Source organism: Vanessa tameamea, chromosome 22 (assembly GCF_037043105.1).
Source record: "Vanessa tameamea isolate UH-Manoa-2023 chromosome 22, ilVanTame1 primary haplotype, whole genome shotgun sequence".
Classification (NCBI taxonomy): Eukaryota; Metazoa; Arthropoda; class Insecta; order Lepidoptera; family Nymphalidae; genus Vanessa; species Vanessa tameamea.
Window position 1 is genome coordinate 3,554,242 of NC_087330.1, and position 144,179 is coordinate 3,698,420.

The following is a 144,179-nucleotide window of genomic DNA, read 5'->3' on the forward strand; positions in this document are numbered from 1 at the left end:
TTAATTATTTTTATATTATACATATGACATATTATATATGTGACAGTAAAATTATAAATACCGTTAGATTATAATCTGTCTCGCAAGATATTGTACCGTAACATACTGTTTACAATTTAACCCGTTACATTTTGGAAGATTGATGATCTATCGCAGTGAATTATAAACACTCGAACTTAACCGAATGATTTTAAACTATATATATATGTGGTTTAATATATATATATATATAGCTATATGATGTCATTATATAGAAATATTGGGCAAAATACAAATATATGATAGAGGTTAAAGATACTGAAAGAAATTTGTCCAACAAATTGTATAGAAAATTACTGTAATGGCTATTTTAAATGGCATGTAAGGTTTAAACGTATACCACTACTACTACGTATATTAATAAACCTTGTTTCATTAAATTATAAAAGTAAAGTCGAGGGTAATCCCTACCACAATTATATGCTGTTATATGAAGACATTTTTTTATTTATGCTAGAATGGCAGACGAAGAAATAGATTGCGAGTAATTGGTCACCTTAGCCCTTGGAAATGGAAGAAGAAAAAACCAGTCCTTAAGATGAATGCGTCTCCAATCATGAAACTGACACAGGTCAGCTTCCTGTAATTAAAATAGGTCACACACGCTTTAAGCCGGAACAGCATTCACAAGTATCGATATTTGACCATACAATGTATTGATACCTAGTAGGTGGTACCACATCTAGTAAAGACCTATCACCGGTAGAAAATCAGTTGCCACAAAATGACAGCTATTTCGCAGCTACGAGTCATTTTAAAACAAAGTTTAAAAGAAAATCCGGCTAAATAACATTTAATGAACATCACGACCACAAATACAAGAAAACCCCATTATATTTTTAAAATAATTTCATCATTCATCATCATTATACTTAGTCTGTGCACTGCTAATCATTGCAGATATTAATCTAAATTACCTCTAATGTGTTTGGCGTTAGGTCTAAAATACGCTGAAAGGCGAATCAATAACAAACAGTTCACGAAACATATTCGACGACAGATGGAAAAGTTTAGTAGGAAGTCTTCATATTTCGTTTACGTACAAAGAAAAACAACGATTGACACACGTGTAAAATCACGCACACATAAAAAACGCTTGCAATCCCTGGCCCAGACGTGAAGGCGAGCCGGTTAGAAAGAGACAGTTGATCAATACTACACGTTAGAAGAGTACAGGCTAGTGATATTGACCTTGCGTGTCGTGACGTCAGCCGCGACCTAGCTGCAGCTTCCATCCCTTACGTACTAGTGTGCGTGAACCAGACCCTGAATTGAACTAGTGTGCGTGGAGTTCCGTTTCCCCGAACATTAAACTCGATGTGTGTTGTGCGTGTTATAGCGTTGTGTGTATACAGCATGCAACAGGCGAAGTTTGTATGTGTTGTGACATTGATTTCCCGTATAGGAGCAACAGGCGCTACTTTGTATTGTGTTTTTATGTATGCATGTAATTTATATTCATTTTAATACCTTTGACTGTTTGTAAAATTATAATACATAAAGTTAGCAATTATATTAAAGTTACTAAAATATAATATTGGTTTTGGTTAAATATATCTTATAAGTTTCAAGTATGCATTCTCAATGGATATTTATGTTTATTGTGTTTGTATATTTGTTTTCAAGGTTACATTTTTGTGTAGATTTTCAAAAATAAAACATCAAATATTTTGTGACATTATAATTCGATAAAAAAACGTTATTTACAAAATGCCCTATAGTATAACAGTATAATAATTATTACGCTGGAAACCATAACTATTATATTACTAAAAATATTAAAAAGACACAAGTGAAATTATGTTCAAAATTGTTACGCCTTTTTTGTTATTATCAACATAACATATTTACGAAGTTATCTAAACGTTCTAAGTAATTTTAATTTTATTCACATTATTATTTCTAATTGATTACAATTTTTCATTTATTTATCACATTTCCTTGTAAGCCATCACATATTATTTAATATATAATTTACTTGAATTTTTAAACTCTATTTTAAAGTATAAAATAGGACAAAATATTCGAAGTAAAGAAGAATTAATTTTCGATTGTTGTATGAACTTTGTGATATTATTATAAAACTCGAGAGAAACTTTATACATCGATAGTATAATGATACTATTCGTATTTCATACGTATTACACGGTAAAGTTAAGTTACTTATAGGTATTAATTCCACACATATTCAAAGGTAACTGTAGTGTGAAAAACCAGTGTGTTTTTGACCAAAGACCTTTACGGCCAAAACCGCCATGCATATCTTTAAAATATAATATAATCATAATATTTGGAATAAAAATTGCATTCCAAGTTCAAAAAACAAAATCGACATTGTTATCAACGCCATCTAGTTTCACAGTACAACAACTTTATCGAGTTTTAATAATTATGCCATATTTTTTTCACTAAACTATGATCTATTTATATCTAAATTATATTAATATATTCTACGTATAAAAGCACGTATACTAAACATTTAATTCGCCTATAAATATACGTTATTGCATCTAATTTATGGCATACTACTTTCAAGGAGTCTCAATAAAAATTATGCGTTTAACTTAATCATAATTAATAACCTTACTTCCAGACTTGTTTTTCCCCGTATAGTTTGAGCATTAGCAAATAGTTAAATAATCAGCACCTTTGCGTTACGTTAAAAGAAATAGTGACAGTCGATTTAATGACTACGATAAAATCTTTACCCGCTAAAAGTAAAACTGTTTCAATCAAAAAAAAAAATCATATCAAGTACTTATTGATTGTTGATATTTGCCATGTTAAATCATTTTTAATAATATTTCTGTTTCATATCATTATTATTTAAGATTAATTGAATTAGTTGAAATTTAATTTAAACGAAGATTGCGAGTTCAAACTCGTGCAATTAGTAAATTTCTCAATTTTCATTGCGAGGAAGCGCAACATGTATAAACGAACTGTATTACATCAGCGAGGTGAAATATCAACGGCGCTGTTACAGGCTTTTATAAATTTAATAAAAATATTTTAAAAAGTTACAATCGAGTACGAATTAAAAAAAAAATTCTCAATTGTTCCATTTTCAAAATTTAAAATATTAAATTTATTTTGATATCATGCTCGTTAGATTACATTCTCTCAGTATAAACTAAAACTTTAGTCTAATTAACAAACTTCACATACAACTAACGCTATTTAAAAATAACTATATAAGCATGCTTTGTGCATTAAATAAAAAAAAAAAATGTTTGATTTTTATTTTGAAAACAATACAATAATTAAACCTAGTATTCAAAAAAATCTTCCAATAACGATGACAATTGGAACAGAGACTATACCTACGTCGAATCTAACAACCAACTCTCCTTTACTCCTTTAATTCCGGTTATTATATTGAAAAAAAAAAAAAAAAATACGTTTCGTAATTTTACGAAACTCGAGCGACGGCGACGATCATGACGGCGAACGGCATGGCGCTCTCTTATACCGTCGACGATTTTCTTTAGACAATTGTAACATACGTGGCGTGTACTAGTTTAAGAAAATTAATACCTATTCTTGTATTTTTTTGAAGATTTCAGCTGAAGTATTTGTTATCTTACCTATATCACGCTGCTAAACGTAACGTGCTATTGATTCGTAAACTAAATTACGTCTCGTTGACAATTCTATTATTCGTCACCAAAACGAATTGTTTCTAGAATATTCTAACTAGGTATTAGCAGTAACTCCATTCGAGATAAGTGCTTGTAAACAATTAACATCTCAAATATCCACATATAGCAAAACTTCAGCCTAGCTTATAGTTTAAATCCTAGATTTTAAGATGTAGATGATAAGTTTTTTTTTAAACTTAATATTTAATCAGGAGCAGGCTTCGCATCGGACGAGGCCAACTTCATCGCAGTTCATGCATTTGAGAGCGACGAATTCGGCTGTGAAATGGTTCCTGTGGAGGCTTTTCTTGGAACCATTGCAAATCCGACATGGTAGGAGACGGAAACCACCGCAGAATTGACAAGTGTTGCACGCGTCTGGACTCTGAAAACAAATTTTATATGTGTATGTATTCGAAATACGGCACAAAATAATTTCAGATAATCGTTTATTTAATATGAATTATGGTAAATTTATTAATATTGTAATATTATAAATGCAAAAGTAATTAAATATGTCTGTCTATCGGTTGCTCTTTTACGGCCAAACCACCGAACCGAACTTGATGACCTTTGTCAATTTTTTATCGGTCAGTAATTAATTCCAGATAACAATGATACTATAGTCGGTAAATAGAGATGTTCCTTCACTCTTATAATTTGATATTATGATAAATCTAGGCAACTACAAAGGGATAGAGAAAAATAATACATTCAGGCACAGAAATATACACTGCCCACTACCTAATTCAGGCCTAATACTAAAAAAGGAATCCAAATATTTTTGGCATGAACTAGCATTTGGTCCAAGGACCTCAAAATATGCAACCTTATAACAACGAGATAGTACGTAAAAAACACTTATATTAAAACTAAATTCAGTATGAATTACAAAGCTTTGTTTTATTCAACTACAGTGGGAACAAGAGTAGGAAACTTCAGTCCGCTTTTATAAATGTTCAAAAGGTGGACGTGCGTTCGGGAGAGATTTCTTTGAAACGGTTCGTGTTTGAATATATTATTTTGTTTCGAATAAAACTTGTCCAGTTTTTTAATGTGAATAGGAAGTATTATATATGAAACAAAAATCTTTTATAGCTATTGATCAAAGTACGATATAATTTAAAACAAAAAAAAAAACTAAAGCATATATAACAAAGATTAACTTTAATTATTTTTTTTTCATCTGGACATATTTCTAGAATAAAATAAGTATTATAATGCTTGAGAACCAATAAGACAACGATGAGCGATGATACCTACTTATATTATGTAGATTGAAAAGTAGAATCGTATTAAAATATCTTAAAATGACAACTGTATTCTGTAAGAAAAAACTCTCCGTAGAAAACAGGCTAGATATGTCAAAATAATTATAATTTTATAGGATACACGTACCAAAATGGCGTATCAGTGATGTCAGTTGTCAACATTACACGAGTGATATACAAAGTGAATACCTACAGATCGCACTACAGTTTACTTTTGATAAATTAATGATTTATTTAATCACTTATTTATCTATATATTTATATATCGTGACTCTAAAGATATCGTTAGGGAAAATTTATGGATTAAAAATCAATGTTTTGACCGTTACCAAAATAATTTGATTATTATATTTATAAACAATTACTTGTAAAAATATTGTTTAAAACCTTTATAACACGTGATCCAAATTATAAAATGCATCATATATATATCAAATAGGAAGCATGGTTGTATAAGCATAACATTATGCTCAAATGGAATGGAGGTAAGGCCCGACATCAGGAATTTTAGATACTTACTTTTATATACGCTACACATTTATGTAGATACTCATTAACAATTATATCGTTAATTTAAGTTTTCTAAATATCTTATTTATAAAATGTCGTTCGTTGGTGTTTGTTAATGTTAAAGATTAACAACCTTCGATACTGTTTTGCCGATCACGATAAAAGTTTGAAATGTATATATATATGTTATTTACGCATCATTTTATATTTGTTGATTTTTTTTTCTGAATCTCGACACTAGACAGCTAACATTTTTAATAAATAAAATCACCATACAATAAACAGCATTCAAATATTATTATGGCATAGTGAGGCGGACGCGGGCCACCTGATGGTAAGTGCTCACCACCGTCCATAAATATTAGCTGTAAGAAATATTAATTATTCCTTACATAACACCAACGTACCACCATCTATGGTAACTAAGATTTTAAATCCCTCGTACCTGCACTTACAGTGGCAGTTGGCACCCTTCAAACCGGAACACAAAAATACTCAATAATGCTGATACGAACTTGCACTAAGCTCTCCCATTCAAGTAAATTCAATTACCGGTTTAAAATTCGGTTGTATTGAAATCTTTATTTCTCAAGCTAAATATTTTGAAAGTATAGTGATGAAACCGACAAGGATTTACACATCTTGCGTCATAGTCGCCACGCCTCGGTAACATAACTTCTTAGTGATGGACCGGTCAATCACTAAATATTAAAAAAAACTCCCGCTGTGTCTGTACGCAATAAACTTTAAAACTACCAAAGAGACTTATATACGGGTTTCACTAATGATTCATGAATAAAAGGAAAGTATTAATGTATAATTAAGATTAATGTTTCATTAGAGTTTTTGTGTTTAAATTGACTAAAATAATTTAGACTAATAGAGATTTGTATTGTAGTTATTAATACAATACATTATTAATTTATTTATTTCGTATTTTTTGCATACAATTTTCAATAAAGTATAAAAAACAGGTTAATCATAAATTATACAAAGATATATTTATCTCTATCGGGCAACCTGGATTTAGGATTAAGTCAAGACGAAATCGAGCAGTTTGCGCTTACTGTTAACTCAAGTAAGGAAATCACTTTACAATTTAATACATACATATGCATATACAAACCAACTATACATACATATTTATAATTGATAATTTAATTTAAAAAAAAAACCGAACTGAATATTTGTCATAAATAGTTTGAAATTGGTATATCATTATGAATATTCTGTACGTATGCATGTAACTGAACTCATAAACTGTTGGATCAATTGCGATTGTTTTTTTTGCGTACTAAAGTGGCCGATGGTTCAGATTGGACCCGGTAGGTCTGTGATCGGGAAGTAAAGAAAATTCTTATTTCATCCGAACGAAGTCGGGCAACTAGTATACCTATATATTATATGTAGGTATGTAATTTTTACACCAATACATATATATATTTTCTCATAGAGAATTTTGCAAAGTATTTACGTTTTTGTGACTCATCACTAGATGGCGCTGTACATACACGTCTTTACCGTTTCAACCGACCATTGATATGTTTACGCAGACAAGACGTTAACCGGTCTTGCTAGTATAGTATAACTTCTAAAGGTTAAAATTATTAAACAAGAACTTGGCCCTGTGTATAAAACACGAATATTTTAACTAAATAAATCAAAATAATTAATATTTTTTTTATAATATTTGGGTAGAGGGATGACTTCACTCCATCTGATGGTAAGTGGTAGTGGAGTCTAATGGCGAAGACGGCCAGTACAGAAAAAATGAACTACACTAGTCGGCCTCGCCGGCCCTAAAAATGACTCATTAGGGATTTTTTAAAGAAACCCATTTTATAAGAGGAATGGAACACGTCTGGTAGAGAATACCATTTGTTATCGGTACGACTAAGATACGAGTTGCTTTATTTCTTTTTGAGCGATAGAATTGATCTCACAGTTAAACGGTGACATCGAGATCTTCTAGCCATTTTAATGTACATACGTATTTATTATATTAGTAATAATAATTTCGTTTGTATTTCCTTTAAAATGTTGTGCACGTTGAAGAGTAAAAAAAAAATAAAAATATTTATTCAGCTTATTACGGTATACACAGTAAAGGTTGGAGCCTTCTTTTAAGTGCAGCAGGGCACCTGTGCCAGAAGACACCACCCTTCCTTATCAATATCTTACAACAGCATATATTATAAGCGTGTGTGTGTGTGTGTGTGTGTGTGTGTGAGTGTGTGAGTGTGTGTGTGTGTGTGTGTGTGTGTGTGAGTGTGTGTGTGTGAAGTTTTAATGAATATATTTTAAGTTTCATGTTAATCACGTTATACAGGTAACTTGATTGCGAAGCGTATTGGTTCTGGGCAAAAACTGTTCTCGTACGAGGTATTTTTGCAACATCATATCTATTTCTCTTGCTAAGAGGAATATATAATCTATCTATGTCTGTTTATATGTGTTCTTTTTAAATAATAGTCGCAATGCAATCATCACGAATTACTAATATTCCTATTTACCCCTTCAATTAAGCTCAACGCTTGTATTAGGAGTGGGGAAGACAATAGCTCAGAGATCAGGATCGTTATAAATTAGCGGGCTATCAGGTTACGGTAATTTGTAAAATCATTATTAGCTCAAGAAACATTACCTTATACGGTTTCAGCATTTTCCTCAATTCACCGCACTCGTTCAGTTTCTCAACAGTGTCCGCGTCCTGAAAGGAATAATGTTACCGTATTAAAAAAAAAATACAGCAGAATCAATATATATTCCAGGAAGCACCAAGGAGGATTAAATGTATGAAAAATAACAATGAAAATGCGTTTATGACAACTAGAATGTAACAATTTCAAAGGAACAATCGCATTCATTTGTTTTGACAAATTGTTGATAAAAAAATTGATGACCCATTTTGAAGTAATTTGATTTTGATTTTTTCATTCAAAAATTTTTGTACTTTGTTCGAGTAGACCTTTCGTATCGTCATTTTACAGAACTGAATTAAAAGTTAAACCACAGCTTCGGAGTGTAAATTATACCGTGAAGAACTCAGTAGTTAGTAATTACAGTAGTAAGTATTACAAATTTTAATATATAATTGTTATTTTTTAATACCCATCTGTAAAATGACGATTCGAAAGTTGTCGTATAACAGGTAGATCGATCTAAACATTTTATTAGTTATACATAGACACGTGCCACAAATTTGAATCAGTTTAGTTGCGGTTTCAGTCTGCAGGAAATCGTGCGCTTAAGATTAATTTAAAAATCATTTCGTTTCTTTTTTTTTTAATTTGAATTACACTACGTCATTTCTCAGTTAATTTTCAGTAAAAATTGATAAATCACTGATGAAAAAAAGATTGTTCGGTAATTTACGAGTTTATCGCGTTCTAATAAACATACAGACGCGGCAGCGCGACTTTGTTTGATATATAGTGACGATATCATCACACTTCAAAGCGTAATAATAATTTTCTTAGTAAGTTCAATAGTTAATCATTATCTACGAACATATCTACATATTTGTATTTGTTTCGAACTCCTCATATGACTGTAATAGGTATTAGCAAACTTAAACACATTGAAAGACCCTTTTCAATTTAAGACGATAACCATAAACGTCTAAATTTGAAAGGAAATGTGAAAGAATGAATGGTGTAAGGTAAAGCGATATAGGTTTATGTTCGGTGCGTGGGCAGGTGAGATTGGGTCCATGTCGCATTAAATAAGAGACCGTGGAAGGAATAGTGGATTGGTTTAAAGCTAGCTATTATCCTGATCCGATATATATTTAATTATATATGATTATTGGATTTTCAGTACTGTTTATGAACCAGATGCAATCCTAACTCCCTTGATATTTTGTGGTATTCTCATCCTAACACACAGTTGCATATACGTTGGTGATCTTGCTCGATTGGACGTTACCGATATTGGATGATCTCACCCCTTTAAACTGTGTTTGCAGAGAAAGGTGTTACAAATCTGGTGAGTACATGGTCTGCAGGTCAATGGCTGCGTCGTGATTTACGCGCATCATTTACGTGAATTTTTTTTATATGTATTATGAAAAATATATTGCAAAAATAAGTCGAAGGTCTCCTTGGTATTGTATTATTTAATACGCCGATCTTAATTAAAAAAAATCTTGTAATAGATAGCTTAGGAGCAAGAAGCGAATAATAACGTGAACATTTTATTTTTATTTAGAAGTCTAAATGTTTTTAAAATTTTATGAAACGAAGGGGAAATTCTATATATTATACATTAATATGTACGTATTTCTTGAATGGAATTTAAAGAACTTTGGTATGAAGCGAGCTTGAACCCCAAGGAAGGACATAGAATTTTATTCTCAACATCTGACGGCCAACACGAGCAAAGCCTCGGGCGACAACTAGTGTGATATCATTTGCATTTAACAGCATTAGTGTCTTATGGTCGCTGTCACTTATTCGTGTGTCGTTGCTCCGTGAAGAGGATTTTATAACGTGAGATATACGACCAAGCCTTTTACGATTGTCAATATCCTCAAAAGGTTATAGACCCGTCGGATACAGACGAAACCACAAATACTTCCTTTAGGAACTACATACTAAAACTATTTCAGCAAGAAAAGTATGTTCCGCTTGAAAGGATAAGTATACAGACGTTTCTCATCTATTGTTAAAAACAGATAAAAAGTATGTCAGCACAATAAAGACTAGATATATTTTTTTACTTAAAACTATTCGTTTTTATATCATATATCGTTTATTAAAAATGTATAGCAACAATTATTTACTATAAAAAATGGATATAGTTACAATTTTGTTTATGTAGTACTAGTTTCCGACTGCGGCTTCATCCGCTTTAGAAGGTGTTAGGTATTAGAGCTTTATAACGCAATGTCATAAAGAAATTTACTGTGTAAACGGTTTATAATAATTGGGTCTCGAATAATGATCCTAAGTTGTCTTTTTTATGACAGCTCTGTCACTTGTTTTTCTGGAATGTGCTCGAACGTGTTGACAATAAATCTTTTATCATCTTTATGGTTTTTGCATTTTTGACATTAACCTATCATTAGGTACCTCATTTATTTTTCTGTATGATGTATATATATCTGATGACTTATGCAGAATATTATGACGATCGTTTCAGATGTGAACAAAACGAAATAAATGCACAAACTGATTTCGCATTTACTGAATTCGTTACTTACCATTTGACTACCATAAAGAAGTTAAAAAGTCCGCAGTGTTACACATCTGTGATTCGGAAAGAATATATTTATTTTGGTGTTTCTCATTTAGCCAGTCAAGCATCTCCACCGTATGCTATGAATATATATTCATATATACATTTAAATAATGTATTTGTAACAAATATTATATATAAATATTCGCTATCTGTAGTTCCTCTTTATATAGACTTTATCGATATCAAATATCACTCTCGTTTAGACGTCCAATGTGCTTAAAAAGGGGTATACACCTTATTAGCACTTAAGCACTATTGCGTTGGGCTAGGATCATACCAATCCAATTTCTGACTGATTCGAGCCCCTTTTTTCTGCTTTTGTTCTGCAGGCAACAAAAGCTTATAAGACTACTTCTTTTGACTTGTAAACAACATCTTAGTGGTTGAAACAACAGGAAATTCTATCGTTACGATCTTATACCATTGTCGATCTTTCTCCAACATACCCAACAGAGTCTTCTCTCCACGATTTAATATATAAAAGATAATTCTTTACCTCAATTGATTCAGTTTTGTATCTTCTACTAAATTCCTTTTTCTTTTATTAAAGTAGGTTTCCAATTTAGTACATAATAATGCCATTAAGTTTGAAGCTAATTGTACTTAAATATACCGAGTTATCATTTAACTGCTTGTGTTACTGCAGATCTTGTTACGAGCTAACTTTTACCGTCGAATGTAATGAGCGCTTTCAAGATACCCATTACAAAAGTTTGCCGTTTAAATTTTCACCATATTACTTTGAAATAAAGATCAAATTCCGTTGTTCTTATTTAAGCTTATTTTTGAGTAAATTTTTTATACTATATCTGATATTAAAGTACAGTTAAAAAAGAATTGCATTGGATTATACGAAAAATATTGAAGTAACTGCCTCTAAATTTCCCACTATTGGGCTGAGGCGATTTTACAAAAGATGAGATGAGATGATGATGAAGATTTGTAGCTCAATCCTTCACACTGCTCCAACGCTGGTTGGATAGTGGATGTCAATGGATTTTCATGCCACACATTTTCAAAGAGCAACACAAATTAAGCAAATTTAATTTGAATGGTGATGGCTCGGAACCCGCAATCTATATTTCGTAAGGCTTTGTGCGAGTCTATCTGGATAGGTAACACCCACTTATCACATACTGTATCAGCAAAAAGCAATACATACTATGGTTGTGTTACGGTTGGATGAGTGAGTCAGTATAACTATAGATACAAGGAACTCTTTAGCTCCCAAGGTTGGCGTCGCATTGGTGATGTAAGGAATGGTGAATATTTCTCACATTATATAGGCGGCCGTGACAACAAGGTTGTCCATACCGATTATATTTAAAAAATCTTCGTTTATGATTCACGTGTTCTAACTACTTGGCGACATTGATATTGTTAAAAACATATCGTTTGAAAAAAAGGATATTTATTTTAATTTTTTCTAATTCTATTATCTACGGCACACAGATTAATAATAGGTAAACATATTATGTTACATATGGGTGTCGTGTGGATTTCTTATTGCGTTGTTCTGCGTAAAATTGTTCATCCGTCTTCATATATTTCACGGAGCTCCATTAGCTAATCGTATGTGAAAAACCTCGTTGGACTAGTGGCTATCTTACAAGGTCGCATATCCCGAGTATATAAGTTCCGATCATTTTATGAAATTTATGTTTGATTACTTTTGAAATGGAAACTGGATTCTCTAAAATGTGATAAAATACAGCGAAAAAATTATCAATTCGAACGAAAAAAAATTTATCAATGAAAAAAAGGTAGGTAGTAATTTATTTTATTATTTATTGCACACCAATATTTAAATTAAATTTGACATTAGGATTAACAAAAGATGCACGAGGTGCAACAGGCGGCCTTATCGCTAAAGCCGAGATCTCTTCCAGGCAACTTTTGGCCAGAGTAGTCGCAAAATACACATGAAGGGGTACAATTATTTTGCGACTAAGTATAATAATGAATTACAAAAACAATAAAACACAATATCCAAATAAATATAAATACATAACTATGTACGTATAATATATACATATATACCCATAAAATATACGTGTCCTCAAAATAAAAGGAATTTAGAAAAAATAAACTAATACGCACTTTAATATAATAAAGACATTGCAATTGCAATAAAATACCATTCTTATACTGATAATGCGCTCGCAACTGATCAATGGATACACCCGCAGGGCAATTCCGGTTATAGCATAGCAACTGTTGTTATCAAGCAAGAAAAAAAGGAGAAGTTTATTCCGGGGACAATTGAAAAAAATTATAAGCTAACCTGAGAAAAAAAGAAAGATGTTATTTTATATATGTATATTTATACCCCCATTTCGATCTCATCGACCGAGGGATAAAAATCCAAAATGGCCGGTACCAACTAACGGTACCAAGAGCAGCACGGGAGTTAACACTACTTTCCTAATAGTCAGGTTCTTGTGGCTATTTACATCACCCTTCAACATCATAGAATATATTTACAAAAAATATTGACGTTTTGCGGTAGAAAATTTGATGATAAATGGTACCCGCACAGATAGGTATGCCCAAACCGCCGGCAAATATATCAGCATATTATACACTTAATTTTATTCTCAAGTATGTTTTAAAATGTTAAAACATAGCGAAAACAAACTAGTTAAGCTCATATAGATTATTATGCAAGTATTTGCACTGAGTACACATTACTCTAACGAGTTGTAAATTCAAACATTGTACACGTATTTGCATAATAAAGTGCCTATCATTAAAAAATGTGTTAACATTACAAAAAACAAAATATTCACATGAAAGTAGCTATAACAGTTCAAATACCGTGACTAATTTATAAAAAAACGACTTCACGAAATCACCTGTTACACGGCTTAAGGGTATATAATTGGATAATTTACTTATCGACTGTCACTATTGTGCAATCCTTCGGCTATGCGATTATAAGCAACCTTTGATGGCCCAACATTATCATCTATGATAGGAGTTATGAAATTTCTAGTACCTTAATTACTGGTGGTAGAGCTATCGCAATTGTGCAAGTTAAGGGTAGGTATCGCTCACTCATCAGATATTCTACCATCAAACAGCAATACTCGGTATTGTGTTCCGACTTGAAAGGTTAATGTAAATACAGGCACAAGGGACCTAAGATCTTAGTTCCAAAAGTTGCTGGCGTATTGGCGATGTAAGGAATGGTTAATATTTCTTACAGCTCCAATGTCCATGGGTGATGATGATTTAACATCAGGTGGCCCTGCTCGTCCGCCTACCTGTATCATAAAACAATGCATGAATGTATAGCCGTTCAGGGAAAGACCCTTTCTCTTTTCTACCTCTCATCCAATGGACTATCACTTATCACGATTAACTTGACCCCTTTAAGTTGTACCATAAATTATTGATATTACAGAACAATCAAAATTTTGTTAATTTATACAATGTGTGTAATTTTCATGGCTTGTATTGTAACTAAGAGGAATATACAGTTTTGAAGCTATGTGCTAAAATAAAATAGAGTAAATATTTTGTTTTCATTAAAACAAGCACCAAATTATTAAACAAGCCAATGGCTTACTTTGAATATACGGTATATATATTGAATGTAATAAATAAAGTAGTAGGAAGTTATAGCCTGTAAATTGTCCCACTGTTGGGCTAAGGCCTCCTCAACCTTTGAGGAGAACGATTGCAGCTTTTAACAATACACTGCTCCAAAGCGGACACACATGTGATTGGATTTTAGAGAAATTAGACAAAATTTTGGTTGGTTCCTCACGATGTTTTTCTTAACCGCCAATAACGAGATGAATCGAATACAAATTAAGCACATGAAAATTCAGTGATGTTTGCCTTCTTGTCTTTTTAAAATAGCTTTAACACAATCCCATTAATATTCGCTTCAAAATCATTATAGTAAATTACGTTGATGTTATTTTTCGTCTTGTTTTAATGAATACAATTATTTTTTTATGTTTCTTCTCTATGCCTTCCAAAACTTCGATTGTGATCAACTTTAAATGAATAGTTTTACGTATGACCAAACTGGTATGAAAATAAAAAAGATTATTTTCTGAGTATATTTGTCCTTCAATATAAACGTTGTATGATCCTTACCCGGACAATGATAGAGGGTTAGCTATATAAATAGTTTTATATTATGTTTATTTACGTTTTATTAAAATACTCGACGTCGATGTTTTTTGTTAAGTAAAAGCTTTGACTTTTATATTGCTTGGGGCCGTTTACCTTTAAACTTAGAATTACTTAATATTATAATTAACGTTAACGACGATATATTCTACACTTCGTACGCGAGGCAGCGTAATAATTCTCTATTACGGCCTTTGTGTACATTAGAAGGGGTTGGTACTATTTGACTCATCAATTCTTTTAATAATAATATTATTGTTGTGTACCGGTTTAAGTAAGTCAGCCAGTAACTACAGACACAAGGAAACATCTTAGTTCTCAAATTTGGTTGCACATTGTCTATGTTAGGGTTAATATTTCTTACTATGTCTATGGGAGATGGTCATTTACCAAACTAACAATAAAAAAAGAAAAATAATACTAAAAGATAATTGATATTTTCATAGGATCCATTAGGAAATACTTGAGAATAAACGCACTGAAACGTGTCCTCTTCACAATGCTTTCAAGGTCAAGGCCGGTAAGGCTATGCACGTGGAAATCGGGAGCTTTTCGAATATAATTAATTGTTCGAGTCAGATAAACACGTGTATTATTTTATAATGTTCATTTGTAAGAATTTAACGTTCATATTTTAATTGATTACAATATAACTGGTTAAGCTATATAAATGAATGTAAACCTAGGTGGCCCAGTGGTTACGCGTGTATTTTAACCGATGATTGCGGGTTGCTGGGGTTAAGACTCTCCCTTTTGAGGAGAAGGTTTGAAGCTTACTCCACCGCGCTGCTCTAATATGGGTTGGTGGATACACATGTGGCAGACTTTCATCGAAATTAGACATATGCAGATTTCCTCACGATGTTTTCCGGCACCTCCGCGCTCGAGATGAATTATAAACACAAATTAAGCACGTGACAACTCATTGGTGCTTGCCTGGGTTTGAACCCGCAATTATTATTAAGATGCTCGCGTTCGAACCACTGGGCTATGCCAGGATTCACTAAGAATAAATATAAGATAAATAATATACATATTTTTTTAATTAACGCCTTTTAACCTCCACGAATCGTGTCTTTGTAATCGTCTAACTCCACAATTTGAACTATTCCTCGATTCAATCCGTAATTGCCATTAGCAACGCAGTATTCATAATTGTTTTGTAATTACTTCGGCGATTAGAAGTCCATTTGAACGTATTGCTTGCCAAAGATTATCCATGTTTATATAGTTTTGTTCTTAATCCTTCGTAGAGTTGTTGGGATCAGCAATTATAGTATTGAGTGATCGTCTAATGAATTCATCAATTCAAATTTGCTGATTCACATTCGAACTACTGGGGTATTTTGTTTCTATGGGTATAATGTAAGTTTATTATTGATATTGAATTAATATGTTAATAAGTGAAATAGTAGCCCAGAGGGAAATGTAAACTAATATCACCTAATTTCCGACATTCCTAAGCTAATACATCCTTCCTGGGGTAAAGTATTCGTTTCAATAATGAGATTCCACGGTATTTTTTTTTGGTTTGACTTTTATTGGTGCCAAGAGGGCACAGATTAACAGCTATTTTTAACTTGGCCTATTAAGTAAAATATATATATTTATATATAAGTAAGGCATATTACTCAATACAAGATTATATTAAAGATAAAAAAGCATGAACATAGTATTTATTGAATTATAGGCAGAATATATAAAAATTTAATCGTTTACTTTACTGACATATTCTGTTATTAAAATGATTGAAAAGAGTAACTAAGTTTCTTGCCGGTTCTCTCGGTAGAATGTAATTTCCGAAACGGTGGTAGCATTACTTATTTTTGTAATATAGGTAGGTTTGAAAAATTACAACACTAAGGGGCTTTTTGAACCGTAAAAATAATAATAAATAAAATTTATGACTTATTTACTTACTTGAAAATGTATAAAAGCGTCTAGAGGAAATTTTATGGCAGATTCTTAGTACTGGACTTACAGCCTGAGACAGACCAATAAAAGTCAGTTTTTATCAAGAAATACTCAGCAGTAGCAGTTACTCTTTTCCAACATTTAAAATACAAAGTTATGTTGGTTAAATATAATTATATATATACATATAAAATATTTAATTATATATAATAAATTACAAATATTTTTAATTTTAAATAATAAGACGATCAACTAGGAAACCTCGTAGAAGGGGTACATGTCAGTCACCTCCTCGTGGTGTACGCTGGGCAACGGGGCTGGCTTGAGCTTGCTCGTCGGCCACGGCTAAGACTGGCGGGAGGGATGCCGCGGGGCTACTCCTGGTACGTCCCTAGGGCTCGCTACTCGAGCCTCCCAGGTAGTTTACACCGGCGGTCAGCGGCGGAGCCTACCATCTTATCCGCCGCAGGGCGTCAGCTTTGTTGACGCCCAGCCACCAGTGGCGGACTTGGAGTTTGCCACATTCCCACGTGGAGGATGAGGGGGAAGGCGCGTACTAGGCACGCTTTCCATGAATATTCAGCCGCCTTACGGCGGCTACCGTTGGTGGGGTCGCGGTTGCATGCCCTTGGCGATCCCGTGGCCTCACCACTCGGCGGCATGGTGGAAACCTGAGGATGGTTTTAATGGGTAGGACAGGGCATTAGCATTTGCGTGCCCTGGCACGGGGCATTAGATCTCGATTGAGTCCCACATACCCGTCCCGGTCCCCGACCGGGCGGCATGTGTAAATGCATTTCCTCCTCGTAAAACAAAAAAAAAAGGCCACCTCGTAGAAAGAGGTGAATGGCACCGAAGGACATCCAGACTGTAAGAGTATCTACACATTATGCGATTAGCGGGTACACGGTCAGAGTCCGGTTAACCGCAAACAAAAATCGCTCAGTCGGTCCCTCGGAGCGCTGCAGCCCACGTTCACGCAGTCGTTCGCCATACGCATTACGCGAGTAGTGAGTTTGAGGTTGCCCGCCATTGACGGCTCATCACTACCGGGTTAGCCGCATTGAAACTGCACCTGTAGCTAATCGGATGGCTGTCGCTCAGTATGAACATTGCCTTACAAATTACAAACATTCTTTAAGCCGTCAACATATCGCTACCTACGAGTACTAAGGCTACACACGGTACCGCAAAAAAGGAATACCAAGGCATTGAGTATTGCACTACACACTCACGTAACGGTATCATTTGTGCGTGTAAGAATGTTATGCGAATGTAGAAATATCATTACAAGAAAATTTGACCGTCACGAAAAGTCCGGTAATTATGAAATGTCGAAATTAATCAAGTTATCAAAAGTCGAAGTTATCAAAAGAATTTGTAGTTAAGAAAACCAATGTACAAATATTGAGTAAATTACGCACGCAAGCAGGAGTCAAGAGCGGCAGAACAGAGCGGACATGAAGTGTAGCGGACATAAATTAAAGAGCATCCCATACAGCAAACATGTATATTTGATAGATAATGGTACGGAACCCTTCGTGCGAGGGTTCGACTCGTACTTGGCTGGTTTTTTGTGTTGCATGTGTATATATTTAGTGATAAAAAAACGTATGAGTAAGTGAACCGTTTTTGCCCAGACAGACCTAAACTTTTGCTATTAATTTGTTTGAAGGATAGAAAATTTCCATTAGTAGTTTTTGTTTTCAGTTTGAGAGTCAATTCACGTTTCACGTCTTAGAGGTTTTCAAATTGAAGAGCTCTGACCGCACCTTTATGTATTTATGTATGACTCTTATTGCTATGACAATAAAGTCTAAGTTGCAACAAAATCGAATTAAAAATAGCAGCATATTTTGCTTTACAATGTTTCAAGGCGAATTTCAAAACAGCTTTCGTTATTATTTTTTTGTTAAAATTCAATTTATTAAAAATGTCGTACAATGTTTACTCGAGTTTAACTCTAAAATATGTACAGGATAAATTCAAGCAAACGATGGGTGTTTTCGCACCTGAGACTCGAGGTTTAAAGTAAATTTTGAACTTTAATGTTTTGGATCGAAGTTCCTTGTCGCGCGTTACTTTTCTGACACTTGGCGCATTAAAGCTAGAAACAAGAGCTGTGGTGTGAGTAATGTGTGTTTACAAGTGTATTGTCTATGTGTGAGTGTAATTACTTCTGTATAAAAATAATCTTCTTGATCGTTGTTTATTTATTTCATTGTGTAATAAATCCGTAATAATTAGTTATTTATTATAAATGATCACTGTGTTGTTACGCTTTCAGGGCTGAATTACTGAACCGATTGTGATGGAATTTGATACGAAGTAAGCTTGAACCCCAAGGACAACAACGGTTACTTTTTATGCTTAACGCCTAACGACCAAACCCTAAATCGCGAGCGAAACTGCGGACGGCAACTAGGTATCTATATATTAATACGTGAAGGGAAAGCTTTGTATCCCTTTTTGAGGCATTTTTACATATAGCTGTGTTACATATACATATATTATGTTGAATAAAATAAAAAATCAACATTTCATTAGCAATTAATCACGACGGAGGACCACAACTTCATTCAATGAACTAATGTATAAACATAATGATTTGCAAATTGATAGCAAATATGATTTTTCGAAAATAGAGAAACTTTTTAATAACGTTACTCTTAAACATATTCCATTCAAGTCGTAAAACTTTCCTCGTAATAACTCAGATATGGCTAATGTCGCTAACGTCAGGATCCTACGTTACTCCTGGGAGGTATAAACAGGACAATAACCTATTTAGACAAGACATGGCAATACTAACCGTTCTTGTATTAATTTAATTAATTTAATTATTTCAATAATTAAAGTTCCATTTTTAAATATTTAACTAAGATCAGTGTTTAAATAATTTTAATAACAAAATTAAAATTCAAGTCACTTTTCGCACACTCGGTGCAATGTCCGGTCAGTACAGTGGTATGCATTAATTAACCCCCTGTATAACTTGCATATGTGTGTGTACCCAACACTAAAACACTTTGAAAATACAATAAAGTATAATATGAGTGAGCTTATTAAGTTAGTTTTATTTAACATAAGAATTTATGTTTAATTTTGATAAAATATTTTTTATTCGTTTAAAACTGCTGAATGGAATTTAACGAAATAAAAAATAATTTGAGTTAACGATATAATTTTAATCTTTATATAACTCCTGTGAACTCTTCCTAAATGGCTGGATCGATTTTGATGAATTCATTCGTGTGTATTTGAGTAAAATTGGATACGGTAGGTGCGACCTTTTTTTTTATAAAACATATGTTGGCGAACGAGCAAATGGAAGATCTGATAGTCATTACCATTTTTCAAAGACAACTAACAACAACAAAAATTTTAACCATTTCTTACATTAACCATAGAAAAGGACTTGTTAAGACCCTTGCGTAGTTACACTGGGTCACTCACCTGTCAAACCGAAACACAACACCACTAAGTATTCCTGTATGACGGTAGATTATATGATGTGTGAATGGTACCTACTCCGACGAGCCTGAAAATCTATACAAGTTCATGTAATATTTTTTTATTACATTTTTTTTCATCCGTTCATCTGAATCTAGTACTCTGTGATATCGATGTAAAAATATCGAAATTAAAGAGAAATAGCTACCACACAAACGCATGTACAATAATCCAAAAGAGCAATCTTCTAAATAAATACTAAGTTCCTTTTCGTACGTCTCAGTCCGTCTGGTAATGCTAATTACAATGTTTCTATGAATTGACTTCGACTTTTATAGCGACTTAAATGTTTTATAGTCTGTGGCGCGTTTTATCGTTGTGTGTGTCGCGTGCCTCTCAACAGGTGGAAGATATTGATTTTGCTTTAGGCTCGAATTGCACTGTCTGCATTCTGGAAAGATCTCGAATTTAATAATGTTTAAATTTTGAAATATTGATTTATATGTTAACATAAAATAGTAGAATAGCATTTGTAATCGCCTAAAAATTGATCAAAAAGTGATTATGGTTCTTAACCTGGCGATCGCAATTAGATACGATTAATAGTTTTTCTAATTAGAATTTTATTAAGAGGTAGCAAGGTTTTATAATTCACGTTAGCTATTTAGGCGGTTACGGCTTTATAAAGTTGAGAAACGATTATCGTGGAGCAAGGAGTATTGTTATGAAAATTAAATAAAATTTATTGAAAAATGTAAAACGTCTACAGTATATTTATATATCACATTGATTAATACATTAATTTGGCGGTTTTTTTTTTACTTGGTGGTAGGACTTTGTGCAAGCCTATCATCAGATATTCTACCGTCAAACAACAGTACTAAGTATTGTTGTGTTCCAGTTTGTGTGAGTGAGCAAGGGACATAACATCTTAGTTCGCAGGGTTGGTGACACGTTAGCGATGTAAGGCTAATATTTCTTACAGCGCCATTGTCTATGGGCGACGGTGACCACAAAGCATTTGCTAAAATTTGCTCGTCCACCTGTTAATATAATTAAAAACCCATCGTTTTATATTACGTAACTAAGTAAATGTCTGAATAAAGCCTAACCATCTTATGAGTTGCAATTAAGCGTACGTCTTTATAATGCAAGCTGTGTTCCCTACCGAAGAGAATAGAGGAGTCAATATTTCGAAAAAGATAATGTAAATAACACATAGATAGATCATAGATAAGTATACGGTATTTGGAATTATGATATATACCAAAACAAAAGTCTTATCGAACGTATATATAATGACTTAGGTTTTATTTTATTGTGACGCGGAATAACTAGACCGAAAAAATATAATTGTGATTGCCCATTTTTGCTTGTGATATTCTTTCGGGTAGTTTTTACTTGTGATTACAACATGTAATGTTTCTATTTGATCCGAAACAATGTCTTGTCATACGAAAGTTTAACACTGGAAAATAGTTTACAAAATTCTAGACAATCTTCCTGATGTCTTGAAGAGTTATAATTGTTATGTATTAATAGCACCGTGTTGTGCAGTAATGTTAACCCAAAGAAACACTAATAAAATATATCTAGATTTACAAGAAAAAATAAAGTTTAAAAAAAAATGGCATGAAATATCTTTAAAAAATATACTGCAAAAATCAAAATACAAAAGTCATTATTTATATTAAATCTTAAAAACTTTTATTTCTAATACTCGGGGTCGGAACATTTCTGAACAACACAATCTAATTATAATTGCTTATCGAACTATGTACTACAATGTTAAAATGTAGCATTTTTAGATTATATTTATTTGCTGCAAGCTGGTCTTGGTATAACTTGACAGTTATGTTACCAAGACAAAAATATAATTTGTCCTAGTAGTTTCGTACAACGATCTAAAAAGTAAAGAAAAATATTTTTTATTTTACATGTCACAAATCAATATTTCAAAATTCAATTTAAAGCCAATTCATGTTTTCTTCTGCAAAACAGCAGAATACTTAGCATTGTATTGTTGTGTTCCGATGTGAAGGCTGAGCGGAACAGTGTGATTAGAGGAAAAAATTACATAACATCTTAGCTCCCAAGGTTGGTGGTGCATTGAACAGGCTGTCATTTATATAGGTATATTTTCATTGAATAAATATTTAAACGAATAAGTCTTAATATTGTAATAATAATATATATTATTAAAATATTATCGTTTCAATTGAAATAAACTTCAGACGAAAACATTTTTTTTTTATAATATTGAACAATGACATTTGTAACTGACAATGTAAAAATTATCGATAGTAGAAAGGCTTAAATGTCAGTGACATCTTAATACAAGTGGTTATAATACTTATTGCCATAATCTTAAAATTCATATTCCATTTTTTTTTCTTAGTATCGTAACTGGTACACATTGGTACTGAGCTTGTAAATCTTAAAAAAAAATTATATTCATTTTAGTCTAGACGTAAGTATCTACTGAAAGTATAAAGAGAATGTTGGCAACATTTAAGTAATTTGTTATTTTTAACAATCCGTGAATATGCGAAGATTATTTTTTTTTGTGTCTAATTTTGTTGTTTAATTGAACGTAAAATGATAATTTTTGAAATAATACTATTAATAAAAGCCTGACCGCGTGGAATATTAGGAAAAATGTTAACATTTCCTCGTTGAAATGAAATCCCGATTCTCGAAAAACTAACCAACACAAAATACGCACAAGAATGTTACCATTTTAAAAAAAATTTAAATGACTAACTGCCAAGCCACTGTGTCTAACAGAAAAAAAATGCACAGCAATTCGTTATGAAACGCTAAAGAGTCCTAAGGAAGGATTATTCGAGATAATTAAATAGGGAATTAAAGTTTATATGGAAATTGTCACATCTCATGTTAGAAACATGAAAATCGGTATTGAATCTTTTTTGACAATTCATCATTTAAGGGAGTGAAATCTAGGTTGAAAGTTTGTATTAAAATTAATGTACATTTTTTATAGTCCGCTATACTTTTGTAAATTTTCGATGTAAGTTCTAGTTCTTATTAATTTAATTAAGTTTCAGTTGCGTTAGTTTCGCAAGAGTAGAATAAAGTCCACCTCAATTCTAGGGTATGTAAGCTTACCAGCAAAAGAACTCCTAACTGGGATTGACGCTATGTCTGCTAAATCTCTGCTAGAAAGTTAATATGCCAAGTATTTAAATTAATGTTTGTTTTGTTTCTAAGTATCATCTTTTACTAACATACCTGTTAAGTACATAATTAACGATACGGACTCAAAGTCTTATATAAACGCATTCAATTTTTACTAATTTACACGTTTCAGTCATTTGTTTTGATAAAATTAACGAATAACTTGGTAATCTGTTATTATATTATTAAACGTTTTATTTGTAAACTACCTTATTGATTTTAAGTGCATTGCAATTTACATCTGATTGTGCAATGCTTTTAGCGTCAACATATATCCGTCTCTTACACTCCGAGGCGTAAAACAGAGATAGCCTATTCTGAAAATTCAGTATTCCGATAGAATTTTGCTTGCCCGAGGGTATTAGGGAGTTATTTGTTCGGTTGCTATTAGCTTGTAAATTATCGATTTTATACTGCAATTGTAATCGCTCTTATTGATTTAACAATAAAGTTCAATTTGTTAAAGCAAAAGTGATTTTAAATTGGTTCAATTTAGAGACGCACAGAACAATAAAAGCTTAAAGGAAATGTTATACGTGTGTAGTTATATTTATTTTAAACTAACCCGACAGACGTTCTCGTGAATATTTAATTCTAATTACTATAATTAATTAAATAAAATAATTATACCAAATACTTACTGCTTACTATTCTAATGATAGACAATCTATATTGATATTAAAAACGAAAGTAACTCTGTCTGTTACCTCTTCACCTCTTAAATCGCTGTACCGATTTTGATGTAATTTGGTATAGAGATAGTTTAAGTTCTGGAGAAGGACCAGGCTACTTTTTTTAATTCACCCCTCGAGGGAATAAAATGGCCGCAGGTTCAGCTAGTATTTATATGAATTGTACACTCTGGCGCGTTTATGAATAGTTTTGTTGGTAAAACAGTAACAGGCGATATACAACTGGCTGTGCTAGCCGACTATGAAATGTCCGCGTTCAGTGTATTCCTTTTTTATAACACCATTAGGCTGAACTGGGAAAAAATAACTCTTTAATCTTAGCAGATGAGTAAAACTTCAAAAGATAGGAAGTTCAGTAATTGAAATGCATAATTAATTAATTAATTTCTTTAATATTTTGTAAGAATTATTCCAGACGCGAATGTAATAACCAAAAACGAACTTGTAGCAAAGTATTTTATACTAAATATCAGCAGATTTCCGCAATTAAAAGACACTAATAAACATAATATTGTTAACACATTTATTTTGATTTGATTACATTTTATTGTTTTTATGTATTAAAATTATTATCAGTTATTAGATTTCACGTTGATTGTCGACATCCGGTTTTGACTAAACTTAATTATATTTTAAACTAGATCAAAACCGCATGTTGCTACACAGGGAGGAGGGGCGTGTAAACGTTTAATACTAAGGGTAAGCCGATAAATTAGCATTACTTTAATTGTCAGAATGGAAGGATCGAGCAAAGAAATATTTTTGTCTCAGTTAAATTGTGAAACACTTCAGTATAAATCAGGATAAATAAACTATTACTATACGTCTATTGGGGGAAGGGGGGGGGGGCGATCGTAGGTCGTAGATATAAAAACGTACTCTATAGCTTTCCTTGACCTTTCTTCATACCGAATGACATCAAAGTCAAACACGCTGCCTGTCGTCAAAGCATATTGAATCATTTTACCTTTTATTCCAGAGTTATGAAATACCTGCGCCAATTCCAAACAAATGGAAAAAAGGAAACCTATACGATAACTTAGGTAACGAACATTAGATTTATAGGTTAATTTGAGAGATGTAACTACATACCCCCACGTGTTGACCATCGATGAACAGTTGCGGAACAAGAATCTGGTCACTTTTCATCCGATCCCTGATTTCATCCTGGTACTCCATGCTCATGAAGACGTCCCTCTCTTCATACTTCACGAGCAGGTTCCGTAGTATCTTCTTAACTAGCAAACATCTCTGGTACGTGCTGCGGACTATTCCCATTGTTGTTGCGTATAAAACAACTTTGCCTGCGTCTTTTTCTCTGTAACTCTGTAAGAAAAATAAAAATATATTAATACGTAAGTTTCTAAAATCGATGAATACAGCATTTTAAAGTTTGGAAATGGTATATTTCTGGATGATAGGGCTTTGTGCAAGCCCGTCTGATACTACTTAGTATTGGAAATACTCTGTGTTCCGGTTTGAAGGGTGATTGAGCCAGTGTGACTACAGGCATAAGGGATAACATCGTATCTCCCAAGGTCGGTTGGCGGATTGGCGTGATGTTAGGTATGGTATTATTTCTTACAGCGTCAATGTCTATGGCTGATGGTGACTATTTATCGTCAGATGGACAATTTGCCGTCCGCCTATTACAAAAAAAATAAATGATTTAGGCCATTTTTAGAGGAGATAAAATTATGTCATGTATATGAATAGGATGAGTGTTCATGGTATTCATGGCGTATAAAGAAAAACGCTTATATTTTACGCGGTTTTGTTTAGGTCCAATCAATGATAAAAATAAAATATTGTATGTATAACTTAATTATATATTTCAAGCACTGTGTTCATATAAAACAATGACGAAAGGTCCTTCCTTTTCTTTCATTTTTTTTCTATACTGCTTTAATACTTAAGGTTATTGCGATAACAGCTGTTTAATTAATTATATTTACAAATAATGTAAGCCTGTATTTAGTGATTTTTATTTAAAACCCATTTGTTTTACTTTTATAACGCTAAAAAGTTTTGAACCAATGTAACTACGGGCACATGGTACTAACATCTTAGTGTCTTTGGTTGGCGTATTGGCGATGATTTAAATGGTTAATATTTCTGAAAGCGCCAATTTCTATGGGTGGTGTCCACTTATCATACACCAAAAAATCTTATTAAAAATATAATCTTAACACTAGTTAAGTATCAATGTTCGGAAATGGATTTATGTTTCCGAAAGTTCGACAAGGTCTTATGTGAATCGGTTTCCGAACAATTCATGCGAAAATCGTGCACTTCAAAGTTGCGAATTTGTTTTACTCGAAGAACACCAAGCGTCCAATTTTTCCAGGACACGTCCCAGATTTAGAATGCCCTTGGGAATCCTGGTGCAGAATTAAGGAGTCTACAAAGGGCCGTAGCAGATTTTATGTTATAATTAACATTTTCACATCGTTCAATATTAGATACCGTAAGATAATGACAGTTTTAAGGAGATGTTTCTAGTACTGTTTTATAGTGTTGAAGTATCAGGCCTATTATAATTGTATGGAATCATTCTTAGTTTTTGAGGTCCTTTCATTTTATTTAATGCTAGTGACCCTTGCAATGCTGATACCAAATATACTACAGTATGTCTTACAACGTACACAGTTTTTCAGTCATTAGACAATACAAACAGCTATGTCCCTGCATTTTAAATCTATAATATCTTCGCAAATAGTCATTTAAATTACATACTGTAAAGGGCCATATTAATCTATATTAAATTCATAATATATTAAGAAACTTAATTGTTCGGAATGTAAGCGCAAAAAATGTGTTTATTTACGACATCACTTCAGAAACCTCTAAAATTATCAGTGTTTCTCTACTATATTATGCATGTATTATACATATAAACCTTCCTCTTGAATCAATATATCTATTAAAAAAAACCGCATCAAAATCCGTTGTGTAATTTTAATTGTTTACATTGTTTTATACTATGTAATAATATCTGTCATCTAGTATTTTTTATTAGTAGTCCTTACTGCTCAATTTCTAAAAGACTGGGCTTATTTAATTGTACATAGCACCAAGGCCCAAAATGTCCCCACCACTTCCAAAAAAAAGTCGAATAGAATAGATACAGTTATGAACAAAATTCATTCAATATCAATTAGGTAATCAGGTTTACACGTATTAAAACGTGCATGGTATTTGCTTTCTTGACCTTGTTTTTAACCATTGTAGATGGCAACCTGTGTACATTTTTTTTTAATAGTTTTACAATACAAAAATAGAAGGACTTATGTCGCTATGTTGATTCCAATCTTTGATTTATATGGCCAACGGTTGGCCATTAAGTACACGCACACTAGAAAAAGTAGTAAGACCCGTGATGGCCCAGTGGTTAGAACGCGTGCATCTTAACCGATGATTTAGGGTTCAAACCCAGGCAGGCACCACTGAATTTTCATGTGCTTAATTTGTGTTTATAATTCATCTCGTGCTCGGCGGTGAAGGAAAACATCGTGAGGAAACCTGCATGTGTCTAATTTCAACGAAATTCTGCCACGTGTGTATTCCACCAACCCGCATTGGAGCAGCGTGGTGGAATATGCTCCATACCTTCTCCTCAACGGGAGAGGAGGCCTTAGCCCAGCAGTGGGAAATTTACAGGCTGATTATGTTATGTTATGTACACTAGTAAAATAGTATGATGTTTGGCAAGTGTCAAGCGTAGCTGTTACGAAGTGTGCGTAAGATAAAAAAGTTGGCTCTTTTATTTTAGTTCACAAGTTATTATCTCCGTTTTTAATCTGTGATGAAAATAATGAGAAAACTCATTTACGATTCTGTTAAAATTTAGAACTATGCAAACTGATAAAACAATAAGATTTGGACGTCTAAACTATGACAGTTTCATCGTTTATGGACCATTAAAATGTTTTGTAATATCTGAACCCTACGCTACTGCTAATATGACATAAGTTAACCTTGTAATATTACGAGTAACTAGATAGTAAATGTTAATTAAATTATCAGCCCTGTTAGCTCTGTGGTAGATCAGCTAGCAAAGATAATAAAGTTATCCTACCCGAATACCTTAAATTTGCTTTGCACTGTTTGGAGTTATTTTAGATAATTGAGAGCCAAGGCTCAAGCCAAGGTAAATATAATACTAGCTGCTTATCGCGTTCGCTCGGCAAGTATTACAATTTTTGTCGTACAAAATTATAACCGTATACGTAGAGAACTCAACGGTAGATCTCAAGAGATATTATTGCCTCCGTTTTGCAAAATTTGTCTAGATTTTAGAATTGTAGATTTTTAGATTATAGATTTTTAGAATTGTATAGATAATTATTTTAGTTCATCATTTAGGTTAGTTTATTAGTTCCAATATAGTTACATGTGTAAGAATTAAATTATATTTGTTATAAACAAATTGTAAAGGTACCATAAGATATAGCAAGCTTAATATATATAGCGCCATCTATATAAAATTTTAAGTACTAGAATACATTGTATTTTACAATTCACGTTGAAGTTTATTAGCAATCAGTTTGAAAACTCGATGATAGATGGCGCTCGAAAAATTATGTGTTCATTGTAATATTATTGCAAATTAAATCGTATCTAATAATTATTACTATCGTATTTCAAATTCGAAATGAAAGTAACCACTTAAAACTTATCGTATTATTTAACCGTTAATAGCTACAATGTACATAATTATGTATATTGAAACATTACATCAGCTTCCAATTTACAGGTAAATATAATCTGTGGCGAGCGAAGGAGACTACGTCAACAAATCAAGACCTTAACAGCGCCCTGACTGTAGTCCAGATGGATATTAAAAGGGACTGTCATAGAGCCACGTCAAGGCAATAGTCAAAGACAGAAATGTATGGAAAACTTCTGCTGTCGGTCTAAGTTCCATAAAGATGCTACCTACCATTCCCTTATCATATATTCTACTGCCAAACACCGAATAACTAAGTATTATATATTTACTAAGTGTTCCAGTTTGAAGAGTGAGTGAGTATAACTCCAGGCAAAAGGGATATAATATCTCAGGTCCCAACGTTGTTGCCGCTTTGGTTATATGAGAAACTATTAATATTTCTTTCACTATTAGTAAGGCACCACTGTGGTGACCACTTACCATCAAATGGGCACTGGCAAATGCCAATATGATTGTATATGACATAAAAATATTAATAAAGACATAACCCCTTAATTTTACGAAATGAAAGTATAAAACTTTTCGGACTATAAAAATCACGTCAATGTTAATTTTGTACGGTATATTTAATCGTGTATTTTGTGCATGATTTTAATGTTAGTCGGTTATGCAGTTTTATAATAATGTTAAGTGGGTCATTAACAATGTGGAGACTGGCGACCGCAGCGTTGCCTGTTATGCTATTCGGGCTTACATTTGTTTAATTTCTTAAAGTATATCTTGCGGTTAGCCATATCGTACTAGTGCTTCTGACTTTATAAATTTAATATTTATGAACAATTTACATTGTTACCTTCAAGGTTATTGGCAAAAAGTTATTATACGCGGCTTACGGTAAACTAGGAGAATCGTCACATAAGGAATAAGCGGTACTTATACCTCCTCCAGACCACCTTACCTTCTCTCTCTTTCTAGTAATATACGGTTTAATATACTTAACATTATTTAAACTTGTTCTTGTTATCGTTTTAATGCACAAGGTATTTGTAATAACATTTTATTATAGTTCTTGTCATTTAATAATTCTCAAAGGCAGGGACGGACCGTAAGTTTATGGGGCCCTGGACTAACACTACTTAGGGGCCCACCTAAGACATATCTGAACGTAGACTTGAATTAAATTAATTGAATGGGTTTGATAAATTGCAGGATTCACAGGGTTGCAAACCATACGATATGTTTAATTTAATAATGTTATGGATTCTTTCGCATTATCGACTATTTTTGACTTTGACTTGACTTAGCCGGGGCCCCCTTGAATCCACGGGGCCCTGGGCTGAAGCCCAAAATGCCATATGGTAGATCCGGCCCTGCTCAAAGGTTGTCAATGTATTTCATTGTGTCTGTTATTTTATATTTAGTAAAAATGTAGCAAAAGCAACTTCGTTCCAACCGAGTGTCTGACACATCTCTATAAGTATTTTAATTATTTATTTACCTATATAAGCGAAACGCTGACTCATACGACGAGATCTACGAAACTATACTTCCGTTTGACTAGTAGCAGTTATTTCTTTCGCAACGTAGACTCTCCCTAGAAAAAATCTTTTGGATATTGCAACTTAGGTACGAAATCCTGTGTAAAGCTGGGATGGGTAGCTTGTGATATACGATCACAATTTTGATATTTAATTATATATCTCGTAATGAAAGGATAACTTTGATAAAATGATTTGATGAAGTATGACTTTGATATTAAGCCGGATTTTATAAATATAAAATCGATATACATATTTTTCTGTTCGAAAGTTGATACCTCATGAGTGGTTCGTGATAAGTATGTAGGCATTTATATATGTATATTTTAAATACTTCAACATATTGGCGGTATTAAAATTTTACATCATCGCGAGTTACATATAATATGCTGTAAATAAATTGATTCATACATTCAGGTCAGTCTTATATTATCGGATTAATTATCGGAGTAGGTATATTTGTAGACTATCTGTGTGATCTGGTGAGGGTCGCGGGAAGCCACTAGATGCGAGTAGTGCAATACCGGCTTTCTTGAAGATCTTTGGGGGAGGCCTTTGTCCAGCAGCGGACGTCTTCCGGCTGAGATGATGATGATATTTTTTTAGTGTAAAACAAACAAATAACTTAAAAATAATAGCTTCATCATCTTAGCAATAGAAGTATCGCGGCTATATTTAAGATAATGAAACTTTTGTGGATTGGATGACATCAATAATTGGGCCATTGTTCTGCAAATTCAAATTTTATGCCTCAACGTCACATGTACATACAAATTCTTGCATATTTAAATTAAGAATTTTATTTTTGTATTGATTAATACTCACGTTGTTACATAGATGTTTTCTTGACATCTCATCGGCTTTGTCATGCTATTAGTTGTGTGTTCACAAAACGCTGTGCAATGTGTGTTGTGTAATTATCAACATGTCATACATGAATAGGTCAGGAACTCGTTAATATTGTCACATATGACACAATACACTTATATGATACGTTTTGTGGTAAAGCTTCGGGGGGTACATATATATTTTGTATATATTATCAATATGTTAACTTAACTGATGACACACTTCTAAAATTTTTTTCACTGGTTTAAAGCTACCTTATTTTTGAGATAAATTATATTTGTATGATATCATTATTGATTGAATGCAATATTAATGATAGGCATTTTTATGCGTATATGTTGTAATATCTTAGTTAAATTATATGTGTTTTTAAATGTTGAAAACGAGTAACTACTGAGTTTCTTGCCGATTCTTCTCGGTAGAATCTATATTCCGAACCGATGGTATCTTCACTTAATATAGTTTGTAAAATGACGATTCAAAAGTGCTCGAAAAAGCCTACTTTAATAAAGTATATTTTGATTTTCTATATTTTGTGTTATAAAATTTAGTATAGATAAAATATTAACTTTCAAACAAATGACACATTTATTATAAAGAAACGAATATTTATAATAATAATCAAACAATATTTACAAATAACCTTTTTCGGTGATGTGAAACTACATTTCTGGAATGTACATTTTTTAGAGCTGGCAAGGAACTCAGTAACCTCAGTACCCTTTCATAGGATAATTAATAAATTGTCATGCCAATAAAATACTTTTTAATTTTAAGTACTTAGTATAAAATACTTGAATATCTTATAACATTATATTTACGATTTTTATTTATTTTTCAAATACATCGAGGATGAGTCGAATAAATCGTGTCGCGAATCAATTATGGCGAACGAAATACACCAAGAAAGGTACCCTCAAGGGATAGCGTCAAACAGTCACTAGTCCAAATCGATTTCTCATACAACTTCCATTGCACATAAACAAAATAAACTGAGTAGTAGATGATCAATTTTAAGTTATTTATGTCTAGAAGTTGAAATCAGACGTAACTTTCTAGACAAGGAATTGGTATGTTTAACTTATTGCTAGAGCAATTTAGTTACGCCGAGTTAAGACACGACGTTTACGTAATATCACTTAGCGTGCTAAGTAAATATATTTGCGAACTTGTACAAGTTCGTTAACCGTGAAAGACGTGGATTAGGTGTGTCAAGTATTTAAGGTTAGGCTTGGTTTTGTGACGGATATCATGGGGTTGATTTTCGCTTGTGATATTTCTTACAATGATTAATTTAGGGCCGAAAATATATTTTAAAAGATAATTATACATATCTGCCAGAACCTCGCCCTTTTCAGCAGTATGATCCAAATTCTCAATAGCATGGAGTTAAAATTTACACCTGTGTGACACTTTTGTCTCGGAAAACACGTGAAGCCAAATAGCGCCTACGTGTATAGGATTGTCTATAAATATAACTATGTCGGGACTGAATTTGCATCTAATTTGACACAGATTCTTTTGTACCGTAATTTTTAGCAGTAGTTTTGCCAATACGGATATTATTATGATTTAAATTATTGATATAATTAATGATTATATATTTTTTTAAATACAACTTTTTTTCCAATATTGTTCTAAAAGAAGCAAGAGCAGAGATTTTTTTTTATGGCATTGGTTGGCGGACGAGCCTACCTTACTTCACCTATGCGCCACCAACCTTGGGAACTAAGATGTTATGTCCCTTGTGCCTGTGATTACACTGGCTGACTCACCCTTCTAACCGGAACACAACAATATAGAGTACTGTTATTTGGCGGTAAAATGTCTGATGAGTGGGTGGTACCTAACCAGACGGGCTTGCACAAAGCCCTACCACCAAGTAAGAAAATGTTAATCTTTACAGAAGATAGCGGGTTATTGACTTTTTTAACACATTGGTTCTACATGGAGCAGCGTGGTGGAATAAGCCTTCTCCTCCAGGGCCAGATCTACCATATGGCTTTTTGCGCTTCAGTCCAGGGCCCCGTGGATTCAAGGGGGCCCCAGCTAAATCAAGTCAAAGTCAAAAATAGACGATAATGCGAAAGAATCCATAACTTTATCAAATTAAACAGATCGTATGGTTTGCAGCCCTGCGAGTCCTGCAATTAATCAAATCCATTCAATTAATTTAATTCAAGTCTACGTTCAGATATGTCTTTGGTGGGCCCCTAAGTAGTGTTAGCCCAGGGCCCCCTAAACTTACGGTTCGGCCCTGTTCTCCTCAAGGGTAAAAGAGGCCTTACTAAGTAGCGGGACATTTTAACTTTATAGTAACAATAAATTGAATAATATATTATATACAAAAAAATACGAAGAGAAAGCATTTTCTTGTTCTTAATGCCTCAATCGAAGTTTCGGCATTTGGGTTAGCACTTGGTGTGGCCATTTACTTAAGTATGGCATGTTACTTAAAATCACTTCGTAAGTCCGGAGCACTTAGCTATGCGTAGTCAAGTTGTACCTTATCAATGTCGAAGACATCGTATAATTAGGCGTGTTTTTTATACCTTACGACTTTTTGTAATATCGTGTCGTGGTCGTGTGTTCTAGATTATGTATAATTCGTAAATATTTTTGTACGATGTAATATATGTTTTACTTATTTGTGTAAGCGTTTGACATATTGAATACGTTTGTCATATTAGTTTGCATTTGCAACCTTAAAATTTGCCTCAATTCGAGGTAAGTAGTAATTAAAAATGTGCGTGTAACTTATGTATGCGCGTGAGAAGTTAAACTTCTTTGGCGTTATTAAAAAATAGTTTTTAATTGCATACAAACAATTGATTATAATAAAATAATAAAATGACTGGAGTTCGATAGTCAAAACATTGTATAAAGTTTCTTTTTTTTTATGAGTGAGTTGGAAATATAAGATGTGAAGATGTCTATTTCTAGCGACTTGACACTTGATTGGTTTAGCGAGCAACCTCGTCAAATAGTTGACATGTCACCAAGTGCGGGCGCGTCATAGAAATTAACCCTAACCAATACTTCATTACGCTCCTAACCCTAAAAAATTTTGCTAGTTGAATAATGATGGTATTTGTTACTGTCGTACTGACTGGCGGAAAGAATTTGAGTCACCACGGTCATTGTTACAAAAGAATAGCTAGATAGGATTTTATAGTTGTCAATTATGAGCGAACATGTAGATACATTCTAGATACTTCACTCGTATAATTCAATGAGACGATAATATGACATAACCGGAGACAGTTCAGGCGCCGGAGACACGAGAGCATCATTACTACCAAATTCGAAACTTGGAGCTACTACTGAGAATATATTTTCAAATAAACTTAATCACTTCAATGGCCTTGGCAAGCATTGGAACCCAGAACGTAAAAGATAAATAGATACACGGCTTTCATTTTTTTTTATATACTGTTGGAAGGCGGATGATCAAATGGGCTACCTGATGGTAAGTGGTCACCACCAACCTTGAATTAAGATGTTATGTACCTTGTGCCTGTAGTACACTGGCTCCTCACCCTTCAAACGAGAACATAACAATACTAAGTACTGCTGTTGGCGGTATAACAACTGATGAGTGGGTGGTACCTACCCAGACGGACTTACACTAAGTAAATGTCGATATATAAAATTGATATAAAGACATTAATCTTTATATCTTACTAGCTGTCGTCTACAGCTTCGCTCGCGTTTCAAGGGTTAAAAATTAACCTATGTCCTTTGGGGTTCAAACTCACTTTACACGAAATTTCATGAAATGCCGTTCAGTGGCTTGGTTGCGAAAGCGTAACAGACGGACAGATAGACTTACTTTGGTATTTATAATATATGTTTATAATTAACTTCGTTTCCGAATAAACATTAGTTGGCTGGTTGGTTGGTTATTTTAAATATCGAATAACAAAATAATAAATACAAAGAGAATGTCGTGTCGTACTGTGTAAAGAGTTTAATAGTCGGTACGTAAACCAACGGTATTATGATTCAAATCCACATTTGCTTACCGTTCCGTTATTTACTGATTTTATAATAACGTGAAATTAATTTTATCGTTCACTTGTTTATTTATTACATATAATGTTGTTGACATATATTTTGATTATTAATTGAACGATAAATTAATCCTATTTAAATGTGGTCAATACGTTTATATTTTAAATCACTAATAAAATGGGGTATATTAGAAGTAATCATTGACTCTACTATAGGCATATATATTTGGAGACATTCTGACTTGTGCATTTTACGTCCAAAGTATCGAAATTGCGATCCAACGGGATAATGATGCTAGCATTCTTGCCACCGTTCCAAGCGGTCAAGATTTGTACAGCAACTATATTTAATTTACATTTATATAGGATATATACTCATTTTAGTCATAGATGTCAATTATTCTTAAAAAAAAACATACATTTAAGGAAGAATTTTTTTTTGTCACATATTATTTTTTTGTAAAGATTTTCAAAGTTAGAACAATAAAACAATTAAAAAACACGTGGCTATAAAATTCCTACACGTCCAATCATACCCCGTTCTCCTCAAACCGGAATTACAAGGTCGAGCTGCTTCGTGACCAGACGCAGTCTATATCATTCTTATAACTTATTTATCTCGATAAGATAATAAATAACACATCGACATAATTATACAGATTCCTTGTTTAGTATATAACGACATTAAGGAATATCATAAATATTAACGTAGGATTTAGGAGGTGATTAGTTAAGCAATGTCTAATCCATTTTATATTTCAAAATATTTTGATGTAAATCTTTTTTTTTTAATTTTGTGTAAGCCCGTCTGGGTACCACACACTAATCATATTCTACCGCCAAACAACAATACTGAGTATTGATCTGTCCTGGTTTGAAGTGTGAGTGAGCCAGTGTAGTTTAGTTCTTAAGGTCTGGGCACATTGTTGTCGTAGGTAATAGGTAATATTTCATATGGTGAAAATTTCTATGGACAATCGTACCCACTTATGATCAGGGGGCCCAATTGCTCACCCTACATTTGAACAGCGTTTATAAGGCCGTTCATTTTTAAGCATATATTTAAAATAATAAGGATTTTTTGTCTCCGGCGTATTTATATGATTTTTTTTTCTGTAATTTAGTCTCATTGGCAAGGTCATGACTTAAATTTGTACCTTTTCAAGGTTTCATATGGTACCCAGCGACAGTCAATTCATTTTCACATAGTGACCGTTGGTTCCTAGTTTATATCTTATTAATTTTAAATTGCGAATAGTCGCATCATATTACTGATTTAATATATGAATCAGGATTCTTCAAAAGTTACGTTGTAATTGTGCAGTTCAAAATAAAAATTTAGATACACGGTTCTATTATGGAAATTTTTGTGGTCGATTGAATCCGTGCCTATATTATAAATAAATATTTATGCCGCTTGATTTACATTTAACTCTCTACGGTTTTGTTGGTTGTCGTTCTATAGGATGAGAGTAAGTTATTAGATATTGTATTGATGTGTGCGCACTCATGTGCATATAGTATCGCCTTCTCTTTTGACTAGTCAAGGTTAAAAAGGGACATCATAATCTCATTAACTACTGGAAATATACACTGCAATTTAATGGCATGCACTTAGTTATTTGTTTAATACCAAAAAGCCAATGAACCGCGCAGATCGATCGGCTTTATGTTAATATTGAGTAAAAACGGAACAGCCTGTATATGATCCATGATCCATTGCTGGGCTAAGGATTCCTCTCAGTTTGAGAAGGTCATAATTTCTTTCAATAGATGCCAATTTTCGTCGCGATGTTTTCATGAGCGCGACATGAATTATTAACACAAGTAGCACATGGAAGTTCCGTGGTGCTCGGATGTGAATCCACTATGGAATATCTCGGCTCTCGTATACTTATGTTAATATTTTAGTATTATAATGCTGGTGAGTTTCTCTGAACGCCTTAATATCAGAATCTATCCAACCGATTTGAAAAAAACCTATTAAAAGAAATTGTAAAGATATGCTGCTTTAAAGTTGCGTTTAGTTCAGATCGAATTTAGTCCAAAATGGACCAATTATTACGACCACACGCGATACCAGTTCAATCAAAATACCACTCACCGTCACCGTCACTTGTCGGTGCTAAGAATTCCGTATCACGTTTAGATAAACAATTATAATTGATTGCATTGACCGTAGAAAAAATATCGGTTAGCGGTATCCTTGTATCTTGCCTTGATATATTAATCCGTCCACGTTGGCTGTTGTTACAAATACATAATAACAATTGTCAACTACTTATGTTATGGTTATGGCTGTAGATATATAGAAGTGTAGAATAATATCATTTGTAGAATGCGCCGTGATGGCTCAGTGGTTACAAGACGTGAATCTTAATCAATGATTCTGAGTTCAAACCCAGGAAAGCACCACTGAATTCATGTGCTTAATTTGTATTTATAATGAACTTGAGTGAGTAAACGTGCACGTGGTGTATAAGAATCTGCCACGTTTATCCACCAGCCCGCATTGGAATAGCGTGTTCGAAACCTTCTCCTCAAAAGGAGAGGAAAGTCTGTTACTTTACGTACATACTTTATGTATATTTTCTGTGTGATTTGGTCGTAAAGATTAGTGGCATAGTTTCTATCAAAATCGCGGCTCCTCCCCAAACTCAATCTCATCTCAAGTAATAACAAAATACGAAAAATGTGTGCAAACACACATTAATGCATACTGTGTTACTGTACGATAATAATCCAACGGAATCTATCAATAAACATAACCTAATATAAAAATTATAGGTTTCATTCGGATGAGAATCTTTGACTACTGGATGTCTAGTCTCTAAAGCTAGTTACTAGATTTATTATATAAAATATAATATTTAGTAAATACGAATATTAAAGCGATTACAAAATTAACCTTCGTATAAAGTATTGCCAAACGCAAATAGCTTTCGGTAATTATCATTCATAACTTCCAGTAATAAAACTTACGAAGTTGCGACACGAGATTTTAAATCAATTGCTTTAACAAAGAACCTACTCAAATAAAATTAAAAAAAAAAAATAACGATGCAGCTTTGTAATTCCAATTATAATAGTATTCGCTTTCGTTCGTTCGAAATTTGAATTGATTTTTTTTTAATAATACTAGGCATATTTTAAAAAATATGTATGTAATGTAACCTTGTAAACGTCCCATTGCTGAAGCCTGCTGTCCCTTTGAGGGGAAAGGTGGAGGATACACGTGTTTGAATTTCATTGAAATTGCAACCTTCTAGTTTCCTTACGATGTTTTCCTTCACCATCAAGCACGATATTATACCCACGTATTAAGCACATATAAATTCAGTAGTGCTGGCCTGAATTTGAACTGTCATAAAAAATAAAAAACAAATTCGTTGCGACAAACAGAGCAGAAAATATATACTGAATTGTTTTGTCTTTGTTTATTTAAACATAGATTCAAAGATATTGAAGATTGTACTGGCAATCGTTAAAGAAGTATTATTGCCAGTGACTTTGAGGGCTCTGGGTCGCCAATTAAGAGTGAACGGTGAATGAGTCCATTTGTAATTAAACGACGCACCCAAGTATCGTCACATCGTATATCTAAATGTGTGAAGTGGTTAAATTTTTCAAAATGTGACCACTTACTATCAGTTATTTTTTTATTACATGGTTTGTTGATGGCAAATAAGCCACCTTAGTAGCTGGTAAGTGATACCCACTGCTCACAGACACGGGCGCGGTAAAAAATTTAAACTATTTCTTATATAGCCAATGCATCTCGAACATTGGTCTTAGATCTTATGTCACCTGTGTCTGTAATTACAAGTACCAAGAAGAAAAAATCATGTGTTCAGACGGGCCCGTACAAAGCCCTAACACCAAAATAGCTTATTTCTCGTCTCGTCTTTATGTTTCCTAAAGTACTTAAAAGAGTTAACGATAAATTTCGCTGGTTTTTCTCAGACGGTTGCTTTTCTTTTGACTGTCCATAAGTGTGTAGTGAGGCAACAATGTTTATTAAGCGAAAATATATCTAAACTAATTGTCGCCCGCGGCTACGTTTGCGTTGAATGGGTTGGTCATCAGATATTGGGCAAAAACAAGTAGCCTAGGTTCTTCCTTGGGGCAAAATCTTGCTTCATACTAGATTCCATCAAAATCGGTTCAGTGGTTGACCGTCAAAGAGTAACAAATAGTCACATTCGCATTTATAATATTAGTACAGATTATATTGTTTATTAACTTTAAAATCGATATTGTGTGAGAAATAATCGTAAGTAATCGATTTTATTAACATTTTTCGATTCTTTATGATATCTATATAAATAAAAAAGAAGCTTCTCAAGGCAATTATATCAATTTTGTTTTATATTTTTTTAAAGTTACAAATTCGAATAAATATAATTGAAGTCGAATTGGTCATATTCGATTGGTCATTACAAACTAGATGTGACGTTTATCATTGCTATGGAATACATTTTTTTATTGTGTTGTACAATAATTACCTGACTTAACATTAAATACATCACTGTCTCTTTCTAATATATAATATCGAAAAGAGATAGAAAGTATTATAGTACAATTAAACTGGAAAAGAGATTGCACAACAAAATCAAAAGTATTATTATGAGTGTAAATATAAAAGCATATAAAGTCGTAATAATAATAATTAAAATTGTACCAATGAAACCTTGCACAGTTATCCGAGAAAAGGCAATGTACAAGATTGTATAAAACATCGTCATTTGAACTAGAATGTAGAAATAAGTTATGTAAGGCTGTCTGCCTTGGTTTCGACCCACTAGCGCCTATGATGGGATCCATGACGCATTCCTTTTGAGATATGGTCACCGTTAAGTAATCCACATAATTGTATATCGTTTCATTTTATATATAAATGTAATTACATTTTAATTAGGGTTCCGTACGAAATATCAAGTTTTAATTAATTTTCTCATACTTGATAATTTTCAATTATGGTAAAATGAATTAAAGCATATCCTGAAAGTGTAAAAAAAATATAAAAATAACAAAGCAGACAATAACAGATAATAATAGTTTTTGAGTATGTATATAATGGTTGGTTTACCTCATGGTAAATGGTCACCGCTGTTCATGTAAGGAGTATTAATCATTCCTCGTATCAGCGATGTGATATCTAAACACAACTATGCTAAGTATTTAATTTGGCGGTAGAATACATATTGGGAAATAGTCTAGATGTTCTTTATGAATAGCTGATTAAATAAATAAAAAAATAAATAACTATTATATGCTACAAATCAAATCACATTTTTATACAACATAAAATTTTGTACATACATCTGTCCTCTCCTACGTTGTTTTGATATTTTACAGAACATATTCGAGATGGAATAAGAAAACTATGTTCTAGGTATGCCATATAATTTTGCTAGCTACCCGTATTGACGACATCTGTGTGAGCAATTAGGATCTAAATGTACAAATTTTAAATCGCAGACAAACATAAAAAAATCCTGATTTTTCTAGGTAGGGAAGTTAAAATTGTCCGCTTTTTTTTACTATAATATGTAGCTTTTATACGTATAAACTTTTCTCTTGAATCATTCGATTTATTGATGAAAGCAGCATTCAAATCCGTTAGGTAATTTAAAAGATCTAAGCGGACAGACGGAAGCGACTTTATTTTATACTATGCAGAGATGCTTTCGTTTGCCCGCTTTATAATCTTAAGAAAATAGCAAAAAATATCTTATATCTCATAAATCTTTAAAATTTGGCACTATAAGATTTTTGTTTTAATTGTAATAAAAAAAGTGGTTCATTCACGTAATAATTTACTCAACGGCGGTATTTATGAAGTAAGCTGTTCTGTATGACAATACTTCTTTGTTCATTGGGTTTCTCAATCGCAACAACTTTGTAAGCAGCTGACACACATGCGTTTTAAGAGTTTTTATTTCAATTAACTATTGTTTTTCAAAGTAGATGTGTAAATGTGATTTAAACATTTTTAAAATTTCTAAATATATATTAATAATTTCGTACGGGTCTACGATAGAACCTATCGATCTAAAACTATCCACAATTATACATTGTTAAAATTCGTATAATCGAGATATTTCGATATTAAATCCATGAAATTCAATGACAATGACAGTTTATGTCATTGAATTTCGGGCGGCCATGTTTGACGTTTTCGGGTGCGTTCAGAAAGTGTATTACAAACAATAGTTTTGTGTATGGGTACGATAATTACTAAATTTGTTTAGTTTTATTTATTTTACATCTAGTATATTTAAATATATATACCAGACACACGTCTCGACTTCGCACAAGTGAGTTTAAGTTGATATTTATAAGACTATATCAAAATTCAACCAATTACTATTTAAGCTTTAAGGATGTCTAAATCGGGTGGGTGGCACAATAGCCAGAGAGGTCCGGACGGAATCTGCGTCCATTATTCGTAGGCGGCGGCGGTTGAGCTATTAAATTATAGCATTTTTATTTAAATAAGGATTAATACCGAACCACTTTTTTGAGCATATTATATGATATTGTACAGTATATTCATTATGATTTTTGGCAGTATTCGCTATAATCTAGTACATTGAAAAATAAGGCGAACTAAATCAAATTTAAATGATAAAATATTATTAATAATTAATTATTTATTAAAATTTTAATAAATAGGTTTGATTTATTTCTTTGATCAATCGGCGTGCATCTGTATCCTGATCGTTTACAGACTGTAACTATATTTATCGGTAACGTCCAATTTTGGGTTGGAAGCCAACAACGTAGATCCTCCTAAGGCCGTTATTAAAATGGCTCAGATCATAAAATCGAATCATATCAATAGAAAGTATGAATGTTTATTGCTAGACTAACTGAAAATCAAAATATATTTAATGGAATCACGTAACAGGATTCATTTGAATGTCAAGCAACCGAAAATAACCAATACGAAATTTGGTTGTATTTTCGTGTATTCATATCAACGAAGAAGAATTAGTTTTTTTATCATTGCTAACTTATTTTTGATAATCTATATGATGACTTCGCTTTTTTTATCATAACTGATATCAATATAATGTATTACTGATGTATTTTTGATGAGTTATTATAAGGATGAAATTGATATATATTTTTGGAAGAAATCTAGCCGATGTTTTATTCATCTTACAAATAATTTTGTAATCAATTTGAAACGTGATTAAGGAGGACTCGTTTCGAAAACATTCATTGACAACATAAAATATATATGGAAATTGATATATTAAACTAGTAGAAGAAAGTGACAGATTATTAATTTTGGCCTCGGATTTGGAATCCGTGAGTTTAGTATATCTGGTCACTTGTTTTTAACACGGCCGAGTTATTGGAATTTTCGTGTGACACATACCTTATTCTGGTTTAACTTTCACAAAACCGCAGTATTTACTGTTAGCACATTTTGTTTTGGCGCGTTTTCTTCGATGTTAATATCTACTTTATAAGAAAATTTGTTACATTTTGTACGGAACGTTAAACAAGGAACCACAGATGTTTATGAGCGTTCAGTAAAAAACCAAAGATATTGTGTTTTATTTTTATCATTATTTTTTGGATAATGGGACTGATTTTCTTTTTTTTTTTACTATGCAGACGCTGTAACATATGCGGTTTCTGTTTAGATGTTGAGTTTCGGGACAGCCTTTATAAGCACTACCTTATTAATTATAAATATTTATATCGTTCTGATATTGAAAACTGGTTTTTAAATCGCAACAATATATTTCAGATAGTTGGATTGTACATTATAGTTTACCATATATAAAGAAACTCTTAATGAACGAATGAATGATTTGCCACGTATTAGAATCATTCTATATATTCGTTCAACTTTTAGGGGTTGGTCGTCAGGTGTAAGACATAAGAAGATGCATTTTTCCTTCCTTAAAGTTCAACCTTGCTTCATACCCAATTTTATCAAATTCGGTAGGCAGTGGTTTGGCCGTGAAGAGCAACAAACATACAGACAGACAGAGTTACTTTATAATATAGATTAGTATATATTGTTTAATCGATTATGTCATAACTTTCTCTGGTTGGCATAATTTCGAGCCGCCTACCTAGGCGGTTTAAATCTTTTAGATAAACAACCTTGTATATCTAAAATAATTAAACCTGTTTTAAATTGGTAAGCATAACAATCAATCATTTTAAATTTGCAACTTAGTACGTTCACAAAATTCCTATACTTAAGCGTGTTATTTATGAACGTCACTGATTACGATATTATTGAAGGAAATATGAGTTAGAAAACAGACTGTTACTGTTAAACTGTTACATCTATACACTGACAGATACGCTGTCGCCCATCATAGCACACCTTCTTATTTTTGCTGCATGTTTCATTAAACGAAGCTGGATTTGCAACCGAACGTTTTAATTAAACAATACGATTATAAACGAGTAATAATTCCACAATATCCGTGCTAGATGTACTAGACGAGCTTAGAATCTTCCGCGTTCCGCATATCTCACCACACAATGACGCCCGCGCAACCAACGCAACGCAAGACAGCGCGAAAATAAACTATCAAAACCATTTTATATAGCCAGGGAGGAAGAAAAGCGAAAGCGCCATAAAGGTACTTTTGCGAAATGAGATTTAAGGTTATTACTTTTCAGTTTCGTTTCTGTTGTTCTAAGTAGAGATATAAGAAATTTGAAATTAGAACTTAACGATGAGGACTGCGCGGCGGGCATGTGTTGAAAAACATAAAATTGAGGCTCATTTTGAACAAAGTATATAAGCTTTGAATTAAAGACATATTACCCTAAAATTCAACAATTTCCATATATATGCCATATGCCATTAAGTCGAAGAAATTGATCCTTGTTAGATTACAAACGAATGGTATAATAATTATTGTGTTTATTTCAAAATGATAGGGTTCGGTATCTGGCTAGGCTAATTTGAAAATATAATAGAAGCCCGTGACTCCTTTTAAAAATATATATTGTAATTTCGGCTTTGGCAATTCTTGCCAATTAAATTATTGACCACAAAAGTAAACAAACATCATGAACGTACATCTGGTCAATAATTACCTTTCCTCTTGAGGACGTTCGATACTTCCACCACTAGCTTCAAAAAAGAATGGCGTGTATACGATGTAATTACATCCAACCGCCAAGTCCGAGATGAAACATTAACACAGATTAACATAGATATTCAGTGGGGCGGATTGAATCCACAATATTCGGTCAAGATTCACCTGTTCTAACCACTGAGCAATCTTGACTATATTGAGGCAGTTGATCTAAAATTGATTTTGTGGTTAAATATATGAATGCATCCGTAAGATGATCTGGAGTAAGGGCTGTCTGGTATCAGATGGTAACATAAAAATTATTTACATTAAAGCTTTAGGTAGATAGAATTGGAGCAAAAACGCAGCAATTTAAATTCCACTAACACACTACAGTTCCTAATAAAGATTCTACCGCGAACAACTGATACGAAAATTCGTTTGATCCGAAAATTATTTGGACTAATTAAAATATCTCAAAAATATGAAAGTTTAATTTAAATATCAGTAACAAATAAATTCATTTGCATTTCATTATTATTATTCCTCTGGTTAGGATAGACTAAAGCTACCAACCCTAATAGCACGAAGTTATTTACATAAGTTTGGATCTCTGTCTATCGAGAAAAATAAGTTTCGATCTATAATAAGTATTGTGTTACATCCCTGATCAACCTACGAAAGTCATCACGCTACCGTTACCATCTACCAGCGCTTACCATTAGATTACAACCAGACCTAAATCTGACGAAGCGTGTCCAATGACATTAATATTAAAGTTGGCGGTTTGACACAAATATATTACGGATGTCTGTATTTGTGTAAATTCATGCATTAAAAAAAAACAAACGATCATAGCCCAAATGTTTGCTTATAATTCTAATAGTTAAGTCCAATACGTTAAGTAAATGTCACACTAGATGAATTAAAACGAACGGCCCTGTAAATAAATTGTCGAAGCAACTATCTATAATTTTTATAATGAATACTTTTATTTGTTATCAATAACTTCATAAATATAAATTATTTTTGTTTATAAATCGATACAACATTCACGAGAAGTCGATATAAATCGCTAGTACAGTACAATAAGAATATATTGTACAGTATAAATTATGAGATGATACTGCACAAAGAAGTGGGAGAAAGTAATTGACTTTTGAGTCTATTGTAATCTATGTGTTCAATAAAACAATGACGTTGCGTGAGTAATAATTCTTCCTATGAACACAAAAACTATCATGACAAGTAAAGTTGATATCATGTTGACATCATAACAAACAGTAGTTATATATATTAAACATATATTTGTGTCATTGTGTCTTTACGCTCATCAGTCATTCATCTGCCAAAAAAAATAAAATATATTGTTGCGGTATTCCATTTCGAAGTGATCCAAACTTCGAGAACATTCAAGATCGGATCGTAAATATAAATGGTTGCACTTCTTACATTGCCGAGTTTATAGGCAAAGGATACGTTATAACATAAAAAGGCTCTTACACTGGTTTGATGTAGTGCCTTATTACTGGTTTAATTACAAACAATACTTAATTGCCGTACTCGTTTATCTGATCTTTAGGAGAAGGATTTGGCCTTATCGCTAAGACAGCGATTTCTTTCAGACAACTTTAAATATAATGACATATAAAAGAAATAAAAATAACCTATTTTTACATTACATTACATTAACAGCCTGTAAATTTCCTACTACTGGGCTAAGGCCTCCTTTCCCTTTGAGGAGAAGGTTTGGAGCATATTCCATCACGGTGCTCCAATGCGAGTTGTTGGAATACACATGTAGCAGAATTTCGTTGAAATTAGACACATGCAGGTTTCCTCACGATGTTTTCCTTCACCGCCGAGCACGAGATGAATTATAAACACAAATTAAGTACATGAATATTCAGTGGTGCTAGCCTGGGTTTGAACCCGCAATCATAGGTTAAGATGCACGCGTTTTAACCACTAGGCCATCTCGGCTCAATAAAAATAGCGTATATACGATTAAATACAATTTATGCAAAAGAATTGAAATAAATACTAGCGAAACGATCATAACTAGAGAGTAAGATTTAATCAACATTCGTTATGATAAAAACAATAATATCAATTAATAGATACAATTTCTGTGATCTAGACAATAATAGCAAAAGAAAAGAATAAACGAAATCAAATCGATATAAAAGGTAATGTAGAATTTATTATATACTTGTTAGCATATAAACGATATTTATTCGCCACAGTGCTCTTAATTCGGCACGTCTCAGCCTAGCATAGCAATATGTCATGCAATATCATAGCAATCGATTCTAAACCTTATTTCTGTTAAATGTATTATCTTAATTCCGTTGAATGAATTAGGAATTTATGACGTACTTTTTATTGTATATTTTTTTTTATGTTGTTAATATGTACACATTTGTTCCGTTAAGCGTTTGAGAAATTATTTACTTGATTCATGAATTATTGATACGTTTAAATGATTTTCATGATGTCGTTTTAAACACTAACATGTGTAATTTTTTCAATTGCAGTTTAAACTGATGCGCTCATCTGTAAACATTACTAATGTTAGCAACTTTGTAGTTATTTGATTTGTGAGTAAATTTATTACGATATATCGTTTAAACTAGCTATTAGTGTAATTGTTTTTAGTACTTATTTACGAAAATACGATTTGTTTAGGTTTAATCGTTTCAATTAAAACTTCAATTAATAATTCTCATGGTTACAAAAAATACCTAAAGCTGTATTTTTCTTATTATTTTGTTAAATATATTATTTATACAATTTTAAACTTTATGTAATTCCATTCAGAATTCAAATTAGTGTGTCTTCATATAAATGTGAAAGTATGAATGTTACTCAATCACTCAAAAATAGCCGGACAGATTTAAATGAAATATGGAATACAGATAGGTTATACCTGACTTAAAATAAAGGCTACGTAATCCCTGTATATACAGTTGAACTGCAGTTTAATTATTTAGTCGGCTAATCTTGAATTACCCAACCTGTCAGGAAACAGAGAAAGTGTTAGGCGTTTGTTATTTTTTCTTGCAATAAACGATGCTTCTACGTCAAATCGAGACATACTGTCCGTGATTGTTATATCATACACCGACGGTCCGTTGATCTAGTAACTTGTACGGCACTCGAGGTCCTGAGTTCACATTTCGAGCCAAGCAATAAAAATTCAGTAGCATTTCCAAAGCAAGATAATGGAAGAAGTTTACTAGTGTGGCTCGGAAAGCAAGAAAAACCGGGTCATCTCACTTGTTGCCCACGTGTTATGATCGTAATTTGTGAATAACAGCCATATCAAGAAAGATAATGCTCTCGTCTGTTTGCGCACGTACTTATTCAAAACGATATGATCTATAAAAAATCTGATTTCCAAAAATAGGTCCGATCTTTAGCCGCATCTTAAAAGTCGACCCCCTTATTAATCAACCTCATTTTTACATCTACACATATAATAAAACTGGAGTGTATGTTTGTATTATTAAAATAACCACTTTTTACTAAATGCATGTACCGTGTATACATACGCATGTGTATATAGACGGTACATATACCAAAAGACAATTACAATTGTTGTCTGTCTGTTTGTTCCGGCTAAACTCTGGAACGGTTGGACCGATTTTAACGATACATTCACTGGGAGAAAGCTGATGTAATAAGGAGTAACTTAGGCTACAAAATTAACTTTATTGGTAAATTCAAGCGCGCTCGAAGTCTACACCTAGTACTAAATATGACCGACAGTCTCAACTATATCATTTTGAAATCGCTATTTAGTAAATAAAATTATTAATAATATTCATATTAATAGAAAACGTATTGATGTCGCGACGCCCAGTGGATTAACCGGTCGAGACATTAATATATGTACTGTTGGCAGCAGAAAATCCTTAAAACTCGATGCATTTATCAAGATTATTAGACATTTATTAGATACACGTTGGATGTCTATGATCTTACACTCGTATAACATATACGAGTCGTAATGTGAGGTAAATGTACTTACACATGAATGTGTTATGGAACGGAGTTCTTTTACACGGGTTACAGTAAAGTGAACTGTCCGAAACCGTCAAGTGAGACAAAAGCGTTACGTCCCCTTCAGGCGACCTTTCCTACTATTTTCTTTAGCTCTATTTCTTTCTATTTTATACGGTTTTATATATATATTTAAGTTATAATTCGCATAGATTTTTTGCTAAAAAAAATATTTCTTGTCATTAAATTGTTCTCAAATGTTGTTCATATTTTTCATTGTCCGTTTTTTATTATCATTAAATTGTTCTCAAATGTTGTTCATATTTTTCATTGTCCGTTTTTTATTACATAATACATAGCAAGAGCATCTTCGTTCCAAACAGGTGTTCGACGACACCTGCCATTTAAAAAATTTAAATATCTGTATTTCAAACGCAACGTTTTTATGAATTGAGATGGTGTATTACTTAACATAACGAAAGGCATAGGCACGCTCTAAGCACACAAGTATTATATATAACTCATAATTCGTATATATTGCGTATAAATTATATTATTTACTCCATATTTATCAATTGGTTTTCTATAAACTTCATCTCCTGGGAATCCCGGCGACGTATATGCTGGGCTAAAGTTTTATTAATCAAATTCTGTAGCCGACTGTACGAATATGCAAATACTTAGTATTTTTTACGCTGAATGAAAGTACTCGTAAATACCAAGGTTGAAACGGAGTTCCTTAAACACTGTAGCGTAATATAAGTTTAATATTTTGTTTTATTTTTTATCGTATTTAATATTAAGTACATATTTAATTTTTTTACTCATTTTATGATTGGCTGCTCAAATTGAAACAGCGTCAAATAAACATTAAATACCACTTACATATAAATCAAACTGTTTTTCGTAATCATGTGCAAAATTCAGCCTTGACCGAATTAATTTGTTTCAATTCATCTCATCTTTAAGCAACAATATAAGTACTTGTATCAAAATATTATTTTCAGCGAATTTAACAACGAAGTACTGTAGGAGATAAGCAGTTTCTAGGTGTAAAATAAAAATAATGTAGCGTCATGTTAAAGAAAAAAAGTATTGGAACGTATTTTACGTTTCTCGATTGCGGGTTTGTTCACATATGCAGGTTGCCTCGGTTTTTTTTTTTTTTAATATTTGCTCACACTTGGTTAATCTCATATTTTATAGCCGCTTAGCTATCTCAAAATAAAACTAAAGGTACATCAAAAATTTTCAAACCAATCAAACCGATCTTTTTTTGCGGTAATTTTAAGCAGAATTTTTAACAGTTTTATTTATACTTATTTGTATGGTTTCAGTGAGTGAATGCAAAATTTCAGCTCAATCTGTTGATATTGAATTGCTTAAAAGAGGTTAAATTAAAGACGAAAAAAACACCTCGACCCTAAAAGTGAAGCATGATTTCGATTAATTACGATTAATGAAAACTTTCTAACTATAATTTGTTATCGTAATGTTGCTATATATGAACATACATTTATATGTATATAACATTGTTAGATCTTAACATAGATCATATTAAGATATAAGATAACAAAAAATGGAAATTGAATATTTGTAACAACATTAACAAAAAAGTCAATTAATTCCATTCCTCACATCAATAAAGTTGAGTTGTTTAAGCAATAAAATTGTTGTAACATACATATTTATAAATATTTTAAAATTACAAACATTAAAATAAATTTCGCTAGTGAATGTATCATAGTTCTTTAATATCAAGGACGATTCACGTCTTTATATACACACGGAAGACAAACATTAATGTACATATATACTAGTATATATAACAAGATGTAAAAAAGAACTGGACGAAGGTCGTTTTGATTTTTAATTGTCACAATAAAAAACAATTGTCGAACAAGAAGTAATATTCTTAATCAGTCGCTATCGACTGTTTAACATCAAATATAATATTTACCTTGGTTTGTAATAAATATCAAGATGTAAGGTAAAAGACCGGTAGTAAGCAAGAAGAAGATCGGTAGGATCCACTAGCTGGTTTTGTTGGTTAGGTAGGCGGACGGCCAAATGGGCCAACTGATGGATTGACTATTCATTACAACGCCAATTTGCCACTAATCTTGGGATCTAAGAAGTCCTGTCATTGTTCCTGTATTTATACTGGCTCACTCGCCCTTAAAACCGGAACATAACGCCAATGCCAAGCAGCGATGATTAGTATTTAATTATCGCTGTTTGGCATTAGAATATATTATGATGATTGGGATTTACTCAGACGGGCTATATGTTGCGTTTAATTTGTTGGAATTCCAATAATAAACTAAAATAACAGCCTTTAAAAGTCCCACTGTTGATGGTTTGAAGCTTATACCACTAGGCTGTTCCAAAATTTGCCAGAATTTCATTCGCTGAATTATAAACGCTATGTGTAAATTACATTTGTCAAATTAATTTTAGCATTAATTAATTTTGTTTATTTAAAAGTTTACAAATCGTTTGACATTCTAAAACGATTTAATTAATTATTAATTAAATATTCTTAATGTATTAACAGTTTCACATTAACATTTTAATTAATAATTTCTCATCTCTTAGATAACAATACTCGTAATTATTATAATCCTACTGAACAAATTTACATGTCACGCCGTAAATAAAATTTAGTTCCTAACTATCACTATTAAACATAACGTAAAGAAACGGATGAAAATAACGAGAGAAAATATCGTTAAAACAAAAAAACGTTATCAAAAATAATGATACTCGGTTGCTATTAAATGTCAATTGCGACAAATTGAAAATAATACGATAGTAATGAGCTGTCTGATTCAATACAAATTGATCGGATTATGTAGCAAAGTAGTAGAAATCTAAGCTAGCTTGGCCGTGTTCATAATGTTTAATGAGCGAGCGATTTCTCGATGCTCGTAAACATCGATTTTATCATCTCGATACGAATAAATTGAAGTAGAATGCTTAAAGAATGTTATTTTAATATATCGTTAATGTTCTTGTAATTTATCTTACTGATATTCTAAATGCGAAATTTTGGATGGATGTTTGGAACTTAGTCGCGCAAGAATAACTGAATGGATCTCAATGAAATTTGGCACAGAGACGTGTCATTCCAGACTATAATGTTATATTCTGGAATAGCACATTGATTACCTTTCATCCTATATCTATACTTCTATATTTATATTATAAATGCCAAAGTAAATGTCTATCTATCTGTTGCTCTTTCACGGACAAACCACCGAACAGAATTTGATGAAATTTTGTATGAAGAAAGCTGAACTTCAAGGAAGGACATCGGATTTTTATGGTATTTTATACCTAACTTCTGAGCGAAGCCACCGAAGTAGATTTATTCAAATGGTTAACTCATGGTTGAAATAAGCAAACATAATGACAAAAATGATGATAATGACATGATTTCCATTAGAGATTTTTATTTATTAAGAAAGTTACAGCCTGTGAATGTTCCACGACTAGCCTGGGGCTCATATCCTTTGATTTTTGAAGCACATACCACCAAGCTGCTCCAATACGGGTTGGATACACTGTAGCATACTTTCATCCGACATATGCAGATTTTCTAACGACATATTTTTTCATCGACTAGCATAAGATGGACTATAAATACAAATTAGATACAGGAAAATTGAATGGTGGAGACGTGGTTTGAACTAGAGTAAAATATTTATTGTATGTTATTAGAAAGAAACGTACATAACGTCAATATAAATTAACAAATAATTTGTAATTGTTTAAATTTAAATTGAATCCATTGACCATATATAGAACAATTACAGCATACGTTTCTAACGAGACAAAGCAAATACATTATTTTTTTGTCCAACTTTCCCAGCATCGCGTATTTCTATTGAATCATTATATGATGTCTCTTCCTCTCATCGTGAGATCTTTGCAAGGAAATGGCATTTTTACTTTAATCACTAGACTTGGAAAAGCGGGAAATAGTTGACAGATGTACGTTCAAGGGCTGTAATTATTTTGATTTTAAGTGCGATAATTATAATGTGGTTGGTGTGAGATTACATGTTATTACTTGACAAAAAAATTAATGTTAACTTGGAATTATGTTTGTCTGAATAACGGGTATCTTTTGTGGGAATATTAGGATGTTTGAATGCAAAGATTGGTGAAAAAATTAATTATCGATCTAATGACGATGAATTAATGTCGTGTTGGCGGATATGCAGATTTACTCACGGTTTCCAATCACTTAAAACCTCTTTATACGATCAATTTATCGTTAACTATCTATATCATTGTGATGTTCCAGTTTGCAGGGTGAGTGAGACAGTGCAATAACATATAGCAACAACATAATCAGCCTGTAAATTTCCCACTGCTGGGCTAAGGCCTCCTCTCCCGTTGAGAAGGTATGGAGCATATTCCACGACGCTGCTCCAATGCGGGTTGGTGGAACACACATGTGGCAGAATTTCGTTGAAATTACACACATGCAGGTTTCCTCACGATGTTTTCCTTCACCGCCGAGCACGAGATGAATTATAAACACAAATTAAACACATGAAAATTCAGTGGTGCCTGCCTGGGTTTGAACCCGAAATCATCGGTTAAGATGCACGCGTTCTAACCACTGGGCCAATATAGGCATATCGTTCTGACGTTTCACAATCTTGGTCTGTTAGAACTCACTTCGAACTCACAAGTGAAATGATGAAATTCGACTTACGGTGATACGCTATTTTAATAGGTATGCTTTAAATGTTAAAAAAATATAGTAAATGTCGCATAATATCACTTTCTGATATATCATGATCATGTCCAGTGGTAAGTTTATTTATTCTTACGGAACAGCTCTACTGATGGTCTTATTGTATAACAGTTTATTAAAAACGATAAGGTAAATGTCAATATTATGTTAAGATAATTATAACTTAAATTAATCATTCAAGTCAGTGCCGGATTAACCACGTACCAAGAGTAGCAATTGCTACGAACTCCCGAAAGGGGATCCCGCATATTTATGCCCACTCATCTCTCCCTGAGTGTAATTTTTAAAAAAAATTGTGTAGTCAGTCAGTTTTCAATTGTTAGTCATTAACAATCAAATCTCTGACTTTTTGTATCGTTCAGAGCCTAGCAGGGCCTATAATCGACTATACTGTCAATTACCCACAAAAATGTAACCTGAATGTAATGGTTTTTTTACCACTTTATACTTAAGAACACATAGCAGATCAAGCGCTCTTTGAGATAATTTGCTACGGGTCTCGCCCTTAATCCCGCACTGATCAAGTGTATTAAGGAATAGTATTCATTTTACCACGATAATGCCCTGTTAAACTTCTCGAGGGCGATAAATATTTGGACGACAAAAGTTTTGTACAAATTCTATAATTGACATTTGTTTGGATACAATACATTACACAACAAATATAGTATTATCAGATTGTCGTGTAACTTTTTTAAGCAATCGTTCAATACAAAGATGAATCTGATCAGCTGTTCCATAATAACGTCTAAACGTAATACGTTTTGAATCGGTTGTGTAAAACCGACGTAGGCGGTTAAAATGTATACGCAAATTATGTAAGATCGATACGAGTTTATCGACTTCTTAATTATGTTGTAATTACGAATTCAAAATAGTTATAAATATATTGATAATAGAAGTCTATTATATCTTACCTAATCTTATTTAAAGATTATTGAGCTGTTCACAGATCAAAACATTAAAAGAATTTAATTAACAAGTTATTTTAGTCAAACAGCTTCCTCTATGGACTTTTTTCTTACGTTCTAGTTTGTTTCATTCACGGTTGTATCAGTAATGGCATTTCATTTATCAATTCATTTCTAGTCCGATATATTGGAAAACTTTGTTGCTGTTTTGAGCCACAGAAACTGATAGTGTATCACTTTTGAGAATGCTTTTTCGGGAGACGTGCATATTGAAGACGGGTTACGAAAATATTTCGGTATCTATTTCTGACGAGGAGATTCTAGAAAATAATGTTAAATTAGAAGTTATCGCTTTTTACATAGAGAAATATGATGATTAAAAACTGACCGATTTCGATTATAAATTCTCATCGGAGGATTGCGTGGGAGATACTTACGAGTGCGTACGCAAACGCAGGTGTGCTCTATTCCCTCATTCAAGCTTTTTATGGCATGTGTAGGCAGGTGGCTAAATGTGGTACCTGATTGTAAGTGGTGCCGTATGAAATTTCAACCATTTCTTAGTTAACTTTTGGAACTAAGATGTTATGGCTCTCGTGTATGTGATTACACTGACTTACACACCCTTCAAAGGAAACACAGCAATATTATTTTTGACACTTGATGGTAACATATATATCTAATCGGTAAGTGATACCTACTAAGATTGGCTTTCAAAAAGATCTACTACCAAGCAGAAAAAAGAGACGACAATAATTCGACACACATACAGTGAAATCCGGTCAAATGCTTTATGAACATTCTAAGGCTTTACAGTCTACCGCAGCTAAATTCCTTATTCAAAAATAACCCAAGCAATCTTATTGACCTTACACCTTTGAACCTAGGACTTACATCGACCGAGCAATTTTACCAATGAGGCAATATATATAGATAAGCATTATAACCAAAGCAGGGAATCTGCTTGTAATCATTCAATGTCAAAACAATGACAATAGAACACGTTGAGGTATTTTCTTTTATCGTTTCGTCTATTGTTTGAAGTAACGTTCTTAAACAAATTCTCATACTCAATCTCGTGGCATTGACAAATAACTTGTCATATCATCTGTTTCATTAGTTTCTTATCATCGGACAGATTTGTTAATGATTTTATTGCTGTTATTAAAAGTTCTACTTAAATAATACTTGGTGGTAGGGCTTTGTGCAAGCCCGTCTGGGTAGGTACCACCCACTCATCAGATATTCTACCGCCAAACAGCAGTATTCAGTATTGTTGTGTTCCAGTTAGAAGGGTGAGTGAGCCAGTGTAACTACAGGCACAAGGGACGTAACATCTTAGTTCCCAAGGTTGGTGCGCATTGGTGATGTAAGGAATGGTTCATATTTCTTACAACGCCATTGTCTATGGACGGTGGTGACCACCTACCATCAGGTGGCCCATCTGCTCGTCCACCTACTGATATCATAAAAAAAAATCTTAACGAATCTTTCAGAATTATTTTATTTAAGGATACTTTTTCATAAGTTTTTATTTTGACATCAACGCTAGTCACGTTAATAGTCTAAATTTAGAGCGGGTTCAACTTCGGAAGTGTTTACTTTTTAGTAGTTTTTTTCAGTTAGGCATTACAAAAAATAACGTTTCTTTTAGGAGTTTTATTTGATTTAACACTGTAACATGACGATTCAAAAGTGCTTTTATGAGTCTACTTGAATAAAGAATATTTTGATCTTTATAAAGATATATTATTTCGGCAAATATTAATTCGTTAGCTGTATATTTAAGCGTTAAGTATTTATTATTTCTTAAATGAGAAAAATGTGTAGTACATTAATTTTGAATAGTGACTACAGTCTATTATTGTAATGCCGACTCGTTTTAGATTAATGGATTATCATGTCCCAGTGAGGATTAAAGATGCGAATTCCCTGTGGCATGAAAGGGTTCCTCTGATTTCCAAGTAATCAAGCTTCAGAGACCTACGTAACCCTCGCAAACAATTGGATTAACCAAACCATTATATTAAATAAGGATATTATTAACGTAACAATTATTTTGTCAGAAATATTTGACTTAAACAATTGTTTTATAAAAATTGACGAAAGTCAGTCAAAATAATAAATTACTTTATAAATATGAATTTTAAATCGTGACACCATTGTTAGATCTTTGAGAGTTATGATAACTTAATAACATTAACCGAAGTCGTGGTATAGTCATATACTGTCATGCGTATAAAATTAACCGTCGTTTAAATGACAATAGGCCTTTGTTGAGCAAAGAATTAACCAGATCATCCGTTAATAATTACAAATGTAATTAAGACTTTAATTGTTGCTTGTTACTCGTATTATTGTGCCATTGTTTAAATATTATGAAGGTTCTCATTTAAATATTTCAAAACTTCTAAAAACAATGCTGTTATAAATGATAATGTATATAACAATTTTGTTTTATGTTTAGACGATTTCCTAAACATATTCATGAGTGTTTTTTATTCTTGTATTTTATAAATACTTGTATTCTTTCCAACTGTACAATTTATTTTATCCGATAGATAGATTATTATGTATCTCATGGAGGCAGAAATTCCGATTCTCTTGGTCTCTTTGTATTTTGTGAAATAAATACCTATTTGAATCGTAAGACAAATTCTATATATAGATAGCTTATGACCATTTAAATATACTTGTTATGTATAATATTTAGGAGGCGTTCAGTGACAATCACACGTATCGAAAAATAAAATTACAAATATCCTAATTCATTAATGATCTTTCAATACAAAAACATAATTAATTATTTGTTATTGTCGACTATATCGATACGTCGTATTCGGTAGTCTTGCACCTCAATAAAACGGTCGTAATACCCTAGGGTACGTGCTTGCGTGCACTTTCAAATACTTGACTGTGACCTCTAAAATCAGTACGTGTATAATGAGCAGTTAGTGCAAACTTTCTGATTCGTAATCTACCAGCTTGACATTGTAATGGGCACTAAATAAAAGAAATAAATAATTGTCTCATTTTTACTTGAAGTTTTTGACGCGCAATTAATTCCGACTAATGCGTTTTTGACTAAGCATTCTATCGTTGTTTAGTAAAATAATAGTTGTATTTAATATGCTCTAATTAAAAAAAAAATTAAGACATACCTTCGTCGTGCTTTGCATCTGAAGAAATGTCGCAATCCCTGCACGAACGCGGTTTTTTACACCACGAATTGTTCCCTTTGAACTTTTTATAGTAGATGGTGCTTCCTCACTTTTGTAATCTTTTATTCCCGCAAAATATTCAATTTCCGATAGCTGTTCACAAACACTTTTATTTTCACTCACACTTTTCACCGACATATCATCAAATTGTTTTTCATTTAAGTGGAAGTCATAAAATTTGTCCGTATCGAAGTAGTGGCTGCTATAACATAAATCGTCTTTCATTTTCTCCGATTGCTTTCTTTCTTCATACGTGCTCTTGCTAATAAGGGGCGTTTTGGTTTCAGTTACCGGTAGCAATTCCGCACTGTTTTTCTTCACTTCGCTATTAAGCTGGGAAACTAAACGGAACGATGTGAGTTGAGCGCTTTCTTTTGATATATTTGCATTATCATTAATATTCTGACTCACTTCCTCATTCCGCTCAGTCTGCAACTCACTTTCAGTTTCGACCGTGCTGAGTTTCGCTGAACGATCTCTAATGTCTTGAAGAAGACCTTGTGGTAGAAAGCTGCCGTCTTTATTGTTCGCTTTGGCTAGCGCTTGTGGCGCTGCCTCGGAAGACTGTTTCTTTTCTTTTTTACTCGCGTCGTCGCTGTGACTTTCGTCGGCGTGCACGCTTCCATTTAACTCGCTACTATTTAGCGAGTCACACGATATGTTTGAGTCGTTATCTTCGAAATCGACCTCGCTTTGATTTCTTGACTGGTTAATTACCGTAACGGAGACTTTCTTTGCGGAGTTAGATTTTAATGTCTTCTTTTTTGGAAGTGGTGGTGGTGTACCGTCAAGGTCGCTGCACGTACCCGAATCTAGAGTGTCACTTGGAGAGCATTGGCCACTCGACATTACGATATTAGACATTGTGTTCACGTACGAATTACAATAGATGTACGGTGGTTTATCCACCTTTAACATATCCTCATTATCTAAAATTTTCGGCCGACTCTCCTCGACGTTGAGTCTGACTAAGCTGTTGTTCTTCTTGCTGTTGTCATTGATTTTATAAGTATCAAAGTCGACATCACTTTTGAGATGGACGCTTGATATTTTCGGCGCCTTCGGCTTATCAGCATCCGTGTTTATTCTGATAGTGACCACGTGTGGACCGTTGGTGAGTGCGTCTGCACTAGGAGCGATCGCGGGTCGCTCTGGCTGGATCGCCGCTAAATATACCGTTGTTGTTGGTGTCTTAGAATTAAGGACAAGAGAGTGCATCGAACTTAGAGAGTCCATGTCTGAACGACTATCGGCGAATCCGTTCACTCGAAGGCTAGTATCATCTCCGGTTATCTGCGTAAAAGTAGTCGATCCGGTAATTTGTTTCACTTTAGGGGGAAGAGGGGAGATGTACTCCAAATTGGGGCGTGTAGTCACCTCCTCCATCATGTCGCGAGTTAATAAATAAGCATAATTAACTAACGGTTCTTTGAATTGCAATTCGAGTCAGGTCTATCGTTTCAGATTGTTGTTGATGTATATGGCATAATGGTTCCGGTTGCTTCCAGTGGGTCACTAATCACTGCCGAGCATGCACGGCTGGCCTGTTTCGCTCTACGATATTTATTTACCTGAAAAGATAAATTCTTGGTTAACAATTGTACGTATCACATTAATTTTATATAGAAATATAATTTTCATAATAATACTACACTACAAACGTAAATGATTACATGTATTACTAAAGTAACAAAACATTCATAAATAATATACTTTTGTGGAATGAATATTTACATAATTTTCGTCGAATATTTTTTTCACTTTTACGTGTAACGATATAATTTGTGAAAGGTACATTATATATAAAGTGTTATTATATAATTGTCTAGCGTCTATTATTATCGAAGTTTGCATAAATATGGCGTACTAATGTAAACGTTCTACAAACAATGAAATTATGCAATTATATAGGAAATTTTGTTTTATAGTTATAATGTTTATGTTGCACGCACGTATATTTCCGTTACGTGAATATTTACCTTATTACAAATAATATTACGACATAAATTAACATTACATGACGATGTCACTTGGTCACTAAGTAATCGAAATGTGCAATAATTACGTTGAAGATACGCCTTTAATTTGCCATCGATTTTATTACTTAAATACAGTCGGCGAAAAAATAGCAATTGATAACCAAAATATTGTAACACAATTTTTAATTCGATTATTGTGGTTTTTTATAAATAAGATGAATGACGGCCACTGATGTTCTGTTGTAATCTAATATTGTTATTATGTTTTAATGTCAGTAGCTCTAAGTGATAGCTTTATATTTAATTGAACGCTGTAACTTGACTTATAAATACTTGAAAATACTTGAATAAAGAATATTTTGATATTGATTTTGAGTCATTTTGAGGTTGTATATATTGTGCTGTAAATACTATTAGAATTGGGTTCACCAAGTAAGGTACGACGAAATATAGGGCGCATTGACTTGACATACGAGTTCACATACTATAAATAAAAGTAGAACCTCCACTCCGAAGACATTGTACGACTAAAATCATAATTGAAAATTAAAAAAAAAAAACTTTGATATCCTTAGTCATCTAGCTGTGTATATAAATGATACAACTTATCTAAAAAATACATTGAATAATACCAACAAAAAAATTGACCTTTTTAAAAGGTTAAGAGTACAAATACTTAGATACCATATTATCAGGGCCGACTGTACATTTTTATGGACGTAACCATTGATAGATTTTGTAAGAGATTGCGACGTTACTTACTATGGTATAAATTCAAGTAAGGCGGTTGTAATAGTTACATAATATACCTTCGATAATAACTAAGATAATATTTCAATACGATTTTTTTTTTAAATATTATTTTCAAATTCTTACATATATAAAGTTTAATTATAATACTATAAAGTGTAATTTAATAGGCTATTTCTAGACCCAAAATTTATTGAATCCTCTTATATATTAGTAGAATAAGCCGATTTTTGTCCCAGTGATTATGGGACGATGGCTGCACGTAAAATATCTGTTATGGTCTCATTTTGAAGAGCTCCAGTCGTAGATGAGCAGAAAATTAAAGAGGATTCTTGATTGCAATTAACTATATAAAGAATTAAATACTTATTAATAGTTACTGGCCGGGTAGAGAGCGGCGCTATGGCTGTATAAAAAATACAACAAAACAAAACATAGGTTTCGAAATTTGTAAAAATATTTTGAATAAACGCGAAGTTTCCCGTGCTACTAGAATACCTAATTGTAACTTGAAGCTATTTTTTATATGTCAATAGCTGAAGAGAAGATCTGTAAAGTGGATCTGAACGTGACATAATGTTTAATCTAAGTAATGGAATTTTTATTTGAAGATAGGACGCTGAAAAAGTAAATGTTTTGGTATTGGTTGATCATACATAAAAACTTATTTTTTATAATTATCACAATAAACGAAAGTGATTTTTATTTTTATCGGTTAGCGTAAGTGAGTAAATTATAATTAAAATAATTTTATTGCTTAAAGTATTTTCAAGGGTGCCGTGCAGATTAAATTGTTCTGCAATGGTTTTTTATCCAGTTAATATTATATTCAAGCCACGCGTTGAGTTAGTAAAAAGTTATAAGATATTTCACTCGGATAATCTTCAGTAGTACTGGTCCTGCGCTAGAAATCTTTTTGGTCACCTTTAATTTTGTATTCGCTTTTATTGCTTCACTATAATGTTCCGCACGCTCCATCTGTATTTTGTTTTATAATCTGTGACATTGATGTTAATTTCGACGCCAATTCATTTATTCTAACTATTGAAAATTACTAGACTATTAATATATACATAAATAAAATTATACTAATCTCACTTCTAATCGGCAACGATAAAAATACTTTATTTTTGGTATATAAAATAAATTCTAAGTATTAAAAATGAAAGCATTATGTAAATAGAATCGTTTCTAATTACACAGCTTAAAAAAAAATTGAAAGTTAATATGTAGTAAAAAAAATAGCCGAAGAAAGTTGTTTTTTTATAAGCCGGTAATATAAGTCTTTAAAAATAAAAATTATAATATATTTTTTTAATACTTTTTTTTTCATTTTGATGGTCATTGTTACAAATTACATTATAATTATAACATCAGGCCATTCCCACCTTCCACTATTTCTTCAGTCAGCAAGACAATTTGTACTCGGGATTAACCGCTACCGAGAAGCGCTTCAGCTCAAAATACCCACTGAAAAACAAGCTATACACACTCTCACGAGGGCATTATGGGATCGCATGCTACCGTCACGCCCCGACGATTGGCCCCTAGTTTGCAAGACCCAACCGTGAATATTAAAAAAAGGGTTCAAACAGATTTCGAATAGACATCATAAAATTATGATTAAAGCCGTCGAACAAAATAATCGATTGGAACAAAAACAACTTTCCCAACAAAATATTGGAACGAATCGATTTTATAAATCATGTTACGCGAATAATTTATATCGATTCGAAGCGAGTCGAGTTATACAAAGAAAAACGTAGATACTTGGTTTATTTAACGAAGATTCGCATACTATATTAAAAATATAATACGAGACTAATAATGAAATGTAATATTTCTACTAAGATCTGCGGGCCAAGTGGCATAGCTTTTATGAATTTCGTGGCAAATGACAGATGGTGTCGAGATCGAGAATCGCTGATGAATCAAGATCGATCGATCGATTTGATTTGACCACGATCAACGATTGACGCACAATACTAGATTATAATATACTTGGTAAAACCCACCCAGATCTGCTGTGTAAAAGTGTGCTGCACAAAGCTTCTACTTTGGTGAACTGTGACACCGTAACTAAACATGATGATACACACTGCTATAAAATATTGTGGTCCCACTAATATATAATCTGAAAAGTTTAAAAAGTCCTCAGAAAGAAACATCGATGTATCAGTTAGAATCGTTTTGTAATCGGTCAGATTTTATCGTATCAATGCGAAATATAGGCAAACAAGACAATCTATGACTCGACGTACCAACGTCACGGTCTAGGCAGAATTAAAATTTAGCCGATTTCTTTAAAGTAACGACAAAATATGTATTGTTTTGTCGCCTTATTATCATGTCATCAAGATTCACTCACAGCCAAGACAATACAACAATGTTGAACATTTTTTTCAGATATTGTATTGTCCTTATGTAAAGGTGTCGAATGTTGTAACTAGTCCAAGAGTTTTTATTGTGGCTCGTAAACATTCGTGAAGTATTCACGCAGGATTATGCTTCAGATTTTTAGCTGTACTAGAATAATATAGTTAATATCTCGCTTGTGAATTAATGATACGCTATTTTGGAGAGCTGAAGCCAGGTAAGTAGTAACCACTGGTCATAAGTTAGCGACGTAAGAAATATTAACCATTCCTTCCATCCGCAAATACGCCATCAATCCCTGGGGAATTAAGATATTATGTCCTCTGTCCCTGTATACAGTAGCTCGGTTCGTCCACGGTGAAGAAAGCCTGGATAATCCGGATGAAAACATTACAAATGTAACAACACAATGTAAGCTCCAAACCCCCTTCAAAATAAAAGAGAACTAAATATTATATATATTTTTGTCAATGTCGCATTTAACTGTACGATATTTTAAGGTGCGGTATTAGGTGTTCAGCAGTGAGTCCCAAATATGTTCTTACAGAAGAACACTACAGTTTATTACCTAAAACGTAAATTAATTCATTTATTTGAACTATCTCACAAACAGATTACAGCAAAATAACTTAAAAATGACATTATATTTGTTAACGCTCATCAATACCTTATTTAATTACATTATAAGTTCAGCCAGCATTTCGCGTCAATGTTTTTAATTATTAAAGTCTAAAACTTCGTCGTGACATATACCGACGAGGTATCTGACGAAACTTGTTAATGTTACAACATTTTCCGAAAAGTATAATGTTTCTGCACGCTTAACTTGGAACAGCGAGTCTGAAAAATGAGTACCGTCACTAATTTTTTCATCATCGATCATCAGTAAAATTCTAAGTGAAGTTAGATGATACAACCATTAACGGTAATTGTTAATTCAAGTATCATTGATGATTTTTCGAAATTTATTCAATTTGTTTGAGCTTCATCCTTTTTTTATACACCCGTGGCACAGTTTAAAATTTAACAACTTGTGTTAACTTTTAATGATAAATACTAAAAAAAGTTATGACACTATATAACCTCTTTATTTTATTACATAGATGTCTATATTATAAAGTTAAATTACAGAGTATGTACTCTGTAATTAAAATGATGGGAATACTTTTTTATTTTTTATTTTATGATATAGGATGGCGGACCCACCTGACGGTATGTGGTCACGACCATAGACAATGGTACTGTAAAAAATATTAACCACATCGCCAATGCGCCACCAACCTTGGGAACTAAGATGTTATGTCCCTTGTGCCTGTAGTTACACTGGCTCACCCACTTTTCAAATCGGAACACAACAATACTAACTACTACGATAGAATATCTCATGAGTGGGTGGTACCTACCCAGAGGGGCTTCCACAGAGCCCTTGCACCAAGACTACTGAGTTTCTTGCTGGTTCCTCTCGGTAGAATCTACTTACCGAACTGGTGGAAACTTTACATTCAATTCTACACTGTGACATTACGATTCATAGTGCTTTTATGAGACTAATAGAATGAAGAATATTTTAATTTTGTTTTGGATACTGAAAATATATGTCAATTTTTAATTATATTTTGTAGATAAATACTCTATACGATCTGTGTTCTATGATAAAGTAAGGAACCTTTACGAATGTGTGCTGGTCAACACAACCGCTGTGTCGGTTGAACGACGGGACGCACATATAATACGAACAAAAACAAAAGTTGTTTTCTTTATAGAAAATTATTATTTCTATTGCTTTCATATCTAACTGGTTTATAATTGAAATGTTTCTATATGTCTTTGCTATTTTATACAATGATAACTCCATTGTTTCATCAAATTATTGTCATTGTTATACAATAAGCGCAAACATTTACATGAACAATAAAAATACACAACATTGACTTTAATTACAATGCATTAAAGTGTAATTTCCTTTGTTTGTATTTGATAACGATTGCATTGTTTACTCACTATTGACAATCGCACTTTCACTTAGCGTCCAAGCTACTTTTGTGACGATAACGCGTTTTCTTCAGTAAAAGCGTATGATGTCAAATGTCAAGGTAGGATTTGCCCATAAATCATAAAATGAATTGTCGGGAAAAGTGGAGTCATTAAATTTATCATTAGTTTTAGAAAACTTCTTTTGTGAAAGCGAATAATTTCGCTTAAGAGAAATACATTATTTTTATTATCAGATAGTTATATTAATAAATTTATTGAGAGGTTCGGGGTATAGTTAATGTAACATCATACTTGAAATGAAATCACTTGTATGTAAAAAGGACACGTATACAGCGTGATGGAAAACTTTAAATCGGGTTATCGCACTTAGAAAAATACATCGTCGGAAAATAAAAATAAACAGTACAATAATGGCTCAAAAATTAAAAAAAAAAAACTTCTATAAAATGAATGAAAGAAAATAAATTTGTTTTGTAAAATTAAAATTTTGTATGTTTGTGACAATGCGTGTTTTAATTTTGTCTTATGACTTTTCGTTACAGTTCTACAGCAATTGCAAAAATATGGTATTTACACTAAAAATATATAACACAAATTTCGAAAAGTTATTGATTTTCATCTCGGTCAGTTTTTAATTAAGAGTGCGTTGTAGTCAAGCATATTATTTTTATGTCGATTTTTTTTTCATTCTCTTGTTGGTTTTTTATTACGTATTACTTTATGTTATAGGTGATATGTTTCTATATGACACAATATACGCTTAAATAATTTCGATTTGATTTTTGAATTATCTTTTTCTTTAAATCTTTCTTGTTTTATTAGAGCACGTCCATCTTAACCGCTGACTGCGAGTTCAAACTCAGGCAAACACTGCTGAGTATTTTTATGATTTTTTTATTATTATAAAAATCATCCCGTGCTCAATGGTAAAGGAAGATATTGTTAAGACAAAGCATGTGTCTAATTTCAATGAAATACCAACCAACCCTAAGGGCTGCTACTAAACTTTTTTTGTAGCCCTTTATTTTCTATTTGTATACAATATCATCATAACAACACGTAGATTTGTTTTTTTTTTAATTGAGACCATATTAAGACTAAAGTAAGCGATAGGATCCCTCGGAAACCCTGAAACATATACTATAAACTACATAAGCAAAAGACCAATAAATAGTATTACGGAATGTATATATTTATGGTAACATGCGAAATGACAATAAAACATGTTATTAACTTACATGTGCAAGTATTTATGTACACATAAATAATAATACGCATGTGATCGTATTAACGATAAATTAACACGATGTATACACACGCAAGAAAACTGAAGCTGAAACAGTTGAGGAAAGATACGTAAGCGATTTTAATGAATATATTGCAATTTAATGATGTTGTATGTTGTTTAAACACTTACATATAGTATTATTTATTATCAACATTAGTTATTGTTAGTTGAACCGAGTGCAGACACGTTACAACCAGTATGTATGTACTAATAAGAAATATTATGATTTAAAAATAGAATACCGTTTTTATATTGAGAATAACCCTGTTAAATTATGTATGTACATCACTATAATGTTGTTATATTATTTTAAAGACATCTTTTATTTCATTACATTGCACTTGTATTTTAAATGTAGTTAGATTTTAGATAGCATTTGTGACTCTGTGGGTTGGAATTTGAGCATTGTTGCACATCACGGTCCCCTTAATCTGGGTAATTCAACAACCATCTCACTACGAGTACATTCTAAGGATGTTAATGACAAACAAATAAACAATAAGATGTAATTTGCAGGGTATTGATTATTTTACTTCTTAACTTGTATTGGAGATATTATAAGAGAAGATTTCCAAGTTAATATAAAAATAATAGGGGGGAAATTCTACTTGCATATTGTAACTTTAAATAAACGTCCTCATTGCCATGCCGTTTCGCTGTTTTTCTAACACAAAGATTCAGTTGAGGTTCAGTTGACGTTGGATCGTAAAAAAATACGGAACGTATCGTAATTGTTATTATAAGTATGAAGGCTTCTCATTCAAGCAGGGTGGCGGAATTACCGAGCAAGCAAAGCGAGCAATTTCACACACATATGCGTTAAGACGTTTCCCTGTACCGTCGCACGACATGAATTATAAAGACTAGATGATGAAACTCTGTGGCGTTTGTCTGGGTTCGAACGCAATTGAACATAATATCATTTAGTCAAATATGTTGTTTATTTTGGATTGAAGTTTCTAGTTTAAGTGTTTCTCTTGTATATGAACTTCGCTCCAATATTTTCCACGGTAACTTCGGCTCTTGTTGCTTTTATTAATCTATACATATAATAAAATTGGAGTGTCTGTTGGTAATATTAAAATAACCCATTTACTAAATGCATATGTATGTATACACGGTACATATACCAATATAACATTTTTTACAATTTTGTCTGTCTGTCTGTTTGTTCAGGCTAATCTCATGAACTGCTGAATCGATTTCGACGGGACGGATGTAATAAGGAGTAACTTAGACTACTTTTATTTTAGAATTATATATAGAATAAAATCACGCTACAATATCCAAATAACTTAAATTCAAACAACGCGCACGAAGTCGCGGTCACAGCTAGTTAATTTATAAAACTATTTATATATACAAATGTTAAATATGTCAACCGTTGTTATATGGTCATCGTTGTAATGCAAAACAATCTAACAAGTTCTTCGTTAATTCCTGTTTATTTATATAAATAAAGGATATGGCATGTTGTTAAGTATTTAAAAAGTATTTCAATAATTGCATTAAGGAACAGAACGCTAATTAACATTGAAACTAATGAAGTATGTAAAATATATTATAAAAATTATGTTGATTGTTTCATTGTTTGTCTGTTTTTAAATATCTTAAGAATTATGTCATTCAAGATTAATATGTGAATTTATAAAAATATATATTAGTTTTATATTATATAATATTAGCTCGTGTATTGGATTTAAGGCAGCAGAGGAGTCTTGAAGTTGGAAGTTTGAAATCTCCCGTGTCTCGGATAGCACGTGAAGCCGTTGGTCCTGCGCCTGAACACTTTCCGGTCATGCAGGATTTACAGAATTGTATCACTCTCAGTGAAGAATTAGCGAGTATCCGAGGATATATAAATAATACAAATATCCTCTTAAAAAACACAAAAAAATTAATCAAAATCGGTCCAGCTATTTAGGAGGAATTCAATGACATACCTACACACGGAAGAATTATATCTATTAAAACGTGGATGATTAAATCGTTTACGGAGGAGTCGTACTGTTCAAAATACGTGAAGCCCTTGGTATTGCCTAAATTCTTACACGTCGTGTCCAATTTTCAATTTGGTTTATTATATACATATATATGAAATATGTTTTGAAAAAGTCACAGGATCCACGAAAGGGGGTCAGATAAAGATAAAACATACGTATTGCCCTCATTTATGTGTGTTTGTTCGTTGCGAGATAAGTGATATCACTATCAGTTTGATAGCTAATAATATTTGCCCTATTTTAAAATGTGAGAAAAATAGCATTACTGCCAAATATTATAATCGGGCTACTTACATACATACGCATCCGTGAAAAATAATGTAAATATATATATATATATTTAATTGAATACAAAATTACGAACACGAGCTCCCCACAACTAATAATATACTCGATCTGGCTGGGCTCGCATGTTCGCATATTAATATAATTATAATAAAATTGACGACCTCCTTGGTCGAGTAGTGTGTACACCGGTTTTCATGGGTACGCCACTCCGAGGTCCCGGGTTCGGTTCCCGGCCGAGTCGATGTAGAAAAAGTTCATTAGTTTTCTATGTTGTCTTGGGTCTGGGTATTTGTGGTACCGTCGTTACTTCTGATTTTCCATAACACAAGTGCTTTAGCTACTTACATTGGGATCAGAGTAATGTATATGATGTTGTCCAATATTAAAAAAAAAAAAAAAAATATTATATATATATATTCCGCAAATTTCCTTATATACATAATATGCTTATATGCTTATATTATGTTCTAAGATAAAGATCCTCAAGTCCTTAAAGTCCTCAAGTCGTCTGTGTCAAGTTTTATTATAATATGTTGTGTGTATCTGTGTGTGTGTCGTTTCGGTATTTTCACCTGTGATGAGGTAACAAACAGACCGACCTGTGTTTCATTTAGAACTGAGGAAAGACGAATGTCACTTGAACACTCAATATTCTGCTGATGTTTTGTATCAAAGGTTGAGTGTTTTTAAAATGACAATCCACTTAAACACAGCCAAATATACACTGTAAACGTATTATTATATAAGACAAATAAACGGTAAAGTGCGATTTGGACTCACACACTGAGAGTTCCGTACCACCAGAAAGATAAATAAAAAGTGATGAAATAAAATTAAAAAAATCATCAGTTTGGTTTTCATTCATTATGTGAATGTAAGATAAATTTGAAATAAATAGAATAAATAATAAATAGCAATCTTTTGATTGCGGGGACATAGAAGTTTGATTTTTTCACAGATCCAAGGGACAAACAGACAGACAGATAGACGAACAACAAAGTGATCTTATAAGGGATCCTTTTTTCCTTTAGAGGTACGGAACCCTAAAAACAAGCCATGCTTCCTCTACAGATGTCTAACAATGATGTTCCTATTGAGTCCGAAATTTTATTGTATAAGATTACTAATATGATAGTAATCACAGTGGCCTTTGAAATTAAGTTCGTTGCCGACATTTAGTAGTGCTCAAAAGTCAAGCTGTCAAGGTCGTACGAAGATGCGCCCGCGCATGTAGTTTACGACCTAATCTGCGTTGATATTCTTATGTGATTAATTTAAATCAATGCGATGATAAAGGTCAACGTTAATCAAGGACTTTCAATATTTTTTTAATTAATTAGAAATTATATTAGAGTTGCGATGTACCATTGATCAAAATACGATGTTAATCAACTATCTTTCGATTTAAAGAACTTTATTTGTCATTAAGAATAAACATAACTTACATGAATTGTCTCTTACTCCTGATTATGTCTTCGTCCCATTTGCTGTTGAAGCACTTGGACCTTGGACCTTGGACCTTTATTAAAAGTATAGCACCTCGCTTTATTGCCTCCACTAGTGATAAGAGGACTGGTTAATTTTTTTCCTCAGAGGATCGGAATTGCGATCCAACGGGGAAATGCTGCTAGCATTCTTGCCACCATTGAACGCGGTCATGATTTATACAGTAACTATTTTTAGTCCTTATTTGTATATAGTTAAGTCCATCTTATGTAAATAAATATAATTATTAATATACTTTGATATATTTGAAATTACTTAACATGACAATAAAAATAATGAGTACAATATTGAAACGGTAGGTAGATAGAAAAAAAAACTTGTCGTTAACCGTAATAGTTACAAACAAAAAAACTAATTCACTGTAAGGAGCTGGTATAAAAATAAATTTAAATTTGAGCTGCTACCGGTTCAAAATATCGATCCTACCGAGAAAAACGGCAAGAACCCTTTTCCAACTATCAAAAGACAAAGTTATGTTAAATTATTATATATATGATATCCTGCCTGACACACCTTGGGAATGAAACGATCGCCTCCTGGCTGTTTCTATTCATATACAATTACGTATGTAATTAATTTGACAAACAAAAAAAAGACCCCCTGAGTTTCTTTCGCCCGTTCTTCTCAGGTCAGGGTGTTCCTTTTTCCGAAACGGTGGTAGTGTTTAATTTGACCATCAATAAGAAAGTGTAATGCTTCTAGGTTGAATAAAGGAATTTGAGTTTGAGTTTGTCAGTCAACAAGTATTAGTTCAACGCTTATATCATCTAAGTATATAATATCGTTGCGGAATATACTTCATTTTCCAAGAGTTCTTCTTAAAAAAGGTGATTTATATATCTAAAAGAAATCTTCGTATGTACTGTACGTTACTATATTATCAAATGATTACATTTTCATGAGTTATAAGCGAAACTTTCTGAAGTACAAGTATGTGACAGAAAGTGGCACGTAATTCGTTTGAAAAAATTTCATGCAATGAAAAATAAGGTTGAGTAAACACATATACATATACACATTTACACATATACACATTTTAATAATGTATTATTAAACCATTTTTCTATATTCTTTAAAAAGAAACTTATATTTAATATGTACTTGCCGTTATAGAACGTTCTAGTTTCGACGGATGGACAGACGGATGATTTCTAGATAAACGAGTTTTTATTCTATATATAGGATGTTTACCAGTTTCTATAGAGAGGTTTTATTTTTATATGGAATACGTAAAGACGGAATGTTTGCTTCGTGTATGTGTATGAAAAAAAATATTTTGTATGAATATTGTGATGTTATTTTTTTTTTTAATAATATATACTAATATGATATATGCAAAAGAAACTCTGTATGTCTGTCTGTAAGGCATCCACTGCTAAACCACTGGACGATTTTGATGGAATTTGGTATGAAGCAATCTTGAAACTCACGGAAGGACATATCCTTTTTTATAAGTCAAACCAACTACTGTCCCTAATAAAAAAAAAGTAATAAATACAATTATCTTTTTTAATGGAATAGCTGACAACCGGGTAGGAGGCGGACTTAATGGCAATTGACCACCACCCATAGACATCTACGACAGCTGGAGTCTTGCAGGTGCATTGAGTAAGATCTTTTAATGAAGATTCCTACGTCTTATCGATTCGGAAAACCCTCCGGTGAAAGTTAAATCCATATAATCTTTGTGCAATGCAGAAAAACCCTTAAAATCGCGCTGTTGTGGATTCCAACCTAAGTAACAGCACCGTTGTAGTTTGTTGGTTTATCGCATAAAAATCGATAACAAAGCTTCGCTTATATACCTAGTTCTCTTTTGTTTTTAAATAAAAAATATATATATTTATATTCACAAAAAATAAACGTAAAAACTCCTATAATTCTAGTATTTTCCAAGATGTTTTAAGGTCATTGTGAATGGCAGGTATCAAGGACAGACACGTCCTATTATAAGTAGACGTCGACACGCGACGTTTATAAATTGATAAATTAATGTAATGCAAAGATGCGTCCATAGATACACAACATTTTAGAATAGACTAAATACTATATTTTTATAAACCTGCTGTCCCAACGCTAACTACTAAAAATATTAATGCGACAGTAACTCTGACTGTAACCTCTTCACTATTAAACCAATGAAACGACTTAGATGACATTTTTTATGGCGACTGTTTAAGCCCCGGCGAAGAACAAAGGTTAGTTTTAATCACGGAAATCCATAAAGGGTATGAAAAGGGGGGTGAAAGTTTGCATGGGAAATTTATGATTTCATAAGTAAGGGATATAAAACTCATTATAACTTAACTTTTCGTTAATTTATAATGTTTTTGTACTTTTGACCAATCAGGTGAATTAGAATGTTTAATTAAATTTTTTTTTTTTAAGGGATTTTTTATATAATGTGTGTTAAATTGGGAGGGGGGGTGTAGGTTTGTGTGCTAAATAATTATAAAAATAATTTCGCTTGGGTAAAGCCGCGGTTTTATCTAATTATCGATATATAAGTAGTGTTTTTGCACACATTTGCAATATAATCCTTTACTATATTTTGAAATTAGCCACCGCAGCCCAGTTGTGGTTAAGACATTAGTATTATTCATTAATAAGCGTTGGTTTACATGTTATTCAACTCATTAAAAATATATAAATATATAGTATCTATATACAATACAATATTCAACTAAAAACAGCTGATTTCTGAAAGGCTAATAAAATATGGGCATCGAACATAGCTGTCAGCGTTAATCAATATAATATGTAATCTCGATTGGGTTACGACTCCGGCCATAAAGTTACATAATTATAATACTTTCTCAGCTTAATTTTAGTTCTGTAGCTAATAAAGACTCTTAGCTTTATTTAAGTTTAATGACCTGAAGATAATATTTAACACTAATTCCTGCCCGCGGGGTCGCTGCCTTGTGAAGAGTTAGGTTAGGTGTCATGTGTTAGGTAAGCAAAATATCAATTTCAAATATGGAACGTCTGTGTTCTAAATGATATTATAAAACGAATTGGTAACGAAACGATCTGCAATAGGCCGTTTCAAATACATAGATATGTAAATAATTGCATTGTATATGTATAATTTTCCTGTATATCTTTACCAAATCTTATTAAGTCTGAGTTCTATTCGAACCGGTGGTAGATTTTTTGAGAGTCAATAAGTAAATGCTTATATATTGAAGAAAGATTTTGACTTTTAGTCTACACTGAGTATAAATTCTTTAAGGTCATCTCAATCAATACAATAAGCGGCATTTCGCATTTATGAATGTCAACATTATCATAGATATGTATTAAATTATAATAATTCGATCAAAATAGGCAAGAAAAATTAATTCTAGTTTAGTCTAAGACGTTTTAAGGTCATTGTGAATGATAAGGTTATAAGGACAGAAAAATAATAATTTTATATAAGTTATCTAGGTGATTTTATTATCTGTGTTTAAAAAAAAAGGGTATATTAAATGCGAAAACGGAATGACTAGCTAGTAATATAAAATTCGTAATATTGAAAGGTACAATTATCATCCAAATTTAGAAAAAAACGGCCAATAAAGCAACGTTATTATTCTTTTATATAGATAAATATACGTATTTACGTCATATTGTTTTGATGGATTAATTATACTTTTTAAATCGATCGTTTTTGAATGTACTGATTTAGAACGTGTTCTATGTGTCCTTTCTATTATAATAAAAATATCGTAACAGTCACACGATTAAGGTAAGGTTAGAACGAAATTCAACCAATTTTATAAAAAAGTAATGTTTACGTTGTCCTAGAACTGGTACGAAACCTTGTTCTTAGCCTTAATATATAAAACTAGTTTATCTGACGTGAGTTTCAGAAATTCGTGAGCATATGAGATATTTTGAAAGCCAGGTACAGAAAGGCGAATTGAACACGAAAGGTCTTTGGTCGTTATTTCTTTAATGTCTGTTCATGGCCTTATGTTTCGTATCTTTATTCCAAATTTAAACGTTGCCGTTCCAGACATATGGATTGGAGTTATTAAGTTTACATGTATTTGTGCACACATACAAAGACAGTTAGAATGAAAACAATTGACGGACGTTGTTCTATGTGAGCGTGTGGTTATCGTTAAGTTGTAAAGCACTCCGATCATGGTTAGATAGTTAAACGAAAGTGACACACAAACTTAACAAATTAATCGTCGATCTATTGTAATAAGAGCTTCAATTCAATAAGTAGTCATGACTTTACACCTTCTTTTGATAAAACGAACGAAATCTTATTTGATAGGGTATAAGGTTTAAATTTAATTGACAAGTATGTTTCAATACAATGTTGGCGAACTTGTGAACTATGCAATTACATATTGTGGTGCGAAATTGTTGATTCTTGTTTGAATTATGTAAATTGTCTATCGAATTGTCTATTGTCGGTATCGAAATCTATCTAAGAAAAAGTATTTTTTACGAAAATAAAAATATTACACAGGTAAATGTGAAATGAACTTAAAATATATAGGGATAAAGTTTGTTTTCATGATGTGGTCCATATTTTTTGAATGAACTGGCAAGTTGTTCTGCGTTCGTCTGTAAAGGTTCCTTTGATAAAACTACTTTTTCTTGTTTGCCCTTCGATATAAACGTTTAACGACCCTTATTCAATGCGAAACAGGGATGCGAATAAAGTATTTATTAATTCCTCATTAACTTAGGTAAAATTATTATTGATCCATTATATTATTGTAATTTTTTAAATTCCTGTAACTCTTTCTGTTCGTATGTCTGTCATGCTTTCACTGAACCGAATTTGATGATATTTGATATCAAGCAAGCTGAAACCCGAAGGAAACTAATAGGTTATTTTTATATGTAAAACGCCGGTGAACATTTAATAATGAAGGTGTTTTTTCGTACAATTAAATTCATTCGTACATCTTTAAGATGATTTAATACATTTATTGACGTGTATGACCATATTGGCTACATTTTAGATTTTCGTTTTAAATTATACCCCATTAAGTATATAATATTTGTGTATGCATTTTATTTAAATAACGGCAAATAGAATTGAGGATGAATGTGACACAGGTTTAAGTATATATATATTTTTATACCGTACTCGATTCATATCAGTTAAGAAAATGTATACCGGTTGCGGATACCGTACAGTGAAGCAGTTAGAACTGTCACGAAGTAATCTCGGAGCACAGTCTAGTATCATGCTATTTTAGGTATTAATTATATCGTAATTTTACTTTTCGATTAGTATTTCATGACTGTCATGTTACAAGTTCATATATTTGAAATATAAATTAAAGAATCAGGATTGAATAGGGGTTTGCTATAGTAAGGCTAAATTAAGTCAAGATTTTATTTGTCCTAAGCATTTTTGGGAAGGTTCGTTTTGTCAAGCGTGAAATCTTCTGGAAAGAGTCGATACGACCCAGTTTCTAGATTACGTGATATTTATCCAAAAACTGCGGCTTCAAAGATCAACAAGTACAATTGAGATTTCATGTCCCTAATTGATGTTCATAATTCATCGCGTGATCGACGGAAAAACATTGTGAGGAAATTCTACCAATGATTAAGTGGAGTTTAATAGTTTTTAAGCGTTATCTTATAGAGGAGAGGAGTGATTTTGTTAGTACTCATTTACAGTTCGATCTTTTAATCAGCAAACGTCTATTGATTATATTAGCGATATATACAGGGGACATAACATCTTAGCGTCCAAATTTGGCGGTGCATTGGTGATATAAGGAATTGTGAATATTTCTTCAATCGCCAATGTTTACAGGCGGCGGTGACCAAACTCAAACTCAAATTCCTTTATTCAATATAGAAGCATTACACTTACTTATTGATAGTCAAATGAAAAACTACCCCCCCTTTAACATTAATAAAATGACCCCTTATTATTATGTTGCATACCAATTATTTAAAAAGGATATTAAGAATCAAAGATTAAAAACGGTATCAGTCATTATCACACGAGTGATTACGATTCGCCAATCAAAAGTCTATGAAATTTTAAAACGCCTACACTTTTGATTAAATTAATTATTTTCGATTGCGGTTAGACCGTATCGAATCTAGGAACCGTATTGATCAAGTATGATAATACCTAACAAAACATTTTTTTCCATATAAAGCAATGAAATTACAATAATTCTACGTGGGCGTTTAAATATAACTTAATTCTAACAGTTTCGACGAATGATTGATGACAAGCGGTTATTAAACCATTAATCTTGATACTTGGAATTTAATAACAAAAATAAAATTGAATTCAAGATCAATCAATCTGTGATTGGCTGTATACAAAATTATTTTAATAAATTGATCGAAAATGTGAATTATTTTTCATGACAAATCTATAATAACAAAGGGGACATTACATGAGGTAGACTGCTGAACCAATATACATAAAACTTATACAATAAGACGAAGAGTGTTTCAGAGAAGATATTAGTATATAATAGTATTCAATAAAGTTTCTTCCGCTTTAAAATTTAACTGTTGACGTGACAAGCATGTATTTTTTGTTCTTGTTTATTAAAAATAATTTAATTTATGTCAAAGTACATATATAATATATAATTTTTTATCTTCTTAAGCAAAATAGTTTGTATCATTAATTGTAGTCTCAGAAACTATCTTTTTTTTTACATTAGCAGCCTGTAAATTTCCCACTGCTGGGCTCAGGCCTCCTCTCCCTTTGAGGAGAGGGTTTGGAGCATATTTCATCGCGCTGCTCCAACGCGGGGTGGTGGAATACACATGTGACAAAATTTGGGTGAAATAAAACTAAATATTTTAAAATCAATTATTTAAAAATATTTATATTAGTGTTTCTAAAAGTTGGTTCTCATAATAAAATTCTAGTTACGTCTAAGGTGATTGATCAGACATCCAGTCATCAAAGTATAAGTTATTCTTGGTACGAAGTAAGTATTATAAATAGACTTACAACGTCATCCTCACACAGACATTCACAACCTTGACTTGGAACTTGAAAGTTAATGTCGAGTCGCCATTAAAACTTGTATCACGTAGTGCTTTCATCAATTCTGACAAATATGTGTATGGAAACCTTTATATACGTCAGCTTGGTTCGGTACAATATATTTAGATACGACGTTTATTAACCGGCTTAAAAAACGAGGTTATCGATTTGGATGACTTTTTAATTGTAACGCGTTATCTTTGCCAATACCTAAATTATCATTTAGGTAGTCATGATTTATTTTGATATTTATATCTAAAAGATTTGCTTTGTCTTACTTGAATTGTTTTGATAATATTTAAATAACAATAATATCTTTAAAATTAATACTCGGTGGTAGGTCTTTGTGTACTCACTTCTAGGTAGGTACTACGTACGATACCCATCAAGTATTCAACCGTCAAACAGCAATAGGTTTAAAGTGTCAGAGAACCAGTGCAACTACATGCACAGGGCATATAACGTCTTAGTTCCCCAGTTTTGTGGCGCATTGGGGATATTTCTTACAGCCAATGTCCTCGGGTGATGGTGAGCACTTACCATCAGTTGGCCTATTTGAAAGTCAACCTACCTTTTTTTTTTTTTAACACGTGGAAAAACGCATACCGCGTTTCCCCCACATGTTGTGGGGTATGTGGGGCTCGCCGGCGCTGAAGGCGCCGGAATACCCACTAAAAAACCAGCGGTACCCACTCCGTCTTTTTGGGAGACGTCACGGGATCGCTTGCGCATACTACCATGACGGAAAAAAAAGTCAACCTACCAAGATAACATACTAAAAAAAGTTTTCTTCAATTTTATAATATTTTTTGTACTCGGTTGAACAATGTTTTCTCTCTTTCTTCCAACACTGATTTGACAGACGAAAGAAATAGACACAGTATTGTTTAATCACCCCCTAATGGCATAGTATATGCGTCAACTAGTTTTGAGTTTGATTACTGTCATGACAATTATTTGTGTAGGCTGTACCGTCTTTGTTGGTTTAAGAATTTGTGTTGTGAGTTTTGTTGACCCCCAATATGGAGTTTCCATGCAAGGTATTTGCGATTACTACTTTTGCCAATATATATTTTTTAATTTGTAGCTAGTACTAGAGCCGAAATAGCCCAGTGGTTAGAACGTGTGCATCTTAACCAATGATTGCGAATTCAAACCCTGGTAAACACCACTGACTATTCATATAATTTTTATTAGTAATTCATCTCTTGCTCGGAAAACATCGTGAGGGTACCTATAAATATCTCATTTTAATAATTTTCAGCCACATGTGTATCCGAAAAGCCGCATTTTAGCAGCGTGGTAGAATAGTCTCTAAGTCTTCACCTCAAAGGGGGAAGAGGCCAAAGCCGTAGGAACATTACAAACTGTTACTTGAATAGTAGACTGCAAATTAGCAAATAGGATCATATTGTCTCTTATGTATATCTCAATGCGCCAATGGGATCAAAGATGTCATTTTCTTTGTACAGCCATTACAATAGCTCAACAAAGCTTTCGTAACTATTAAGAGTTTGCACTTAACCATTAAGAAAGACTTATAAGACCGCCTTTTGTTCGATTCTTATCTTTATTTTCTGTTAATATACAGTCATCTCCCCGTGTACAACTGTTTACTATTTGCCGAGATGGCCCATTGGTTAGAAGGGGTGCATCTTAGCCGATGATTGCGGGTTCAATCCCAGGCAAGCACCGCTGAATTGTCATGTGCTTATTTTGTGTTTATAATTCATCTCCTGAAGGAAAACATCACAAGGAAATTGCAGTGGAAAATTTACTGTAACTGTTTACTATCGGTAGGACTTCATCTAGGTTGGTCAATCATCCAATTCTCACTAAATCTACCGCCGTTCCAGATTGACTCGTTTCAGAATTATACGTGCACGCTAAATACATTTTATTGCATTTAGATTTTCCTTATTTTTAATATATGAGAATACCTACGTAGAGTCATTGACCGAATTATTTTTCATGGCGAGTCGGTAATGTAAGATAAAATGATTTATGAAATAACTTAGGCCAATAACAGTTTTATTATTATTATGAAAAAGGTCAAAATTGCTTGAAACATCCTTTATAAAAAGCATTCAACGTAAATTCCTGACTAATAATAAATAATGATCAATGACGCTTACCATCAGGTGTCGTTTTTTGTTGAAAACGTTGTAAAGTTCATATGGAAATATTATCAAACATATTTGATATCTCCGTCCATACAATAGGGACTATTTTTGCTTATTTATTTTTAAGGAGGTATTAAATTTGTATGGTGTAACAATGTCCTGGACGTGTCCGTCTCAGGTAGCGTTTCCGCTCATTGCTCACAGGCCACAGCAAAGGATATACCAATCTATCAGCGATTCAACTGCTTTAGGATATTAACGTAATATTCTTTAAAAGCGTTTGCAGCGCTGAATTTATATACATTGTGTGGATTTAATTTAATAATTGTAGTTTCTTGGAAGTCTTGTATAGAATAAATGATTTATAAAATAATGCTATACGAAATAAGTTCTGTTTTGATGTTTTCTTCGTATACACTTTTACTCCTCACAAGTATCATGTGGCTGTAGTTACACTGGCTCACTCGCCCTTCGAACCAGAATGCAAAAACTAAGCATTGTTGCTTATGCGACGGATTTATGTTTAAACACGTGACAGAGTTAAATCAAACATAATATATAGGTTATCATCACAGAGATAAATCAATTAAATTCCGTACATACATAAATTAGTCGTGTAATAGCTTAGTGCTGTCCATTCAATTTGTAATTTTGATTGTCGATCAAGCTTCGCATGTTCCATGCCCTTAGCTATTTCCGGTTCTCAAATTTAAAAACGTGGTTTAATTAAAACATATTTAAAAGCCAGTTTAAGTATTCCAATAACTGCATGTTTCTATAAAAGCCCAATTCTCAACATCCCATACAAAACATTGCGTGTTATTTCCTAATGAATCGAGTTCTTGTATCTCAACTTTCTCTTCAAAATCTGACCAAGTAATCGAACAAGAAAACGATTATATAACATCGATATTTTGTGAGGCCATTAATATTGTAATTATACCTCATTAGTATCGCTTGATTTATTCGTTTCATTTTCGCTTACAATCGTAATATAATTTGCGCCGAAGTGGTAAAAAAAATATTAAATGCGACTTATTGTGACTAAAATTATAAAAGAGAAATTTTTTATGAGCTTTTTTATGTATGTTTTTATGGATAGGACGGGAAATCAGGCTACCTGAAGATAAGTGACACTGCCCATAGATTTTATCGCCGTAAGAAATTCTAACTATTCCTTATCCAAAGCGCCACCAACCTTGGGAATTGAAATGACATGACCCTTGTGTCTTTAATTACAATGGCTCACTCACCCCTCAAACTGGAACACAATAATATATTGTTGCTTAGCGGTAATTGAAAAATTCTTTGAAATATAAAACAACAGTAGTTCACTAAAGTCATCACCAACACCAACATCCTTATCAGCCCTTTATCCCATTTAAATACGGCGATGACCGTAGAAAATGGGATGAAAAGCGTACAGTATGAAATATGTGGTGGGGAAATTTAACTTCGGAAGCATTCAAAACTAACATTACTGTATAAAATATCTTTAAAGTTTAATTGTATTCTATGACTATTAAATGAGTATACGCTTTTTTCTTAATGTATAATTTAAAAAACTACTAAGCCGATATACATAAAACTTAAAATATAAGATGCAGCGTGTTTCGGAGAAGGTTTTATTATATATCACTATATAAAGGCTACGTTTCGTAATTCATCCGATTTAATTTTCTATGTTCTTGTAACGAATATATGACACAGTTAACTAAAACGAATACGAACTTTTATCAGTTATAGCCATATAGAATATTACGTTAACAGCCTGTAAATTTCCCACTGCTGGGCTAAGGCCTCCTCTCCTTTTGAGAAGGTTTGGAGCATATTCCACCACGCTGCTCCAATGCGGGTTGGTGGAATATACATGTGGCAGAATTTCGTTGAAATTAGACACATGCAGGTTTCCTCACGATGTATTCCTTCACCGCCGAGCACGAGATGAATTATATACACAAATTTAGCACATGAAAATTGAGTGGTGCCTGCCTGGGTTTGAACCCAAAATCATCGGTTAAGATGCACGCGTTCTAACCACTGGGCCATCTCGGCTCTATCTATATATATATATATAGAATATTATAATAATGAAATTATATTAAATATTACTTCCTTTAATATGTAATAATAATTATTTTTATAGATATTTTTATTGTAAGACATTGTGCACGTTTTAACCATCGACCTTGTATTGATCGTGAGGCTTTGTATCTGGTGATTTGCGGATATGTTACACGTTAGAAATAAAAAGGGCGATTCGTATTAATGAACTAAGGGTTCTGTACAAGAATAAAAATACTCTGGGGTTTATACACTTGATTTTTATTATTGTGATAATAGTAACCGTATTCACAGGGATTCCCGCCTATCTGTAAAGAGTACAGATAGTGTGCGAGCGAGAGATGAATAGAGGCGACATCATTTTCAATTTTATTCTCTATTTGCATAGACAATATTTGTAAACATATCAAGTAACTGCGTATTAGATATGGTATTGCAGATGTATGCGCGTACATGACAAATCTACAGGATTGCGAAAGGTACAATAGATTTTATAATAGAGTTCTTTTTTTTCACTACAGTACCCTAGAAAGTCGATTTTTTTTTTTTTTAATTAATAGCAGGAAGGCAGGCCTGATAGTGATCACCGCGTTAGACATTAAAATGTCAACTACAGGATCTAATTCCTCAATATGTTTTAGGTTTTCGTAAATACCTAATTATGGAGAGCCTTCGACGCAAGAACTAAATCATTTTAGAAAGTAAATATACAGTGATATCGGAGTGCGAGCTGTAATCAATCATCAGTCATCAGATCGGAAACAGCAAAGTCGTTTAATGGTAAAATAGTGTCCACACAGAAGGTATTTTATCATTATAATAAACCTACCAGCTAACTTAAGGAAGTCATTAATTTTAAGCTATTTTACATACAACAAAAACTATTACGCAATTCAGGCGGATTAAAGTTGACGCTTCTGATGGTAAGACTGATTTATTATATAAAATATTTAAAAAAATAATTGAGTAGAAGTAAAAATTTGGGGGTTTCGCCACGCAGTTTTATGCAGGCTCGACATGAGTTATACACAAAAATTAACCGAATGGAAATTCAGTCGTGCTCACTGGGGTTTGAATTTGTTATAACACTGCCAAAGAATAACTCTAGTCTTTATATATTACACAAACCAATCTTATTTTCTGTTTGAAGTATTTCATATGATTAAGCACCTATATATCTAACTGCAAGAACAAAATCAACATACTTTATATTACGGTTCTGGTTTCAGTCAAAGAGCGGTTTAATAAACACACGTGGCCACACATGGGACATATATCGTTAAACCTATACATCGTCACGGGTAATAGAGTAATTACTCTAATTTCGAAATGAACTTGAAACTCATTATACCTAATAAGATTGATTTTACTTCAATACATTTCGATAAAAAGACGTTTCACCAAAATAATTTGAATTTAGATTGTAGCCTACCGAAGGAAGTTTGACATTAAAAACACATATGCCAAAAAAATTATATATAATCTGTGGTCGATACCAGTGTTGTTAAATATAGATAGTTTACGTCAGCTGTAATAACCGTTCAGAATGAATTATTCTACTTTTTCTTTCAAGCGTGATTAATTGTTGCAAAAACTCAAACCTTGACAATACGATCATTGAACCATATAAAAATGCCGGAATTTATTTAGTTTCTGAATGTCAGGGCTGGACGGTATTTTATTTGATGAATATTAAGATATAACAATTAATAAGATTTAAAAAAGGCAACGTTACAAAATGTATAACAAAACAATTGTGTTTCTACGTGCGCTTGTTAAAAAAACATTAATAAATAAGACATATTATTTAATACAAGATTTTACTATAGATGATAAAAAAGCGTGGAGTTAACACTTCCAGGCAGGATATATTCTACATAATTATATTCAACTAACAAAATAACTTTGTATTTATAATTTTGAAAAAAGTAACTACTTAGCTTCTTACCAGTTCTTCTCGGCAAAATCTAGATTCCGAATCGGTGGGAGGTTTACTAATATAATTCTTTAAAATAACGATGTAAAAGTCTACTTGAATAGTATCTCTTGATTTTGATTTTGCAAAATTTAATAGAAACTACAAACAAAAGTATGTACCAAAATCTATTCTATACTATTTCTCTAGTATTGTCCATAGACTTTGGAATACTTGTAGAAATATCGAAGTAGCTTGTGCTAGGAATAATTGGCAAAGATATCATGATCAAACCTGACTTGATTTAACTATTGAGGCAACTTGTGATTACGTCTATTTTTCAAAACATTGTACTCAAAGTAAACTTAATGCAAAATCAACTTACCCATTACAGAAACATTGAATTGACAGATTTCGTAATTTTAAAAGATCATCACGTCAATTATATCTAAAGCCACCAGGCGGTTCGGTATGCGGATTGAAACGAAAAGAACACTTGTTAATCTTATATGTATATAATTTTAGTAGTTGCTATTAATAATTAATTTTATAATGATTCTTCAGACATCGTGAGGAAATCTATATGTTTGGGCTATAATTTGCCACATGTGTTTCCACCAACCAGCGTGGTATATTTTTCTTTTTTATTACATTTGTATGCGTACGGGCAAATGACCTACCTGATGCTAAGTGGACACTACGACCCATTGACGCCGTAAGACATTTTAACAATTCCTTACATCGGTAATGCGCCCCCAAATTTGGGAACATAAATGTTCAAACGAAATTACACTGGCTCTTCAAACCGGAACACAATAATATTCAATGTTGCTAGTTGGTAGCCCGTATCATTAAGTGAGAGTTAGCTCGAAATATCCTCGGAAAAGGAGAGGAAACTATTGCTTAGCAGTAGGACATTTACAGGCTGTTAGATAATACGTCCTCGAAAACCAACAAATACAAATTACACGCATTTTGCCATCAATATTTAATTTTTTTTTTATCGAATATGCTATGCAAATATGAGGTACTTAAAAAATACTTACGTATGTCTGTAATGTTTAAAGGTATGGAGGATGTCGCAAAGAATAATATCCGCTCTAAAACGAATTATTCACAGGAAAACGATACAGACAATTCTTAGAAGAACATAATGACGAGAGTCATTTAAAAATGACTCTCAGATATAATGTACTTATAAAAACATAAAAGCTGTATAAACTGTGATGATTGAGAATATTTAAAACCTGAATCACAGACAAATATGAATAAAATTAGGAAGTTAAAGAAGACAAAATAAAAATCAACTAAGAAGTGAAAATGAGTTAAGTAGAAAAATCGTGAAATCTATCGCTTATCTTTAAATGCAGTTTTGGGGATAATTGTAAGAAAAATACAGAATATTGTTCAACATGTTCTGTCTTCTTCTTTCGAATGTCAAATCGATTATATCTGAAAGAGACAGATCGGTGTTACTACAACTACAATTTACTAAAATGTTACGATTTAACAAAGAACAAATTTTAGAGAGAAGAAAAAAGGTACTGGCCGGTTAGAGAACACTACGATTGGATAAATAAAAAAATTAAAAACGTAAACATTCTAACTAAACTAATATATACTTATGATATTTAAACTTTAAATTTAAAAGAGGTTTCATCTTCTTGGAGTCAAATGTAGATGAGTGACTTTGTAGTTTACAATGAAATTAAATCAAAACCAAACCTGTCATAGGTTTCAATCTTTTGATGTTTCGCGGGAGAGTGAGTTATTTAATTTTGAGCAGATGATTTGCAGCAAACGTCATTATTAACATTATTATAATTCAGAAAGAGCATTATTGAAGATTATAATGAAGCAACGAAAGCGAATACAAATTCCCGTTTAATAATTTATTATTAAAGTGACACCACTTTTGACATATTTAAAAAAAAACGCGTCGTTTCATACTACCGGGAATTCGTATTCGCTTTTCATGATGTACTAGATTTTATTATTTCATTATGATGTTCCTCGCTCCATCTGCTATTTATTTTATGAAAATTATGAAAATCTTCGTCGAAAGTTTATATTTATATATACATACTTTCTCAAATTTTATTATAGCAGTAAAACAAAGGTTTCAAAACAAAAATTCAATTTTGTTGCCAACATTGAAAATCAATTAGAATGAACGTGCAAATTTATCGTTACTGGCAATACAGTTCCGGTTCACCTTTTGTTCCTTTGAATGTGATGAGTAATTTTAAATTTTGCCAGATCAATCAGAGCCTGTTTTATCGAAAATTGAATCATCGGAAATATAAGTTTATCTAACTATAGTCTTTTTATTAATTTTAAATCGTCTTTTAAAAAAAAAGTACTATATTAAAAAAAAAAGAAAGGGTTAGTTAAAAAAATATATATATAAATATACAAAGAACTTCATATATGTGTTAAAAATCATTTCATTATAATTTTATTGTACTAATTAATTAGAATACATTTTACAACAAACGTTTACAGTTGACAAATACTAATAATTCAACAAATTCAATAGACTCCGGGTAAATTTTTTCCCTGTCTATTTAATAGGTTTTGTTATACTTTGTAGGTCGATCAGTGCTTTGTACATTTAATTACGAATTTAATGTTTAAAAAAAAATAACGGATAATATTCTCAAATAAACTTTCTTAGACGAAGATGTTCTTTAAATGCTGTAAAAACTATCTTTTACTTAAAACGGATGCCTGGACACCGATTTCTATATTTCTACGATATCAATTATGATGAACATTCACACAATTTACAGTGCCATATTTCATCCTAATTGGTGATGAATATTTAAACACGTCGAAATGTCTTTTACATAATTTTTAAAAATAGAAGCCTAAATGCCTAAACTTCCATATTTCTAACATAAGAAATGACGATATTTTATCTTAACTTAGATGAAACTTAAGATATATTTATTTAGGCTCCTTAACAGAATAATTCTTAGAATAATTCTCAAAAAAAATCTATAAGCATGTTTGTTATTTGAGATTATTTTCATAATCAAATATATGTGATAAACTAGCTTACAAATCGTTTTATTTTTCCATTTACTGTCACGAATCAAAGAAAGAAAGAACAGTAGAATCTACTACTAAAACAAACGCACAATATTCGGTTTCCATAAAATTAAGATATAACGTATGACAATTAAATTTAGTTGAAAAATTATTGTTTTTGAATTGAGAACATTTAATTGTAATAAAACACGATGACAAGTTTTACTAAGAAAAATAATCATTGGAGTTGAATTTCGAACGCATGGAACAATTTTTTGCTTGCTTCAAAATAGCAAGATACAATCAGATATATGATCGTTCAGAAACACGAGAACTGACCGAGTAGTTCTTTATCGAGTCGAACGAACGGAAATTTTATGACTCATTTAGTTATTTTGCAATTTAACATCTAAGTCGAGATTTAATGTATCTCAGAATACAAGTAATCGAATGCATTACATCATTTATTGGAATGTTCAAGAATGTATAAGCTACAAGGTAGGTACATTATATTTTTTTCTAAATAATTTATATTATAAGTTATTTTAATCATGATAAAATGGCACCAACAGCTGATCCTGCAATTTTACCCGTATGAAATTTATAAAACTTTGCCTATAGCACACAAACCGTCTCACCCGATTGAATCCCCTAGAGGGGTGAATTAAAAAAAATATCCTATATCCTTCCCTTGGATTTAAACTATCTTAATAGCAAATTCCATCTAAATATGTTCAATCGTTTAAGCGTGAAGAGGTAACAGACAGAGACACTTTCGCATTTATATAGATGTATCTTATACACTACACCGGCCCGAAATCAATTGAACGAGAGGACTGGTATGACTTTATTTTAATGTTTAAAATATATTTTAGAACATCAAACACATAATTTAAAAGTCGCAGGTTCGATTTCTTTCTAATTTCACACATTTTGTAGGATACATCCGTATAAACATATTTCTAAAACATCTGGTCAAAGGTATTTTTTCTGTGTTTTGGAGTTGCGAAAATCAATGTGGTCTTCTTCATGAATCTCTATGAATATTTCATAAAATCCGAACCGATTGCATGCGATTAAAATGACAAAGTATAACAAGTATAATATATTAAAACGTATATTTTATATTTAATACGAAATTTTATTTTATATAAGTCAAATTTTCTTATTAAAATCGAAATACAAAACAATAGTTTCGGTTTCGGTAAATTAGCGCTGTGCTGTACGCTAAAGCGACTTTGCAACTATACCTTGCAACGATATATTATAGACAAAAACTTCCGCGTTCGTTATTCATAAGGCAATTATTGCTAGAAAAAATGTCCGTTCGTTTAAAACACGTAAACAAAATAAATGTCAAACAAGTCGCTTTCACTAAGAATAAAAGACAATTATTTAAAGGCATTCGATGCGTAACCGTTAGAACAGTTGATGTCGATTGCAGCGTCGTTAATATTAGATAGTGTTACGTCTTCTAATGGTGCTTTAAATTATAGAGGATTGTAATATTATAGATAAATCTTATGAAAATTATTTTGCAAGTGGTTAATGACTGGTTGTCGCGTTGCTCCAGTGGCTGGCTAAAAGGCTGCGATACACAAGATCCAGAATTATACATAGGGTCGGTATAGTTCTGAAGAGCTGTAAAATTTGTGAATTTGTAAAACAAAGTGTCGAAATACCACATTTTTTATTAAAAAAAAGTAACAAAGGAATCAGTGTCTATCTATTTGAGAAAGAAATTTTTAATGAACACTTAAAAAACAAGTACCGTTTATTATTATAATAATCTTCATTTGTTTGTGAGATAAATCAACTAATTTTATTTTAATATTAATTTGTAATCGACTAATCATAAAAAGTAATCATTCAGAGTTAGGCCTTAAGCATAGATCTATGAGTGTTGTTCAGAAGATAGGAAAAAATCTATTGATATATATCCGCTGATATATATCCGCGAACCCTGTTTAAAATATTCTAGTACAATCCTGCCCAAAACACTATAACCGAGTACGATACCTTGATTTTCTCGTAGGATTACAAGTTTTATGAAATACACATATTAATAGGCTCACTGGATAGAAAAATAACTCATAATTGCGGGTCCGAAGCCGGGGAAGGACCACTAAGTTTTTATGTTAAGACCTTTTCAAAAGGAAACAACTTAGTACAACAACAGCACATTTACGTGCAAATACTAAGAGTTACTGCCGAGGTTTTTCACGGCTCGGCTATAATTTTCCACTCTGGTATATACACGTAAACCGTCATGTCTTATTTTCAAACAGGTGATTCAACCATAACCTTTATTCAATATAAAATAATTAAAAACAATTTTTCCAAGTCCAACATGGCGTACGAAGCGGGACGGGAAACGAGTATCTAAATCTTACTAATATTATAAAATGTGAAAGTCGATATCTTTGTCACACAATCACGTTCGAAAACTATTAACTATGGAATAAGTAATGACAGAATTTTTTTAAAGGATACTTAACTATATATATTAAATTTGACCTTAATAAACGTCGGCATTATAAAGTTTTTATTATTAATAAGATTTAATTAAAAACTTGTTGATATGAAATTATATTAATAATTGAAAATTTTTAATGTCATGAATAAGTATACGTAATTCTGCTAATAAAAATTAGGCACTAAATAGATTCATTATTACATTATAGTATAGTCGCTTCCCGACTTTGTCCGGGTGAAATGAGAATTCTATTTATTTCCCGATCGTACCGACTACTGCGTCCAATCCAAAAAATCCAATGACTCAAATACACATACGGAGCTCAGTTACGAACACACCTACAGAAAAAATATATAAAGATATTTATATTGCTTATTTTTATACATAAAGCTTTTAAGACGAGACTAAATATTTTATTTTTTACCATCAAAATATTTTTATACCAATGGCACTAATTTCAATAAGGTAAGATTAAAGTTAGGAAAGGTCTTATTACATAAAATTTTAAATTAATTTAATTAAAATTTGCCGCATCTAAATGTTAGTAAATCATGAACTTCATTATCCACGAGTTTTTATTATCGGACCCTTCGTTTTAAGTCATGCTGGCAAAAGAAAGTCCAGGGTGCGAGGCCAATAACCTTGAAACTTGTTCAGCGACCTCTTTTGAATATGTTATAAAATAAAAAGGTTTGGTGATTTCGATCAATATTTAATTTATTTAAGAAAGAAAAAATATTTATTTAAAATTAATTAAAACATAAATAATGTCATAATTCAATAATTTAAGTTATATTTGTTTATTTATATAATGAATAAAGCAAAGTCGCCGACTGTATCCTTCGATCTTTTAAACTACGCAACGGATTTTAACGCGGTTTTCATTAACAGAGTGATCCAAAAGGAAGATTTCAACATATAAAACGTGCATTATAATAGAGAATAGCCAAGAATTTCTATTTTCCTATCCGGAATAAAACAAAGGTGATCCTTATTATATTATAGGTGATATGATCCTTATTTTACGCACGTGAAGCCGGGACGGATAGCTTATACGGATAGTTGTATTATACATTGTATTGACTTTAATGCCTACTATGGTTGGTTGATACGAACAAGTGGTTTATTACAGAACAGTTTGTACGCAATAGCTTGGAAAACACGTACAATAGACGTATAGGTGTGGTTTAATGGAAAATTTCGACATTCTCACGGCATGGACCGAAACGAGTGAAATGTACTGTGTGTTTTTCGGTATTGCGGCCCTTTAGTGGTTTTTACGGTCTATTACATTGAATTGGTTTCGTTTGTTACAATATCATGTTTGAGTACAGCTAGAGAGAAAAATTTAATTAAATAAAAATACTAAAACGATCGCAGACATCGATGGTTATATTTTAAAGATGTTAATCCTATTCAAAAGTTTTTTCTTTTTTATTTATATATAAAAGTTACCGATTCAAATATATAAGCCAAAACTGAGTTTTTTTTTTATATGTATTCAATATTTTTAAAGCCAAAGCAGCTGCAGTCATGTAAACACACTCATAACTCAATACTTGTAACATTCCAAAATATACAATTTCTATTAAACGAGCTACATTCTTCAGTTATATCACGCTTCCCCGTACCCCGCACTCCCTTTCGTACGTCCGCGTCGCCGTCCTATCTGACAGTGCCAGTATTTTATTGTTAACGCAATCGTATGATGTCATTTATATCTTGAGGTATAAACATATATCATATTCTATAGTCAAAAACCAAAGAAAAGAGCTTGAAGCGAAAAGAGCTTAAATTCTATAAAGTTATACTACGCATAAAGACGTTTCACACAGACTTAACCTCATCGAGCAGTTATTTTGTTTTATTTACTTACGCTATATTTATTATATTTTAAATATATGCATTATTATATTTATCTTTTAAATGCCTGACTGACTAACTAGTATGAACCGCGCATGCGAAATCAGTTCCATACAAATTATATAAAAATACAGCAAAGCATAAGATAAAATTCCTCACAGACCATTAAATTATAGACTTCTATAAATAACGTAAGGCGTTGTTATTTATTTATAAATATTCAACTCATCAGTTAGCAAAAAACGAGATTGAAATTCGCAAATTGCTCTGAGAAATGTTTAAAACCCCTGTCCCTCATCTCACCAGGTCCCTGAAGCTATAACAGGTTTCGAAAAGCTATAACTTTGGACCGCCGATGCATAATTTTCCTTCCGAAGATGTCTGGATATGATAATTGTAGGCTTTAAATACTGCTCGTTAGTTGATATAAATAATTGTGACAGCCAGTAGACTGCCACGTTAGTCTAGCTAGCTTATAGGCCCCTATACTCTATAAGCGTCTATACGTTGTTAAGCTTTTCTGTAAAAATCTCAGTAGCAGCCAAGCTGCGTCCTCGGCAATTATCTCTCGAGATTGCGGTCCCATTGGACGGTGAGAGTGATGGAGTATCATCAGTAAACATTGTTGAACGAGATAATGCAACTGTGTTTACGCACAGACTTGCGCCCAATAATACTATTATTTTTGTAATTTTGAGAGAACAATAATAAAGTAATCAAAAATGTTGATAACTATGTTTGGCTAAATTAAAATGGATCTAATATTGTCGTGAGAATAATTCACACAAAACTGGTAACGGTTTTCGTATTTACTATACGTACAAACAATCTGACCACGACATTTCGACTCGTACAAATATTGGTAATGAACGGAGGTCGAATTCAAGACCGTTAGCGCAACGGCTAGTTTTGAAACAACTATTGTGTTAACGAATTGTCGAATCGTCGTTGTTATATCGACAATTAGCAGTTTTTATTTCCCTTTACTGGCAATATTGACTATATGTAATATGCTAACCTAAGCTAACCTAGTATAATTACAGGTACGAGATATTCAAATGTTTGACTGTTACGTGTCTGGTATTGCTTTGGAAATCTAAATTGACCACCGAATACTTATCTACCGCACAACCAAAAAAAGTATACAAGTCATTTACGTATATCATGATGATGTGATGATGTCCTCCTGATAGATTTAGGCTATGGCAAACAATCTCAAAAAGTGGAATGTGCTCCAAACCTTCTCTTCTAAAGGAGAGAAGGCCTTAGCCCAGCAGTTGGAATTTTACAGGCTGTTAATGTTGAACAATCTCAAACGAGACCAACAATGCAAGACATATCATGGTGCAACACTTTGTGTGCACAAACACAGGTGCAATCTCTATTCCCTCACTCATAAAATCCGATAGGACGACGAATACGACAAATCCGGAGTTCAGGCAGAGGGTAATAGCTTTACCTTTTATTTCGAGTCACGGGAGTTTCACACTTCCCACTTTCCACTCCGGGCTGATACTGAGAATTTTTCGACAGAAAAACCCAATAACTTGCATCGGCCCAATATGGGACCTTGGTATCTGTGACCATATCGAGCCACTAAACCGACGAGACAGATGTTTATGATATTTTCCTAATAGTTAATGTATTATTCAGATAAACTTGTATAGTCTAGTGTCCATAAGTTTTTTTGTACAATTAAAATGTACAAATTTATGATGTCTATTTGAAAAGATAATTAAATAAATTAGCCATCTTTTATCTTTTACTATTTCACGTCTTGATAGCAAAATAATTTATACAGTTAAAACTACTTTTATGACAGCTGAGAATATTCGTTACTCAGATTATAAAAGCGAAAGTTAGCATTTTTGTATGTTTATTAGTCAATCACGATTGAAAGATTGAATGCATTCAAATAACAACATAGGGCATATAAAATCATCATCGGTGGAAAGCAAGAAGTGCTTAACGTATAGTCTATTCCCATCGAAGAAGGAATAAAGACAGCTTAGATTTGCGTATGACGCGGAATTTGCTAATAGCTCAGCTATATTGTGAACTTCTAACAGTTCTCGACTAATTAACTATTCCACTAAACAACTTATATTCACTTTAATTTTTCCTTTCAAAGTTTCGATAACAGTTTCGTCGCTGTCCAAAACGCCATTTTTTCGCAAATCCATAATAAATATCATAGATGATTCAAGCTCTCGGCCAATATATCGCGTCTATTCGATGTCAAATGTTGTTTATTTGACTTTTGTCCCCTTGTGGTTGGACATAATATGTCGTAGGAAAATCGGAAGAAGAGGATTATTGTGAAAATCCCGGGATGATTGCAAAGGTACGGATAATTAGAATCTATGGAAAGTTTTCACAATCGTTTAAGCTATATTTAGGATAATTTCAAATTGTATAGTTCTTTTTTATTTTCATACAAATGAAAATAAATTAAAATTAGCATCCAGCGAAACGTTGCGACAAAAAACGACTAGCTTAACAATAAATAGAAAATAAATTCTTAGAAACCATATCATAAAGTTAACAATGTTATAATCATATTTAAACACATTGTTGACATGCAAAGGCATGCTCGGTGAACAAACTTACAGACAACTTAATGCATTTAGACTATATTTAGATCAGAAACGCAGTACAGTAACTTTATTCGAATACTGAATAAAACATTATAAATATTGGAGAAATAAACTAGCAACTATATTTAAATATATATAAGAATATATATATATATATATATATACAGTAGTAGTATAATAACAGTTATATATATACAAATATCATACTTATATATATATATATATAAGTATGATATTTGTATATATATATAACTGTTTAAAAAAGGAATAGAGTGTTCGTATATGTCATACAATAAAAAAAATATTAATCATTTAAATACTAATAATGAAAATTCAATTTCAAATTATTTTCAACATTTTTCGTTTATAACGTATCCATCTTTTTTAATTTAGCTACTCCTTGGTAGGGAATAAGAAAGGGCAATGACGTGATCCTTATATTTTTTTTCCTTTCGAGGTTCCCATCGAAACCCAACACGATCGGTTCAAGCGAGACGACTCTTAATGTATTATTATAAATCCATTTGAAATTTAATTTAGTTTCAAGAAATTATATTTTTGAAATTATTACTTCTGTTGGCGTCTTATGAAAAATGATGAAAGTGAATTTTTATGATCCGCGTACAGGGTGATATAAAAACTACATGATGGTCGCTAAAACGCCAATTAAGTCTCAAGTCGCTCGAAATTGACAAATTCACGCCTTAACGTAGTTTACAATATTTATTTTAAATTGTGTATGATTAAATTTATGAGCGAGTGTTATATACAAGGCAGTGGTGAAAAAGGAATAATTTTAATTTACCATGATAATAATAATAACTTTGTTATTAATATGCAGATTATTATTTTAATGTAATTATTTTTTTAGACTTATTACGTCCATACATAAATATGTACACGCACCTGGTTAGGTACCACACAGTCATCAGATGTTCTAATACCGAACAGTATTACTCAGTATTGTTGTTTTCCGGTTTCAAGGATGAGTGATCCAGTGTATCTACGCGCAAAGAACATAACCTACTAGTTACCCAGGCTGATGGCGCATTGGCGATGTAAGAAATGGTTAATACTCGTATTGGTGGTAGGGCTTTGTGCAAGCCCGTCTGGGTAGGTACCACCCACTCATCAGATATTCTACCGCCAAATAACAGTACTCTGTATTGTTGTGTTCCGGTTAGAAGGGCGAGTGAGCCAGTATAATCATAGGCACAAGGGACATAACATCTTAGTTCCCAAGGTTGGTGACGCATAGGTGATGTAAGGAATGTTTAATATTTCTTACAGCGCCTTTGTCTATGGGCGGTGGTGACCACTTACCATCAGGTGGCCCATATGCTCGTCCGCCAACCAAAGCCACCAAAAAACACCGACAGCGCCATTGTCTATGGGCGATGTGATCATTGTCCTTCTAGTCTATTCACAATGAAGACTACTGACTAACTAAAACTAGAATAACAAAAGTATTGTCAAGATTTAAACGTGATGGGAAGTTACCTCAATGCAGACTGGTGTGCGTGTAGCAAAGTAACTCTTCACTATATCAAATATTAAGTAAAACTATATTCTAGTTATATACATATATATGGTCATAAGTAGGCTACCGTTTCACCTCGTTTCGATTTACCTTTAGTCATTATAAAATCTAGTTTCTAGGGAATATTGACAAGATACTATTAAGTTTCTAAGATGACATATAATTACGATATATGGAACTTTGTTCGCCTTACCTGTCAAGAACTCGTCACGAGTTATGGCAACATACATTTTTCATGTTACAAAAAACGTTACATTCTACAAGTACATATTATTACTATATTAGTATAACAGCCGTTTTTGTATATTATATATTATTAGTCTATGTCTGGTAATATATATTGTATCTGATGGATAAAATATTATATTTTTCGTGTGTAGTTCAAACTCGAGACACTTTGATTGGCAATGCTAAAACATTTCTGACCCATAACACCGTGTCTTATTGCCTTCCCTAGTGATATTCTTACCCTCACCACACACGGACATAAAATTGTACAGTGTATATTTGTAATATTGATTTGTATTATATACTTATTTAATTAATTTAAAGTGTCCATGTGTAGGAGACAACCAAAACCGTCGACGGATGTTATCTGTCGTGTATCCTGAAGTAAAAACTTCTTCGAAACGCTGAATCTTCTGGTATAAGTATCATTAATATATAGCATATTATTGAAGATATTGTTACAGATTCTCTAGTAAATAATCCCTTATAAATTAATTTAATAGTAATAATACATATTGCTATCTCTTTCTATCCTTGGAATTTAATATAAACCCATTTAGTGCCATTAAAATGTGTTTAAATGTAATGTCCAATAAAATGAACACCAGTATCAAGGTACAATTAAATATGTCAGCCAAGAATAGCTTAAAACAAACGACTACTAATAGTATATACTATATATTTTTTATTATTTACTATAGTACATACTGTCACAACAAAGGCTACGTAAGACGTTTCGTTTAACTTTGCAGATACGAATGTTCCTTGGAATAATTATTAGGAGCTAGCAATGAAACGATATCACGAGATCTAATTAATATTAATTAAGCTAATGCAATTAAAGCCATTAAACAATAGCATATTCTTCTATCTAGATAATTTATAGAAATTAAAAACGCCTCGCACAATGTGATTTCTCTTGTATTTGCTAAAATCTGCAAATTATGTCTTGGTAAATGATTTTTATTATTTGATTACCTTAGATAGGTAGGTATATTTTATTATAAAGTGTAAAACATTTCCGACTAGCTTTCGTAAAGATAAATAAATACATGATATGTATTTTTAAGAAATATTATAATATTTATAAATTTTGATCGTTTTAAGTAATATGTTGTAGAACTGTGAATTTTGATACTATTTCTTTGCAAAATGCTTTCGCGAAATTCATTTAAATTAAATGTACATATAAAGTTAAAGTGAATTTCATTCGCATAAAATAACGTTCAAAAAAACACTCAAAATGTGAACTGAAAGTAACGTTCCACATACATAAAACTAGATTAATATCTAAAACATCTAAGTTTTTATTTTTCATACGTTTATTCAAATCGCCGTTATAACACTTTCCACTGGCGTATGCGCGTGCGCAACTTAGGTGTGAGAGCGGCAGATATGCGACTGACCTCATGTGTATAAATATTTCCATAACTATTCTTTAGCATATGCCTACCTACATAATATAAATATTACAAATGTTAAAAAAGTATGCCAAACGGCACTACCTCCTTTTTATTATTTAAATCATATACAGGCTGCTTTAATTTTAAGATTCATATGCTTTAAATAGTTTCGAAAATAAATAATTAGTAAGCAATTTTTATTTACGTCAATATTTTTGTGTCTAGTAATGATTTAAATACAACAGCTAATAAACTAACTGCTTAACTTCTTCGCATCACACGCTATATAACAATTAATTATTATTGAATAATGTTTTCCGATAATGAAAATGAATCTATGATGTCTAACTGAGCGTGACTCGAAGACAGCTAGTGAAAATTACAACAAGTGGAACAAATGCCTGCTTAAGTTAAATGTTTGTGCCACTAACTGGCCTATTGACGCTAAAAATCTCCAAACATATGCAACATGCATTCCTGTATTGTTCATAATTATAATTGGCATAACGAATAGATCTCGTCATTCAAAGACGCTGATAGAATTAATATCTCATAATTTTCCTCATTATATGCTAAATTATACAGTCCTTGCGAATTTACATTCTGCAAATACCACTAACCGGATCTAATTTTGTGGGAATTTTCGAATTTTAAAAGACCAATGAATGTCTTCATCGAAATACCTGTAGTATTATCGATAAAAACTACACTTAACGACAGGTGGATATAAAAATATTTACTCTAGATATTTATAAATATATCCGCATGTATAAATGAAAAAAAAAGTTTCTTACCAGTTATTTAATGAGTACATCCGACCTTCTAAAATGAAATGTAAAAAAACACAATCAACTGTATTAAACAGTTTTTATTTCAATGTCACAGACACAACACTAACGGGACACACTGTATATGTAAAAGTCGCCTAAGAACATCAACGATCGCAATTGGCCGATCGGTTTCTTTAACGTAATAAAATTCAAATTTGCCAATTGGAACACTTGCGTGCGCGCGTGCGTCATGCACAGGTGACAGTCGCAGACTGACTGGCTAAAGCGGTCTAAATGACGATTAAGTTTAAGGCGAAGAGCCTTCTCCATTCAAACCGTCAAGTCGCTTTCGGATTTGCCAGGCAATTATCGACCTTGAATCGGCGTGACAACATGCAATTAGTCGTAACGGAAAATTGTTTCTTGAGACATTTAATCATGGGAGAATGAGTGCCACCTGGGTCGCCTTCACAGGCGCACGAGTTGACTTTTTTGCGGTAACTTGTTCTGTTTTTTACCTGTTTCCAATGTCTTTCGCTGGAATACAGGTTCGATACTCGAATTAAGCGCCCAGTTTTAGGGGTACTTGCAAAATAAGATACAATTCGGTTAACTAATGATACATTAGTTAATCAGAACATGTCGAGATATTAAAAAATTACGTGATTATTCAATCTACTATAAAGTGAAATCTATTTTGTAACTTTTGATGGACGCAGAGAAATATTTATTTATCATATATACTAATATTACAAATGAGAAAGTTACTCTGTCTGTCTGTTTTTCTATCACTACCAAACCCTGTACCGAATAGATGGAATTCGATATGAAGTAAGCTTGAACTTCAAGAAAGGACGTAGGCTACTTTTCTATGCTTCACATCTGATGACCAACCCCTAAACACGCAAGTGATACACAAAAACGACTAACATTAATATAGCCTTTCTGTAAACTAATGAATTGTTCTATTGATTTTTATATATTTCACATACATTGTTATACTTTAATATTATTTTTTATAAAAAATACTCTTATACGTGTAAATACGCACATTTTATACCGCCTCATCTGATTTTTTTGTTGTCAGATTTTAGATATTATACATGAAATAAATATGAATAGGAACGTCAATGACCTCGACCTGTCACTTGAAGTATATCGTTTGCAAAAAAAATAATTCTGCACGGTCACGTATCTAATATATTACAATAGTGGGAGGCGATTCAGAAACTGATGCTAGAATTACCGGTGATTTAGCTACATATTAATCGTAGTTACTTAGTGGAGCAAGTAAGTCTTGGTAGACAACACCTGTCTTGGTAGGTCATCAGATATTCTACTGCCAAACAGTAAAACAGTAATACTTATTCTCAAACCACGCTAATAAAATATCAATACACAATTTATAAAATCTATCCTTTTTTAATTGAAATTTATAAATAATAAAAAACAGACACAAATCAAATATTCACAAAGGTAATGCAAAGCAAAAACAATACCATAAAAATACATATGTTTAACACGATTTATGTTAATATGAGATAAGCCTCGATGATTCTAAAAGCAATGATGTCATGAACCCTAACATCAACTAAACATGTACTAAACTTCCATCTTCAAATTCATAAAACTTAAAACTATTAAACTTTTGTAATACATTGCAAAGTTACTTACAAAGAAAAATAAATATGGCATTGAAAAGTCGCAATGGTTGACGAAGTTTTAAATATTTTTGTAATTAAAATCACATGGTAGCAAACCAAAGTCAAACTTTGACCATACGTATACTGTTAATGGAATATAAAAAAAATCACAAACGAACTGGCCAAGCAAGATTTCAGGTGTTGAACTTACTGGTTTCTTGTTTCACCTCTGATCGGTGTTGATTTTTAAAATTCGTATATTTTTTTTAATATTCACTCTTAACAAATACATTGAGACCTTATATGATATATAATATAAAATTTAGATCATATAGGAAACCGTTAAATATAAAAATGCACTTTACGTCACTAAAATTATCCAACAGGACCGAAAAAAGTTTAAGCATAAGTCTTAAAGGAATGGACAACATACTTTCAACATCGAGACTTCGGCTTCTAGTGATTTGTCTTGGATTTTGTTCTGATCTCTTTGATCAGAGCTATCATACGTTAATAATAATCAGTTTATTTTGGTATGTAATTGTTCTTCTTGGAAATCCTGAAAAATTTACTATGATACGTTTTCTTATAGAATTATTTAATACGGTGATCATTAGATACCAATCAGCGATAACTTAACTTATAATCAAACAAGTAGGTACTGTAACAGATCATAAATGTTATAGATGGAAGAACGCCACCCTGTTAACAAACGGACCTGAAGCTTAATAAAACGCTGCTTGGATGATGGACCAACAATTAGCAGAATTTCATTCAACTCAGGCAAGTGTAACTTAAAGTTTTCCACAGTTAACGATATAAATTATACTATCAGCACAAATGAAATGCATGAAAACTCAATATCTAGCAATGGATAACGCACATAAATTGATATTTCAATTTATACCAAAGTATAGCAAAAGAGAAGGTAGATTGGGATTACTTTGTCTCATAGCATACGAAGCATAGAGCACGGTAATTATGGCTAATGGAAAAAGATTCACGGACTCTCTTATTTGTTTTGGTAAGTAAAAATCTCTCATAACCCTGACTTAGTCTAGGAAAAAGCTTTTAGGTACTTGTAATGCTAAACAACGATGATACATTTTATTCATTTCTTTTCGAATTCAATGGAGCTATTCTGTAAGATCAAGTCTAATACCTCACTCGTAAAATGTTGAAAACCGACAGGATGGTACCCTATTTTGACACATGTATCCTTTAAATGTTATAATTACAATAATCAATGTCGCGTATAACTTTCTGACATATCACGATCGTGTTCTGCAACAAGTTCCGAGTTTGTTCTTACAGAATAGCTCCATTGAATTCGAAAAGAAATAAATAAAATGTTTCATTAAAAAATTATAAAAGGTCGGTTACCTGTTAAAGAGAAAGAGATTTAGATGAAGTAATATCATGATTTTGGCGATACGTTTCTGGGAACGTTTTCTAAAGATCGTAAAGTCGTCCGGACAACCTTAAGATCTTTAAGTTTATTGGAAATGATACCGCAAGAACCGATCTTAACCGATGATTGCGGGTTCAAACACAGGCAAGCACAACTGAATTTTCATGTACTTAATTTTCTGATTGATTGAATCTAGAAATCTGGAGTATATACCATAGGGTTATTTTATAACGCAAGCATTCACTAAGAAAACGTTTTCGGAAATTTTGTCTTTAGAGGAAAATTGGGGGAAACTGCTGATATTTTACTAACTCATCATAGTGCGCGTAGGTAATTCGTTTATATATTTTATAAATATATATGGCAACAGTTCCGAATGAAAGTTTTGTTTTTTTTTTTCTTACAAGTATACATATAATAAACGAATAAGTAGCAATAGAGCTGACGTACATCTTTCTTGCTCGTACTTTATATTTAGTTTCATTGATAAGGAGGATATGCTTGATAGTAGGGTTTTGTGTAAGTCCGTCTGGGTAGGTACCATTCACCATATATTATACTGCCAAGACACAATACATAGTATTGTTGTATTCCGGTTTGAAGGGTGTGTGTGTGTCAGTGTCTACAGGCACAAGGGACATAATATCTTAGGTGATTTAAGGTATGAGTAATATCTCTTGAGTAATATCTGCAGCGCTAATATCTGTAAGGGGGTTGTGAGCACTTACCACCAAGTGGCTCATTTTTCGTCCTATATCATAAAAAAGCAGTATTTATATTGTACTTTAAATCCATACAAGACTTAATAGACAAATTGATGCCATTTCCATTATTGTTTATATTCTGTGACACAACCGGATGGTGGAGGTCGTCCGTCGACATTCCAAGCCGCTTATTTTTAGGCGTTTATCGTAATGTCCAACAGCCTTGCTTTTGAGTTTTACGCATTATTTTAACTGAGTATATCGAAAAAGAGATGTTTATATAACAAACATATAATTGCGATATTTTAATGGGTCACATATTTTAGTAAGGGTAGCTTAAGAAAGCTTGGAGATGTCACCGGTCACTCGGTCACTAAAAACATTTTTAGCAGCCTGTAAATCCACCACGCTGCTCCAATGCGGATTGGTGGAATACACATGTGGCAGAATTTCGTTGAAATTAGGCACATGCAGGTTTCCTCACGATGTTTTCCTTCACCGCCGAGCACGAGATGAATTATAAACACTAATTAAGCACAAAATTCAGTGGTGACTGCCTGGGTTTGAACCCGAAATCATCGGTTAAGATGCACGCGTTCTAACCACTGAGCTATCTCGGCTCTCAACTAAAAACATATATGTATCATATATGTACGTACATATGTGATCAACAAGAAGTATTGTTTTTGATATTTGGAGATACTTTGTTATTTAAAAGATTTGTTTTCAAATACATATTTTTATTTATACGTAATCTTTATTATGACTAGAGGCTAATAGACAAACATTTATTAATATTTTTTTATAAATAAAATAAACTTAAAGCTCACTGACATATAACAAATAATGAATGACTAGATAAACGACAAAGCCAGATTCTGCAATTATTATAATTATAACAAATATTTATTGTAATAAATTGTAATATATTCATACAAAAAAAAATAAGAAAATCTTTTATTAATAATATTATGTTATTCTGTATATGTTTACATTAAAAAAGGAATCCATTCAAATCCTATAATAATTATTTTCTTTTATTGAAGAAACGGAGATGCGTGACTACAAGTATGTCCGCATACAATCTGTTCGAAATAGTTCTTTTAATTTATGTTCGTTCAATGAAAACGAATAGATACGTACTTACTTATATGTTATTCATTAAAAATCACATTAAATTTAAAAAACAAGCACCAGAATCGGTTAAGTTCTGAAAATACAGATATCTTGAGTTATTATTTTAAACTAACCTAACGAAAATCTCATTGTATTTTTTTTATACATTTAAATAAAATCAAAACCTAACGATGTTTCGCCAACTACTAACTTGGTGGATTCCGTACAGTTTCTGGCATTGTCCTTTTACAACGACATGTTTAAAATTTTTATTAATAACTTATAAATAAAATATAAATCGGAATATAGTTTATTAAATACTAAAACACTAAATTTAGACTTTCATGAAGATAATTAATATAAAACCTATGCGTAAATATATTTTTTCTATTTGACGTATTCGTTTTATACGTACCGCATATGTTAACAAAACTACTCCATAATAAATAATTAAAATATTTGGAAACAATTAATAAATATAAATAAACATGCAATTTGATAATCAATACTAATTAATTTATGTAAATCTGTATTAGGACTCTTAGGAACAAACAAAGGGAATGTTTGATATCATGAGAGTTCACCAAAAAGGCATTTCAATAATATACCACGTCACCATGAAAAGTAATATTTGCCAAAATATATATTAAAAAAAAATGGATTTTTTATGTACTTAACGTTAACGATTTGGAAAAAATCTACGTATTTTATTAGCTTTATTGATAATATCTAACGGAAATATCGAAGAAAATATTTTTATTAACATGAATTTAGGTCCGAGTTCAACTACAAGGCATCGAATAATCATTCAAAAATTCTAAACATCGATTCTACAAAATAGTCATCAAGTCTCCTGATCCTGAAAAACCTAGTTTTCATTGATAGAAAGTGTAACAGACGAACATCTACATTTTTGTGACGATAACGCGAACACTCACTACATTAATAAATATTTTTAAGTTCCTGTAGGGTAACATTCTCTGGAATAAAGATTTTTTTTATTTAAATTTAATTCGTCTTCCTTGTCAGGAACCATGTCTGCATCGGTTCGGCTTTACCCTTCATGGACACGTGACCACGATAAGTGAGTTCAAATTGCTCATCGTAGTTATCCTCCCGCATTAAATAGCTGAAAATAAAGTATTATTTATTATTTTTACCATATATATATATATATATATATATATATATATATATATATATATATATATATATATATATAACTTACCTAAAGACTAACAGATTAAAAATCATCAAAATAAAAAGAGACTTTTCTCGAGTAGGCTTTTTTACAAGGACTTTTGAATAGTCATTTCATAGAACTATTAAATTTAAACCGTTGGCACCGGTTCCTAATGTAGATTCTACCGAGAAGAACCGACGAGAAACTTAGTAGTTAATACTTTTGGTAATAATAAAAGGGATATCAATATTTTGATTTTGTGTATTGTTTTTCCATCTGTTTAAATGGTCATGTCACTCTATAGATAAAATAATTTTAAAAATATTAATCATCTCTACAAATTGATATGCCTTCAAAATTTAGTAGTGATTTTTGTAATTAATATGAGGTCGAATATTTTTCATAGCATTTATAATAAATAAATAAATAAATATTGGACAACATCACATACATTACTCTGATCCCAATGTAAGTAGCTAAAGCACTTGTGTTATAGAAATCAGAAGTAACGACGGTACCACAAACACCCAGACCCAAGACAACATAGAAAAGTAATGAACTTTTTCTACATCGACTCAGCCGGGAATCGAACCCGTGACCTGGGAGTGGCGTACCCATGAAAACCGGTGTACGCACTACCCGACCACGGAGGTCGTAATTTATAGCTATTGATTATATTGTTCCTTTTATTTAACACGCGTGTTTAAACCAGTAATATTCCTCAATTTAACTCGTATTGATATGGAGGAAGAAATAGAATCACAAATTCGGATATTAAAAACACACTACAATATGGCTTCCCAATGTTGTAACCAAAGGTAAGTGGATTAACCTGCACTTAGAAGATTTCCAACATAACGAAAGGGAAACAATTACTGATTTTAATATATTGCTAGACCAGGTGTTGTTAAAGAACATCCTGTTAAATTTATTTAGAATAACATAAAAAGTAAATTATATTAACAATAAAAGAGGTACAACTATTTATCATAAAAACATCAATTGTCAAATCAGTTAACATCAATCATTTTTTTTTTTATTATTTATAAGAATTAAAATTAAATTTTTCGTGGATCATGGATTCTTTTATGGAATTTTATTTCGATGAAGTGTTCAGTACTATGCAGCGCGATGGTTTAAATGCAAGATTTAGAAGACGTGAATTAGTGGAATATTTTAATACTGTGATTGCCGGATGTGCCAAAGGTGCTATAAGTGTTTAATCTAACTGGAATTAAATTAATTTGCTTCATCTTAACTTTTATAAAATTACCTAATTCAATAATTAAATGCCAACTGTTATTAGATTCATCCATTTAATGATTGATAAATTTTCAAATCAAATTGAAACCTACGTGTGAATTGTATAACGTAATAATGGATTATGATGGTGTTATTTCAGGTCAAAATAAGTCAGATAACGCAACATGCAAATCCTTCGTATCCTCTGCACTTAGATACCACAATCGTTGCAAAATAGATAATGGTGATGTATGTCTAATGGGAAAATACCATAACCTTCTCTACATAGCAATGAAACTTGCTTTTGACTGGAGTCTACAAGATAATGGTACTGTGGCCGCTTTGTTAGATGAATTGTACGCTTGTGAAGGTACTTTTGAGAGAATTTTTCTTGGTGAGTATCATTTAATATGATAATATTGTTTAATTAAATTTACGATTTATATTAATAATGCAGTTTTGAGCAATTAAAATAGACGTTATATGGATATAATGATATTCAATGGGACATTTTAAATTAAATTGTTAATATTTTGTCAATTTAAAAAAATATTTCTTTTTACTTAATAGGAGCAATTTTTGGCACGTCAGCACCATATTTTCTGGCGGGATGGAAATCTGATTTTATGGATAAAGAAGAAAATGTACACGCATTAGTTTATTTCTTGGACCACGCAACCAATGCTAGTTTAGAGTATAGAGACGGTATCAAAAGTTATCGCTTTATAGATGTTCCGCTAGAAAGTTGTGGAAAAGCATCTCCCGTGAGAGTGGTGATTCAAATGGGAGCATCGGAAATACTAATGATTCTTTTAAGATTCGGTGCCAGAATAACTGCCGATCATGTTTCAACAAATCCAATAGAATCAATATTAGACAGATTAAAAGAATATAATAGAAAATATCCGTATGAACTTGTTTCGTGTCTCAAGTTAACCCTAAGAGCAGTACCGAGAATTGATTTAACAGTAGACAAAGCCACATTAAAACATTTGGAATTGCCCCAAGATTACAACTATCAAAGAAAGTTAGCCTTAGAAAAGTATGGTGAAATACTGGACGATCATTTGGTCCCTACTTCCAGGTGTGGTATCAGGCCAGTAGAATTAAAGCATCTCTGTAGATGCCAAATAAGAGAAATGTTGTGGAAAAATTTCGAACTCCCATTTGGTATTCAAAAATTACCTATACCTCCAGCATTGAAAAAATATTTGGATTTGTTTGATGATTAAATCTTACACGAAAATGTTATTTTTAAATTTTACTTTAATTCATCATTAAAAAACTAACCTGTAAGTATCTTCGCTGACATTTATAGTTCCGGGTACTCCAGTAGTTTCACAGCGGCTTGTTAGATTCACCGTGTTACCGAAGAGACAATAGCGTGGCATACGATGTCCAATAACCCCAGTCACAACTTCACCCGAATGAATACCTATAGTAATGCCCTGTAAAATATTTAAAACAATTGAATTGTCAATATACTAGTATCTATTAATATCCTTAATGTGTGATATAATGATATGATTTTAATTAGTAAATTCAATAAGTGTGTGTAGGAAACAATTTTGCAGGAAATTTAATGCATTTTCTACTTACCACCGGTTCATCATCCACAGTGACAGTTCGAGAAAGGTCCATCATTTCAAGAGCCAGCAATGAAATATGTTTTGCATGTGCCACTTTATATTCTGGCAGACCAGATACGGCCATGTATTTATCTCCAACTGTCTCTACCTTCAAATCACAGTTCAAAATTTAATATCTCAAAGTCAAAGTCAAAAATCTTTATTCAACATAGAAGTGTTTACATTTGCTTATTGATAGTCAAAAATCTACCACCGGTTCGGAATTTAACACCTCGGACCTGAGAAGAACCGGCGAAAGAAACTCAGCGGGATATATATTTTTTTATTTTCATGTTACATGTACAATAATAAACCTATTTTTGTTATATGAAACAGCCTGCCAGCCAGCCTGGAAGCGATCATCTCATTTCCAAGGTGTGCAGTCAACTAAAAAGTCATTAGTGTTGTAATATCCTTTAGCACACAAACGCTCTTTAACGATTCTTTTTAATTTTATAATTGAATAATTTTGAACGTTTTCTGGCATCCTGTTGTAAAAACGAATACATTGCCCCAAAAAAGAGTTACCAACCCTGTGTAATCGGGTACTTGGAGTAATAAGTTAATCTTGTTCCTAGTATTAATGGAATGTACGTCACAATTTCTGGAAAAATCATTTATCTTTTTGCGTACATACATAACATTATCAAAAACAAATTGCGAAGCGACAGTCATTATTTTAATTTCTTTAAATTTACATTTTAACGAATCTTTTGGGCCCAGGTTATAAATTACACGAATAGCCCTCTTCTGCAGTAAAAAAATGGTATTAATGTCAGCTGCATTACCCCAGAGTAGGATGCCATACGACATTATACTGTGAAAATAACTAAAATGAATATAAATATGCTATGAATCATAAACAAGATCGGATACTTCATGATTTATTATTCCTTCTAATATATATTTTTCTAAGACTAGGTCGGTTACAATACTGATTAAGTTTGAAATAATACTTACTTTATAAACATCAGGATTTCTTTTCGGGTCTGTGAGTACGTCAAAAGCAGTATACAGATCGTTGAGCATTTTAACGATTTTCATAGCACCTTTGTGGTCGATGTTCCTAGCGCAATAGTTAGCGAAACCAACGATGCCGCTGAAGAGAAGAGTCACAGGGTCATATCGGCGAGCAGGAACGGGACGACAGTGACGTAGCTCAGTAGCAACACTTATTGGAAGTACGGAGTAAAGGAGACTGGAAAATAAAAACTAGTAATGAGAAAAAATGAACAGTGTTTAATTTTAGAATTAGCGATTTGATCCAAAATCATGTTTTTTTTATGAGAGTTTATTGCAATCTGCATCAATACTTATTACAGGAACACTCATTTACTGTGATTCGTCCATTTTCCGACAACATTAGGTCAAATTACTCATATTTTTAAATAAGCCATCATCATATTATTAGAATAATTAAATATTTACCGGTCAGTTTTCTGTTTCTCTGCCTCCAATTCACGGAATGTTTGCTGCAACTTATCAGTCAGAACTTCAAGATTTTGAGTCAATTTATAGTCTGCTTCAAATTGCTCGGACATCAAAACGAGATCCCTTGTAGCGTCATGTAGTGGAATATCGGAGATGCAAAGTCCACGTCTGTAAATATAATCGTAATTTAATACTTAATCTTGAGAATAACATTAATGTTATGGCTTAAAATATTGGTATGTCAGAATGCTTTGCTAAGCATTATCTTATTAATTATTTTTAGAGGGAATATGAAATTAACTTTGGTTGAACCTTATTTTGTTTTGGGTAGTTTATAAAGATTGTTCATGGTGATTCTCAGAGATAATTTTCAAATTAAAATATATAGGCGAGACAATATAAAACCATTATATATTTCGATAGAATTTTTCAATCACAATATATGATTATTATACACACAATATATAGGCCAATTTATTTAGTATAGATGAATTTCTACTTAATAGCTTACGATTAAAAAATTAAAAGAAAACTTCTAATAGGAAATATAAAGCAATTACCTTGTCAAGTCATCTAAGTTAGTGACACTTGGATAGCACTGGAAAACGACCACGTCTGTTTCCGGTATATACAGCATTTGACCCTGGAAAAATATTTGATGTTATTATATGTAATAATAATAATAATGTGCGCCAATAACAGAAAAAGTGGAAGGAAACTATTTAGGTTGATATGGCCATGTGTGGCGCAGAGACGAGACATACGTTACTAAAAGAGTGATGAGATTGAGCGTAGAGGGAGGGGAAGAGGACAACCTAAAAAAGCATGGATGGAATGTGTGAGGAGGGTTATGAGAGAGATGGATGTTAACGATCAGATGACGAATAATAGAGGAAAATGGAATGAAAAGCCATTATGCGCTGATTCCAAATAGATTGGGACACAGGCAGGGAAAACAAAGATGTGAAAAAAATAACCATTTATTGTAATCTACTAAACATACCTTTAAACGCAAAGAAGCTATTTCTTCATGAGGATCTGCGACAATCATTTCCTCTGGCTTAGTTTTCAACACATATACCGTATTGATATGAGCCAAAACATTTGAAAATGTCATCTCCAAATGAGGCCGAACCTAAAATAGTGCAAGTTTTATTTGATATGTGTACGTATGTAACCTGTAATGTTCCACTGCTGGGGAAGAGTTTTTAGAGGCTTTATCCGCTACGCTGCTCCAATATAGGTATATCTATACATATGTTGCAAAATTTTATTCAAGCCTCACGGGCTTACGAAGTTTTCGTTAATTGCCGAGCACAACATAAACACAAGTCAATCACGTTGAGTTCAGTACTTAAAATAACCAATTCTGAAATATCTTACAAACGGAACCATCTAAGCTTATTCAATTGTCATAAAATGTAATAAATTAATATTTTGAAATGCATATTTAACGTGGAACAGCTGCATTTTTATAAATAAGTTATTTAAAGCCGAGAAATTTCATGGAAGTTGTAAATATGTTTCATTTGAAATGTCACTGTAGACATTTTGCCAGAAACAAATATCCGCGCGGGCGGAAAAGTTCATAAGTATCGCATATATTATTCGATTGAAAAAACATAAAACTAAATTAAGTAAAATGGCCTTATCCTCAAGTCAAATTCCATTGATAAATTATTACGTATAACGAATACTTCTGATGATTTCAATAATATCTGATTCGTTTTACCGTCTCCAAAACGTCAGTTATCTTGCATCCAGGACGAGTGACTCTTGGCAGTAAGCGGGATACAGTTCGTCCAGCTTGTACGATGTTCAACTCTCGATCGAACATGAGGTGAAATGGAAAAACGCGGCAAAATGTCGCAGGGCTAATCTTTGGCTCTAAAATCATAAAAGGATATTTCAAATTCCGAATCATATACACAAATATCAAAACAAGCACGAAACTTAAGAAAATTATGTGTCTAATTATATATTATAAAGACATAGATGGAGTTGCGTGTCTATTGAATTGCGCTATCGAGTTTTTATTTTGTTTTTATTTAGTAGGTATGAATAAGAAAAAAATAGCCCTAAGTTAAGTGGAAATTATTATAATCCTGTGATTAAGGTGCCACTTAGTGTGCAAATAATATAAAATTTTAACAAAAAAATAACCGACTTCAATTTTTTCCTTAAAACTTCCAAACGGGAAGTACCAACAAAAGAAGAATTTTCTTAATCGGTTCACTAATGAAGGAGTTCTCTGTCTCTCTCTTAAAAAACAATACAACAAGTGATAACCTCCTCCTTTTTTGAAGTTGTTTAAAACACACTTCACATAGAATCGAGATACACACAACATGATGGCAAAGTTTGGAATTGGTTGAACCTACTTTCTTATCACATATGACCAGATATTACTTATGGTCAGTTAACAAAAGTACTGGATGTGATCGATGCTTTTAATAGAATACTTACCGAGTGATAAAGTTTCGATTTCAGCAATCTCAGGTATAGAAACACGTCCAGTGTTAGATGTCTCCGTGATGAGGAACTGAACGTGGTCGCATTCCTCCTTCGTCTTTAAGATTTCCACTTTAACTTCTGTTTTGTGAAGTTTACTTGTAACCGTCTGCAGTGGAATTATATTATATTTAATATCAATTTTATTGTGTAGTGAAACTTAACATAGTTTTAAATTTAATAATTATAAATTTAATGACATAAATAAAAAAAGCTGTCAAAATAATCGATTAAATAAATTCTAATTTTACTAATATTTTTATAAATTGTAATCGAAACTCTTTATTTGGTGGGACATTGTGCAAGTCTGCGTAGGAAGGTACTGCTTGCTCATCAGATATTCTATCGCCTAACAGTAATACTTATTGTTTTGTTCCGGTATAGATGCACAATGGACCTAACTTCTTAGTTGCCAAAGTTACTGGCGATGCCAATGCCTGTGGTGCCCGCAAACCATCAGGTGCATTTGCCAGTCCGCCTACTTATATCATAAAAAAAAAACTACAAGAAGGTCGTCTTATTTACCTTGACGATACCTATAACAATATGCTCCAACCCAGGTCTATCGGAGTAGTAATGGAGCACCAATGCCCCGTCTTCGGGTCTTTCTGTGCATCTGAATGAAGGCGCTCGCATTCCAGGATATAGGGTGCCCAAATGATCATGTAAGCCATCTAGATTCTGTCAAGAAAACAAAATGCATAGAACGTTCTAGAATTACTTTCACTATTTCTTATAATTTATTCCATGAATTAGAACTATTCACTTCTACTTCTACTTAAGTTTTGTCGTAATTCCGTTCGACTAAAAACATGCGATTCTCTGACTAAAGTTTTATGTTCCATTGAAATATGATAGGCAGGGGAGATCTAAGCGGTAGTTTTAAAATATTTCCCAGATATAAATTATAAGGAAATATGAGAATATTAGTCTGTTAAAAAAAATTAACTAATTCAATTATTAACTGAGTTGTTTCCTCGTTGTTTTGCAGGTTGACGACAATCACCTGTGCGCGTTCACGTGGGAGAAAGAGGCGTACACAAAAATTGGCATATTCAATTGTTTTTTTTTACGATGAATATAATATTTAACTGTATTTGTCAGCCGAGCGGAGCCGAGATGGCCCAGTGGTTAGAACGCGTGCATCTTAACCGATGATTTCGGGTTCAAACCCAGGCAGGCACCATTGAATTTTCATGTGCTTAATTAATGTTTATAATTCCTCTCGTGCTCGACGGTGAAGGAAAACATCATGAGGAAACCTGCATGTGTCTAATTTCAACGAAATTCTGCCACATGTATATTCCACCAACCCGCATTGGAGCAGCGTGGTGGAATATGCAAACCTTCTCCTCAAAGTGAGAGGAGGCCTTAGCCCAGCAGTGGGAAATTTACAGGCTGTTAACGTATTTGTCAGTTCTCTAACAGGAATTCTTCCAATTAAGGTTGTCTGTGATCCCTATAAACGACAAGCCTGCCTTTGGCCATTTCTGTAACTCGTATCGTTTGGTTTTTATGGCATATGAAGTAAAATATAAATAAATAAAAAAAATCCAATATAACTTGACTTTTATATTAACGGAGATAATCCAAAAATAATTTATTTTACTATTTTTCGAACTTATGATATAATGTGAATATTTATTAAAAGTTGTCCCCGTACAAATTTTAATTAAATCAATAAATAAATATGCAAAATAATATTATATAATACCTGAAGAAAATCACGCGGAGTTGCTCCGAGTACTTGTAGAATCTTGTCATAACCGGAATCTTGACAGAACTCGAAGAAGGTCATTCCGAATAATTCTAAAATGGCGTCAGCTGGTTTTTCTGTAATATTTTTTTTTGATTAAAGATAATAATTTCTAAAGCGCTTGAAAGCGCTTGCGATTTACGATCATTCAATTTAATATTATACGTAAAATTAACAGCCTGTTAATGTCTTGGGATGTCTAGGACCTCTGGATTTACAGTCTCGTATCTAGCCACTCGTAAGCATTCCTGCCAAGTACTTATTAATTAATGATATACTCGTATAGAATAACTTACGTAAAATTTCTACAGCGGCTGTTATGAGATTGTAAGTAATATCATCTTCATATATTTGCCTTACTAGAAAGGATCCTTCCATCGCGACTTCAGCCTTTTTCCTGAAAAAAAAAAAAATAATTTAAAATTATTGTTATCAGTTAGTTATAACACTATACATTGATTTAAAAATAGAAGTAACATATAAATACTTTATTTTTTCCCATGTCTCCTCCCCATAGGTCTTAGTCACCAACAGCTCAAGGGCGTAATTTACAAAGCCGTACTGAAAAAAGTATACGCGTATATTGTTACAAAATTCACACGAAAACGTATAACAAAATTTCAGATAGTTACACAAATAAAAAACATACCATTTCGAAGTTCTAGTCGAGAGCGTTTCTGTAACAAGAAAACAATGAACGTTTATGTACGTCGTGATAATTTATTCCTCAATCTCGAACCGCTACATGAAATTCGAAACATCCGTAAAAAGTAAAATCTAGTAACTGATATTAATGCAATAAACTAAACAGTTTCCAGGCGCCAAACTAAAATACTAAATCAAGAATATGTTATTCACAATACCACATGCTTCGGTTAGCGTATCTCTATTAAATTAATAATAATTAAATTACACTGGTCTACATATTTGCCTTTTAAATGAAAATGATAAACTATATTGATAGTATTTCACTCACTGGAGATAAATACTCAAGTAAAAATTCATAGTTAGCTATTAATGATCATTTGTGCCGTATTTAATATAATAGCGAGTAGCAGCATAGATTTACAGCAATAATATATTAAGACCACTTAATAAAATACCTACTATATACTAGAACCTAATCGACTTTTATGGCAACATAAAATAACAGACGTTCCCTGTGTCAAATGATTCATGCTTTTTGTTTAATTAACTTATTTACGATTTTGTTCACGTTACGAATCATGCAGTGCAGAGCGGAATTTATGAAACTTTTCAGTGAATTAATAAGAATATCACGTTAGATTTAAGAGACGACAAGGCGTGTCCTGATTTCTGTGCTTGAATATCAGGCTATAAGAACAAGGGAAGACGGTAGCTTGAACGGCTTTGCACTGGCGTACGTACGTACACTCTCTCCACTTCAAATATAATAATATGCATAGTGTTAGGGGGGTAGAATATGGGTTATGTGACAATGCAATTTGGGGGTGCATTTGAGTATTTGGTCCATGTTGGCGACAACCATATAAATCAAAGAAATAATCTGGTTATTGAAAGAGTTGGGTGTATTTTCGAGATTTTCCTGCGACTTTTAAGAGAGAGTAGCCAGCTGCAAAACACATATTGTGCACAAATGAGAGCGCATCATAACTGCGTTCTTTATTACATATTTCTCATAAATCCGATGGAATAGAAAATCTGATATGACTTGAATTTAATGTAATAGAAATACCGTCAACTGCCAAACTCCGAGCTTCTATTGAAAATATCTTAAAAGAAAAACCCCCCTTAACTTATCTTTGACCCGCCCTGGTATTACTGCCAGGACTTTGAGATCTGCAGACTATCTGTTACCTGTTTATTAGTAGCAGTAGAACAGATAACTGGTACCCAGAAGAATTGCACAAAGCCACAATAACATATTAAATCTACACGTTGACAATATAATATCGATTCTATAAACTCCACTTTTAAAACATTTTCTTTTTGTTGACTGTACTTGAAATTGATGAAGCGAAAGATCTCATTAATCATTAACCCCCATCAAACAGGCTTAGCTGAAAGACATTCCGTAATCCCGAGATTTCAATAAATTTCAATACACCTTTTATTACCTCTATAGATTCATTTGTTTATAATCTCAAACGGGAGGAATTTTCATTTTGTTTCTATAAACCTTTGAAGTGAGGGTAATATTGCATTTTTATATTAGAAGATTCATTTCACGTTCGTTCGTGGTTTTCAATTTTGATTCTTATAAAACATTTCAATAAAACGGGTACAGTTCTTAGTTTAATTGGATATTTTATTATTGAATCTATTCTGTAGTAAAACATTGGCAAAGATATTGACCTTACGGTGTTTTGCTTCTGATCATCTCCGGGCACAGCAACCATTCTCAATCTCTTATTAAAACTCAAGACAATCACGTAGGAAGTGTACTTGTATGTGCGCAAACACAGAAAACGCTGAGAGGTGAAAGTACCGGCGGGAGATTTATATAGGTACTTTTCATAGGTAGGGGGACGGGATAGACTATGGTAAATAGTCACCACTACCCATATCAATGTCAGTCCATAAAAAAATAAAGATTTCTTAGGGAGCTGAGATATTGTATACCTTGTGTCATTAGTTACACTGGTTCACTCACCCTTCAAACTGGAATACAACAGTACTTAGTATTGCTGTTTGGCGGTAGTATCTATTATGAATGGGTGTTACCTACCGAGCTTGTACAAAGCTCTACCACCATGTAAAGTACTTATAACTATATTATATACTTACTTAAAGTTAATAGTGTCATTTAAATTAGAAATTATTGCCTTAGTCATTTATGAAAATACAAGAAAGATTTCATAATTTGCTTTAATCATTTGGTAATTAATATTGATGTAATTTCTACTCGTATAACTTTAATCAATTTAGAGAAAAAGAAATTGGTTTTGTATCGTTTATTATAAAATATTTTTTTTATTTTATTTTATCTTATTTGGGAAACATACAGTACCTAAACAACACATACACTATATAACAATTAACCCGTGCACAAACCAATCAAGTTTCCACTAAAAACTTATTCATGTAAACAAGCAATTCAGTGAATTATAAATATTAATTATCAAAATTCAAAAAGATGACACACCAAAATAAAAAAAAAAAACAGGGCAAATATATTAAACAATGACTAAATTGACAAATGCATACTAACTTTCTCTTTAAATTTATTGAGCGAACAAGAAAACATGTCCAAGTCATTAAACTTCCCATTGTAATTCTTACAAGAGCGATAAATAAATTCATTCTGAGCATATTTTGTTTTAGTTAAGGGTAAATTAAATAAGGCATTATTGCGTGAATTCAGTCTTGTGCATCTAAAATAAATTTTGCTTAAAAGAAAAGGACTGTCATTTAAGTTATGTGTTAATTTAAATAAAAAACTTTCATCTCGCAGTATTCGACGATCCAATATAGAAGTAATTTTAGGCGGATTTTGATTCAGTGTGAAACATTTAGAGCTAAGATATTTAACAAATTTTTGTTGAATTTTTTCAACTGTATCAATATAAATTTTATATTGTGGGTTCCAGACTACAGAACCATATTCCAACTATGAACAGACAAAGCAATTATATAAAAGAATAAAGGTTGTGTCATTTTTTAAATCTTTACTGACCCTGAGGATAAAACCAAGCATTCGATATGCCTTTGCAACTATATAATCTATATGGAATTTGAATGTCAATTTGCTGTCCAGATATATCCCCAAGTCTCTCACCTCCGTTACTCTGGTAATATTGTCATTATTCAATTTATAATTAAAAACTATTGGTTTTGGTTTTCGTGTAAAAGAGATAACGCAATATTTTTTAATATTAATATTCAATGAGTTTTCGTTACAATAACTGCACAAAATCAAATATCGAGCAATTATAGCACGAGGACATGTCATAATCAGAGCACCTATTAACTTGTTCACACTTAAAATCGGGACGACACGTAAAAACGGAACGAACCTATAAAACGGGGACAACGTGCGAAAAGAGATGGCTCGTACAAATCGATCCGTATGTTGTATGTTGATACTTTGCGAATCGTCTGTTCTTTATATAGTTCTAGTCTAATTTTAATAGTGGTAAAAGTGGATAAACGATCGCGAATTTTAACTTTAATTCGGAAATATTGGTATTCAATTATTTTAAATTTGTTAAACTAAATAAATTTATTTTTGATTTTTAAAAAACTTTGTTGACAGATACAAAAGGCGGACTTAACGCCTTGCATTGTCAACCTTTACACCAATCAGAACCACACGAAGGTTGTATTACAATTATTAAACATATTAATGGATAATAATAAACATATTTTACGTACTAATGTTATTTTATATTTTTTGATAGACAGATTTATTATTTAAATGTCGATGCTAATAATATTGTACACTGGAAGAAGGTAGTAACTGAAAACACTGAAAAGGGTGCTGACTGCAAAGATTAGTATACCTATTTTCAAAGCTTACAAATACACCAATAGTTCTATTGAAATGTAGCTGATCCATGATGATTAAAACTTATACAGGATTTGGGATCAAATTGCAATATTTATTAAGAAATATACTATATTAACTATACATTATTGCCTCCACTGGTGACGGGAGGGCTGGTTCGTTTTTAGCCCAGAGGATCGGAATTGCGATTCAACGGGGAAATGCTGCTAGCATTCTTGCCACCATTTCAAGCGATCAAGATTTATTCAGTAACTATTTTTAATTCATATTTGTATATATTTAAGCACTTAATGTTGTCAATTTTTATGTTAATAAATTTAATACTATATTAACGCAACTTCTCGTCCTAAATTAGCATTTGATTAAAGAGTGATTTGATTCTCAACACGTAAATACAACACTTTTAGAAGCGCCATCTAGTTAACTGAGTTGTAAATTTGATGTATGAAAGAATTGGGTTTGTATCAAAACTTAAGCGACTATTGTACAAGAGATGGCGCTACATAATCATAGAGACACTGGAATATTCTTACATTTTATTTTTTCAATTTTTATTATTTAAGTTCACTTTATAGTATGTCGAGAATTAGTTTTATTAAAGAACATTCATGATTCATCCAACAATAATATATGTTTTTGTATTTGATAAGAAATAAAAAGTCTTTAAATAAAATATATTTTAAAAGAAGTTCATATTTTTAAACAAAAACGCATACATATGCATATGCATACGCATAAAACAATTACGCATAAATAACAAAAAATATACATCTTATATAGAATATAAATTAATAAACCAGCGAATATCTACAACAAATCTACAACTTAATTATTATAAACAATAATCTTACCTTTTCGTCGTATTTAGGCAATTAGTCTGAATTGCGTTTCAATTTGCCGCAATGAAGCCATATATTTTTTATAGTTACGTCGTGTTTGTTTGTATTTAGGCCGAGAACATCAACTACATAACTGCACGCACCAAGAGCGGAGGGTGAACTGACGTTTCTTTACAGAAATGCTACAGAACAAAAACTCAGTTTATCCGTTTCAACACGCATGTCTAGTATTTAAGAATTATTTATGACAGTGAAACAGGATTGAGGGTAACCATTCATTATCTATTACAAAGGAAATAGTTTATTTTTTATTAAAAACTGCGTTATTTATCTTATTTTGCAAAAACATTGAAATTTTTAGCGGCATCTAGCGGATTTTTTCTGTACTAATTAGTGTTGCTATTGGTCGGCAGATGACGTTACGAGTTTATATTTAACATATTTGCTAATATTTTAGTCATCGTAAACCTTGTCGTAAAATATATTATAATTTAATAATTGTCGATTTATTTTAGTATTTTCAAGGCCTTAACCTAAAACTCAAAAATAAAACCTAAAAAAAACATTTTTTTACGTTTCATTTTGTGCATATGTCTAGGATTTTTTTAAGTCCATATGTTCCTACAAAATTCCTTGGTAGAAAGTTAGTTTTCGTTAAAAAAGAGAATTTATAAAAATAATCTTTTATAATATTAATAAACAAAAATAAGATTACGAAAAGAGGGTGTGAAATTAAAAATCGGTTATGCCCTAGCCTTTGCATACGTGCAATGCATTTTCATACCTTTAAATGCGAATTTTAATAGAGTTCTGTAAAATTACGATTCAAAGGTGCTTGTAAAACCCCACTCGAATGAAATATATTTTGATTTTAGTTTATAAATGAGTACTGCAGTATCTCAGGCTGAGTAAGGATAAAGCCTCAATTAAGGGTCGCGCTTTTGTAATGAACTTTTGGAAAATCCTTAACCTACCTATCAATTTCTTTCAGGCCATTGACATTTTATGAACCTCGATTGTCTTGGAGCAGTCTCGGCCATTCCGGCGAAAAGGACATTTTCATCGTTCCAGGAATGATTAATAAATACACTTTTCCCCGTCACGCAATTTTACTGCAGTTTCATTGTTATACACACGATAATAACTGTTTGCAATTTTAAATGAAATAATTAGTTCCGGTGAAAGGCAATTGGTTTATATCGCCGATAAGAGGCCTTTGTCGCACCAGTGATTCTTATCGCCATTATAATGGCCCCAAAGTGGTTAATGACAAAGGTAGAATTATGCTGGCGGCGGGCGGCGAAAGTCAACCCAATCTTTTGTTATGCACAAACTGCGATCCTATATAAATGGTACAAAAAAAGGCTATAATTATTATGATGAAGTCGACCTTCTCAGCACTTCAAGAATCATTTTAAGGGGAATATTTTGTTCGTTTCAGTAGTTTCTTCAAAACATACTTTTTTTTTAAGTGAACATTTATATAGAAATTTAAATCGTTCATTGGTTGATAGTAAGGATTGTATTATTATAACAACAAACGGTAATATTTAGTTGTTGTTTTGTTCCCGTTTAAATCGTTGGGTGATGTAAGTAAAGAGCGATCGTGAACTTACCGCAGATGGGGGGGCGAAAACATAAGTTTATCCCTACTTGTCTCGTTGATTTTTCATAAAACAAATATATATTTATATTTGTACTTATGTAGAACGAATTATTTATGGTACTAACGCACTAAGTTTGCATTATGATACTGGTACGTGTTCGTTCTGATTCGTACTGTTATATCGCTCCAATCAGTTTTTTTTTAAAAAAGAAATAAAGTAGAATTAAATATTTATATAATATTTATTGGATATAGAATTAAAATAAGATGTAGAATTAAAGTAAGAAATAGAATGATCTTTAGGCAGCCGTCGCGGATGTAAGTTGGAAGAGAACTGATCTGATGCTGAGCCCTACTACTGACTCTCCTGCCTATACTGCTGACATTGCTGCTACAACCCAGTGAGTCAGCGTTACCACTTACTAAGTAAGGGTATAACAGTACGTATCGATATATATGCGGAAGAAAAAAGGCAAAAGTAATTAGATAACATCGTGTTATCGATTATCATTTCAAGTATCATTACATTTCTGATTATGTTTGTTATGAATATGCTGGCTACACACCTGTTATACGCAGCAGTATTGATACTTAAATTAGACGTCATATAACGCAAACAATTTTTCAAACCCCATGCTACAAATATAGGGTATACTTTGATCCCTACAGACACCATATCTGCATGAAAATATAAAAAAATATCAAATTTTCACAGAAAAAAATATATCAAGATAAATGGGTTGTTGCTGGTCAGAAATGATACTTGCGCAGGAACAACAAGTCTTGGACGAATCAAATCTGATTCGTATCACAATTATAGCAAACAAAAAATATGTTTTTTTTTTTTAATATCTATCATTAAAATCAATGAATTAACTTTATCGTTACGACGTGTGTTATGATTGTCACTGTAACTCATTTATATTGGCGCTATAATATTTAATGGTTCCCAACAATGGCGCAAGGCTGACCTTCATGAATTTTAATGCTTTTTTTTTATATTTCTTACGAAACACTTAATTTAATGGACTGCGCCTACGAATCTTCTTTGGTTACTTATTCTAATGGAATTGTAACCAAAGACTCGGAAGTAAAATAAACAGTACGATCAAATTTATAACTTGAAGAATCAAAGGAAGGTGATGTTCTATTAAAGTGTAACAGATACAAAAAACACACAAAAATCTAAATCATAATATTACTAGTTCAAGTATACCCAAAAGAACTTTTGAATCGTCATGTTACAGTATTTCGAATGTTCTCACATTCGGCAAAAAACTCAGAAGGTACTCCTTTGCATCGTTTTAATTACAGAAATTATGTCAATCAAGTACAATGAAAATATATTAAAGTCAACAAATACTAAGTTCATTAATATTGTCTCCAATTTTAGTAATATTGGTAATACCATTGTTTTTTTTTTTTTATATTTAGTTACATTCGATAGCAAATTGGTTTGTATTTATCAAACCGCAAAATTTCATAAATTCGTGACTATCGATGATATAACGAGATTCTATGTAGGTAATCGGGAGAAAACTCAATAGTTACTAAATTTTTTAAATCAATCAATCAACAAATCAATCCAAATGGAATGAATCATAAATGATAACTTATAGTATATTAATAAATAATAATAAGAAGAAAAACTAATCCAAATTTAATTCCAATTATTCAATTCCAAATGACTAAGAACGAAACTGATATACAGAATTCGGTTTTAATCCGGTCAAATGTTTGGACGTGATGTGTCAATTACACAAGCTTATAAATTCATTTTAATTTACAGTCGTCAAAACCTGTAGTTACTAAATTTCCCGTGGGTTCTTCTCGGTAGAATCACAGAGAAAACAAAAATGGCTGGTGTTTGTGGCTGTGTTGTCAACACGACCGTGGGCTTATGTCAATAAGGGCAATTGACGGTGTATCATAATCATGTTTGGACATTAAGATTCAAGAAGCAACACGGAAATGGATGCACTCCCAGATCTTTGGATCTTGATTTAACTCCAATAAAATGCAATAGTGTCTGTACACTAGAGAACCATTTTCCTTCGCATTGATTAATACTTTCTGAAGCCTGTCTGTAACCTGGACTGGCAATTTTTTCTCTTGATGGTAAATAGTCACTACTGCTCATAGAATTAATAATGTAAGAGATTTGAACAATTCCTTATAATTCTGGATAGACATCACCCACTCATCAGATATTCATTCTTTAAATTTCGATCTGTTCACCAAGATCAAAATATTTACAAGTGTTTTTCAGATACCACACAACCTATTTTTTATAAACTGTTTAGTATATAAATTATCATGAAATCGGTTTATAAAAAATACTACAAAGCCTTATAATTTACAAAATGGTATACAAAACTCTGAACCAATCCCAAATGACTTTGAATCGTATGACGTAATAGCAATGACCGTACGTTAAATCAACACACCCTAAAATTTCCGTGGTCAGCTATTACTCCATTATGTTTAATTACCTTCATCACCAACACCACACCTATACACAGAAATCTGTAAAGTTGATGGTGATTCACCCATATTTTATTTACTACAGGCCGTTGACCTGGTTAAAGTGGTTTGTATTATAAACAAAACCTTCTCCAAAACGCGATGTTTTTTCTTGGATAAGTTGTATATACTATGGTATCGTCGTTTTTTCCTTCTTGTTTGTAAATACAAAACAAAACGTCTTTTCAATTATTAATATTAACTTTATTATGTGTACTCGCATATAGCATATTTTTTTAAATTTGGTATAAGAAATTCTATGTGTTAATACGTGAAGAAAAAACTTAAAATATATATATATATAAAACTACAAATTAAAACAAACATAGTCATCCGTTTAGTTTAATATTTAAACGCCCTGAAATTGGATTCGTATTGTAACTTTCACATTAGAAGTTAATAAACTGAATATCTAGGACTCCAGGGAAAAATAAATGTTTATTTGAATCCGAGGTATGAATACAAATACAAGTTAAATAGATATATTTGAATTAAAAATTAGTGTTTTCCAAAGTTAGTCGACTAGCGCTGTGGATTGGAGTGAGAAAGGAGGAGTCTACCTGCCGCTGCCTTATGCGTAAGAGAAAGAGAAGACAGACAGACTGGCACCGTAACGCGTTACGTAACGAAGCGATTTATCCGCCCATAAGACGTTTTCACTTAAAAAATTAAAATTCCAGTGATTGGAACGTGTGCTTCTTAACCGATAATTGTGGGTTCATGCCCACGCAAGCGCCACTGAATTTTCACGTGTTCATAATTCATTCCGTGCTCGGCGTTGAATGAAAACATCGCGAGGAAACCTGTGTGTTTCAATGAAATTCCATCATCCAACCAACACCTATTGAAGTAGCGTGATTGAATAAGCTCTAAAGCTTCTTCTCAAAGAGAGAGGAGGCCTTAACCCAGCAGTGGGACATGCACAGGTTGTTAATTTTTTATTTAAAAAAAAAATTGTCTTTTTAAAAACTACAAGTACAGTGAAGTTTTTAATACGAATTCGAGCAAATAAATCTTAAATAAAAATAACTTACAATTGCTATGGTTTGATTCCAGTCAATCTCACGCCAACTCAGGCGGTCAGCCTCACATCGTTTGTTCTTTGCAGCGAAGATGCAGAATTTTATCCTGGCAAGGGTAGTTGTAGGGTTTCTCAATGTGTCTCCCTGACACGAACTATCTAGTATAATCTGGTCTAGTGAAATCAACTCCGATACTAACATGAACGAACTAATATGAACTTATGCAATAAATATGTCACTTTAAGTATTATAAACCTATACTGTTTTATGTAATTATTTTTATGCGGGTTTGACACAACAGTTAATATAAAATTGGTACGAAATAAAATATAACGATGGCATTTGTGAATTTGCTAAGTTTTAACACGAAATATTGCTTCGGGACATGCAAAAAAGCAATTTACGAGGATGCGAGGTATGATATCTTCGTGTAATTTCCGACATAAAATGAGTTTTTTTGTGTGAATAAATGGGGTACCCGTGAATTTTTAAACGCTTGTTTACCAAGAGTTTCTCTCGTGGCTGTTTTAATTTTCGGTTTAACGTGCGTGTGGTTTAATGAGTGACTCTGCAAACAACGTGTGGATTTTTCAAAAACATTTGAAATGTTATGGCTTAATTATAATTTAGGTGATATTGTTCACGTCAGACCCTTTTTAGTTCTGCAAAGACACATGACTAAATAGGCTTCTTGCTCTACTTTGTACATTCCAATAAATAAAAAGCAATTTCGAATCTATGCATAACCATACCAATTCTATTTTCGAAATTGAAATTATAACTTTTATTTATTTGTAATAGGATGGCAAAGGTGTAAATTGTAATTAATTACAAGGACCTCAGTAGTATTTATATTATCTGTAAGAAGTGGTTTGTATTATTTACAATTCCTAAGCACTAATGACCACTGACACATGGTACCACATACATGAAGTTTAACGGAACACAACATACGCAAACTAGAGATTTGTCAGCATGGTATTGAAAGAAGTATGCTCAATGTTGAATTAAAAGCAAAATAAAACTAAAAACAATTCGGAAACAAACCGGAGTTACAGATGTAACATATTACATCAAAAAACTAAAATGGAGGTGGACGGGTCACATGATGAGAAACAAAAAATATAAATGGACCAAGAATATAACCGAATGGTATCCAAGACAATACAAAGGAAAGAAAGGAAGACAACGTCGCAGGTTGGAAGACAACATAAAAAGAGTAGCCGGTTTTACATGGAGAAGAAAGACAAGATCAGACTTTGTGGCAAGCTTTAGGGGAGGCCTATGCTGGGAAGCAAGACAATTTTGGCGAAACTGGTGTCAAATATTAAAATTTAGTATTTAAGAAAGAAACGTATTATGTAAGATTGTTAAATAAAGGCTATTATTATTATTATTATTATTACAGTTAAATTTTGCAACGGTACCCTAACGTCCGATTACGGCCTAAGTATTGTATTTTTGCGCGAAATTTATGTACATAATGCTGATGAGTGAGGCGAGCGATTAACATAATTAAACTGAATGTTTGGTGGCTCGGTTTGCCTTGTTAATGTCGTCTTATACAATTGGTATTTTAGTTCGTATTTATATAATGTTGCCAGCTCCGTTTGTTTAGTGGATTAGACATGAGACAGCAGATCTTGAGACTGGCTTCAAATTCCGGATCTTGTAAAAAAATACTGAGTTTTTTATGAGACAGAGTATGTATATGTCATCACACGGAACTGGAAGATTTCTTAGACGAGCAGCCGTCACGGAATTTCGTTTAAGTGTTTTGTCGGTGTATAACTATATTGCGTACGAGATAAACGATAAGTTAAACGAGCAAACGTACATATATAGTTTTCATAAATATATTTAAAGAAACTTTTGTGATTTGTCAAACTTTTACCTATTTATAATATCTTATTTTGTTTTTATTATAATATCTATCTATTTACTTCAGATTCACAAATTATGTAAGTCATAACACTTAACAACCTTAATTAAAAACTTAAATCTTATCGAAAGCGATTATGAAGAGGAAATTCTCTTATGTTCCGATATAAGTTATATCTCAAAACCATTTGATACAAAATTCGATACATCATTGTCAAATTTAAATTGTTGTTCTTTTTGACTTTCATACACGTTATGAAGGTCATACCAGAGATGTTGGAATGAATATAACATCACAAATCATAAACGCAAGGTATATCCGAACAAAAGATCATACAAACATACATACAAAAACTCCTAGAACTCCTATTGTCGTTCACCACAATCGGGTAATAACATAAATTTTAAATATGTTTTTTTAAAGTAAGTACCTAATTGTGCAGTATTTTTTTTACTTATTAAAGCGATTTATATTTTTATATCAGCGTTTTATGAATCCCGCTTTATTAAATTCAGTAAGCCACTGGTATTTACAGCAACATTTTTAAACCAGATTAAACCCGTACGTAAATAATTGTTTTATATTTACGTTAAAACGTGTATTTGTACCGCTTGTTTTAATTTAATATTTTCTTTAATAAATAATAATATTATGTTTTTATTTTATTTCAAAACTCTTTTTTTTACCATTGATGCGTTAAAAGTAATATACATATATAAAAAAATAGTTGTGAAAGGTATAAAAAAAGTTACCTGAAATTTTTGCTCTTGCAGGCATGACATGCAGTTAATAGTAATTCAAATAAAAATTAAAATCTCAATGTTCCGATTTACGTGATTTCGTTTTTTTTTTTTTATTACGACATAGCTTGGCGTGCAAATGGGCCATTATGGTAATTGTCACCACTGCCCATAGACATTCATTACATCGCGACTGATCTATAGAACTAGATTTGTGCCTGTAGACTGACTCACTCACCCTTCAAACCCTTCAGTATTCGGAATTATGCTACTTTTTAAATCTCTTTTGGAGACCCCGTGACTGTTACCTCAGATGTATACCTGGCCTGTTTACTTACACACATACAAACGTTAGACTACTGACATACACAGTGAGAATTCCATTTTGTTTCACCATAATCGGCTAATAAGATACATTTAAAATTTTAACTTTTTAAATCTAAGTTTATATTCAGAATTTTCACGTATTAAAGAGGTTTTATATATTTCATTTTATTTAAATTTTCAACATTTTTTATATCATAACACTTATTGCATTGCATTCACAAGTGGTTCATTGTTAGACCAAATAATCCGAAATTCAATTGAAAAGACAAATGCTTGCTGCTATTCCGCCGTCATGATTACTACAATCGGTATTTAATTTTGATTTGTCGATATTGAAGTCATAAATATACAATATCTAAAGTATTAAAGCTTTATCATAATACATAACGGTTGAATTTTGTTTTCTATAAATAATAATAATAATAAATATTATATTTATTATAGATATAAAGAAGTGGAAGCAAGAGACCAGGAAGGCAGACCCCACCATCAGATAATAAATGCGCAGGAGAGAGAGAGAGGGGGGTATCATTAATCTAATTATAGTTCCATGGTATAATTCTGTATTCCCAACTGAATGTTCCAGAGATTTTTATTATAGCGTAAAAAAGCAGATTATATAAAATTGGGCTATGAAAGTAATTCATTTCGAATAAAATTACTGGACCTAATTCCGTAGCAAGGTTTATTTTAATGCCCCCGAGAGTCATTCTAGCAAAAAGGCAAAGCTATATACATATACCGCTTTACATATTTTAGATGTGTATAATTGTATAATTTGTATAGATGTGTGTCTTTTAAGCGACTGTGTATACAGTCAGTTTTATTATGTTTGCACATGATTAAAATACCAGTTAAAGCTGGTGATTGGTTTTTGTGTAGTCTAAGTGGCTATCAGTTTAAGAATTTTTCGTTAGTTATTCCATCTTTGTATTGCTGTTTTGGATCAAGTGATATAACTTCTTTCTAATTACGAAGCGTCGCCACAGTATCGGCGTCGCAGAGTCAGTCAAAATACAAACTATTTCTAGCACGAAGTTCGGCAAGAAAAACATCGTGAGAAAACCTGGGTGTGTGTAATTTCAAGAAATTCTGCCACGTGTGGATCCACCATTCCGTGTTGGAGCAGCGTGTTGAAGCAAGTTTGAAGCCTTCCCCCTCAAAAGGAAGAGTTGGTTTCCCAGCAGATGAACTTTAACAGGCGGTTACTCTAGTCTACTGTAAAACAATCAAATGCTCATTATGAATTACAAAAATGAAATATTTAACAGAATAGAAAATATAATACAAAAAAAAAAAGTTCTTTTATTAGTGAAACAATCATAGATTAAATAAAACCCACCATACCACTTAGCTGTGTTTTAATATTTTTTCATGTCATGCTCAAAACTATGTTGCTAATTAAAAAGTGGGGAGTAATATTATATAGAGTAAAATTATATATGAGATTAGAATTAGTAACGTAACACCTGTAACAGAATAAAAAGATCTAATAGATTATTATAATATTTTAGCGTCAATGAACAAGAATATTCGTTATACTTGCAATTTTAAATTACAAAATGGCTCGTTTATTGAAGGTATTTGTAAGAGAAAGCCAGTTTGCTATAATTGGTATTAGTAATTAATCTAAACGGCTCAGAGAAATTAAGTAAACAATGAAAATGTCTCCGATTTTAAATAATGACAAATCCTCGAGGATTGTTATACTTAGTTAGACAAATAAGGTAGATTATTTTAAAGCCGAAATGGCTCAGTGGCTCGAATTCGGGTAAACCTATCAATTTTCATTTCATTTTCTTAATTTGGGCATAAAATTTATCACTTGCTAAGCGATGAAGGAAAACATCGTGAGGCAATCAATGCACGTTGAAATTACCTAGTAACCTTTTTAACATTTTCACTACAACAATGTTTGTAGTGAAAATGAGAGACAATCACTCAAGAGTTCAGAAGGTAAAATAGAAAAAATAATACAATCCATACCAAAAGAATATTCGATTCAGAGATAGTTCATGAACTGTATACTTGTCTAATATATCTCATAAATAAATGAAAGTGAAGCCACTGGTTAGTACGAGTCGTTTATAAATTTATATATGCCCTTTTTTATATTGTCCGGGTAGACATATCACTCCACCTTTTGGTAGGTGGAAGTGGAATCCAAACGGGAAGACGACCAGTACAGTCAGCAAGAATGAGCTCCACTAGTCGCCTTCGCCATGCCGGCCCGCAAGATGCCTCTTCACGCCTCGTTTGAAGGCACCCAGGTTAAAAGAGGAGAGGAACGCGTGTGCTGGTAAAGAGTTCCATTTTTTTCGGTGCAACATAGAAAAGAGTTACCAAATTTCTTTTTGCGCGATAGGATCGATGTCACAGTTAGGCGGTGAAGAATATTCTCTCTTTTATTGGAAACGTATTCGCCCTAATTCTTAATAACGTGCCCTAAACTCACACTATGCTTTTCACACAATGTCTTGTACAATTTTTATATCGTCATAAACCCCTTAATGTGGTTTTCCGACATTATGTGGAGTGGATTCTTTGATGGCAGTCCGTTGAAAACTTAACCTATTGTTGTTTCTTCATGTATTTTATTAGTACACTTAGGTTTGAATTGTATCAAATGTGTTTACACAAGAAAAAACAATTTCGTTGTAATTGTTGGCTATTTTTCTAAAGTAGGTCATCCATGAATGTCACACTGTTTCGTACCTATTTGCTCTTTTTTTAAGGAGAAGTTTTCGATATTACACTACCACACTTTTCAACTAGACGTGCGTTACTAAATACAAATGTGCCAAAATTTTATTCGACACATGCAAGTTTTTAACGATGTTTTAATTTAAATCCCCTGCTTCGGAAATAACGTAAAACCTGGTCCTTTCCCAAGAGTGGTCGTATCATATTTAAGGTAATAGCGAGGTTTGTGTTTGCACACACTAGAACATTATAATATGTCCTACATATTTACTTATTCTTGGAGATGTGGTATATTGGAAAACGTAATTTAAGAATTATTTAAAGAATAAGTTAAATTGTCTGGTATTTCCTAGTCGAATTGCTATCCATTCGAATCATGGGACCGAGAAACATGTTTGTGCACACACTTAAGCACTAAAACATATTTTATGCAGTTGTCTAGTAAGGAGGATATCTTAAGTTTCATATAACACCATGTACTCACCCCACTGCTGGGATAAGACCTTTTAAAGCGAACTGGATCAGGTCTGAATAATCTCCAATAGTTACTTTTAATTATTGGTAATAAATATTGCTCTCAATAAAGTCTGCCCTCGCTATCTTAATGTACAAACAAAGTCGACATAATTAGGTCAAAATTGAAAAAGTCTTCAAAGGCAAACTTCATTAACTTGGACAATATTTGTATCTATGGAACTATTTGCTCGAAGAAATTGGTTTTGTGCCATAAATCAAATTACTAAGTCAGTCGTAAAACGCGAACCGGCATAACTTTGTAAGGAGATACCGATGAAATAAATTATTTAGTAGAATGTATTATTCGAAATAATGTTATCTTATATTACCAAGTATAATGACAAGTAGAACATATTCAAAATCGATATTTATACTAATATTATTAGTGCAAAAGTAACTCTATCTGTTAACTTTTCAGGATTAAACCGTTGAATCGATTTAGATCAAATCTGTTATGATGGTAGTTTGAGTCCAGGCAAGGACATGAGCTATTATACCATTTTTAAATCACCCCTGTTGTTAAAATGGGGATTGAAGGTTTTTATGCTGTTGCCAAAATTTTATCAATTTCACGCGGGTAAAGCCCGAAAATCAGCCAGTTTTTAACTAAATACAAAATTAGGTTTGAAGCTAATGATAGAGTCATTATTGCACACTCACAAAAAAGAAATTGTAAAAGAAAACCTGGCTTTGTAGAAACAAAACTTATAAGCGAGAATTTCAGTCGGCATCAGGGCTATAAAAACCGCAAAACATATTCAAAATATATAAATAAGTTATAGTAAGCATTTTTATAAGCAGGGGATTTGAATAACTTTAATTTAATTGCGAAAAAAGTTATTAATTACGACGTACTACGCAATATACAATGGTCGGACACAGTGTGGAAGAAATGATCGGTTGCCGAATTTTTATAAATGTGATTAGTGACGTATTTTATTAATTCGTCATAATATCACGATACGACTATAATATAGCCATACCTTTATTGTAGAATAAGAAGAATCAAACAAATGAAATAGTATTACGTGATTCGAAATATGTAAATTTTAATTAAATACCAATCACGCTTCGAAAGACTTTGAAACAATCGAGATGAGATCGTTTTAAATTACCCAAAGCCTTTATTAACTGGAACATTTCTAACTATGACTTACAAGTGCTGTTCATTTTAGGGCGAGTAAAAATTGTCGATATTTTGATAACAAAACGGTTTTTTTTTCGTCCAAAGTAATCGGCTTTAATCAGAACACGTTTGTTTCAGCCTAACAAAATATTGAGTTTTTGAAATATTAATATTTTTTAAATTGTAATTCTATAATATAAATTACCAAAAATATAATAATATTTATACGAAACTTTTATAAATAAATATTATTTATTCTTGGTCCAATTCTATGCTACGGCCGATTGCGTAGATATAATATACATTGTTATATTTCTATGGGGGACAAGTCCTTACTAGTAAATTTGTTTTTCCAAGATTAAGTTCTATGTATGTAACCCTTTTTTTGTATACATATACATGTAGAGTTTAAACGTGTCTGCAAATATAAATGCACTCTCTGTGGCCTCACTATCATAATCCGATTGAACGAAAAATCCGACAAGATCGGCAAGAGTTCAGAGTGAAAACACTTTAGGCAGAAAATAACCTTTTATGTATTATGTGGAATTGAGACCTAAATTTTAAAGCCGACAATCAAACCTAGGCATCTATCTATCAGTTATATAAAATACTTATAGTTTATAGAATGAAGTTTTGAGTACAAGTCCTTGAATAGGAAATTTATGATATATTTTGTAATATTTTGATTTTTTTTCTATATAATCTATACATTTCAAAAATTTGTTATAATCTTGATATTTGTAAGTACAGCGGAAATACCGGGGAACGATTTTGTAATGCTTTAGTATCATCAAGATTTCGAAACATGGTGGCCTTCGGCGCTACGGGATGTGCACCCTCTCCTCGATTTCTTAACAAACACTATAAGGATAAGATCGACGAAAGACATCGAGTGACAGTTAACAGAGTCGTTGTTATTTTAATGCTAATGTAATAATAATAATGTAATAATAATTGCATACAAACAATCTTTGAGTCATTATTTTACACAAATTCTAAGTATCGGTATTGTATATTGTCTAGGAATTGTTAACAGTTAACAATTATAAATTGACAAAGATAACATTACATACTAACTACTAAGGGCTAAATAGTTATCAATAAAATGCTGCGCTTTAAAGGGCGGTATCGCACCTGCAAGCTACACGGTGCTACAAATATCCAGAGGTGGTGGTTGTGAGCCTTCTTTTCGTTTGACAAAAATAACGATTTCTAACTCCAATCTGACAGTATTACTCTGTTATTGCTTTAGATAAATTTTTATCCTGTCGTGTCGTAACTTATCGTATTGCATTGAGTCGCATCGCATCGCAAAAAGCCATCAGGCAGGTAGCCGTTTGTAAGTCTTTTAAATTCTGTTTTTTGAATTACTAACAAACTATAATCCATAAGATTAGAACGAGCTGTTAAACGGGTTTTAAGTAATTAGATTTTTTAAAAATAACTACTTAATAAATAATTATAATAATGTATTTTAATTAATACAGAATTAGTATTAATGATATCGATTTAGAACTTTGACTACCGACCCGTACCGATATGAGACTGAACTGCCGTTTTGCTTACTATAGTTTATACTTATCCTAATATTGATGAGATAGCATATCCAAAGAAGATGATCAGCTCTTTTACTGACATCACCAGGATATAACAGAGCGATGGTGATAGTTTGTTAATTTCGCAGATTAATTGCAGACGAAACGGAAACGACTAAATTAAATGGACGCTGTAACACGTTGAAATGACTGACGAGCAAAACACTAACGTAGGTAACTTTTGTACGTGTGTGTGTCACAAATAAACCTGATATGTGGATACATTGCTAAAACTTAACTGCATTTCGGAATAAAAAGTTTTCAGAGAACTTGGTTTTAAGAGACCGTTGTGATAAAATAAACTTAAAACGTAATACAAATTCAATCATCTATTACCCGTCCTACTTTCACGCGTTACAATTATGGTCAACTTGTACATTGGATTTCTGGTATTTTCTTTAACATAGACCTTCCTCTTTAATCACTCTATTGAGGAAAACGTTAAAAGATCTAAGCGCACTACTGCTAGAGGCGACATACAATATTATAGCTGTATGATAGCCTTATCATTTAAAAATTAATTTTACTCGTTTTGATGTGAAATATCTGTAAGCGCGCCTTGGGCGTAACACTGATTAGTATTCCGCAACGGCAAACAGCATAACAGTCTCTGATCATACCGTCATAAGCCCTCCCCACCGCCGCCCTTTTATTCGTTGATATGCTCTATGAGTGTATTCTACACAGGTAGTAGTAAAAGTGTTTTCATTTGTTTTACTTTAATTTATTTTTCTTCTTGTAACGATAATTAATTTTTTTTCAAATACCATAAATTTTGATTTAGATTCGACACTCGTGACGGTCATTTTTTTTTTTAATTATTACACGATTAATTTATTACGTTACAAAATAAATTCCAAGCGGTTGATTGATAAAATATAATAATCTTTTGTCGTCTCAGTCTACATAATAGAAAATGGAGTTTTTAACAAGTTGCGGTAACATCTTCATCCGTTAAACAACCGAGTTTGCACAATGATCTCGAGCAGGAAACTGCCATCTAAGCTCTTAAAGTACTTGTACTCAGTTATTATAAAATAATTTAAGAATTAGTTTTTTTTACAGATTAATGTTTATAATTACATCATAATATGGAATTGTGTGTATGTGTAGAAATATACTAGGATTATTGGGTAACGGAGCAGTCAATGTGGATACGTTCAATGACAGGTTACGACTTGGTTTGAGGTTTTCATCCGAGTAAAAACAAAAAATATATCTGCCTTCACCATAGGTCTACTTGAGTCGGAAAATGATTCTGATGTCTTTGATGATTATTTAAAGGAAGTCGTCGGATGTGGATTGCGAAAAACATCGTGGAAATCATTGGAGATAGCCTTGTCCAGCATGGGACGACTTCCGACAAAGATAATGATAATGATCCTGTTTTTTATAAAATTATAAAACGTTTTTTTGCTAATACTAACAAGAAAACAAAAAGTCGATAAATTACAAGAAAACTAATCCTCCACTGTAGAGAAAAACTACAATATCTGATAAATCCGTAAGAACTCTTTCTTAGACAAAAACTTCGTTTCTAAGAGATATTTGGAGTGTTAACCTTCGAAGATTAATTAATTTCGACCCTAATTTATTCTAGTGGTTAGAACGCGTGCATCTTAACCGATGATTTCGGGTTCAAACCCAGGCAGGCACCACTGAATTTACATGTGCTTAATTTGTTTATAATTCATCTCGTGCTCGGCGGTGAAGGAAAACATCGTGAGGAAACCTGCATGTGTCTAATTTCAACGAAATTCTGCCACATGTGTATTCCACCAACCCGCATTGGAGCAGCGTGGTGGAATATGCTCCATACCTTCTCCTCAACGGGAGAGGAGGCCTTAGCCCAGCAGTGGGAAATTTACAGGCTGATTATGTTATGTTATGTATACATTTGTTTTTAGCTTAACATACTCGTAAGTTAAGAAAAAGGAATAAATGCTAGTATAAAAGTGATAAAACTAAAATTAGCTCATAAAAGATAAAACGAAGTCAAGGTAATCTGATTTTTATTAAATGTGAAGAGAAAATATTGCGTGAACTGCAGTACAAAGCGATGGTTAATGAAATTCCTACTTGCAACCGAGCTGCAGAAGACATGCAATTTGGATCGTTATATTCAAGTACATAAGTGCCTTTATACCGAACACAACGTTTGGCTTATAAAATATTTATATTTATTTCGTATTTTTTATATTGTAGCTATTTAATCTAATTATGGGAAATATTGCTAAGAGCATTGATGCTGTAAGTATACAGTTTAAGCAGAAATATATCTTATTAAATCATTACGATTTTTAATGTTTATTGAGGAAATTTACCGTGTGTAAATCTCCCATTATTGGGCTTGGGACACTTCTTTGTTTAAGGAAAAGATTCTACCATGCTGTTCCAATACGGATTGTGGGCACATGTAGGTACCAGTTCTTTTCCAATGCATGTAGGTTTTCACAGGGTTTTTTTTAATTATTTTTGGGCAGCAGTTGAACCATAAATTCAAAGCTGTCGCCAGCGGTTTTCCCGAACCGATACGACTTGGGAACCTTCAAGAAAAGAGCATACTCCTTTCTAAAAGGCCGGCAACGCACCTATGTTGCAGATGTCCAAGGGCGATGGTAGTCACCATCCATCAGATGAGACTCCTGCTAGTTTGCCACCTATAAAATAAAAAAATAAAAAATTACCTGATAATTCAGTGGTGCTTGCCCATGTTTGTACTCACAATTATTGGTTAAGATTTTGGTGTTCTAATCACTGAGCCATCTTGGTTCTTGAAGATAATATTAACATATATGTTATATATATGGATAGAGAAACACTTCTATATATATGGGTAGGGGATAGATAAAGGAAATAAAGCGGTAATAGCCGCTTAAAGGCGGCTGGCTTCAGCGCTTTACGTTGTATAATCAAATTAAAACACCCGTAAAACAAATTGGCTGACAATAATTATGTTATGGCCGACAAAACCGGACTCTATAAACTTGGCGCTATGAATATTTAGTATCGTAACCATTCAACAGAATGATACACTAAAAATTAATTTCCATGAACTTATTGTATATTTTTATAGTCATATTTATTGCAATGAGCGGAACAAAGTCTATTAACCAATAGACGGTATTATAAAGTTACTATGCAGTAACATAAAGTTGCTCGTTGGTCAAGAGACTAGTTAATCCATAGTGCTATGGTCCCAGAAAGCAGAGACAGAAAAGCGGAAACTCGCGTTGATAACTAGAACGTCGAAGCGGTTAAGTATATTAAAGGAAATTCTCAAATTTACACCAATGTCCAAGGCACGATTCCGCGTCAACCAATTAAAAATATCATTGCTATTCCTAAATTTGGACAAATATAGGGAAGTTTTCGCCTATGATTCGATATATGAGAACCTAAAATGATATCGCTTCTCATGAAATTGCTATATTACACATAGCCATAATACCAATCGTTTTAAGAAAATGTTTAACTCTTTGCTAAATTTGTGTCATGTTTAATTATTGTTTTTATTTAATGGTTTATTTATTTTTAATTCGAAGTAATTTATAGGCTTTATTGACCACCACAAAGTAAATGGGATGAAAGGCGGACTTAATGCCTGAAGGCATTCTCTGCCAGTCAACCTTTAGGTCAAACAGAATATCACGAAGGCGGCAATTAATAATTGACAAAACATGACAGTATACATACTTATATATAAAATTATAAAAAAAATACATACATACACACATAGTATCTACAAAATAAATATTGACCTTTTTTATGTATAGTAAAAACATATAATTAATAATAGCGCCTAATAGAAGTCATGGGAACTAGCCTAATATTTAATAATTAAATTGCAGTGTCTATTTGTAATATTAAAATAACCGCTTTTTACTAAATGCCTATGTATGTATATGTATATACACGGTACATATAACAAAATATCATATTTTTCTATTTTTGTCTGTCTGTCTGTTTGTTCCGGCTAATCTCTGGAACGGCTGGACCGATTTAAACGGGACTTTCACTGGCAGATAGCTGATGTAATAAGGAGTATTTTAGGCTACAACAATAACTATTTTGTTAATTTCAAACGCGCTCGAGGTAGCGGGCACAGCTAGTGATAAATATTAATTGGATATGGTGATTAAAATTTAATATACATCGCTTCACACTCTCAAAGTTAATCTTAAGAGCAAACATCTAATGTATTAACAGCCGGGTATTAGAGAAACATAACTAAGTTATATATAGAGCACCTTTGTACATTTAATTTATTAAAAACTTAACGGTGAAACTAGCCTGGCTCTAATTCTATATATTAATTAAATAAACTTACAAATTCAGTTTTGATATTTGATAGTTTGCAGCTGAAATAGATTCGTTCGCGTTGTTGATTCTGTTTGATATGTAGATTGTATTATAATTTTTTATCTTGTAAGAAAATTACTTACAAAAGATATTTAGGAAATACAACGAAATGCTAATGTAGTCTCACTAAAATGAAAGTGTCTGAGAGCTTTTTTATAAAATTGCTAATTTTTAAAGGTTTCAACGCTCCTCTATAAAGAGCTTTGGCACTTTTTATTATTTTCACACAGAGATAAGATCCAGATGTATATTTGTAAAATAATCTAAATTTTTAAAAACTCTTTTGAATTTGGCAAATGGAATGCTCAAGTAGTATCTGGATTTAAACGATGTGAAATAGTAATGATTTGGTTGATGATGAATTTAAATCAGATTTTTTACGTTTGGAGGCTTATAATTACCAATTTAGTGCTCGGGAAACGCATAAATATAGCAAAACCATAATTTTTAATCAATCAAAATTGTAAAGTTATTACTCGAGTACGTTTGAATCGTCATTTTACGAGAGATTAAACGTAAATCAGTCATCGGTTTGGAACGGCGATTTTACCAAACATCAGTGAGCTAATGCGTTCTTAATTAGTACGTATTTATAATTAATTTCTTGTTTGATGATAAAGGAAATATCATGGGTCAAAATGATATGATGATAAAGTTTTCCACATGTGTTCCAATCTGTTATGCAGCGTGGTGGAATGATCTCTATTTACTGGCTGTGAAAGTGGTTTTTAACGCTTTATTGATATTAAATTTGTCTTTCTAAGCCTTAAGCTTATGTGACTAATTTGGCAAGACAATGAAAAGAATAAAACCTACGTTCATTTATCACAGAAACACTATTATAAGCTTTAGAAATATCCTACTTTTTAAACGACTTATTAAAAAGGCGCGGCGTTCTAAATATATTATATTATTTAAGTAAGTGTAGAGTTATTCGTTTCGTTGTTTAATGTTATATCAATATAATTAGTATAAATTTGATATATTTAAAAATGGAATTTAATTTTTTCTAATCGATATTTTTTAAATATATACTATGTTTACTATGTTTAAAAGAAATCATTATAGAACCAACGATCGATATTTGCCTCCCTTACTTCCCTTATTTTGTCATGCGTTTATAAAATATATTAATTATTTATATGATTTGCAAATTATCCGAAAACACTGTTTCAATATTCAAAGTGTAAACGAAATAAGTCAACGTTTAATATGAATGTTATTTCTATACCAATAATTTAACGAAAAAAATAGAAACTAAGCTGATCTTTTTTTTACGCCCTTTCTTAGCTCTTACTTTGAATCATATAAGAATATATAAATATTATATGAAATAATATGGTTTTCTCAGTTAGATTGTGAGAAAATTATATGTATAGTATATATGTATCTTTGTAATATATATATATATAAACATATTACATGTTGGTGCGAACTTCTGCAGACATTACGGAGATCTATAAAGACGTGACAAAGTTTTCGTGAAAGCACTTGGTAAGCAACCACACGTAATTATCTCTTAGACTAACTAACTAACTAAGACAAACATAATACGTTACATTTCAAATATCATGCAACATATTATCATAATATATATATATAATACAAAAAATAGTATTTAGTTTGAAATAAAAAAGTCTAGAAGTTGTAAAGAAAATGAAATAATGTAATAACAAATCAAAACTCACTTATCTACACCGTAGTGTGACGTCACATTTAGTACCTTCAGTTAAAGTCGGTGATGACCTTTATCCCGGACCTGCGGATTCCAACGCTGATTTGTCGAGCCGACTTGGTCTCTATACAGTCTAGATCCATCTACAAACTTCTTAAGGACTTCCCTAACTTTGCGTGGATCGGGAAAACCAGATATAAAACTAAGTTCAACCAAACATATAACATAAATATAATTTAATTTCACTAATATTATAAATGCAACCGCACTCAAATGACTGCTAATTTTGTATGAATAAAGTTTTCCATGTCCATTTCTAAGACATAATTTTGTAATGAAACATAAAAACTTCATCACTTTTGATTGGGGATGAGACCGACTCGCATTTCGTGAAGGCAAACGGCAGACGCAGCCGCAGCCGCTCTCTACTCTCCTGAGTGAGCGTGTATTATATTATAATTATATTTATAATATATTATAATATATATTATATTTATATATTAAATATATTATATATATTATTATTATATATTATAATATATTATATAAGTATATTTCCGTTAAATTTAAATTATGCATATAAGTATATCATCACCTCTCAAGATACGCCAAACGTCCCAGTTCTCCGCCTTCCGCATTCTGTCGGGTTTCATCGGCTTGATTATCTACGCACGAGAAAGCACCCTACGCTGGGTTTACCTTGATCTCCACTGTATGTCTTGAGTGCTCCAAGACCCATATAACCTTTAACGTACGAGTATTTTAAGCTAAAAACACATGTATATATAACTTAAAATATATATGTCTCTAAGAATAAATTGGGGTCGAAATACTTAACAAATCCTGCAAACAATGCGATTGAAAGTCATAGCACCTTAATTACTGATATTGCAATAAGAATAGTGTAGAGATGACGTGTCGCATTTCAAATGAACTAACTACATTGAAGGAACTGTATTCCACCTGTTTGAATTCCCAGCTCTGTGTTGGAACGTTGTAATGGAATTATGAACACAGAGCGACACGCTGTTTCCGTGCTTGTTGTCGAGAGGTAGTTTGAAGTGACTAAGAATGGTCGTAGGGAGGTCGCAGTAATTAAAGCTTGGTCTGTACGTGTGAATTCGACTTCTATGGCCTGTCGCTAGCTTTATAGCAGGTTTTCATTTGATAATGTATCGTTTGAAAAAAAAAAAATTAACATTTTTGAGATACAGTGTTCAAAATTTTAGATATTATATTCTAGAAACGATTCGTTTTGCCTTCAGATAGAATTACCTACGAGTCGTTATTTGGAAACTAAAATTTAGTTCACGTAAGATATAGATTATATTTATTACAATGTCTGTATGCGGTTATGACCATTTACCAGTTGAACCATTCGCCAGTATACTATTTTAAAATAAAAAAAAATAAAAACAATTGTATTAACACTTACTTCTACTGTCCTTAAGCAAATCCATAGTAACCGGACAGTAATTATTTTCAAAACTACCCTCGAGCTTAGAGATGAGACTATGTATTAGATTTATAGAGGAAGGGAGATAACAGCCTCGTAACAACGAGGCTGGATTCGAGATCTTGAGCGCTCTCTGATAATGGCTAACGGTGCACGGCACGGGAATGTTATCGGACGCGTTACGTAGAAACTATGCTGGGGTACATGAGAACACTTGTTGATAACGCCCTTCATATGATTTCAGTGGTTGGAAGTCGAGTATCTCTAGTCTAGGTTGACCTTTAGTCCTAAAAGGATATACGTCATATTTTTGCTTACTGTTATTTTTTTCATGTAAAGTATTGCGAAAAGTCACCTGATGGTAAGTGGTCACTATCGCCCATGTAAATTAGCGCTATAAGAAAAAAATATATATCCTTACACCACCAATACGCCACCAACCTTGGGCACAAAAATGCTATGTAAAGGCTTATTTACACTGGTTTACTCACTCTTCAAACTCTAACATAATACGCAGGAATTGGAGAGAATAATTCCTTAGAGCATTCACCGTGATACAGTCGATAGAAAGCGCTCGGCGCTGCTATCTCTCGACGCAATTGTGAAGGTTAAAGGGTGTATTTGATCATTACGTCGCACAATAATGCAGACCGCAAGTCGATGCAATCGATTCAAGGCCTCTATTACTTAGTACTTAGAGGAGCCATCCCAAAGTTGCGAGCAATATTCAACGCAAGATCGCACCTGCGTTTTATACAACAAGAGCAGTTATTGTGGCGTGAAAAAACCCCGTACCTTGTTCAGGACTCCGAGTTTCCGTGAGGTTGTTTTGATAACAAGCTTTATATAATCCCTTGGATTAAGTTCGCACCAAAGGTCAATACCCAGCATGGCAATTTTGTTTTGCATCGCCAGCGTAGGGGTGGAAGAGGGTAAAATTGTGACATTTTCGGTGTGAAAACGCATATCTGTGTTTTGTTGGCATTAAACGCACGCAGTCCTACGCGTCACTCTCCCTGAAGGTGTCAGCGGCGTTTGCTATGCGGACGATACGTGGTGCAGACACTTCTAGCATGGTCAGTTTTGGAGGAATTACACCAAGATTCATGGTGAGCATAGAATTATATTCTTTCTCCGTCAATTCACGGATTTTGTATTTATGTAATGTGACACATATGGCCTATATATTGCAAAACACACATAGACTGTTACACTAAGCTTATTTATAATAATTTAAATACATGTGGTAAAATCAATATAAAAAAAAATTGTATGAATATCCATATTAAGATTTAGGTTAATTCACGAATATATTTTTTCGGTAATAAAACATATGCAAAATGGTCCTTTTTTTCTTGGCGCGTTAGAATTAAATCCATCCATATTAATATTATAAATGCGAAAGTAACTCTGTCTGTCTGTTTCGCTTTCACGCCAAAACTACTGGACCGATTTAAACGAAATTTGGTACACAAATAGTCTAGAGCCTGAGAAAGGACAAAGGCTACCCCTAAAGGGGTGATATAAGGGTTGAACGTTTGTATGGAAGTCCGTATTTTTTTAAATTCGAAACCTGAAACTTTAATGTTTGGGATACTGATTAAAAAGGAGTAGATATTTATTAAAGTACCCTTCGGGAGTGAAGTAAGGGTTGATAATTTGTATAGAAGTCTGTCATTTTTTAAAATAGAAACATGAAACTTTATTTACTGATTAAAAATGAGTAAAAACGTATTTAAGCGTTTTTTGATATTCTACCTCTGAGCAGGTGAAATAAGGGATGAAAGTTTTTATGGAAGTCCGTCATTTTTTTAAGTTAAAAATATGAAACTTTATTTTTGAGATACTGATTAAAAATTAGTTGATACGTATTTAAGTGTCTCTGGATATTTTACGCCTAAGGGGAGAAATAGAGTTTGACATTTCGTATACAGATTAGTCTGGAAGTCCGTCATGTTTGAAGTTAAAAGCATTAAATTTTATTTTTGTGTTTCTGGATATTTTACGCCTTAGGGGAGAAATAGAGTTTGACATTACGGATACAGGTTAGTCTGGAAGTTCGTCATTTTGAAGCTAGAAGCTCGAAATTTTATTTTTGGGCTACCGATTAAAAATGAGTTGATTCGCATTTAAGCGTTTCTGAAGATTCTACCCTAAATATATATATATTTAGTCTTAACGAAAATGAATACCATCATATTATATAGGGGTAAAAAAATAAACTTAATTTAAAAAAAGAACATAAATTTAATCTGAAGGGGTTTTTAAGAAATTTTAATTAAAATTTTTTTGTCTCTCGGACAATGGGACAGATATGAACGCGTAAAGTATTAAGCGATTATTAGATTGACATAATATTTTCTACAAATAAAATTCAATTTTAAATAACGTAACGTAAAGTTTATTTTTCATTGCAACTTGTTCAAAATTCAAAATAGGTCTATACGGTTTTCAGTATTCAGCGTAAAATTCGTCTATAGCTCTTATTACAATGATATAAGGTTCAGAATGGAGAATAATTTATTTATTAGTCTTTCGTCCTCGAAATGGATTTAGGAAAGAGTTAATGTAATTATCGAGCAGATGCAACGAATTATCGATGTTCATTGAAGACAAAGAGCTAAGGTTGAGTTTGCTTACTTTAATTGAATAAATAGGAAGGTTTCGGAAAATGGGATTTGGTTTGAAAGGAGTTTGGTTTCGAACAGATACATTATATTATATAAGGATTTATATTGTTTTCTAGGTAGGTCAAACAATTGTTTGGATTGCGATATTTATACAGTAGAGGCAACACGAACGTGGACTGTCAGAATGTGGTATGTGATTTTGGCTAGAATGATCATAAAATTTATGGGGTATACGAATCAAAATTGTGTAACACCGTAAGTCGCTTGTAACAAAGATTATCTCGTCTTAATTTTTAAATATTTCAAATTATACTTTACTTAGAAGCTCGAAATTTTATTTTTGGGCTAACGATTAAAAATGAGTTGATTCGCATTGTAGCGTTTTTGGATATTTTACGCCTAATTGGAGAAATAGATGTTGACATTTTGTATACAGGTTTGTCTGGCAGTCCATTATTTTGAAGTTAGAAGCTCGAAATTTTATTTTTGGGCTACCTATTAAAAATGAGCTGATTTGCATTTAAGCGTTTCTGGATATTCTACCCTAAGGGCTGAAATACACATCAATGTGGTATACAAAGAGGTCTTACACTAACGTAATATTTAAAGTTAATTTGTAAATATATTTATATATTTTTTTTTATTTATTTAAATGCTTTATTGACCACCATAAAGTTGATGGGACAAAAGGCGGACTTAATGCCTGAAGGCATTCTCTGCCAGTCAACCTTTAGGTCAAATAGAAAAACCATGAAGGCGGTAATTAAATTAATTAAAAATAAATTAAAAATTAATTAACAATATATAACAATATATGCACATACTTATATAAAACTAGATAAAAAAAAAAAAAAACATATACATACATATCCATATTCTACGCGAGCAAAGCCGCGAGTAACAGCTAGTTATTATACTAACTGTTGCTATATATAATTACTAATTAAAAAATAATCCATTAATAATAAACATGATGATGATGTTGTCCTGACCGATTTTGGACACAGCAGCCAAATTAAGGGAGACCAGCCATGTGTGTAGGGCATATCAAGCACACAAGGGTGTGCGTAAACACAGATGTACTCTCGAGACGCGACCGGAAAGAGTTCAGGCGCAGAACCAATGGCTTTATGTGTTTTCCCAATGCAAGGGTGTACACACTTCCAATTCCACACTCCGAGGTGTTAATGTTTTTTTTTTCCACAGAAAAAAAATAACCTTTATCGGCCCTATCAGAGTTTGAATTTAGAACACACTGAACATATTTAGAATTGAAATATTTTTATCAAGTATAGAAAAAAAAATCAGTTTCATATGTAAGAGAAGGACACAATAGTATATAACAAACGTCGAACAAATGAAACAACTGTAAAAAGGCTTAACTGAGACGCAGCGAGATACAATACAATGCTATTTAAACCTAATGGAGTAGCTGACGTTATTTTTAAAGTTCCACTAAAAGTGCTATTGTGTGTAGTCTCACCAAAACTTATATAAATTGAGCAGCATTATCAAGCTGAAAATTCGTTGTATAATTTTTAGTTGGATATTAAATAATTCCAGTAAAATACAGAAAACAATTATGACTCCTGTTTTTATTTCGGGTTGAGTATTTTCGAATATTTGATTATCTTGTTGTGTTATTGTTATTTTTTTACATGTTGAATGCAACGATAAAAATAATAAAATTTTAATATTAATAGTAATTCTTTTTGCTTATTGTTAATTTTGGTTTCACGGAAATTTATGTAAATACCTCCTTTTTATCTGAATTATATATTGTGTGATATTAAATAAATATAATTCGCAATATTTATTACCATCACCTTTTTAGTAGTGTAGTGGAAATCTTCAGAAAGGTACATAGGCCTCTGGTGGGGACCCGGGATATGTGTCAGTTTGAAATAGGAATCGTGAATCGCCCCCATCTCACGCGTCCGCGGTCCCAGAGTCACGTCCTACCTTTTCCCTGAGCGTTTGGCCTGCTAATCACATCAAGCAAGTTACCCTATTCTATGAACGGTAGGCTTCTTAGCTTGGCTGAATGTCATACATATCGCTGATCGAACGGTACCGTTTATTAAAAAATCTTGGTTGTTAATTGAATGATTAATTAAGCTAGTTGCCTTCAACATATGTACATTCTGTGTGTACTGTGTCAATTATGTAGTCTATTGGATCCTTCTGTGTTAGTTTTTTAATATTTCGATTTTTAAAAGATAATAGTCAAAACACGACTGATCACATCAAAATTATGATTTTTATATTATACATACAAAACCTACCTTAAGAGTGCATACTAATATCATATATCATATACTACTCCTAAGTGAGATGGCTGTTTATATACTGTATCGATTTAGTCTAGGGCTCTGTTCATAAAATGTTTTTTATTTTTTATTTTTAATATAGACTTCTAAACAGATTTCAAATTTGACATAATAAAATGTATAAAACATTGCTTACCTACTAACTTTTATAAAGTCTAGTTCCTAAAAAGTACAATTTCGTGGAATTAATAGTTCAACTCTTTTTAACGCCGAATTTTTATACAGAAAAAATATTGCAGCAAAACACAGGAAACCACACACCAGCAATGATTCATTGAGCTCTGCTCTTTTCTGGGTAATAGAATATTTGACTCTCTTGGCTAAAATTTAAATTTAGACGCTATCACTACCGTTCCTGTTTTTTTTTCATCTTGAATGCGGTTAAAGTTTACATTCTCGGCAAAGATCGAGAGGGTTCAAAAACGCTGACAAGACGATCACTGTTTACACTCTCGCCTTTGTAAGGTGATATGCAATTCAAAATGGCATCTCAAAGCTTTATAGGAGTTTAACCTAAAATTTTACATTACACTTATATTTAATATATATTTTTTCTTAGAATTGCAAAGTTGCAATAAAATGAAATAAATGTCTGCAATAAAATACTTTACAACTTTAGAGAAAAAAAGTAACACAGACCAAATACAAGTAACAATGATAACGTGCTGTACAATTAATTTGAACACAAGATTAAGTCAAAATATTTATTTAAAAAAAATAAGGAGCAAAACCAAAAGATGTCGTTCTACTTGTGGCACAATAATCGTTTTTGGTGAGAGTGGCCAAAATTTGGAACGACCTGCCTGGGGCTATTTTTCCTGATAAGTTGTACTCTGGAGCCTTCAAGAGTAGAGTGAACAGGTTTCTTTTGGATGGGTGTGGGGGTGGGGTGATGTGTACCACCTTCGTCTTCATCTACACTTTCCATCAGGTGAGATGAAAGACAAACGCCCATTCCATTACAACTATAAAAAAAATAAAAATAGCGTTATGTTAATCATTGGTAATATGCTACATCATATTTTATTATAAAGGCAAACAGTCATATTGATATTATTTTCTTAACACTACGTAATCGTTTAATTTAATAATTCAATATAAGAAATTGTGACATAAGATCTATCCAAAGATCTACCATCTAACAGAACAGAGTAGGCACAACGCCTGATTGAAAGCACGATTTTTATGGATATTCGTTGATTCTAACCCATAGACAATTCTAGTGTTGGTTATCTTTTAATTTGACATATATTTTGACGCGTCATAGAAGTAAAACGGTCTAGCATACCGTGACGGGAAACAGTGACGCCCTCTTATATCGTAATCTCTACTTACTATTGTGTGAATAATACGTATGTCGTGTACCTTATTCGACGATGCGACCTTATTGTA

General features: G+C 32.3%; 3 protein-coding genes across 3 annotated transcripts; 1 reads left to right on the forward strand and 2 right to left on the reverse strand.

The window, feature by feature from the left end:
• Window positions 1–3,864: 3,864 nt before the first annotated feature.
• On the reverse strand, window positions 3,865–96,625 carry LOC113393609 (glutaredoxin domain-containing cysteine-rich protein CG31559-like). Its single transcript, XM_064218476.1, has 5 exons — window positions 96,363–96,625; window positions 57,091–58,721; window positions 25,198–25,431; window positions 8,106–8,171; window positions 3,865–4,065 (listed from the first exon to the last, which is right to left on the reverse strand). Exons 2-5 carry the CDS (start codon window positions 58,537–58,539, stop codon window positions 3,889–3,891), a joined length of 1,926 nt encoding a protein of 641 aa, XP_064074546.1. The 5' UTR covers window positions 58,540–58,721; window positions 96,363–96,625; the 3' UTR covers window positions 3,865–3,888.
• A 5,534-nt stretch (window positions 96,626–102,159) lies between these two features.
• Window positions 102,160–116,456, reverse strand: LOC113393613 (guanylate cyclase soluble subunit beta-1). The gene is made up of 15 exons (XM_026630595.2): window positions 116,304–116,456; window positions 111,613–111,640; window positions 111,451–111,524; window positions 111,260–111,360; window positions 110,922–111,040; window positions 109,733–109,888; window positions 109,163–109,316; window positions 108,429–108,583; window positions 107,700–107,831; window positions 107,257–107,339; window positions 106,694–106,864; window positions 106,226–106,463; window positions 105,237–105,374; window positions 104,928–105,085; window positions 102,160–102,341 (listed from the first exon to the last, which is right to left on the reverse strand). The coding sequence occupies exons 2-15, from the start codon at window positions 111,613–111,615 to the stop codon at window positions 102,221–102,223; spliced, it is 1,803 nt and encodes a 600-aa protein (XP_026486380.1). The 5' UTR covers window positions 111,616–111,640; window positions 116,304–116,456; the 3' UTR covers window positions 102,160–102,220.
• Stops (slow termination of phototransduction) lies at window positions 103,346–104,883 on the forward strand. The gene is made up of 3 exons (XM_026630596.2): window positions 103,346–103,601; window positions 103,798–104,031; window positions 104,208–104,883. The coding sequence occupies exons 1-3, from the start codon at window positions 103,472–103,474 to the stop codon at window positions 104,867–104,869; spliced, it is 1,026 nt and encodes a 341-aa protein (XP_026486381.1). The 5' UTR covers window positions 103,346–103,471; the 3' UTR covers window positions 104,870–104,883.
• Window positions 116,457–144,179: the final 27,723 nt, after the last annotated feature.

Coding starts and splice junctions, on each gene's coding strand:
- LOC113393609 (XM_064218476.1), bottom strand. CDS start 58,539: ATGATGGAGGAGGTGACTACACGCCCCAATTTGGAGTACATCTCCCCT. Junction 25,432..57,090: donor AGATGCAAAGCACGACGAAG/GTATGTCTTAAT, acceptor TTTTTCTTACAG/AGTTACAGAGAAAAAGACGC. Junction 8,172..25,197: donor TCGATGGTCAACACGTGGGG/GTATGTAGTTAC, acceptor TATTCCTTTCAG/GACGCGGACACTGTTGAGAA.
- Stops (XM_026630596.2), top strand. CDS start 103,472: ATGGATTCTTTTATGGAATTTTATTTCGATGAAGTGTTCAGTACTATG. Junction 103,602..103,797: donor GATTGCCGGATGTGCCAAAG/GTGCTATAAGTG, acceptor GTGTTATTTCAG/GTCAAAATAAGTCAGATAAC. Junction 104,032..104,207: donor TTTTGAGAGAATTTTTCTTG/GTGAGTATCATT, acceptor TTTACTTAATAG/GAGCAATTTTTGGCACGTCA.
- LOC113393613 (XM_026630595.2), bottom strand. Junction 108,584..109,162: donor AATCGAAACTTTATCACTCG/GTAAGTATTCTA, acceptor TTATGATTTTAG/AGCCAAAGATTAGCCCTGCG. Junction 105,086..105,236: donor CTGTGGATGATGAACCGGTG/GTAAGTAGAAAA, acceptor AATATTTTACAG/GGCATTACTATAGGTATTCA.